At 36.6% G+C, this 121,896-nt stretch overlaps 6 protein-coding genes, 1 long non-coding RNA gene and 1 other non-coding gene across 14 annotated transcripts in view; 5 read left to right on the forward strand and 3 right to left on the reverse strand.

The window, feature by feature from the left end:
- The window catches only part of LOC124645921 (protein Wnt-1), a 20,173-nt gene extending 9,715 nt beyond the window's left edge, over window positions 1–10,458 (forward strand). Inside the window, exons 3-4 of the mRNA XM_047185899.1 lie at window positions 6,516–6,814; window positions 7,653–10,458. Coding sequence (XP_047041855.1) covers window positions 6,516–6,814; window positions 7,653–8,180 — 827 coding nt within the window. The 3' untranslated portion in view covers window positions 8,181–10,458. The remainder of the gene's footprint in view (window positions 1–6,515; window positions 6,815–7,652) is intronic.
- A 1,693-nt stretch (window positions 10,459–12,151) lies between these two features.
- On the forward strand, window positions 12,152–15,820 carry LOC124646263. The gene is made up of 6 exons (XM_047186379.1): window positions 12,152–12,218; window positions 13,086–13,346; window positions 14,225–14,412; window positions 14,839–14,980; window positions 15,168–15,301; window positions 15,383–15,820. Exons 1-6 carry the CDS (start codon window positions 12,152–12,154, stop codon window positions 15,818–15,820), a joined length of 1,230 nt encoding a protein of 409 aa, XP_047042335.1.
- A 21-nt stretch (window positions 15,821–15,841) lies between these two features.
- Window positions 15,842–52,359, reverse strand: LOC124646264 (protein Wnt-6). Of its 2 annotated transcripts, none has more exons than XM_047186381.1 (6): window positions 51,999–52,359; window positions 33,783–34,003; window positions 17,416–17,522; window positions 16,918–17,121; window positions 16,540–16,680; window positions 15,842–16,200 (listed from the first exon to the last, which is right to left on the reverse strand). In XM_047186381.1, the coding sequence occupies exons 1-6, from the start codon at window positions 52,058–52,060 to the stop codon at window positions 15,880–15,882; spliced, it is 1,056 nt and encodes a 351-aa protein (XP_047042337.1). In that variant the 5' UTR covers window positions 52,061–52,359; the 3' UTR covers window positions 15,842–15,879. The 2 variants fall into 2 exon arrangements, with proteins under 2 accessions (XP_047042337.1, XP_047042336.1); XM_047186380.1 differs by having other exon boundaries at window positions 16,918–17,133.
- Window positions 28,182–29,809, forward strand: LOC124646265. The gene is made up of 2 exons (XR_006986308.1): window positions 28,182–28,274; window positions 28,752–29,809. It is a non-coding gene; the product is annotated as an uncharacterized LOC124646265 (long non-coding RNA).
- Window positions 52,360–64,438: 12,079 nt separating the features above from the next.
- Window positions 64,439–64,509, reverse strand: Trnag-ccc. Its single transcript has one exon. It is a non-coding gene; the product is annotated as a tRNA-Gly (tRNA).
- A 15,154-nt stretch (window positions 64,510–79,663) lies between these two features.
- Window positions 79,664–121,015, forward strand: LOC124645713 (protein Wnt-10a). Its single transcript, XM_047185571.1, has 6 exons — window positions 79,664–80,084; window positions 96,769–97,016; window positions 107,620–107,909; window positions 118,408–118,539; window positions 119,463–119,584; window positions 119,886–121,015. Exons 1-6 carry the CDS (start codon window positions 79,987–79,989, stop codon window positions 120,118–120,120), a joined length of 1,125 nt encoding a protein of 374 aa, XP_047041527.1. The 5' UTR covers window positions 79,664–79,986; the 3' UTR covers window positions 120,121–121,015.
- Window positions 84,739–87,481, forward strand: LOC124645994. Of its 3 annotated transcripts, XM_047186000.1 has the most exons (3): window positions 84,739–85,897; window positions 85,981–86,160; window positions 86,247–87,481. In XM_047186000.1, the coding sequence occupies exons 1-3, from the start codon at window positions 85,285–85,287 to the stop codon at window positions 87,437–87,439; spliced, it is 1,986 nt and encodes a 661-aa protein (XP_047041956.1). In that variant the 5' UTR covers window positions 84,739–85,284; the 3' UTR covers window positions 87,440–87,481. The 3 variants fall into 3 exon arrangements, with proteins under 3 accessions (XP_047041956.1, XP_047041958.1, XP_047041957.1); XM_047186002.1 differs by having other exon boundaries at window positions 85,981–86,387; XM_047186001.1 differs by having other exon boundaries at window positions 85,761–86,160.
- On the reverse strand, window positions 87,475–93,216 carry LOC124645995. 4 transcript variants are annotated; one of them, XM_047186004.1, is made up of 5 exons: window positions 92,870–93,216; window positions 91,229–92,498; window positions 90,658–91,018; window positions 89,558–89,617; window positions 87,475–89,350 (listed from the first exon to the last, which is right to left on the reverse strand). In XM_047186004.1, coding segments are annotated over exons 2-5 (1,326 nt in total). In that variant the 5' UTR covers window positions 91,231–92,498; window positions 92,870–93,216; the 3' UTR covers window positions 87,475–88,447. The 4 variants fall into 4 exon arrangements, with proteins under 4 accessions (XP_047041960.1, XP_047041962.1, XP_047041959.1 ...); XM_047186006.1 differs by lacking the exon at window positions 91,229–92,498; XM_047186003.1 differs by having other exon boundaries at window positions 91,229–93,216.
- Window positions 121,016–121,896: the final 881 nt, after the last annotated feature.

Here is a 121,896-nt window from a genome sequence, read left to right on the forward strand (position 1 = left end):
AAAAACGCAGTTTTTTGATTCGATTTTGTCGTTTGCATTTTTTTTGGCGTTTACTTAAAAACTTTTTGCAACAAAACTTTGTGCTAATACAAGCCAAATATTTTGAAGAATAAAAAATGAATTTTGAAATTAATTCTATGAATAAAATGATTTATTGGAAAAAGCTTTTGGTGGGTCGGAGTTCGAGGTAAGCATTAGTAGGTTATCTTGAAATTAAGAGCATGGGCTGGAGTATCTCCGGCTAATTCGTTCTCATTTGGGAATCGGCACAATAAGATATCAGCCATACGTCTGCCTGCTCGGGTCATTGACCCGCGTCTCAAATGCGTTAATGAATAGTGCAAGCCGTTTCTGTAAATGTCTCTATTTCTTCTCCTCGAGTTAAAGTTGTTCAAGTTCTGATAAAAGGGTTCTTTTTCGTTTTTGTGAGGAGGTTGTTCAAATCAAAATCATAATCTTTAAAACAGCTGCTCTAATTATGATACGATTTCACTTTACGAAAAGGTTTCCACGGTAATAAATAAAGAATTTCTAAAATTAAACAATCAATAAAACGTTAATCGGAACAAAGCGCAAACAAGAATTCTATTGTTGATTCAAATGGCGTTTTCTCATTATAAAACCAGATGTCATAAACCATTAAGCTTATAAAATATTCATGAAAAACAAAATTGGTAACAAATCGCAATTAGGTATATGTTTACACAACACTAATGTTCATCGTAAAGAAATAAGTTAGCCCGGGTCGCCCGTTGCCTCGGGCGATACCAAATACGAGGGACCAAATATATTAAACTATTTATATTTAAAAACCAATTAAAGTTATTCATCATTTCGTTGGCGATTTAGGAATTTAAATGTCAACACTCCCACACTAGAAAGTCATTGAAAGTTCCACTAATAAAACTCACGAACAGACATCACTTACAAGTCAGCTTATGCAGCTATGAATAACCGTTAATAATTCAGCTAGACACAAAGCCAGTCATATTAATTTAAAACATTAAATCATATAATTCTAGTGCTCGCATCCACATAATATATAGTTCTTACGCACACAGTAAAGTATTTACCATCGACGGCCATAAAACTAAACGCCTAGAGCAAAAAATAAATATTGATATTGTATGCTCGCATACAAACTATAAAAGCAAAGTACCATTTTTCTAAATTAAAAGCCAGATATAGCACGGCCAGCGGACCACCATCGTAATCATTTCACATGATAAAAAGAGCAAGGCGATTACAAAATTTATGTTATATGCGTGTGCATTTAGAGCGTATTACTTTATTAAGGGCATGCAGGGCGGGCTCGGTATTACCGCTCCACGCAATACACAAGATGAAAAAATTTAATACATTGCAATTACGTCCATTTAAGATACATAAAAACGGAGTCGACCCCGCGGGAGCCCGTCACAACGCTACTCAATAAACAAAAAACGTAAACTCGCAAATGTGGTCCCCGAAACTCATCAATCCCCAACTTATAGCTGTGCAGGCTGTCCATGATTACAAGCGAGGCACACAAAGCCCCCCCGGACGCGACACCTATAATTACTAATTTACACGTTGTCACACCATTGACACTCGGACGCGACAACTTCATCTCATTGTGGTGTAAACCTCAAGGATCGTATTAACACAAATGATGACAACGGCACAATAGTAAGGCCTTTATTCGTCGCGTCATTGTCGAGCCGAGAATAGAAAATATATGGTCCGAGTTCCCGCGGCGAGCCCCCTGCTGTGTAGTTTAGCGATTCCACTGCACTCGTACAAGCCCCACGGAAGCCACGTTTACACCTAACGCAGCTCCTAATGGCAGGTAACTCGGCCAATAAAACCCAACCTTTTTTCAAATATTTCCTGTTTTGGTGTGTATCGTACGCGCACCCGAGATTCCGACGTCGTGGGTGGATAAAACGTATAAAACGATCGACACCGAAAATAAAGCCGATATAAAATGCCCTCGACGAAATATTTAATGCTCAATTAGATAAGCGTTTTAGGTTTTGTGGCGTTTGAATTGTTTTCGAGATAACGCGCGTTTTGTGAAACTGAAATGAGACGATTAAGGCCGATGTCGACGGCCACGGACGGGGGCGGCCGTCATCATATTTATCGACGGGTTCCCAGTTGTCGAAGCTCCGATCGCCCTTTTATTGTTTATGGACAGCTCACTTAAAACGAAATTATTTTTGGTGCTTTTTCTGGAGTTTGAAAACAAATGTCTTTGTCCATTGTGTGAATGGGTGTCGCGGCGCTGGGCTGTTGGTAGCTAGTGGTAGCTGGCAGCGCTTTGTGCCACTCACAATGAGTGATATACGACCGACGTAATTTTGAATTGTCGCACCGGAGACTCGGGGCTCGGACTCAATGTGAAATTATCACCCATACATGGCATAACGAAAATGAATTATTGCTTTTTATTGCCCCATCTTCCAAGTCCTTTACGGTGAAATTGCCTTCTTTGCTTCTATTCCTCTCCCAGTACGCATCGAATTCCTTTCTTATTTCATTAAGGGAAGAATCCCGTCTTTTATAATCTCCACGACGCGTCTTTCAGCGGATAGATAAATGTCATTACATACTCGTAAAAGCCATGTTTAGGTACACACAGACGTCAATGACTTCATCGCAGTCGGATAAAGCGATGTGAGCCGGAACGATTTCTAAACCGGCCAAACACCGTATTATAAACCCAGTGATTTATGGATGTTTTGAGTAATTACGTCTCATCAAATTTGAATAATGCAAGTCGTCATAAATAAGGCACGAGAGGCGCGACGCGCGAAACCTCCATAAGTCAATCTTTCAAATTAATCTTATGGAAACACCACGGCGTGATGACTCAATGCAGACAGGAACATATTTAATTAGTACATTAATTTTGAATTATTTAATGGTAGTGGCCGCGGGGCCAGGTGTTCGTCAAATGTCAACAGTGATTAAGTTTTATTTTAACAGTGCGATGCGGCGGACGCGCGCTCGGATTTACGAGTTTTTGACTTTTATAAATTCTCAACGCCTCGCCTTAACTGCCAATCCGTCGGGACGGAATTATCGTTCGCTGCTCGCGCTGTAAACCCACCACGGGACCATTTATTATCTGCACAGATAATCCACGGACAGCACTTTATTATCAGTTATAATAATAATTTACTTTTATAGATCCACATTACTCATGTTTGTTCTTATTTGACTGCAATTTGATGGGGCGAAATTGCCTCAATAAAATAATAGCGCACCTTAATTATGAATATTTAACTGCGTAGGCCTATCGAGCAGGTAACGAATGGCTATTTGTATTAGAGGCTGTACAGCGCCGGTGTCGGATCACTGTTGTTCGGCGTTTAATTAGGCTCGTGTCGGCCATTTACATTATATTTAATGCCGTGACTAATGCGCTCACGCGGACGGAGCCTTTTTACATCTGTCATAATTTTTCTACGTCGCGATTTATTCGCAAAACGCGACAATCGGCTTTGTTGCTCGTCGCATCCACCGAGATGAAATATTACTACAATTAATTTCTAGTTATAAACGGGTACCTTAGTACTCATGTTTTATGCAGAACAAAGAATCACTACCGAACAATGTCAAACAGGTCGCGGCACGTCCGTGAATCATCGATATCGATAGACGAGCCTTAAAATTCTCACAGACCAATTAAAAATTATTTCCAGTTGTCGTTTATACATCTAATTGGTCGGGTAGCCGCGTACCGTTAGATCATGTTTGAGATAAAGTAAAAGTAGCGATGTTAAAATCACAGCGGGCAGTGATTCACATCTGCGGTGGCCAGATGTGGCGACATTTATCTACGGGTTATGAAGACGTGGTCGGCGCACGTGGGGCGAGCACCTGGTGGCACCCCGCCGCACGACCTCCGACTTCGCTCACTCGGACGCACTCAAACTGATATCCGTGAAGCTCCACCTTCATAAACCGAACATAAAACACAAACCACATCTTGTGAAACTCCCTAAAGCCCATCGCACATTACAGCTCAATGTTAAACCCGATTAGCCAAAAGCTATAATTTCACAAGCGTTATTTACGTGTGCCATATTTAATTGGCCTCACCTATACGTTATAGTTAATGCGACCGAACGTTTCCAAGTCATTACAGAAGATAAATGCATGAGTCCGCGACCGCTCGTATGTACGTATCCTTACCTTGAATTAATTTCGTCCGAGCATTGAATGATGGCGAAATTGACATTAAAATTCCCGGTCGAACGTCTCAAGTAATTGCTGAATAAAATACTTTTGTATAACATCCCAAAGGGAAGCACAAAAAGCGAATCCGAGAGCGGTCCGCGGCAGTGTGTGCGCACCGTAATTTATATCGGTGCACGATGACAACTCAATAAAAAAATGATTTCATTTGCTTATTGAGTCCTTAATAAAGCTGGCGCGGGCTGCTCCGGGCCCGTTCCACATATTATTATTATAAATAACAACAAATACGCGTTCCTTATTATTTTTACATCCATACGGGGTCGCTGTGTTTTTTCCGAAGGGATTTTATAGTGGTGCGTCGGTGGCCGGAAGCCCACCAAAGGAGCGCGAGCCTCACTATATTACTAAATGAATGGCATTAGCCGGCCAGGTGACACGCGATTACGCTTGTGTTAGAACGGCGTTAATTGTCAGTTTTATTTTCATTCCGGTATTTAGCGATCGAGATCGGCCCTTAATAGCTTTTGAGGAATTCCCTCATAACGTCGGATGGTCCGGGGCGAGAGAGTTAAATGAGCGCCCCACAATACCCGTATTAATGCGCATTATGCCGTTAAATTACAATGTCTACGAGATAAGGTCTCGACTCGTTCGAGATAGAATCCCTCAAAATCATGTTCTGGGTGTTATGATTCATTAAAAATTATAATCGAATATTTTAATGATGTCGTACGGTGAGCAGGTTACGTCAGAGAAGGTCCCGTCGGTTAATAATATCGTCTCATTGTGAAGGCCAGCTCGCGTAGACAAAGGCTCGGTATGGTATTAAGGCGACGAATTGGTCAACAATAATTCCATAACCGGCACGCGCATCTAAGGCGCCAAAAGGGGTCGGAGCGTCTGAGCGGGGCGAGGATAACAATACGCGCGCTAGCTTATAACTAAAAGTCGTAAGCGACAAAATGGTTTTGTAATTTTATTATTTAGAAATGATAATTTGATAAAAATTCCTTCTACAATTTTAAAGAGTATGTATATACTCAACTACTAAAAAAGTTAAGAGGCTTAAATCGGTCCCGTTTGCCCATAATATGTGAATCTCTTTTTAAAAAGAGGTATGTTTGATATATTTTTCTCTGTTATAAAAGTTACCTAATCATGTTTCTACGTCTAACAAAATAAGGTTTATATCATGAACTTTCAGGTAACCAAGTTGTATTTTGATCCGTTTTGTATTTACTGAGAAAAATTGAGATCCTTGGCGCCAAAAATTCCAATTCGTCCTCTTAATCGTTAAAGTACAAGGACTATTAAATCGATATTAAGAGAGAGAATTCGATGCGCGCGCCGTACCACTTGTAATGATCAAATTTATAATCTCTCGGGTAGGTAAGAGGCAATTCTTTTATTTTCAATCTCGGAGATATACCCTCTCTCTCTTTTAATTGTATTTTATGAGTATTTGATTCTAATGCCGGGCCATTAATTATTTATAGTATTCGATACGGGATGCGAGCATCGATTTATGTATTCGTCTGTACGGGATGAATGAACGCGATGCAATCATTGCTCAAGTCTTTATTGTGTGAATATAAACTTAATGATCTTGTTGCTTTTAAACGATTATAACCTTGCTCGATAACTCCAAACACAGTGATTAAGGAATATTCAGTTTACTTTGATTACTGCTCTTGACCGTTTAGGATTCTTTCATTAAGATTTAAAAAGTGTAGACCCACGCACATAAATATATTGAAGAATAAAATCGAGCAGACAGTTTAAGCCTTCAGATAGAATTTTACGAAGGAAATTAAAAACCTAATGTGCCCATTGCTCTCAGAAAGGATTTTAATACTGTCAACAAATTAAAAATGTCAATAAAATAATACGATTAAAAAGAGCGAAGCCAATTCAATCCCTCGGATTGCAGTTGCTTGATGAGCCCAAATGTTTTGCGTGTTTAAATTATAATACCTAAAATATTTAAAACGTCGAGATTTTTTATCCCTTTACCCGGAGCAATAATAAAATTTGATTAAAATATGGACCCCTCTGCAGTTGGGATGAATTAATTATTCGAATACCAAACATGCCAAAGTGAAATATGTGTAACTGCCTAACTTAATAACGTAATAGATCGATATTTTTTAATCAACGAAGTTTTATCTAAACGATTATCAAGATAGCCTTTATGCCACCTGATTTGTTGCGTTCGAAATCTATTAGAGCCATTCCAGTCTCTCAGACGTATTTAAGTAGGTTGTAAAACCACTTTTTCTTTCGTTATTTAGCATAAATTAATGAAACAACATTTCTATTGTCACCAGGTTGCCGCGAAACAGCGTTCATCTACGCCATCACAAGCGCGGGAGTGACGCATGCGGTGGCGCGCGCATGCGCAGAGGGCTCCATAGAATCGTGCTCGTGCGACTATTCGCACATCGACCGCGTGCCGCACCGCACCCGCGCCGCCGCCGCCGCCAACGTGCGCGTCTGGAAGTGGGGCGGCTGCAGCGACAACATCGGCTTCGGCTTCCGATTCAGTCGGGAATTCGTCGACACCGGCGAGAGAGGCAAAACCCTCAGAGAAAAAATGAACCTACACAACAACGAGGCCGGTCGAGCGGTAAGTGTCGAACACTCCTGTCAACATGCTTATCCAATCACCACTCGACAGTAGCACCTTATAAACATCCATAAAACAATCAGTTAGCGCCAATGACGGCCATTGTCATCGCGCGTGTTTACATTACCATTATGGATGACGATCGATCGTCCGCCACTTGACATGTCGCCTTGTGTAATATTAATTATGCGTCGAGCGGCGCGGCCCAGCGCGCGACGACTGCGCAACAGGCACTCATTCGTTGCGCTCGCACATCTCCCTCCCACTGCACACCCACATTTGCATATCCACTGTCCGCTCCTTCCCAAAATTCATCAAAATGGGACGTCGCCCCGAACCACCCAGACGAGTCATTAACCGAAGCGCTTAATTCCTGTCACGACAAACGCACTGGGTGTCCACCTGATGAATATTCACAGCATTCCATCGATTGTTTAACACATATTTGGACACTAGACTGTATAACATACGCGGCCATCTACATGTCAATGAATAAATACCGTCGTCGACGTTCTACGAAGCGCCTGCGCTCCGAGATAGGAAAATATTTACTGTCTCCTATCCTCGCGTCATTTATCTACCTTCTAAGAATGATGAATGTCCCTAGAGTATGATTTATGATCGGTCCACGCGCGGTGACGACCGGCCCACCTCTTCACGATTTGTAACAATTTGCTCGATCGTGAGATGCGATCGATGGACTACGCTTAAAAGATCATCGATCACACTGTATCGAAGCTTATCGGTGGAATTTAAAGATATTTGGACATCATTATAGACCTCCCCATGAAAGAATAAATTAAAGAACAAGATTTTGATTGTGTTGTTTTGTTCGCAGCATGTGCAAACGGAGATGCGGCAGGAGTGTAAGTGTCACGGTATGTCAGGCTCGTGCACTGTCAAGACCTGCTGGATGAGGCTGCCCAGCTTCCGCTCAGTGGGCGACTCCTTGAAAGATCGCTTCGACGGTGCGTCCCGGGTCATGATGCCTAACACTGACCTGGAGCCTCCTACGCAGAGGAACGAAGCGGCGCCACACAGAGTGCCACGAAGGGACCGATACAGGTTCCAACTGCGACCTCACAATCCAGATCACAAATCGCCGGGGGCGAAAGATTTAGTTTACTTGGAGTCATCGCCGGGTTTCTGTGAAAAGAACCCGAGACTGGGCATCCCCGGTACACACGGGCGCGCCTGCAACGACACGAGCATCGGCGTGGACGGGTGCGACCTCATGTGCTGCGGCCGGGGCTACCGGACCGAGACCATGTTCGTGGTGGAGCGGTGTAACTGCACGTTCCACTGGTGCTGTGAAGTCAAGTGCAAGCTCTGTCGCACGGAAAAAGTGGTGCACACGTGTTTATAGACTCGCGGACGCTGATGACGAAGTGATCAATGAGAGAAACTTTAGTGCCGGACAGATGTGATTGTGACTCAGACTCGAGAGTGGACCTGTTTTCTTATTCGGAGGCAGATAACGGACCTTGTATATAATCACTTCACTTTTTCATCTATCCAAGTCGTCGAAATCGTATATCATGTTGACTTATGTAAATAGTTTCTCTATCACTGTTTATTTCTTCTTTTATACATGATAATTGATCCGGCGTAAAATTAAAGTAAGCTACTCGTTCGGTTAATTTATTTGACTATTAAGTGCGAACATGTGATCTAGTGACTTTATTTTTTTTGGACACTGTCGTTCGGAAATTAATGAGACCAGTTTACAGACGATTTATTTCTATCATCAACTCATTTTGTATTTATTCTAAATTGGACTTATTGGTTTCCTTACGCGGTCAGCTGTGTTATTTATTTATTCGTAGGTATCGTACATACTCGACTGAGCATCCCAAGGAGACACGAACGCAAACTGAATCAAATGTACGAGACTTTAAATGATATTTCTTAATATCGTTCCAAAGTTAATACTCAAGTTTTTCAAAGAAGTTATTCGCAAATATTAAAACAGCGGCAATAATCATTTGAGTTTTATAAATACTTTCTATTTTATGGACGTCCGCGTTGGGTGCATGCTCGCATAACTGTTTTGAGATACAACAGCGAAATTATCTTGTAATTATAATTTCATATTATAATTAAACCGGCTAATGGAATTTAAGGCTTAATAGCATTTGCATAAAGTGTCTTCTTGGGTGTTCAGCGGCGGAGGTAGCATTGGGCCTTATCAGTCAGTAAGTAGCGCCATCGTAAAAGTGTCCCACATTACGAGATAAACGCTCTGGAGAATTTTAATTAAATATTAAACGAATTAAATAATCAGTATTATACGTATAATATTGTATGCGTGTTGCGTCCGATACAGCGAGATAGTGTTGCACGCAAACTCGGCTGATACCCGTTACACGTTTTATACATATGCTCGTCCCTTCAACTCTTAGTGTATGTAAGTGCATGTGCTATTACAATAGTAACGTTGTGTTTCAACGCTTTTATACTAATGTTATTGTAGTTAGACAGATTACATCGCAAACTATTCACTTGGCGAGTTCATTCGAAACCTCATAACCCTTTGGACTAACATCACTAACTTTGAATTCATTATTGAATTAACATTGACCCTTATTGACAAAATTTTGACCTTTTTCTTTGGACAAAATGTTTTGACATTCCAAATTTGATAGTTTGCCAGTAAATGTGGAAGCTTTATGATCATGCAAGTAATTATATCAACTTGAATGATATTTCAAATGTGATATAAACATAGTTATAGCCAGTAAGTTTGTATAGCTAGCGTAATCCTACTGAGCTTAATTTATGTGTGTAACAAATACACAGAACATACTAACTCGTCAAGTATGTTTTTATATAAAAAAATATTTATTAAAAAAACATGTTTTAATTTATTTTATTTTACTTTAAAATTAATTAACATTTTAAAGTAAAATAACGTGTTAGTTTTAGTGAAAAATCCGATGTTAAAACAATCGGTATTATTTAAAACAGGTATTCGAGTACTTATCAAATGTATTGTTAAAATTTAAAAAGCGCTTAAAAATCGGATCTCTGTACATAGGTAACTTTTTAAAAATGTTTTGGAATTCAATGACAGAGTCTGAAGAACTGATACCACATCGGATTTAAAAGACTGAAGTTTTTTTTATATAATTTTCGTAGTTATAATATCCATGACTGGATTTATTAAAGCCATCGTTTTTGAATTTTAGCATGATAGCTATTGTGATAAAAAAAGTATTTTAACTGTAATTTAAAACCGAAACCAGTGTTATGAATTACGAAAATCGAATTGGTGCCATTTTTTAACTTTTTTACGCCTGACAGCTTTTTTTACCAGTTTTAATCAAAATTATTATTCTGCCTAATTGAATTGTCATTGTGAAATATTTTTACGCATGTAAATATTGTCCTTATTGATTATTTTAAGTTATTTATGTGAATGTTAATATTAGGTAAAAATACAATTGAAATCAGCTGAACATTATCTGAATCTCAAATCTTATTATTGTATAATAAATGTACCTTTTGAAATATATTTCGTCCAGTAACCGCTTTTGGGGTTGACACAATTTATTATAATATTGGTTGTACATTAGCAGTATCTATTTATAATTAAAATATTGATTAGTTGTTACTAAAAATATTAAATTGATCAAAAAACTTAACTGTAATTGTTTTATTTTTTTACGTTAAGACTCCTCATTACCTTTTTCATCTCACAAATCACATGATAAAAATTAAAGGAATCATAACACGTTTACTGATATTCCGTTTCTTTCAAATTCATTCTGACTACATAATTCCTCATAAAACATTAACATAACAAGACCTACAGCATCTTCCATAGATTTCCTTCATATATTACACAGCTAGGCTTATGTTTCTTAACAACACAAACTGTATTATGCAAGACAGTTACAAAATCTTCAAGACAAGAACATCTCCATTAGACCTCTATTATCTATCTTTACGTTAGTCGAACCTATCTTCTGTCTTGCTCCTTCGTATGGTAAAACGAGTCGATGTTAAAAGCATTAATTTCGATATATAGCATAATACATCCCCAAAGATGTCTCCTCGATAAACGATGTTCTTATTTTGAAATTTATGCGCGCGCATTTATTTATGCAACTGTCACATAGGGCTGTCTATGTTCCTCATTCCTATCGAACTAATGGAGAGGATTTGTATCAGTTATTCCATTGCCAGAAGATTTGATTTATTCGAAAACTATGTTTTAAGTCCAGCGGTCTTAGCATTTGAAAGGTGCACATGATGGAGTGTTGAAAATTTCAGTTTAAATGTTGCTGAAAGTATGTCGTAAAGAAAATAACTCGGCTGAAATAGTATCTTTAAAGTTCACAGTTTCATAAAGTTGCATGTCATATAAATGAAATGGCAGCCCTGCAGCGTACGCCATTTTGTTTTATTGCGAACGCAACCGTTGTAGTTTTGATAGCGTGCAATTTTCTGAAACAGCTTTATTTTCTAGCAGGCTCTTTTGCCGACGAACAATGCACCTTAACAAATTTGACTTAAGGTGTGTTTTAAGTTGGCTTTGTTTGAAGAAAGTGAAAAGTCGTTGAGTGTTGGTGGTCGAGTGCGCCCTCGGGTGAGTTCCCACGAGTATCGGGCCCACTGGAAAATTTATGTTTATGAGCAGAGAAATCTGTCATAACAGATACGAACGGCGCGGCTGAATCTGAAATAGCGTGAATAATTTTTCATGCAAAAGGATTTTGGCCGTATGAATGGTATTTCTTTGTAATACACTTACTAATATTGTAGATGTGAAAGTAACTCTGTCTGCTCGCTTTTTCAGCTAACACTACTGAATCGATTTAAATATTTGGTACTTTTAGACTATCTGCTGAACCCTGAAGAAATACCTACATTGTGTATTATATTTTTCTCAAATGCAAGAAGTAGTGTGAGGACGCGGAAGAATCACGGGGATCAGCCAGTGTAAATACGGGATTTGGATAAGTATAAAGTCTGCCATGGATTGGTGGTGTGAGATCGCTTAAAAGCCTTTTCATGACCCAATAGTTGATGTTTTTATTTTATTAGGAGATGATATCTTCTTTTAATCTTGCAAGTTCGTATTCATATTCTAGGAAAGTATTAAATAACGGAATGGTTTGTAGATCAATTTATGAACTATGTACCTACTGCAGTTAGTAAATAATCTATAACTTACATGCGTACGTAAATGTACGTAAAATCTACACTCGTATTAAGGAAATGACAAATTGCTGGATAATGCATAAAAATACCATAACCCTTATCAAAATGCTTTATTGAATTCGCATACTGAAATTGGTGTGATCGTAAATTTTATTATTTCTTCAAATAAATATGCCTTTACGTGGTTCAGTGAATTGTTTGAATTTATTTTTTATTGTTCTTCTTACATTTCTAAAACGTGAGTGCTTATAGTGTTATTAATTAAATTATATACTTCCTCGCTGGATATAAACTTGCAAAATACATCTGCTTCTTCTCGCTGCTTCACCCGCGTTCCTTGTGCAAATCTTCCCGTAGCTAGATAAAATGTAGCATACCCAGGTATTGTGTAGCTTCCTAACAGTGAAAAATGTTTTCAAATCCATTGGTCTGATCAGGAAAAAAATATTATCAAAGAAAATTATTATTTTGTCTCCCCATGTTTAAAAAAATAAACCAATCGCTGGTGTCTTGAAATTGTTTAACATTTATGTCTCTGTTAGAAATACCTACAGCCTCAATTTTTCGTTTAGTCGTTTCTAAAAGCTATTTTCATCTTATAGTGGCGAATGAAACAAATTAATTAGTCCATCTTTTAGGTAACCCTAAAATAATGAATACATATTGTTCATTTTCTCTCACAAAAAAATAGCAACGAAGATACAACACGATTTATTTTTGTGTTACGTCACTTCTAATTCAATTTTACATAGAAGTGTCGTCACGAGCCATCGCTCTCAATCTTTGTTTCATTATAACTTAGTAAATATTTTTGTTATACTAAAAAAACCGGCCAAGTGCGAGACTCGCGCATGAAGTGTTCCGTACCAGAGCAAAAATAAGCAAAAAATCACGCTTGTTGTATGGGAGCCCCCCAAAATATTTATTTTATTCTAGTTTTCAGTATTTGTTGTTATAGCGGCAACAGAAATACATCATCTGTGAAAATTTCAGCTCTCTAACTATCACGGTACAGAACCCCAAAAATACGTATTTTTTGGAAATCGAAAATGCGGACTAATATTATCACTATTTTTTAACCTTGTCAGAACTATAGCTTTTTCAGATACTCACTCCACAAAGACAATCGGAAAACAGCAAGAGTACTTCCATGCAGTCAAAAAATCTGTCAGTGAGGTCAATAACCTTCACTCCAAATTCAAACGTCCTGATTGGGCCACTAATATTCTCAGGCAAGATGAAGAAGAATATCTATTGGACGCTGGAGAAGAATTGGGTTTCGATCTAAATGATGAAGAGAGAAAAAAGTTTAAACTATGGGTTGATGGCGTCATACCTTACTATATTGATGTTGTTTCTTATGACGGTATTTTTTTGACTACTTTTTTGTGTACTAGCAATTTTCCCTCGGTTCCACCCACATTTTAAACTTCTCCCCGTTCACAGTAAAATACCTACTTCATCATCCTCCGAGCCTTTTCCCAATCATGTTGGGGTCGGCTTCCAGTCTAACCGGATTCAGCTGAGTACCAGTGCTTTACAAGAAGCGACTGCCTATCTGACCTCCTCAACCCAGTTACCCGGGCAACCCGATACCCCTTGGTTAGACTGGTGTCAGACTTACTGGCTTCTGACTACCCGTAACGACTGCCAAGGATGTTCAATGACAGCCGGGACCTACAGTTTAACGTGCCATCCGAAACACAGTCCATGGTGTCTAAGATATACTTAGAAAGTACATACAAACTTAGAAAAGTTGCATTGGTACTTGCCTGACCTGGGATCGAACCCGCGCCCTCATACTTGAGAGGTTGGTCCTTACCCACTAGGACACCACGACTTTTAGTAAAATACCTACTTCAACCGGGAATAATGTAGTTTGACAACAGTAGAAAAGGTTTTAAAATCGGATCAGTGGTTTTGGAGCCTTTAGAGTTGTACTACTCAGCGCACTAATAAAGAGTATCCACAAACTTCACACATTTTTTTAAGCGGCCTATAGTTTGGTTGTAGTCTCATAAATCAGTTCAAAGATGAATGGTAGTACGCACACAACAACGATCACATATGTGGCCGGTATCAGGCCGACTAAAAACTCTCAGGCCCACTGTCGCCCGACTGTTTAGTCTGATGTGTGCAAATAGGCCTAGGCCGAGGCCTCTGACAAAACTTTGGGGAAAAAGCTATAATAAGTACTAAAGATTCAGAATATAACGTTAATATGTTCTTTCATACATCCTGCAGACAAGGTTATTCGTGATCGAATCCGTTCTTTCCTGTACGAGGTCAACGCTGCAACGAAAATAAGCTTCGTGGAACTGCCGAGTCCTCCAACTGATCTGAACACTCGATGGGTATTCTTCATCAACCGTCGAGGCCAACTGGGCTGTTCTGACCATTCCATACAGAACTTAACTATCCAAGGAGTTCAGGTGTGCTTTTAATTACTTGTCAAAATCAAAACGGCGGACATGTCACCGTTTTCAGTCTTGTTTTGCACCTAGCACATTTTATTTATAAACTTACCTATACAACAAATTAAATCTACATATTTACAAAAGGCAAAACTGTTTATCGAAAAAATAACATCCCTACATGTATTTCCTACATGTATGTATTTTATTGTCTCCCGAGCCTTCACCCGACTATGTTGAGTTCTAAGTTTGTACGTACTTTTAAGTATATTTTAGACACCAATGGCTGATAAAAAGTGATTAATGCTCAATCCTTCTCCGTGTGAGAGGAGGCTTGTGCCCAGCAGTGGGACGATAAAAAATGCTGAAACGTAAAAAAGGCTGAAACGTTATGATTCCCGGAGCAATCGTTTTATTTACTACCATCCTTTTTATCATCGCCAGCCAGTGGTTTTGGGTTACGATTGCTTAGCAACGGGCAATGAACTGGCAGAGGCAGTGTTGGCGATTGCTGGAGTACCACCACAACACAATTCGCCCGACCGAGACCTCGTCATTAAGGTTAATTATGAAAATATTATACCAGGTATTTATTTTCTAAAATTTACTTACAAATTGAATAACAAAAGGTATTTTTACAATGTTAATCCTTTTATAGAATTACTGACATACCTAAATTCGGATCACTGGAAAAATGCATTTTAATCCTAAACCTAATGACAGTAATGTTTGTAAAACATTACATTATTATATTCTCGTACACTGTGTTTCAGAGAAAAAATATTTATTCGAAAAGCTGAAAGACAATGAATGGTTGTTCCACGATCTGAAATATGATGCACGCAGCGCTGGTCATTTTAGTTTTCACAAACATTCAAGTAACGGACGTCTGACAATGGAAATTGTGGTAAAATTATTTACAGTTTTCTAACGCTGAAATTTTGTGTTTACGGATTTATAGAAATTTAAAAAATATATTTATTTACAGGATCCGCAGTATTTGTCATACAGTAATACCAACGAAGGGAGTAACAAATTAAGCATCCTCGACATTCTAAAACTAAGAATGCTCTACAACTTTAGTGTAAGGCAAAAGTCTAGCAGAGGATCAGGGTGTGACAAGCTTTTCCAGAATTATAACAACGAAGCCCCAAGTATGGGTGTTGCGTATAAATCAAGACCTAAGCCAAATCGTTACCTTGGGCAACCTGATGACCAGACTCCTGAACCAGATGCTGACCAAAATGATGATGAGATCATAGGAGAAGAAGAAATTGACGGTGAAAATGAAAATGATGACCCAGATGATGGCGAGGATGAAAGCAAGCCCAAAAAAGACTCAGAAAAATCAACTAAACATATATTTAGAGCACAGCACAAAATAAATTCTAAAGTGGGCCCACACCAACATAAAAAAATCTTGTAAGGCAATAAAGAAATGCACAAATAATTAAGTATTAAACATTTATTATATAGTCTATCACATTATAAGCATGTTTGTATATTTCGTTTGACGTAGCATGTTTCACATATAACTTCGCAACACCATTTGAATTGGCAGTTGCAATTTTCAGTGTCTCTGACAGAGGTTTCTTTGTAACCTCGTCTGCAGCATAATTGATCACAACTGTCGGTTCCTGCTGAACTCACGTTGCACTGGCGGCCTATAGTACCTAAGGAGCCAGTCTTCATGTTTGCAGAGCAGAAATCTGGTGACTCCTCGGAGTAGATGATGTCTTTCTTGCCAGGTTTTTTGATACTAGGACTTTCTGGCATGAAACTATCCCCGTCGTTACTTGCGATGACCTGTTGAAGATAAACTTTCATATATTTAGCTTCTGATACTGTAGTATTGGCACTATTAGGGGAAGTTGAATTATCAATTATGATTCAGAGTCGTGTAGCCTAGTTAAAGCACTTGCCACGTCAAGCAAGTACTAACGTGACTTTCGTTAAAGCTGTATTTCTATGATTAACGCTCGGTATTTCTCTGTAAGAGGCGGTTTTTCACTTGATAGACTACATTCATCAACAGCACCAATTGCTTGGTAATCTAGGATACTCACATTGCATTTGATTTTATCACAATATGTTCTTTTACCGTCAAACAAATAGAAAATGAAATCAACAATACTGCTAGCTCACCTTGGCAGCACCTTCAAATCTGTCTCGTAGTCTATTGCCGACCTCTCTGAAGGTCGGCATTCTCCACCAACAAGTCTTTAGCGTGCATGAGCCTGATAACCCATGGCACTTGCATTCCATCTTCATGTTGTTTTTAATTGCCTGTGAACAAGATGCACTAGTATTATAAAACAATCGTCATGCATTTCGTAAGGTGCCTCTTAACTTCTGATTTCATTGTCATCTTTTGAGTAATGTTCACTCTTCACTTATAACGCTTGTTATCTTTGTAAGTATTCTGATGGCGTCATTCACACTCACAGTATTTATTAGCAATTGCGATACAATTTGTAGAATCTAGATGAAATTTCTGATTCCCAATATAAAATTCTTACTAACCAACCTCCCAGCATTATGGTTATGCAGTTTGATGAGGGTTTTTATATCGCTCCGTTTCCTGTAGCGACTGTCCATGAATTCCCTGGACTTCTTGAGGCCGAAGCGCACGTTGTCACTGCATCCCCCCCATTGCCACCTCTCTGTTGGCACTTGGGAGGGGGGCAGAGGAACTGACTCGCGGCCACGACGGGGTTTTGGTGCTCCCTGGGGAAAATTCTTTATTAGATTTATTATCTGCGGCATGTTCTGATATCGCAATGGTGTAATTGTGCTTTATACCTAAACGGCTTAAGTTGAAGGTACGTATTTAATTAATAATGTATTTACTTGATGTGGATTAAGGTCACATTGTCTATCTCATTTCACAGAAGATTTTCTGGAGACTCGAAATTGAAACTTACTTCATAAATACATTTTCTAAGATAGTAAAAAAGCATTAGTTTAGAAGGCATAAAATACATAGTAGCCTACAAACAATTAGTAAAGATAATTATGAACCTTTTCGCAAGAGCATTCAAGCAGAGAGCCCGCCGTACAAGCCCTGGTGATGGAGTAAGTGACTCCAGCTGCCGTGATCGCGTTCACGAAGCCCGTCTCTCTCGTATCTGTTGACCAAACATTATGTTATTACATCATAGACTAGACATTAGTATAAACTAGTGTGATGCAACCCTATAAAATACGATGGATGATTTCCTTCTAATTCTTTCATTCGGTTATTTGATGGGTTCTCGATTAAACGGCAAAGGGCTTTCCAATTTTCAATTATTGCTCCTATAGTTTGTCCTGAGTGTGCTTCCATAACAATGTCAGATATTTAAATAAACCGGCCAAGTGCGAGTCGGACTCGCGCACCGAGGGTTCCGTACAAATCCTGGTTAGATAAAAAGTGAGTCTCGCGCCAACCGTTCAGTTTAGAACAATCATAGTTATGGTAATTTCGTGAGAGTCAAAATAGCTAATATTTTTTATTTTATAATATAACTAAAATAGTAGGCCAGTACCTTGTAAAAGTTATTTTATTAAAGTTATTTATATACAACATTTTATAGTCATCATTCAGAAATCTGATTGAAAATAACTAATTATGTCTTAAAGGTCATTGGGCATATCTGACCCGCTTTGTAAAAAGTGGCGGACATGAATCAAAGTAGTTTTAAATCGTGGAGAATGGTATGACGTTTCTTTGAATGTCCAGGATCGTTTGAAAAATATAATAGACAAGCAGTTTCAGAGGATTTTACAGGTTGCAATGCTAGTTTTTATTGTTAAAGACTTTTCATAAAGAAAGGATCTGGAAACCCTGAGTAATCGAGGGCAACTCTTGAATATTGTAGTCACGCATCGAGTCAAAACCAGACATGTGAGTGTATTTTTGAGGGTACTTGTAAACAGTGAAGGTTTGGAGCTGATTTGATTATGGAGACTACAGAGAGTCGAGGGAACTCCTGAACGGTATGTTGCAACTACCACGTGTTTGGGCTTATTTTATTCGTATTGGCGAAGACTTTCCACATAGATAGGTTTAACTGCCATTGTGGGATCGATAGCAAAGATCAGATATAGTTATGGGAACTCCTTTACAATTTATAACGTAACCTTGTGTTGGAGCTTATTTTATTTTAGGTGATGAGAATTCACTACTAATGGGATCTATTATTTTTTTAAACATGCATAGAGTTCTCTCGACTTTCTCACGTCTCCATCATCAGGTAAGCTCTAAACTTTCACTGTTTGATAGTATCACCAGACATACATCTGAGAATCAAGTTTTAATCCTATGCATGCCTACAATTTTTTATAGTTGCCCTCGATTTCTCAGGATTTCCATCATCAGATCCTGACCTGATGACAATGGAAATAAACGGCGAGTATACTCTTTCACTACAAAGAAATGATTTCTCAAATCCGTCAAATTTGGTCGTTTAAATTCCCCATTGAAATGAGGAAAATATTTGATGTTTACACCTGATTTTCTCTAGATTCTCACGGTTCACATAGATGCGACTAATGCCATAGTAAATCAGAGCCTTTATCATTATACTGTGCTATATTTCGTTCGTATCCGCCGTGGGTATGGTTTTCATACTAAGGTGCCCAATGACCTTTGAATGATTTAAAATTTTTCATAGTTTAGTGGCAATTATATTTAAGAAGTGTTTGATATGAATTTCAACTTTAATATCTCTACGCGTTCATGTAAAAAAGGGTAGTTAGTAAGTTTATAATTATTAAAAAAATATTTTATGTCGTGTAAGCAAAAATAATATTTTAATATTTTATGTAACTTCAAATTTATCATTTTCGCAATTTTTCCTTTATCTGTACTATATAACGCTGCTTCGTGGCGAATTTCAAGATTCTGAGTTCACGGGAAGTACCTTGTAGGTTTTGATTCCCTAGCGTGTGACAGAAATTCGTCTAAGGTGTCGGTATAACTGCTGTATCTTTTGATCGCGTTAACTTAGAAGTTTGTTTTTTTCACTGCCTAAAGGGACAATAGACTTAGGTATTTGGTATAAATTTCAATTTGATACCTTTATTCGTTCGTGAGAAATAAGGTAGTAAGTTTCATTTTATTAAAATATATTTTTTTATATTATATAACTAAAAAAATGAGATTTTCGTAATTTTTCCTATATTTGCATTATATGACAATACTTCATGCCAAATTTCAAGACTCTGAGTTTACGGGAAGTACCCTGTAGGTTTTGATTCCTTTGCGAGTGTCGAGAATTTGTTGAAAATATCGACATAATCGGTTGTATCTTTTGATTGGCTTGGCTTAGAAGCTTGATATTTTCACAGCTTAAAGGGACAACAGACCTGAGCATTTCATGTGAATTTCATCTTGATACGTCCACGCGTTCTTGAGATAAAGGGTCTTGACAGACAGACAGACAGACAGACAGACAGACAGACAGACAGACAGACGGACAACAAAGTGATCCTATAAGGGTTCCGTTTTTTCCTTTTGAGGTACGGAACCCTAAAAATAGAACCTTGTGCCTTTTCTGTATATCTCATAACGTTCCCGTAAAATTACTGTACGTACAGTGTGCGTACTTTTTAACAGCTAGCAGTACTACAGGTATCCTTTAGCACGAAAAACAAAAGCCTAAAATAACTGAATGTATCAAATCAACATAAACAATGCATTTTAATACGACTCACACATTGCGAAACAATACTAGTCATTTTCGCGTTTGCCGGCCATTTTATCGCCTGACCATTAGTCCCGGTCATCGTAGGGCATAGAAATAAAATGCTAAACGTCATAAAGGCGAACAAATGATACAAAGTGAAGCTGTTGACCCAAAAATCAATATTCACACGAGTCTTGTAATAAAAGGCGATGAGCTTCACGAATCGAAGGTCCCATCCATAAAACATTTGGATGGGATACAACGCGGGAATGTTCGGTGAGTTGTTGGACCAACTTGTTTGGGATACATGGAAAGACAAAGGATAGGTGTAAACAATACTGCTGTTGAAGATGATGGTGGACATAATTTTAGAAACAAACCAACAAAATAATTCATTTAAGGACAAATACATTCAGTTATTGATGGCTTTCAGTGTTAAAATTTTTTTTTTTAAAAAAAGAGCAATCCTTCTTTTCGATGGTCGATTAAGAGATCTTGTTAACAGAGGATACTATTGCTATGCTGTTAGATAAACTATTAGATACAAATAGAGATTCAGAGCACAAAATCGCTGAAGCGTATCCATGATCAGTTTGTCGATTTCATAATCAGTGTGTCCCACGCTAACAGGCTTGGCTATAACAATTAATGGCAGGTCAAACTATGTTGGATGAATATTCAGACTGCATGAATAATGTGAAAATCACTGCGGCAGACATCCATTGAATATTCGTAGGACATCAACTGATGCCAATGTTTTTGTTCAGATGCTGAAGCTACAATAGGACAATTCCTATGGATGGACTTTGTAATACATGCAATTTCATTGTAAACAATGCTATGCTGTTCAATGCATACGAAATTTTATTTTCTTACTGTTTCTGTACTGTATTGTTTAATTAAAGGCTTACCTACAGGTGTTAATCCATGTCATGCATATAATATGGTATAATTTGTATTTTCATTGTTTCATTTAAAATATGCAATTGTTGCTGTGTCTGATAAACGTTATTCAGTAGAACAAAACAGCTGGAAAGCTTTCAGGGGTTTTACAACCAAGCTTAGGCCCAGGCCATTTTATGCGAGCTGAACATCACGATGAGACCTAATGTCAATGAGAAGTTCAATGTGAATTAGACTTATGACACATACCTATATATCTCATTTTTGTCAGTTATTAATCTGTCCATCGTCACCGTCCTGTCTGATTTTCTGTAGCACAAGCCACGGTACTCATAGGGACCTACAGCTACTTCTGCATTTCCAAGACAAATGAAATAGGTCATCAAATAACACTCACATCATCACTCAACCCACTCAACCGCTATTCAAAGTAATTCAAATGCGTTTTCTACTGCAGCTTCCATCTAACTTATAATTGCATCAGTCATGACAACACGTTAATAATCTAGTTTCGATTGTTGGCTCTTCACGGTGCAGCGGCCATGATAATTGCGAACCACATCGGCTATAGCCGGCTATACAACGGCTAAAGGCTATTACCCATTAGCGAACAAAGCGCTGGTTTCTATACCCTATTATGCTGCACATTATTGTCATTTTGCAATCAGTTTGATGAGATGATTTGGTATGAGTTGAATACTTAATTATGGATTCGAGATTTATGTTCGAAATCAGTTTTACTTTTAGTGGTGGTGTAGAAAGTTGGGTGTGATAATGGGTGTTTTGTTATGGATTGCTAATCAAATATGAACATTAATTGCAGCAGTGCGCTGTTTTTACCTTAGTTTTTACAAATGTTGTAAAATGTTTACTTTTGTGCTTTGGTAGGTATATAGCAGCTTACACCTAGTATTAATGGTGATATGTACGGTGCAGCCTTGTACTCTGCCGAACCTTGCAAACACTAGTGAGTACGCACATTCACCTGATTTCCCGCTAGGTCCGAGTTCGGCGATAGTATTGTGGCATTCATTAAGTTTAGATTAGATAACCGCGGTGCTTGCGCAATGCGGTGCAGCTGACAGCAGATCGGCATCAGCCGCGCCTATCGATCCCATGCTAATTGGGCCCAGTGCGGGACGACGGGACGAGCCGTATCGTCGCCGCATTCCCGTCCCGCCACCCGTCCCCAGAGATACAGCGAAATTTATTGCACCAACAATTTATATAATTGACGTGCGACAAAAAAGCGAGAGTGCACACCCATCCGATGCAGAATTCGAACGTAATTACGCCCCGTCACTCCCTGTCGACGCTTGATTTTCATAGGCATTCTTGATTAAATTTCGACCGACCAAGGATGCGTCCTCTGGAATTATGAGAGGAATGTCAATTTAAAGATATTTCGCTAGTCGTTTAGCAGCGGATAAAAAAGGTGCGTGGCGGGGGTGCGGCGCGCGGGGAGGCCGCGGCGCATGGGAACTGGTCCGCCCCGCGCGGATGCCGTGGACGCCAGGGTTTTTCTGCCGCGCGCTGCGCTGTCGATAGGGCAGCGCGGTCGCGACACTCGCTCGTCATTATAAATCCGTGGCGGTGAGCTCAGAGCCGCGCATTCCGCGCGCACCGCCCGCGTTATGCGCTGTAATTATCACAAAACGCGGGCCCGACTCGCAAATATGTCGTTGGGAACGGGGGACATGACATTCTCATCACCAAACGCTGGCTTTTTTCAGGCGTCTTCGGCTTCGAAATATGTCCAGCGCCGAACCACTCCCACGACGTCCGCCGCCGATTATATTCGGGTGCCTCGCGACGTACGTTTTTGTCTGGTCTGCCACGAGCGGCCGCGGAATGTCGGTATTTGTGTCCATTGAATAATTCAGTGAAATTGTCGATCGATCAATAAAACCGATGGAATCAAATTGATTCACACTTGAAGGTTGTATGGCTTCAATATCGCGAGTGTTTTTGCAACTTCAAAATACTTGGAAGTCGTTCCGCCATTCACATCGAGTCAATCAGTCGCACGTGCGTCAGCTCGCTCATGATAATGCTGCAATGACGTTCTGGTCCTGGATAATTGGGAACTAACTTTGTAGAAGCACAAGTCTAACTATTAATACATGTCCACGACCGGTTCTAATAGGAAATGTGTAATTAATATGAGTTGGAACTTGTTTTAGCTGTAACATAGGACCTTTTTGCTAGTTAGAGTCCATAGATCACTAATGGCTGTCAGGACTGTCAACGCTATATGACGTTTGATATCTTCACTGACTATATAAATTTCAATAACATTATATATAGAAGAATTAATTACTGCAAAGTGCAATGTATCCATTAGTCAGTAATGGACATACCTCTGCTGGTTCATTACATAACGTTTGCAATAATCGTGTACGCAACTTTGTACGTTCAGACAGAGGCAGACACTAGGAAGAATGAAGAACATAATAAAAGAAGTGAAGACAAGGAAAGAGAAGATTTATAATATTACATATATTTCGATTCACGACAAATAAAAGATCTAATGTAAGCATTTGTTGTTTTAATCTCTTAATAGCTTGAAGCAGAACCTGTTAATCAAGCAGCCCATCATACACCTACCTACCCAAACTTTGGCATTTCGTGGTTCACAGAAAGTAACTTTACCAAGTTTTGTTTAAACGGATAATTACAGACCTAACATATAATCTTCTGTATATAATAAATCGCAAATTACAACATTAATCACTGTTAATAACAACATAAATTATGTTGATATAGAACATTGAATGCCTTGGGGTAACGTCAAATTGAGCAGATAACGCGAGGAAAGACGTCTCAAGATGATCTCGGACTCAGCCCATATGTGAAATTGCTGAGAATTTTGCAATTTTAATTTTATTTATAACGAGAGTGTTAGTTAAGTCATGAGCTGAAAGCGTGGCGTTGGTGAACAGGTAAAGATTGCATACTTATATTAATTCTGTGAACTGTATATCTAACTAAGATGGGTAAGTACATAGTGTTAAGCTATATCTCTCGATGTAGCCAAAGGGGACCGTGGTTTTAAATCAGAAACTGTGACTACATTTTACATGTGAAATAGATCCCAAATTGATTTTCAAAACCAAATAAAGTATTATAGCTTTAGAATCAGGATGTTTTTAAGTTTAGAAGAAGACCAACTGTGTCTGGACCAGGTGTCTAGATACGTACGTGATAGGCGTAGTAAGAAATAGGGTGATAGATCAAACTCATTAAAAAATTTAAGGACAAGATAATATGCTAACACAACCATCACATTTAGGCTGTGGGCCAGATATTGGGACAATTGATGTGCGATTCACATGACCCACTCAACACTCTGCCCGCTGCATCTCACACCAGAGACCGCGGCACAAATCGGCCGGACGTTCCCGCTAGAAACTGATAAACTGAAACTCGCTCCCCGATACAGATCGCAGTCGCATTCGCTCACAGGCCACTTTAAATTAACCGTTCACGCACTCCCGTTCAGGAATTTTAGATTTGAGATGGATGCAAGCGGAGATCGGGACACTTGTTGCTTGCATCCGAGGGTTAATAAACAGCTGATTATATTACGGCAGACGCTATGTGAATAATTTATTTGCGGTTTATTTTTTGTACATACATCAACAGTCTACGTTATATCTCATAAAATCTATATTGTATGGAGTAATCAGCTTTTTGAATTATATTCAAACAGCATCGTGGATTCCTTTTTTTCGCTCTTAGCATATCAGATTTTCTACTAAAGGTCTTAGTTTACTTTTGTTTTTAATAGTTTCTATCGATTTGACATTTATTCGATTTCCCTCTCCACCTTCTGTGTGGCTTATCTATCATTGGTTTATAGCAATTGTTCTATATGGTTTTACTAAGTGCCTGTTTTGTCAACTACTACTACTACATCTCTTTGCAGTAGCATAGTCTCATTACCTTAGTGTCTTCTCTTGCCCCTTGTAATTTGAAGCGCAAAGCTCTTTTGGAATTTGTAAGAGTATGGCTTTCTGAGTTTATGTCATTCATAACGTGTTGACTACCCTTATCGGCTTACACTTTAGATAAAATCGCTTCACTAGGTTTGGTTAATAATTTACTATGATTTACCACAGGGCCGTTCCTTGCGAAATTCCTACACGTAATATCTTCATCCCCATTTCTTACAGGCTCGAGTGAAACATGCGTCGCGCGGCGCGATGTTTCCTTGCCGAGATGTCAAGTATCGTGTGTCGGGCAAACACTGGTGTCGTAAACATGTATGTCATACTCACTACCTACGTGCACCAACCACGGCTTGCTCGTAAAACGATCATAACAACCTTTATTACCATTTATATAGTACCTTCAAGATGGAAAACACAGATTAATGCTGCAAATTGATTAGCCGAGATTCTCGGTGATTTCACTTTCTATAAATTCACAGAGACATGAGCAGACAAAGTAAATCGTCCGCATAAAAAGAGCCCGATAGCTTGTTTAAGCGCGGATCAGCTTAATGCGAAGACAATACATCGAGTTGTCACCGCGACCGCATCGGAATGTTTAAACGAACGCGACCATTTTATCTCATCTGATTAATTCAAATATTTAGCGCAATAAATACGGGTGTGGGGGGGTGTGGCGAGGGGTTGCGGGCGGCTGTGACGTCCGCGGCTGTCGGCGTGACGGCGCAGGCGCATGCGAGCAATTGCGTCAGTGTCAGCGTGTCACCGGCGGGCCATTGTGGCCGCTGTGGCCGATATACGAGCGTGGCGCGCCCGCTGCGGCCGCGCACCTGATTTATCGACGTCCCGCGCTGGCCCGGCCGGGGACGCGCTGTCGCCGCCGAATAAAGCGCATTCTCACGCTACTGAACGCACGCGAACTCACCCGTCTCGTACCCCGTATTTAAATGGAACGATCGTTTCTCATTCCTTTCCCCCAGATATTTTACGTCGGGTAATACGATACGACACTGTCCGGCTCTTTCTGCAGTTTTCGCGTTCGTTTTTTCCCTCGAGCCGCTATTGTTCACTTGTCAATTTCTTTAGCTAATGCGAGTAAGCGTCTCATTATGCGGTGCGGTGCGTCCGCGACGCGCATTGCGTGTTGTGACAGCAACCACCCACCGGAAGGGGCCGAGCGTCATTCAGCCGCGCACAAAACGCGAATACTTTATTCAACGACGTCCGATGGCTAATTTGAATGGATTGTGCCCGTTTAATGGGAATAATTAGCTCTGTTAATGCGCGAGCCGGTCGCTCCGGCGGAATATCTCTGTTAGATCGTGTGTGTACTTCGTGCTGTTAACTTTTGTTTTACCAGTTAACGCTTAATTAACGCAGTGGATGCTCTAGCCGGCGTTGCGTCACATTGAAGCAGCATTACTATTGTGGGTGATATGCGAGGGCACGCTCGCCGCGCCATATCGTGTAATAAGCGCAGGCGGCGACACTTCGCAATCAGTCAACTTGTTACGCGTCATAGCGGGCCGTAAACGCATTTCTCACGTTGACGGGTGGACATCGACGAACCTGAATACCGGCGCAACAAACGACTTCCCTCATTTTCCCCTCATTAAAATCGAGCGAAAGAACACTTTAACACAAAGTTATCTCGGAAACGGTATTATAATTCCTTAAAGGTAACGTTTTGAAAAAAGTAAGTTATCGCCTCGGTTTCCAGCGCCTATGTCGTAGTTGGGTATTTCGTTTAATTTGGCAAGGGGCGATGGTGACAAGTGCGGCCTGTCACACTGACGGACAGGTCCACGTTGTGCCAGAAAAAATAAAGTGCTGCCCAGCATTAAGTTGTGAGAGAGATAGCCATATTCTCTGTTGTTAAAGTCAGAGAGAGAGACTGTAATGTCAAAAGGCTCGATTCCTGTGAGTTCCCTGGTCAGTAGTGATGGGGTTGCGTCTACCGACAATTTCGTGCTTGAGACGTCGATTACTGGTCGCGAGGCGATGTTTGACTTCCAAATAGCTCTGTGAGGCTATTGTTTATTTCACCAAGAGGCACTGGCTGACATCCGCTGTATCGACCACTTATAAATATTTAGTCGAGCTTTATTTGGAGATCTGCTATCGTTTGTCAGACACGTTGAGGATTCTAATCAAATGGACAGTTTTAGTTTATAGGGTTTTGAAAGTAAAATTCGTGTTGCCTTATTCAAGCCCGATGTTTGTAATTTAAATAGCTAAAGTTTTGTGAAGAATGGCCTTACATTCGATTATACACAATATTTCACTTTTTAACTTTTAATGTTTCCATTTCTTTGTTAGAAATGTCACCGTCAAGTCCATCAGCAACAACAATGACGATTGTAGAAATTGCTTATTTAACACAAAATAAGGCAAAACATTTTTATAAATAAGACGGTTTATGATCGCATAAGTGCTGCGCTTAAGCCAATAATCGATATCGATAAAACTAACGACAACCGCCCTCATCGTATGCGCATAAGAGTTGAGATTAGATACGAAATGCAGTCCGGATATTACACTATAATTAAGAACATTCACGTGTTAGAGGGCGCCAAATTTATCGCTGGCTTTTTTTTGTCGATATGAAGTCATTCTTGGGTATTTATGTTGGGTTCTCGGGGCATGTGTGAGGTCCTAAGGGTTCAGTAGTCAGGTTATCGTGTGTAATCTTTACGAGCCTCCGGGACTGCTTGCTGGGAGCTGTCGACAGTTAATGGTCGCATGAGATTAGTCCGTACGGCTTCGACTTGGATATATTCGGGGCCGTGTTTGTGGCTTTGTTTATAACTTAATTAGGCTATTTTGTTTGAGTGGGAATCGGCTGCGGCGTCGCTCTAGCGAGATAAGGTGTCGCGGTATTTACGATTTGATATCGTGCTGCCGTTTTATAGTGCACGTTGTTTTGATTGGCTTTCTTGTTGTGGGTATAAAAGTGCCTTATCATAAAATGTTGTACCTATGATTACTTACGATGGAGCTTTTAAATAAGAAAGCAAGATTTTTAAAACACATCTGAGTCTTCTAGCGTACCTATGCATCAATAACTGTATGACATACATCTTATAGTACCTACCATAACCATTGGTACGAACTCTCATATTTACCCTGCCTTAATTAACAATTAACCCTTTAATTCGCAACGTTGCACCGATGCAACTATCCAAACAAAAAAATGTATTGCAAGAACCATCATTATTATTTCTTATTTACATACATTTTAATAATGGATATACTGCTGCTATCTATGAAAAAAAATATTGAACCAACTCACGCGCATCATTACGTAGTTGTGACCAAAATGACGTCGCGATGACATTGCGCTCGTGGACGACCGGTGAGTTTTAATAAATATAAATAGTTTTTATGCATTTATTGACAACTATTATTTGAAATATTATTGTTTATGAGTGTTTACAATTGTGTCATATAACGCCAATGTCAAATTCATATTCTACTATGAAATATAAGCACGTATTTACCGACGTTGCACATTTGCGACACTGCGAAGCTTTAGCATAAGTACTTTTAATTTCGTACGTTGCACGGGTGCCACGTCGCGCTTTTACTAACACTGAATAATTATTATTTTCTTTGTATGGGTTTTGTGTTTTTTTACATTTATGGGAGTTGACGGTATTATGTTTTTATATTGACTGTTCTGAAAGTTTGCTAATGTACGACTAAGCTAGATTACTAAATAATGAATGAATATCGCTATTACTAATATGCTCGTTTTTTACTAAAACTTATGTTAACTTATGTATGGTGTTGGTGATTGCTGCATGTTTGTTTTTTTTTTTGCTTATTACAGGGAGGCTTAAAATGGCAGAGAGCAAATATTTGGTTCCACCAGAAGCGGCCTCGTCTACCGATAGCTCTTCGTCTGAAGACAAAGTTATTATTCAAAACATCACCGAACGTCAAGACGATGTATCTTCTGACTTCAGCTCAGAACCAAGGTCCCTTCGTTCGTCTTTAGAAAACTTGGATCTTATTCATGATAGTCCAATGCAAGAACCTTTACGACATTATCTGATGAAGATACGGTTCCACTGACTCCAGTAATACGTAGTATTTTTCCTTCGGACACACCACCCAATCCGCTCCCAAATTTAAATTCAGTTTCGTCAATTTTATCACCACTTAATACTCCATTAAGCCAAAGAGTTCGCTCAAAAAGAAGTGCTTACTGTGAACCAAGAGTTGTAGCTAAAGGAGTAAAAAGTACAAGAGACCTCTTCTTAGTTTCAAGTGGCAGCGTGGGAAATTCAAATATCCAGCAGAGTTTGATATGCCTGATGTTAGCACTAGTAGTACCGCAACAGAATTTCCGTTAGACTATTTTCTTAATTTACTCTTACTTCTCTTATTTACGGAGCACACCAATTTATATTCTGTGCAAAACAAAGAAGGTAAATCTATAAACGTTACCAGAGATGATGTGCGTGATTTTCTAGCTATCACAATTATGATGGGTATTGTAAGAATGCCGTCATATTGAGACTACTGGAGTAATGATTTCAGATACCCTCCTGTCGCTGATGTGATGAGTCTAAAAAAGTATGAGCTAATGAGAAAATATTTGCATTTCGTGGATAATTTGGATCTGAATAACGATCGTTATTTTAAGGTTCGGCCGATATTAAAACAAATTAGTGGGCCTTCTGTGTCTAGACTAGACCTACAGATGCTGTAAGATTTGATAAAATTGGGCATTTTCCAGTTTTGTACAGCGAGGTAGGTGCAAATATTGCAAAACTGGGTATTCAAATATCCACTGTTCAAAATGTGAACAACGTTTGTGTTTAGTTCCCGAAAGAAACTGTTTCTTTAACTTTCATAATGTATGATAAATATGTTTTTTTAATATATTTTGCTTTTCATTTATATCTACATTTTATTCTGTAACGTGGGCACTGTTGTAAATATACAACACTGATATCAAACTGTACATGTTCTTGTGTCTCGCAATGTAGCACATTTACAACATACTATATTTGGATATATATGTATACCAGATTTTTATTTTCATTTTTTTGAGCACTTGTAAGATCGAAATAAACAATAAATGACAAAATAATAATAAATAAATTCAATATTTTTTTTGAGCTTTAAAGGGTTAAAAAAATAATTAATAATAACGGTACCAATATTAAGTGGGTAAGTGAAACATTATTTAAACGTTCCGCGGTCATCAGACAGCTGATAAAGAAATTTAAATAAGAATGAAATCCTTTTTTCATTGATAAAGATTTGACACTGAAAAAAGAAGTGAACGAGGAATGCAACGACCACGGACTTACTAATGAAAGGAACCAATTAACGATGATTATTTTTTTCTCATGAGTACTGGTGCTTTATACAGGGGGATTTGGAAACGGATATTGAAACTCTTTAAAATATTAAAGCCTCTGGTTTGATTTTTGAGTAGAATTTGTGACCTTAGGATCTTGTGCATATCTAACTTTTAAAGATCCTGTTAATGTTGGTGCTGTGTAGGTATATGGGCTGGTCAAGGTATATAATATAACAAAGATCATGGTTATTGTGTGGGTGTAGGTAATTTGTGACTTTCGGTATGTGACTATGGTAGGTATTTAATCATTACTTCAAATAAACCATAAATACGTTCATTACTAAAAACATAAGTAATGAACTATTTTTTTGTGAAAAGAAATACAAAAACATATTTAGAATAATTTCCTTCAATGTGGAGCAATTATAACACTGAAATACATCAACCTGTACGCACTATTTTTTCTTGTCACCAAGTGATAAAAAATCCGGGACTAATTCCGCTCTGTAGGCCGCTGCGCCTGCGCCACCCATCGCTGTTCGCATCAATTTATAGGCTTTTAACCTAATTTGTTGACCGTACACCCCTCCGCCCCTCCCCCCTCACTCCCGCCCGAGACCCACCGCCCACGCGCCCTCCATCTTTGTTTTACTTTTTTAATAATTAATTTAGTATCGATGACGTTTCCCATCTTATCTTCTTCAAAATAAATTTTAATCCTGGATTTAGAAGCTCAAGAATTCAATTAATAAGATAACGATGATCCCGTTTCGCTAAAAAACGATGAGCTTTTATGAGAAACAAAAGCACCAAATTAAGCTATCATGCCCAGCAATAAAGTATCTAATTAATGTATTTTACATTAGCAAAATGGCTGTCGATACCCAACAAAGTCGTAAAAACAAGCGTTGACTTTTAATAACCACGCGTATTTTATATTTTATAGGCACCTATATGCAATAAACAATTTAGGAGTATACATTTTTTTGGTTAATCCGACCAAAAAAGGTGTGGGTACAATCGCAGATAAGTTATTGAGGAATCTTATAAAAGCCCTGGGGTAGTATATTTTATAAATATTTTGTGTGCACCCAAATTTTTGACAAATACCACTTAATTTACGCTAATGAATCCGAAATGAATGCGTGTTGTCGACGAATGGTCCGTCCGTAGTGTTGTCACTCTATCGATATTGTGTAGGTGTGGAATTAATGTTTCCGATAACCTATCGAGCTGTTTTTCGACAAAATTCACTGCTGACTTGAATTAATTACTAAATTATAGATCGATACACTTTTATAATATCAAAGAATTTAATAAGATAAAACGACGTTCCCATCTTCAACTGTCGATCAATCCTAATGTATCGCAAACTAATAGCTTTTTAATATATATTTTTTATACGTACTTATTAATTACATTCGATATTTTGCACACCGAAATCATAGATGGCTACAACATGGTAGTAAAACAAAACTTAAAATCGATATATCGATATCACTCCACATCCCTAACCCATCCGTATAGATAAACGAGCGTTCGCATAAAAATCAACTCTTTTGGCCTAATCGAATTAGGTTTCGATATTCATCAGTACGATTTAACACGTTTTGCATTCTTTGTCCGAGAGCTAATAAAGGTAGCAGGTAGCAATCCTGCCTATATGGAGCAATATCTCGAATGCTAATGAACTCATCGACTGAGATATCGATAATATATTGCTTATCGATGATTCTGAATCGATTTGCAGCGTTTTGTTTGGTATTGTTTATGGAACTATAATTTTGGGTGAATCAATTTTAAGTTACTGTAGTTTTTAAAATATTTCTTGTAAGCTTTTGTTGAGAATGTATAAAGTTGCAGGTTCCACAGTATATTACATTAATGAGTAATAAGAAAATATATTGAAAAAAGGTATGAGTATTTATGTAATACCTTTGAATATGGCGATTATCACACTGCCCCGCATGATGCAGCGTAGTGCGTGGATGCGTTTTTTTTCGTTGTATGGAAATATCTCCGTTTGTATGGAAAACACGCATAGTCCAACACACTGAAAATGCATCCACGCGCGTTCATGCGGATCACGCACATACATGCGGAGAAACACGCACCCCCGCGCGTAGGTGCGGGGCGAGACGCAAGGTATGACACACTGAATCCCGCAATGCCGCGCGTGATTTTGAATGGGCGTGACGTGTATATTTGAAAATGGAACTCGCTGTGCGTGAATTTACAAAACGCACCTACGCGCGTGAGTGCGTGAAAAACCCGCACGATGATGCAGATCTGCACTCCCGCAGGAACGCGCGTAGGTGCGTCGACACGCAAGATGCAGCGTGATGCGGGGCAGTGTGAAGAGCACCTATATGTCATACATAAAACATCATAGACGACAATATTCTTAAGCTATATGACAAGAATATTAAGAAACACAAACAAACCACGACTAAGAAATTGTTGCTTTAATTTTTCAATTGACTGTTCGTGCAACCAGTAAGTAACTAAAGATATTTATTAGCAAAACGTGAGGAACAGAGTGACATTTTATAGATTCACCATAAGAGTGGACACACTGCAAACTTTTAGTCGGCCGATAGTTTGTTTGGGCTCATGAATCAGTACGAAGATGAATGGTACTACGCACATTACAAAGATCAGGTCTCTAGCCGGTATCAGACCGACTGAAAACTTTGATTGAAATCAAGATCGTCATCTCCCGTGCCTTTTCCTAACTATGTTGGGATCGGCTTCCAGCCTAACCGGATGCAGCTAAGTACCTTTGTTTTACAAGTACCGACTGCCTATCTGACCTCCTCAACCCAGTTTCCCGGGCAATGCAGTACGCCTTGGTTAACCCAGTTACCTGGGCAACCCAATACCTCTTGGTAAAGCTGGTGTCAGACTTACTGGCTTCTGACTACCCGTAAAGACAAGGATGTTAGATGTCAGCCGTGGTAGATAGGAATCAAGCATTTAAAAAAAATTGTCGTCCATCTTGTCAACTGTCGGCCAACTGTTTAGTCGGCAGTATGCAAGTAAGCAAGCCTTAACCTTTGTGATGTGAAAGTAGATGTTCCCTTTCGCAACTGTTATAATATTCAACAACTTTAGCATTCACGTTTTATCATTTATATCTGTTTTACTTTGCTGTGTATATTTCAATTTTGTAAGATGTGGAGTACGTGTTTCTCCGTAGGTGTTCTTTGGAGGACTCGGAGATCATGAGCCATTTGCAACAAATGTATAGTCTGTTGCCACATCTTACAAATTAGTATCTCAGCTTTTTGCTAAAAATAACCTGACTAGTTCAGAAAATATCATACCAGTCGAATGGTAAGGAGTTTTCAATCTAGCTGGACTACTATATCCCATTATAGTTATCCAGATTCCAGCACTAAGTTCCAAGGAAATTAGTGCTACAATTTAATGCAACTATCTTCGTTTTGTCTCGCATTCGACTCTACAATGACTCCTGACAAGCCTTGGCTGCATAAAATATCCAAAACCACTGATCCCTAATCGAGTTGGTTTCTACCATCTTACCTCTCATAAGTATCTTCCTCATGCTCCTCCTCTGCGTGGTACAATTCCACCGCCTGTTCCTGAACTGGTGGGCGCACTCCGTGGCGCCCAGGGTCACGCCCCTGGTGATCTCCTTCAGCAGCCCCGTCTCGTTCCTGCAGATCTGCGCCAGCCGGCCCCGCGTGCGCCGGTTCTTCTTGCAGATCATGCGAGGGTCTAGGATTACTGCGCTGCCAGACGCCCTGGAACAAAAGAAGGGGAGTTCAATTTTAATTTTCTTTTTAAGTTATTTCATTGATTGCAATTGTCATTTATGTTTCTCCAGTTTGGCCAATCCTTTGCGTTCTAGACACCACTCTTTTTTCGTTACCTTAACTGATAAATCTAAAGGAGGCCGCTAATATGCTGCCGTCTCGAAGATTGATCTTCCGTGGTTTGTTGGGATAGCTAGACTTTGGAAGGTCACTAATTTATAGGGCTATTTTATGATGTCACGTTGGATAAAAAGCTCAACTTCGTCTGTTTATTTAATTTATTTTCTAAAATTCAAGCGGCGCATACATCTAAAATAGAGTTCAGTTTTAGTCTATTGATGAAACATCCAACATTTGTTTACATTTTCTAATTACAAGAAAGTGATTTTCGCGTCTAGGAGCGTAGTACGGAAAACACTGAATCACTTCTATACTCAAAACTTACAAGCATAGTTTATCACCAGTAGGTACGCCAGATGATGACAGCGAAGACCTATTAACCTTATGAAATTAATTTACGATACGTATTCTAACGAAAATGTTACATAATTACAAAAATAAGTCATAAAACTCGACTCACTCAATAGGACTTATGTTGTTCTTAAGTCTGTATCGATTTACGATCCGCCACGCGGCGTCGACAGGCGAGCGCCAGGTCATGCTGACAGATCCATTGTTTACTCGATTAGAGTTCATTGTCAGAGTATCCAGTGTGAAGCTAGTTCGAATAAATTTAGACTTGTCTGCTTCCCGGAATCGATTCTCGAAGAAAGTCGATCCCGTTAAAAGTCGATAAGCTACTCACAATATCATCCGTCTATCTGACACTATTCAATCAACCAGATTTGATGGCTATCGGTCTTCATTATTTCAAACTGGAAATGTTTATACAGTACATTTTTCAAATGGTCTAGAATGTTTTACGTTAAATAGTTTAATGCGATGCAAATATTTGGCGTCGCCATTTTTTCATTTCATTCAGGTTTCCTTGAAAGAAAATGTTTGGATGGAGAATCTTTTTTTAGTTTGAATTAAAAATGCAAATCGATAACAAAACCTCGTGTATTTTTGTGTAAAACTATGTTTGAAGAAGAAATATTTTCGTTGTGGTTTTAAGAACTCTGAATGCACTAATCTGCACAAACAAAGGAGTTGCTTCATGTGATTTAATGTTATTAGCATCATCTTCTATAACTTTTACGTCGAACCACATGTTTTGAAGATTCATTTAAAAAATTACTGAAGTTCGCTCGAAGCTTCTATTCAACAGAACATTCGAGATTAACAGAAATAATTCTGTACCAATTTCATGGTATACTAGACGGCCTTGTTACAACTACAGTAAAAATGTGGAGTACAACAGTAAAAGTCAAGAGCTGCGTAAATTATGGCTACAACACATCACTGGACTTCAGGTTAGTTTACATAATGATTTTATTAACCCCCACGGATTAGTAGTGTTTACATTTGTTGTACTGGTGTTTCGTAATACTTCATAGAACGATGATGACGAGCGGTACGCAATACTGGTCGGAATTCGCTTGTTTTGGGTGTTTGCGCCAGATGACTGTTTTTTTGGTGGATTAATTATTTTCGTGTGGTGTTTCAGCTGTATTTTTTTATAATAAGTTTATGTTTACTTTTTGTAAATCAAAATGATAACATAAGTGCATAAACATTTTAATAAATTTCGTATTTTTGCCAATTAATTTCTTTTTACCGTCTAAGACCTGATGAAAACTAGAATTGTATTTGAACTAAAAGGCAATGCCAGGATCAATATTTTGTGTTACCACTGTTTTATCAATATATGTATTTTATGTAGGTATCTTTATGTTCAGGAAGTTATTCCAAAAACAACACAACCGCCAAACTGACCCTATTTCTCATTTCTGAAGGTTAAGTCTCCCACAATTTTGCCACCGCATATTAAAAAACCACTCACAACTGCAGAAACACGGTTCAAGTACCACACAGTTAACAGACTGGACTGATAGCATTACCAGGTTATCATTAAGCGGTTAACGGTGAGCAGAACGACAATCTTAGCTCTCAGGTATTGCATCTAACGGGGATGCGCAGGCGCCGATTAGCAAGCACTTTCGCTTCTTGTCAGTAACGAGAAGATTATGTTGAATATGTTGTATGCTCTCTGGGATTATGTATCTATTAACATGACGCCAGTGGACTTTTTTGCATACTATAGTTCGGCCATTCAGAGAATGCGTTCCTGACACGTCGCGATTGAACTGACGACGTAACTTTGCAATGGCGTTGCAGTTACGATAAAAATATTTTTGCTGGTTGTTTACCGTTTTAACAATTGAGGAGCATTAAAACAACATTATTATATCAATAATCAATGAATGTTATAATTCAGTCAGTTCAATCGCGACGTGTCAGGAACGCATTCTCTGAATGGCCGAACTATAGCAAAAAAGTAATTTTTGTTGAAAAGGTTGGTAGGTTTAGCCAGTAAAATAATCCAGTCAAAATTATGTTGTCCAGCTAAAAATAAAGTTACGCTGCATTCGGGAAAACTGCGTGTAAAATACCAACTTTCAGACTCCGGGCTGCTTTGTGAAAGTTTCTAAAACCCACAAAGTGATTTCGGCCCGACTCAGGAATCGAACCCTGGGCCCTGAGAAAGAGCAATCGCGCTTGTGACCAACGGACTAGTTAAGGCAAATTATAGAACCTACACTTACTAAACATAGGAACTCAGTGAGGAAGTTATTTTGTCAGTAGAATACTTACATAGTTCATCACAAAAATGTATAAACTTTGTTTTGCGTCATTTGTTTGTCTTAATATCATTAACGTTACGTTAGTTACGTTATTGTTTTCTAAGAACGTCCTACGCTAGCGGATATGAGATATGATGATGAGATGAGGTGAGGAAGACGATTTCAGTAGTTACGTCAAACGAGAGTAGTTACTGCTAACTGCGGGTATGTTACGCCTTTTTTGTGACGTCACAATTGTGGTACGCAAAAATCTTTAACTGGCTTCTGTTAGCGAGTTTCAACAGCGGTCTTGGCGAACTAAGTACATAGCGCGCTCTGATGAAAGCGTGTATCCTTCTTCGATACATGTGCCTTTTAAAACTGAAAGATTTTTTCTAATCAGCTCAGTGGTTCTTAGTACTAGGGCGTCCAAAGGAACAACAAATTCTTCAGCTTAATAAATAATAGTAGTATCTATAGTATATAATAGGTACATTTTCACCACATAGTCCTTATTCGAGGGAGCAACTATTGGAATTGCTTCAATTTAAATTTTGTTGGACAAGATGCTTGAGCATTTTTTCTTTAATACTGGCTTACATACTTAGACCCCAAAAGCTGACATTGAGTTGCTTGGCAGTGGTTTATCTACCAACGATACCGATCTAGCCCGAATATCAATGAAATCAAACTGTTTTGTATCATGTAAACATACAAATTAATCAATTCCGAATCAAGACTAACAAAAGCTCCTTTGTCTGAAAACCAAGTTAACCAAGTAAGCATTTCAAGTTAGAAAATCATCATTACGAACGCTTATATTAGCTGAATCAATCGGTGGTTGGAGTGACAACTCAATGCGCGCGCGCAGACACTTGGCGATGTATGTCCAATGGGAAACGCGGTTTATGTCTTATGGGACGGGCAGAGAATTAGATGGTGTAGCTGTTTAGGCAAAATTAAAAGGCATACTGTATAAACAGTCAAAGTAATATTACTGGCTTTGCCCATGGTTTCAGCTACTTCCTGAAATAGCTACTTCACGCTCCCTAGTAGTAGTGAAGACACTGCCAAGTTTTATCGAAATCCGTTCAGCTGTTAGTGCGTGATTTCGGAATTAAAATGTGCAAATACGGGATTAGTAGGATACTGAGAAGTGTTAAACATCGATAAAATAAACATTCATATGCCAGTTTTTAACTGTTGACCCGTTTGCGATGCAATTTGGCATAGATTCCAAGACATGTAATACCTTTTTCTTTCACAGTTAATTTAGGTAAATCTAGCAATAAAAATAGAAACAAATTATCTTCATCTACTTTTAAAAATCACTTTAATGTGGGCGAATAATCCGTCACTTTGAGTGCCAATAAAATATAAAATTGATTTACAACATTTCAATAAAGCTAATAAAATTAGCAGTTCTATGCGAAGTTTTGAATATTTTGTTATAATATAATATTTATTCACTGCTTAACCTTAAGTGTAAATTATAATTTGCTATCAATATTTATATGGTGTACGGATGGCACGTTAAACTGTAGGTCCCGGCTGTCATTGAACATCCTTGGCAGTCGTTACGGGTAGTCAGAAGCCAGTAAGTCTGACACCAGTCTAACCAAGGGGTATCGGGTTGCCCGGGTAACTGGGTTGAGGAGATCAGATAGGCAGTCGCTTCTTGTAAAGCACTGGTACTCAGCTGAATCCGGTTAGACTGGAAGCCGACCCCAACATAGTTGGGAAAAGGCTCGGAGGATGATGATGATTTATATGGTGTCGATTTGACGTTATTGTGTGATTTCATTTATAATCCTACTTAGACCGATTAGAAGTGAGTGACGAAATATAAGGGTCAATTATCACTGAAAGAGCAGCGGCCGGCAGCGGCCGTAAGAGCACGGAAAATGTAAGAGCGCGGCGCGATGCGGCGCCGCGCGGCGCCGCGCGGCCCGCCGCGCTCACGCTCAATCCCTTGCAATTACGGCCGCTGCCGGCCGCTGCCGGCCGCTGCTCTTTCAGTGTGAATTGACCCTAAGAGTTATGGATAAAATCTATTCATAATTACTTCAGACAGGCGTAAAACCTTGAGCTTCAACTGAAAATGAAGGGAAATGCCTTATAGGTTAGCCCAATGTAAAAAAAAAACAGGACCTTTCTGTTGTTGCTGTTATGTGTGAGTTGTAATGTTAGAGATTATATTATTGTTAATGATCTCTTTATCCGCCTTTTACGAACTATGTTGGGTTCGGCTTACAGACTTCTTAACTGAATGCAACTGAGGAGGTACCAGTGTTTTACATAGAACAACTACCAATCTGAGCTCCTCAACCCAGTTCCCTGGGCAAAACGATACCCTTTGACAAGACTGGTTGGTGATCTCGAACTAAATTGTGGATCTGAAGTTCAAACACCAAATTGAAAAATTAGTGCATTTAGCAAGCAGGTACAAAGAAATCCAATTTTAGTTGCATCAATATTTACCATACAATTTGTGTCAAACACTGTTACAGTTACGATTACGTCATTGAACAGTTCTCAATTTATTTTGGCTAAAATTTCGCTGTTTCTAACACTAAGATTTTATCAACTAAACTTGAAATTCAGTTAACTAAAAATGAACTTTATCGATGACAAATTAAAGTTTACAATCGAATGTAGTGTTTCGAAATGGATTGTTGCCAAAATGGCGACACACCTTATACTCAGACGAATAAATTAGCTGTGATAAGTTGTATGTCAATTAATTATTCTTCAAAGCCCATCTGGTACGTGTGAAGGCGAGGAAGCGGTTAGATATAATGACACCAATACTTATTACTGGCTAGATTGAAAAGAGAAATTAATAAACAATCAACTCAAGCCGTTTGACGGCAAGATTTAATGGATTATGATGCCATCAAAGAGAGAATGTCTGTCCTTTGATTTCATTAATGAGGAAGGGATTTTAGAATCTAAACTGATAATCTTTGACTAATTTAAATGTTCGATTACATAACAACTCTCTCGATTCATCTTCAGTATGTACCAATATCCTGAGCTTTATGTATGCTAAGTACCTAAATATGTGTTGCAGTATTTTTTTGTAATTTTGGTTCAGGCATCCATTTTAGTAATATTTTACGTCATAGTAGTAATGAAATCGAAAGTGTTAATTCGTCAATATCAGGTTGTAATCAATGTGCGAATCTGATGCTACCGACTTCTATATTAGCACACAATAGAATGATGTATTAACTAGTAACCACATTACACCTTTTAAAAATTGTATAAACTCCTTTGGTCTAGCTGGTAGCCACATACCATAAGTTATGTGCATATTGAAAGGTAATCAATGAAGCTGCTTTAATTCTCCAAAAAGCTGAGTAAAATCTTTAGATAACCAGCTACAATTTGATAAGAAAACTATGAATTAACTCATAACAAATATTAATTTCAAAAGCTCTCTTGTAAACATCGCAAAGCTCACACTTAGTCCAGCTCCTGAAAGGATGAGGAAGATATATTCGACGACTTATAAACTCAACGTCCCATCCGTCAATTGTCACGAAAATCAGGTGATGACGAGACAGAGCATCAGTTTAACCCTGACCTATGACAACAATGGAGTTGGCACGAAGTCCTGTCGTTTAGAGCGAAAGATATTTGCGGCTAACTGGCCCCAGATTTATACCTATCTAATTGTTTACTAGACTGACTAACTGATAGAAATATAGATGATGAGATTGATTAGAAAGTTGGATTGATAAGATTTATTTTTTTGCTTATGCTTATGGTAACTCTACTTTGTTATAAATCTGTAATTAGAAGATAAGGTTCATTGTTTAAATTAATATTTTGATGATATGTTTTCAAAATGTTTTCTATAATATGGCCAATTAAATTAAAAACTAAAATGTATCTAATGATTCTCCTCACGTTTTTACAGACTTTCACAAACTCATCTCATCTTGCATGCAACGAAAATTTATAGGTACACGAAAAAATCAAAAATTGTGTACCTAATCTTTAAACTGGGGCAACATAATATTTAATACTTTTTAAGACATCCTTATATGTAACATCAATCACAAAACTGAAAGCCTTTTAACCATCCATCAGGAAAAGCTATTCAACTAGGGTGACAATGAATGACAATGTTTGCGGACACCGGGCGAGGCGCTAACGCGCGACTCCGACGCGTTTAGCGGCTATACGACGACTTAACTGTAAACATTATTACCATTACTACACACAAATATATTTAGAAAAACTTCGAAAATAATTTGGACTTTATGTTCTAAGGAATAAGGATGTCCATGACAGTGAACTGTCAACTGTCAACAATCCGCAATCGTCATGCTGTGCTATGTCACTGTCTGAGAGTAAACACTTTTAAAAGCTTATGTGCTATGAGCAATGTTGTCGGAAGATTTTAGCGGGCGCATCATGAACTCTCATGGCGAGTAAGGCATGTTTCAACAGTGTTTGTAATGTCGTTAAAATTGGGTCTCACATCGTCCCGTACGCATTGTCAGGTCATTTGACGCTTTCGAAAATGTACGCGTATGTTAGCTTTCGATATTTTATACATTTTGAACTTCTTTACGAAGTTTAGGATTCAATGTCGTGATTGGGAGCTGTTTTGTGAAATGATTTTTCTTGGAAATTGATTTCGTTCAGTACGGAAACTGTTCCGTGAAAATCTGACCTTTTTACAGTTTCAGAGAAAAGCAACTTTACGTATAACAGATGTTGTGAATAAATGTATAGTTGAGTCTTATTTACACAGTATTCAAAATCAACTTTTGAAAATAAATATTGAATCGACTGCATATAGATAAGCGTGTAAAATTCTGAAAGAAAGAAGTGTTCCCAAAAAAGTCGAAGATAGTGATTGGCGGAAGGACAAACCTAGCAAAAAGAAAAACCTAAAAAACTTGCTTTTCCAGATAACATTTCAGTAAGCTTGAGAAGCCTGTAGGTACTGCTCTTTAGCTTACTCCATTTTACTCCAAACAGGTTTCCATCACAGTGAACATTCGTCATCCATGTGGGTTTAGCGCCGCAGTAGTTTGTGTCAATCCATAATGGCCGTCCGCGATAATTGGTGAAATACTACGCACAATGACGCACGCCGTCCTCTCAATGTTCAGCGGCATAGACTAAGTAGCGCGCAGATGTGACGTTAATGTGAGTGTACGATTATGCCTATGTGCACTTTGATAAGGTTGTGAGTGGGTCATGCTCGTCTGTAAGAGTGTGGGGTTAGTAATTTGAAAGTTATACTATGTATAGGATATATTCATTTATCTTATACCAAATTATTCAGACTGATTGTTTTTCAAGCTAACGTTAAAAACTGACAGATTTTTTAAACGTTATTTTGTATCATTGTCAGCTAAATTATAATTTTGAAGTGAAATTTTAAACAACGAAAATATAAAATTGCTGTTATGACTACATCATTTTATAAGCAAAGCACTTTCAGGACCACTCAACAAAACGAAACTCAACAGAACCAAACAATGCACAAAAAATAATCACTCTCACTCTCTAAACAACACCAATTCTACCTACCTCCCCATCTGCACACCTTACTTAACCTACACGAGCCACAGATAGTTAGCGATGGGCCGCTAAGCGGACTGCAAACTTGTGCGGGTGGCGGTACGACAGGGCATCGCACTGAGTGCTAAATGAACTAGTTCCATACGCACCGGTATGCCGCGGCGTTTTTTTAACGAGTAGGTAAAATTAGGCGGTCATTTTTGACTTGAATGAGGTGTCGTGTCTTGTCTTGGTGTTTTTTGCTCTATTAATTTTATTGCAATTTGATGCTTATAAGGGGATAATGAGACCTATAATTATTTACCAATAAGTACCATCATTTATTCCAGAATAGATAGGTACGCGTTTATACATACATATGGGCATTTGAATCAATTTAAATTTCCAATAAAAACAATTACGTACAACTTATAAGAGCTTCTATTTAAAGAAAAAACAATACATCGCCAGCTACAAATCCAAGAATAAACATGTATTTAAAAAAAAAACATGCAACACTAGTTTATCCAGACAAAAAGAAATTCAGCCTAAAATAATGCAGCAGTCTCTTCGCTCTCATCGGACTAGGTCCCGCAATATTTGATTGAAAGTAAGAAAATAAACATAACGCCAATTAAAACTAGCTTCATGCATGTATGAGTAAATCTGTTTTGTATCACAAATTGTTCGCAACACTCCACTGTGCAGTTACGTCAGACGAATTCTGATGAACGTTGGGTATAGGAAATGTATTGAAAACTATTGTTTGGTGGTTAATGGTTTTCTTGGAATTTGGTGGTCGTCTACGTATAGGTATTTATTTCGTGGGCGTGGTTATGCTTAAATGTTTGATCGTTTTCAGTACGAGCGTCCGCGGTAATGGACGCTGAAAGGAGTTTCCTATCGCAAAGATCAAGAGTAGCTCGATGTATTAAACAATCATATAATATAATAGGTCATCTTGGTCAGGTGAACTTTGCGTCTCTCTATGATAGAAATCCTACCTTCATATTCTATAGCTGTGTTGACTTTTCCGAACAGTTCCAAAAACTTAGAACTGCCATACACCGTTTGGGCCACTCAACAAATGACTACCAGTAAGATAAGCATTATCATCTGCCTAGCCTTTTCCATTATGTTGGGGTCGGCATATTTACAGTCTAACCAAATACAGCTGAGTACCAATGTTCTTACAAAGAACGACTACCAGTAGATTCTAATAGCGACTACAAGATAGTATTTAAGAGTTAGAAAAAAAAACTAAGCAATAGTAAAGTTTGCTCAATCGAATTGACAGCAAATACATTTATCGTGTATCGTTTACCGAAAGTCGTAAATAAACAATAAAATCGAATTAATACATTAAACTAATACAGTTTTGTTATGATTATAGTAACAGTGAACGGTTAACTGACAGGTGGTTTTATCCGACATCGCGACTAGATTTATAACGTAATTAATTTATTTACTTCGCATTAAACTGGATACTATCAACTGTTAAGGGGCAGATTGTTTGAATAAAATGAACAGCTGTTTTGGAAGGACAATGGTAAAGACCCGTTAGAAACATACCTAAGTGATGTGCTCAAAAAGTTTGACAACTGACAAAATATGTATCGAATTCGTTCCCAAACCCATTGTTACTCTATTATTGTTTGGGCCAATTCAACGGACGAGTGACAAGTTTGACAGCTGAGTATATATTTTCCTGATTTTCTTTGAACGCAAAATAAACTTTCTGCGACGTAAGTAAGTTTTAAGATTACTGTCTGGGCGAACTGTCTGGATTATTGACAATTGGTTTATTTCAAAACATTGAGCAACTTTCTGCTACATTTCGTAGGAACGAACTCTTCTATATATTAAGAAATGTTCCTGGCATTATAGCCTTGAAGGCTACCTACTGCATCATAAATGAAAAAACACGCATTAATTCGAAAAGCAAAACATCCCAAACAAATCACAGATTCAAATAAAAATCTACACCAATTTATTCCCACAAAAACAAAAGAAACCAACTAAACACACTAACCCTTAAGTAATATAATAAACACGGTAATATCCGCTTTTGTAACCGCGGCGGTCAAAACATTCGGATACCGGTTACCTAACGACAATAAAACTTGATAGATAACCAACAGTTAGACATGAATGGTAGGTACGTACCTACAAGTATAATTTCCCAATTAGACATGTAGGTACATTTTCGTTTTGTTGGCAATAGAAATCAGAAGGGCTTATTTTTGGTGGGAAATTAACAAATGACGCCTCCCTCTGTGGGTAAGGGAGTGTCAAACTCTTACTGACAAAATCCACCATGTTCCTTCTTAAGCCTTTTATGTACCTTACGCTTTAACTCTGGCAAGGCGCAGCCTATCTTGTTGATAATGTAACTAGGAATAAATTGAATTTATATAAAAGTCGTGGAGGAGGCCCAGTGGGTAAAGAGCCAACCTCTCAAGTAAGAGGAGCGTGAGTTCGATTCCAGGTCAGGCAAGTAGACTTAAATAGACAGCGATAAAAGTTCAGCGCTCTATGATTAATTACTAAGTTTATCTTTATAAGAGTACTAGCCGTTTTGCCGCGGTTTTACCCGCGTCGCGTGGTAACTACTGCCCGTACCGGGATAAAAGATATCCTATGTTACTCGTGGATAATGTAGCTTTCGAATGTTGAAAGAATTTTTAAAAACGGTCCAGTCGTTTTTGAGCCTATTCATTACAACCAAACAAACAAACAAACTTTTCCTCTTTATAATATTAGTATAGATGAATTACGAATTCATAACACTACAATATGTGCATCTACTAAGAAATAAGCACTTAGCTACACCTATTTCTATCACAGCATACATTAACACTTTAAAAAAAACTACAATTAACGGCAGAAGCCAGTTTAGTACAAAACCGTGGGCGACAAAAGTCGAACACCTACTTACAACACTAATAGATATCGACTTTTTAAGTTTAATTTAACGCTTCATTTAGTAAATCGTAACGTTTCGAAACTAGGTTTAGCCCACGGCTTTTCTCGCCTTCCGAATTTTTGGACATGTCGTCCGAAGTTCCAATAGATAAGAAAAGGTTATTTATTTTTACTGTTAACTTCTTGTATAAAAAAGTCGTAGCGGCTTTATACAAGCTGTTGATTTGCATCCGTGCCATATTCAAGGAGGTAATTATGCTAATGATTCTCGACCCAAATCAATAAAAAAATTGGTACGTAATTTTTTTTCTTTCATTTTTTTTCGGAATTCCGTAAATGTCATCCAGCCTTATTTAAACTTGGCGCGTATGTTACTGGCGTTAAAACCGTACTGCAACCTCACACAAACGCAAACACAAAGCATACGCAACGATCACTCATAAATTTTATTCATAAAATTGGATTACTTCGGAAATACCACGACATTACAATGACAAAAAAAGCAGTGCATATTAGTTATTTCCAATCTACTGTAATTCCAATCGATTATTTACGTATTGTATGTCCTCCTCCTGAACTATGGCACAAATGCAAATCAACACCTTGTATTTATGGCACTCTTAACTCTGACACCAGGACTGTCATTGAACAACCTTGGCAGTTGGCTTTTGACTACCATTACGGGTGGGAAGTCGGAAGCCAGAAAGTCTGACAACCAGTCTTACCAAGGGGTATTATGTTGCCCTTGTAACTGGGTTGAAGAGGGCAGATAAGCAGTAGCTCATTGTAAAACACTGGTACCCAGCTGTATTCGGTTAGACTGGAAACCGACCCAAACATAGTTGGGAAAAGGCTGATGATAAACTCTGGCACCAGGTGATTTAACCTGCAGCTCGCTCGGTAAGAAGAAGTAGATTTAGGGCAACTACACATGAAGTATAAGGGTGCAGGTTCGAATCCAGCTAAGTAATGAAGTAACTTTGAAAAATTTTTGCTGCTTTGTAAGTGTATCGTGAATACCATTGTATAACAGCGAAGAAAAGTCAACCTGTGTAGTTTATTTGGACTTTAAAGTTTGAAATCTTCAATCAGCTTTTATCTCCTCTTTGAGCTTTGATTGTACCTTCTCTGTATAAGAAGAGCCTATTCCCAGAAGAAGCTGATATATATTTTCCATAATTGGACGTAGTTATGCAGAAACGTTCCAACCCACTGTACGCGTAAATGCTTATATCTCAAATTAAACTTGAATTTGAGATATAAGCATTTACGCGTTTCAGTTGTATTCTTTTTTATTCTAACTAGTAAAGGTACTAGAGGTTTTATTGTTGAATTATATTGAGTTTAGATAACCATATGCTAAATTTTAGGCTGTTCAATCACAATAACTCGATTTCGGGTGACTTGTGGGTTGGAACGTTTCTGCATAACTACGTCCAATTCAAATACATAATTATTCACTTAATAGTAATTTGTATAATAATTACGTATTAATATTTCACAGTGTAAAGTTCGCGGGCACTTAGTCTACTTTATTGCCATAAGATACACTTAGTTCTAACTTAAGTTATTACACAGATAAATTGTTAGAATAAACAGGCTTTCGGACTTTATTAAGCGTTAAATAGATGGATATCTCAACCACATCTAGTGTATCGGTTTCTTATCTTGAACTTATAGATATATAAGACTATGTTACTTGTGGTTTCTCTCGCTTTCCATGGAAAGTATATCTCGCACTTGGATGAAAAGCAGCCTTCTTCAAAATGGGCTACCTCCGTTTGAAGATTAGACTGGACTAGATCTTGAGAGGAGCCCTTTAAGGAAAACATAAAAACAAGTTCTTCACCTAAAATTTACAAGAGAACTACGACAATTACTAAAACTTTTCTTTACATACAAGAAACGTAGGTACATAGGTACTACAGGTAATTAAATTTTGAAAGTAGGAAACTTTAAAATATCTTGAAGTTTAACTCATTAATAAAAACGAACCTACATATAAACTCTTTAAACTTTATTGCAACATTCCAATCAAGTTACAAACAAAATCAATCAATCCATTAATAAACCGCTTTAGCCGTAGAAAAATAATTCAACTTCGATTTGTTTAAACATTTTAACACAACCAACTGTACCCAGCCTTAGCAGAAACACCTCAAACCGAACTCAATTACGATAATTAAGTTAATCCCGTGCAAAATCCATTTATAACTTTGAAACTTGAATTAACGCTACCTACCAATTTATTTGAAAATAATCGATGTTCATGCCAGCAAAAAATCATTTATGAAGTCAATATTTTCTTCGATGGTAACATTAACATCAATCCATCAATCTGCCGGGGGGACTTTCAAATTGCTAAAATTGAGTCATTCTTCTCAATTATGGCGCGTTCAGTGACCATCGGGGTCTGGACGTCCCATCGGACCCCATTGACTTACTGCTTACCATAAACTTTTATAAAGTAGTGTCTAGATTGCGCAAAAAGAACCAATTTGAATAAAATAATCTAGAAAAAAATCTACACTAAATAATGGCACGCAAAATTTATAAAAAACCGCAGTAGGTACCTAATAATACCACAAAACACTTTTAAACCCATAAAACTAAAGTGACCTAGAAAAAAAACGACACGAACAATAAATCTCAATCTTCACACCGGCTATGTCTTTATTAGCCCCGAACATATTATTACATCCAATAAATAAATTATTATTCGAACATTTATTAAACGAATAATGCCAACAAATAATAATATGCAGCTCACATTATGGACGCGGCGTTGCGTATGCGCATCCATTTTTGTTGATCGTGCACGGGCTCCTAATTTAAGTCTGCACTTGATTAATTGCAAATTAAAGTCTCCGGCGTGGTGGTACCTGTCGAATATGACTTTATTGAATTTCATGGCAAAGTGATTTATGTTCCAATAACTAAATTATTATTATGACTAAAGGTTTGTTATTTAGTGTTATTGTTGAAAATGTTCGGCTGTGTGGTCTGTGGTTACGATAGGACAGTTTTCCCTTCGAGTTAAATGAATGAGCTGTGACTAATTGAATGCAAGATTTCAATAATGTTTTTTAAGTAATTTCCGGTAGGAATTCTTCTGATTGTTATTTTAATAAACTTCTTGTTCTCTTCAGTAGTATGTAAATGACAGATTATACTAAACGTAAGTTGAGTTTTTACAATGAAACATCAAAAAAGATTCTTCTTATAAAAAGAACTTTCGATTTCAACGTGCAGCGTTCTACGTACAGTAAGTAGTTTTTATTATGTACAGTTTGTGATATTGTGTTTAAAAAATCAAAATAGTTTTTGATTGAGTCTTTCATTTTTCTAAGTCCTTCTACGTACTCAGTACTTAAACGCTTCCCACACCAACGCTTCATAAATTTTCCATGAAAGTAAAAGTATTTGGAATTATTTTAATTCGCTTGCTACGTAAATAAGTAAGCGATACCTGATGGTTGTATTCACCTCACCCGTTAACATTTCAATATCAGAAGCATTAAATGCATACTAGATGCTAACCTAAGACGGCTCATGTGTCTGAGATTGCATACAATATTATAATTTACTAATTGGTTACAAAAATAGACAAGGCAGGTTGAAGTTCATAAAAAGCTCTTTTTTATGAACGTTATCGTTTGAGTTGTTAGACATTCATTGCTGAACATACCTAAACCTCGTCTATTGACTTTCAAAGCCCCATTTCCTACCGTTTGAAATAAGGAATATGAAACCACAATTAATTTAACTAAGGACCTAATACTTAATGTACTGAAAATATGTACAAGTAAACGATATATCATCAAGCCGAAGCAATATAGCACACGTTAGGAGAAACCTATCCATTAGCCCATCAAATAAGCTGATTATACAATAAAATACAGAATTATAAATAGCGATCCAAACATTTATGAACATGAATGGCAAGCTTAAAATATAACTTGATTAACACTTTGCTAGCAACTTAACGACACCTACATTTTATATCTTTATATCACTACATTTTACATATTGACAGCCTGACTAGTATTAGATTTTTTTAAGTTGTCATCCGCACAAGAAACCTGTAATCAATTTTGAGGCTTATATCTTGAGAGTTAAAGTAGGGTTTCGAATGGCAAAGTTCTAAGGTATTATAATTAATAATGTCTACCAATCACAACATAAATAATAATAAGTCATATTTACTTGTCGTTGTACAATATTTATTTGATACTGAATCATAAAGGTAGACGTGTATTAGACCGTTGAAAATCATCTTTATTGCACTTCCTTGTTATAAATTTGATAATGTCATTATTCTATGCCGTTGACAAAATCGTCAATAGACATTTGTTTTCCATGTCTAGGTAGAATAGATATTAATAAGATAAATTAAAAGGCGTGAACTTCTTAGTAACCGACCGATATTTTCTTATTTGACATAAGGTTGCCAATAGCCGTATGGTCAGACCGTTTTTACACAAAACTTTCAGTACCCCTATAAGAAAGTCTTCAACCTAAATAAATGCCTGAAAAACTTATGTTAAAAGAAAAAAATATGACAAAGTGCTTATAGGGAAGGTAGGTATTTAGTGCTCTTGTGCTCTGCTTTTCTCGTCTTGGCGGTGGCACTCGCGTGCTCCCAGATAACCGTATTATAATTATTCATTTGTAGAAGATAGGTCTTAATCACCAATTTAACCGATTTCAGTTTCAATTGTTTATCACCTACATATTTACTTTCTATAGGTACCTACTAATTAAAATCAGCTATTTCACTAATTTTCATTATATTATGTATTTAGATTAGTCTTTGTTCTTTTACGTTGTAGTTGTAACAGTTTTGTTGTTTACGTCCGATTTTGTTACTCCATAGCATAGTTTTTTTGTAAATTTTTTGATGAACGAAAAATAATAAAAAGCTCTTTAAAAACTCACTCTACTCAAGACGCATTTCTCAATAACTTACGACTTTATACTGATAAAAATATAGTCTATGTGTTTTCTTATAAGTAAGCAATATTACTGCTATGTTTCCTCAAAATCCATTCGGCCGTTTGCACGTGAAGAAGTAACAAATATACACAGACACTGACAAACTTTCGCCTGTATAATATTAGTGTGATTTCCATGCTTTATAGCTATTTGTTCCACAACATAATTATTATGTTATAAACTACCCATTCTATTCTCAGTAACTTATATTCACCATCGATCTTAAAGTAGGTAATGTTTCAAACGTGCGTTTAAAACCCGTTAATAGTCGCTATTATTTATTATTATGACAAACGTTAGTCTTAAGAAAGTTGTCTATGGTAAGACATTTATCACCTCTATATTATTGAACATTTAATATTTATGATTAAAACAAAAGGAAATGTTAAACAATGCAGCTGTTTCGACATATTTTCTAAATTCAAATAATTTGGCATTTTTCATAATACAGTCCTACCTAGCGGCATTGGGTTGCCCAGGTTACTCGGTTGAGGAGGTCAGATAGGCAGTCGGTTCTTGTTAAACCCTGCTACTCAGCACATGCGGTTAGACTGGAAGCCGACCCCAACATAGTTGGTGAAAGGATAGATAGGCAGATGATAGTCATTTTTCAAAATAGATTCAACAAGCTCTCTAGAGGAATTCCCCTTTAAATACTATATAATTTTTAATTTTAAGTATTTTTTTGAGGTGAGTAAAGTTTTGCTGGATCGGTGCAAGAGTTGTCTGATAGAGTAGGTTGCTTATAAAAGAATAAAACACTATTGATAATTTTAATTATTACGGGTAACGACGGAAGGACCGTCATGAAAATAATTGTATCCTAAGACATCCTTTATGAAAAAAAACCAAGTAGTAGGTTCTGATTAAGATATAAGTTTTACCTTACTACCTAACTTATTTTGCAAAAAGAGTCATTATGGGCTGTTAATAATTGCATTTATAATATAAATCACATTTTCCTAATTCCTATAACCACAAGTACACTTACCGACAAAAGTGTCCGACACTAATTATTTTTTAATAATGTTTGGAGTCATTAATACATATAATTTATGTGCATTGCTTCACATACATGCTCATTAATGTACCTACTAGATATGTAATGAAATAACAGGTAGTCGTTAGGTTAGGAATATTATTTCTCTGAATATACATGATCCATTTACCTAGTAATGGAAATAAGTATAGAGCTTCTTTTCACTCCGAAAAATAATTCATTTTGGTATGAGAAGTATAAGTACGTTTTAATTTATTAAAATGAACGTGCAGTGTCAAATGAGTTCACTTTCTCAAGAGATAAATAAATAAAAAACAAAACAAAGTTGTAAATTACATTTAATTAATCTAATCGATAAGACATTTCAGTCTTAAATGATTTGTTTTAATTACACTGGATGATCCCTTTGTGCTATGCAAGTATTTTCTTAAGTAAAAAATATTGGACTATAATCGAAACCTCATGAGTTCTTTGTTTACCACAAAGTATACAGATGCTATAAAAAAGTCATCATAAAACACAGTATCATCATAAAACATCAAATTTAATCCATTTTATATTAGCTAAACAGAATCGAAACACAAAAAAGTCGAGCTTAAATCAAAAGTTTCGTTGAACAAAAAGTGCGCGACGGAGACGATCCGCAGACCGAACCGAGAATCGACAAAAACTTCTAATAAACACAAATCAGCTGTTTAGGCTCACGATTCTTATTAGATTCCGTTGATCCGTCAGTCTGCCGGTATTTACACTACCTGAATGATTTTTATATGGATCGATTTGACTTTGACAGAGGTGTCCAGGTACTCACCACCAAGAGTCGGTGATGGGCGCGAGCAGCAGCAAGCAGGCGGCGATGACAACAGGTCGCATCTCTCGACGGACATCACTGCCCCAACACCTCGGCTGTAACCATGTCCCCTCAACCGAAAAATCACCCAAAAAAACCCTCTACTCCGAAACTCCGCCCATTTCTATTCTCTAAACGCGTCGATTTGTTTTTATGTTATTTTTCTGTGTAGAGAACGAAATGCGTTCGATTTTTCTAAACAGTTCCGAAATTTCGCGGCGTGGCGTGCGTGGATCCCTGTCGGTGGGAGATCGCGGCGCGGACTGACGCTCACCTGAGCCCACCCCGCCGCACGCGCACCGCCAAACGATTTTCGCGCTATTTTGGCTAAGATTTTAGCAGATTAGGCTTCGCGTGATTAGATATATGAAGGTGGGGATATGAATTTGTTATATTAACGATGTGTGTGGGCGAGATGCTAATTTATCTCTTTTGCTGCATTAATTAAATTATGAACCTCTTAATAATCCAGTTTTGAAGCTATAAATGCAGTCGATGTTAGTTTAATGGGTTCGTAAATATTTTACAGTTGCATTTGTAGAACTTTAAATGAAATTGAAAAGTGAATGCATATTTTTCGAAGCGGTGCATTGATGTTTCTTTTCATAGGGCAGCTCTAAAACGAACCAGACATTACCTGATTTCGAGTGATGGACAGTGAGAAGCGTTCGGAACACACTCTATAATTAGAATACACGTGCGAAACTCTAATTGTGTTAAACAAACAATCTCGTGTACCTACACCTGGCGTACTGAGCGTCTACTTCATATGACATTAATAAAATGTAACTAATTTTACTAACGTGACATACATTTTGTGTAACACGGTAAATTGCATGTAAGCTGTGTTTTGGCCGTGTTACGATGATATAATAATGCCTGTACGGTCCCATCGAGCTATGAGAGTGAAGGAATAGTGAGTGCACCTGTGTCTGTGCAAATTCTTGTGCACTATATGTCCTGCGCAGCTGGCTGATCTCCTTTTATGAGAAAAGCCGCCGTGGCCGAAATCGTCCTTGGACGTATTATGCTTAATGCCAAATATGACATAATTATATGACCATACCTGGATAATGTTGTACGTTTGTATTCAAGCTTTGCAGTGTTCTCGGTAAATTACGTCATAAGTAGTAGATCATCGAAAAGTTTACTCTAGAAAAACAATCGGAGCGTAATTTGCGCTTTTATTACACTATTAAAGTAAGAAGCGCTAATTATAAACAATTGAGTATTTATTGCGGTGCTCACATTTCGCATCATGAAGTTTTATTGACTTTAAGATTTTTAAAGTGTTTTCACCAGATTGTATTATTAAAACGCTATAAAATTTTGTTGTTGTTTTTCTTTTGTTTTTATTATTAACAAGGATCATAAAGATAATTTAGTTTTTGTGGTGATTTCGTTTATCTTTTATCTATAAACATCTATCTTTAAACATAAGATAGTTTTTAGTTCTTAGCTGTCGTATTAGGATAAGAGATTATGTAGGTAAAGATAGTTTAAGGTGTTTATAAATAAATAAAAAAAAAAAACAAAAAAAAACAACAGAACATTACAAAATGTTATAAAATAAGTTTTTAACCAAAATATAGCATTTTTTACATGCAGTTTAAATAACCAAAATTAAATAAAAATACACGTTACCTAGGCGGACTTGCAAAGTTGTATGTGTTCTGAAATCAATAAACCTAGAGTTAAATTCATAACTGTAAATACGACAAAGTGAAATATAAAATTAAGTATTATTAAGTAGCTAAGTTCAATGTTTTCTAACATAACGGGAAAATTAATTTGAAGTAAATTTTTATAGCTAACTGCATATTGTTCCCGACTGTACTTTACGGTAAAAAATACTTATGAGATACCAATTCCTTATTTGCAACAGTAATACAATCATGTATATTTTCTCAAGAATTCTATTAATACTTTATAATGTGAAAGTTTGTGGGTTTGGACGTTTGTTCCTCAATCATTCTTCGCGACTGAACACAATTTAATTAAACTTGACAATAAAATCCCTACTAATATTATAAATGCGAAAGTAACTCTGTCTGTCTGTCTGTCTGTTACACTTTCACGTCCAAACCACTGAACTGATTTTAATAAAATTTGGTACAGAGATAGATTTGACCTTGAAAAAGAACATAGGATAGTTTTTATTCCGGACTTTTGAAGAATTCTCTTGGAAACGCGATATAACCGAACTCAACGACGGCGAAGATGCGGGTGGAAGCTAGTATATGTGCATCGGAATAACACAGGCTTTTTTATCCAGGTGCACAAAGACGCTTTGTGTAGGAAGCGAGTGAAGCCGCATGCAGAAGCAAGTATATCACAAACTTAATCGGTTTTTAAGAACCGGCTGAAAATCTTCATACAAGAAAATTAAACAAAGCCAATTTCAAAGCTGCTGACTATGAAAACACGGTAATAATTTCAAATGCAAAACGAACATTTTCCTTAGAAACGGTGTCAAACAAAAATCCGATGTTTTGTTTATAAGAGTACTGCAGACTGCAAACTTTTAGTCGGCCGATAGTTTGTACCGGCAAATCATCTATACTAAAATTATAAAGAGGAAAACTTTGTTTGTTTGCTTGGTTGTAATGAATAGGCTCAAAAACTACTGAACAGTTTTTAAAAATTCTTTCACCATTCGAAAGCTACATTATCCACGAGTAAGTAACATAGGCTATATTTTATCCCGGTACGGGCAGTAGTTACCACGGGAAAACGGCTAGTATATGATAAAATGGTAAAGGAAAACATCTTCAGAAAACCTGGACTATAAAGTCTGAAATCACCAACCCGCATTGAGCAAGCGTGGTGATTAAAGCTAAACCTTCTCCGTGTGAGAGGAGGCCTGTGCCCAGCAGCGGGACGACAAAAAAAGGCTGTAACAGTATATAAATCAGAATGGAACTGAATGGTAGTAGGTAGGCATATTACAAAGATCAGGTATTTAGCTGGTATCAGACCGACTGAAAACTTTGGATTTATTTTCCAACAAATTGGTGATCTGTCGGCCGACTATTTAGTCGCCAGTGTACGGGTTTTCTTAGACTTTGAAGTTTAGATACACCGACGTTTAGAAGAATTATTCTTTTGAAGTGTGGTTTTAAAGTAAACAATTCCAGTATTCTAATAGACTTTGTTTGGCTAGCTAATTGCTTATAATAATCGCTTCCGTTTTTCGACATTGTCAGAAACCGTTGCACAACTTTTGGGAGTTCGTTTGTTGAAATTGAAAACGTGGTAACCTGTGTTATGTGTATATTGCTGCATGGAATAGAAGCGATTCGTGATTTATTTAATATTTTTTTTAGTTTTAAATAATACTTATGAAGAGAACCCAGCACTGGGTTAAGCTCGCCATTGTGCATAATCTATCTGTTTTCAGACTGTCCAAATGTATCTATGTGTGCAATAAAGAATAATAATGAATATAGGGGTACCGAATCTTTTGTGCAGTTTACAGCTCTCAATTTTCAAGAGAAAATAGCATTTTTCGTACTGACTGACAGGATCATACCAGGACGGGACGGGAGTACTACATATTTTATCGGTGTATTGCTTAGTAGAGATTGCAATTTGGCCTTACTACTAATCTACAGGTAGATAGAATATTGGGAACGGCCCTAAAAGAGTAGCTTAAAAGAGTAATAGGAGCTTTTGGTTTTAAGCAATTCCTTTTTTTTAATTGATATATTTAACCGAATTGCCACAGTTTGTCGCAACCACGTACAGTCACGAACGAAATTACCTCAACGAAAGAACATCAAGGCTTAACCTCAACAAAAATATTACAAGACTACAAACTGTCATATTCGTCTAGCAACCTAATACCTGTGCCTACGACTACAAATACGACAATTATGTTAATATCGGTCAATTATCACGACCATACTTGTGGTCACCAGTAGGCGTATGCTCTCTATCCGCGTGTCTCAAAGTTTTTATACTGACACCTTTTTTAGAAATTATTTACACGTTTAAAATATTTGCCGTCTGTGGCAGTGATGAATATGTTTGTTAAAATTATTATTTTCAAGTCTGTATTTGTTTTGAGTCAGATTGAACCGTTTAAAATTAACACGTAATGTTGTAGATTCCACTTTTCTCGGTGACTGTTCCTGTGAAGATGAATGGTATCTAGCCGGTATCAGACCGATTGAAAACATTGATTGAAATCAAGATTTTCTTTTAAAAAAATTCGTCAACCATCGTGTCAATTGTCGGCTGACTGTTTAGTCTTCAATGTGCGCTTAATGAAACATGTTTCTATACACAAAAATTAAACCACAATTACGACTTTAAATTTATCAGTTCAAAACCATAAACCAGTGCAGTTTCACCGCACATTGCTAAAGTGCATTAAAGTGATGCATTACACTGTCGAGCAAATAAACGGACCTTTCAAACTTTCTCTTTTAGCGGGCCGTACTTGTTAACATGTTGAGCACCGCTGTCTTATCGCGTTAATAGCTGTAGTAATTACCGTTGTTAGAAGAGTTTCGCTAATTCGCGTAATATTTTAACAGCAACAAGCTCTGTGGAGCAAAAAACTCTGATATACATACTTGATTGGATTTTTGGTTGGGTTCCGTACTTTTTGTGTGCGTGATTGTAAGTTAAACTGATAAAATTGCTGTGACAGAGAGAGTGGAGTGTCAGAATACAATTTTGAAGTCTTGAGGATACTGGATTGCACAAAGGTCAAATTTTGTGTAAAAGTCACTTTAAAAATAAAGACTCCTTTGAAGTTAAGTATCTCGAGGTAATACTATCTCTCATCTCAAATGGGGGCTAAAATCTACTCATCTTCTTCTGAATTATTACTTGCTAGCTAGAAAGCTTAGAGAGCAATTCTCTATTACAAAATTAAAGTATTGTTAGGTATTTTTGTCTCTATAATTCCCCCAATAAGAGGATCATTTCATACGGTCCAATATTAATTTTGAATTTATCTAATTTTAGAGTAGTTTCAAAGTCAAAGATTTATTATTTGTAAAACATAGGTAAAAGTAAAATGTAGAGATTTGATTTGATCTTAAATTATAAGTATAGTGTGCTATGTTCTGTCGTTAGGTTTTACCAACCTATGTTCAACTATGTTGAAATATCTAAGACCATACTACTAAGTATATTAAATGAAAAAGCTACTCTACACGGAACCCTAATCCCTGCAGTCTAAAGTAGGCCTACAATTAGCCACTAAACGCAGCAATTTTACATACCTACCGCTGTACATTTCAATTAGATACTTGCAAAATACAAGTTTATACATTGACAAGACCGTTGTGACATTTTATTGATTCCTCAAGATTTAATCTGGGTTTCATTACAGGTTTCCTAGATTTTTATCGAAAAAATGCGCGTAATTGACAATGTTAAGTGAGTTTCTACATTCCTCAGGAATGTTAAATTCTGTGTCTTATAGAGTACTAGCTTCCGCCCGCGGCTTCGCCCGCGTCAAGTTCAGGTATATCGCGTTTCCAAAAGAACTCTTCAAAAGTCTGGGTTAAAAGCTATTCTATGTTCTTTCTCAAGGTCAACTCTTTCTCTGTACCAAACTGAATTAAAATCAGTCCAGTGGTTCAGATGTGAAAGCGTAACAGACAGACAGACACAGTTGCTTTCGCATTTATAAAATTAGTAGGGAGTAAGGATCTTAAGCTGTCGGTCTTGATCTCTCTCTGTTTGTGTTGGATTGCGGTATTGCCAATTGGACTATGATAGTGAAGGAATAGTGTCTGCGTAGAGGCTTTCGCGCTAATTTAGGTATGCCTGCCTTTAGGTTGACGACTTCACCGAAAATGCTAGAAAATATGAGATTTGATGCAATATTAGGTAATGTCATGTAAATCAAATTCTCATTGCCTTATTGTAATAATTACCTAAGAAATATAAGAAAGAAAATTTATTTATTTAATTTAAGGAAGGCTAGTAGATTGATAACATAATTTAGATACTAACCTTATTGCTAATAACAAGCAACCACATATAGGATTTGAAAATTAGATCTAATCGGATCTAAAAATGATAAAATTATCTAAGCAATGAAGAAATACCAATCCCTATATTATCTAAAGCCACAAACACACTACGCCGCTACGGTATTCACACACCAGGGCCCACTCGTCACGGCATCGACTAGCCCTCTCGATACACAAACAAATCGAGTGTGTACTCGAGTTAAAACGATTCCGATGTCCCGGCTTCAGTAGACCAACTAGACGTATAATTGCTGCGACAGAATTAGAGTACCCCACACTGTAGACTTTTAGTTGGCCGATTGTTTTGGGCTCATAAATCAGTATGAAGATGAATAGTACGCACAGTACAAAGATCAGGTATTTTGCCGGTATTAGACCGACTGAAAATTTTGATTGGAATCAAGACTTTGTCAACCATCAGTTAGATGTCATTGAACATCTTTGGCAGTCGTTACGGATAGTCAGAAACCAGTAAGTCTGATCACCAGTGTTACAAACTGGTTGCCCGGCTAACTGGGTTGAGGAGGTCAGATAGGGCAGTCGCTCCTTGTAAAACACTGGTACTCAGCTGCATCCGGTTAGACTGGAAGGCGACCCCAACATAGTAAGGAAAAGGCTCGGGAAATGATGGATATGATCGGATTAACAGTCGGCCGACTGTTTAGTTTGCAGTTTGAAGCTACTCTTAAGCTCTTGTTTGGTTTGGTCAAGTGATTTATTGTTCTCCCACGGTTATAGGCATGAATGTAGAAGGTATATTTGATTATTGAGGAAAGACAATTCAAATAACTTCTTGTTTTCTTTGCGTCATTTAGCGGTAGCCAAATTGAGGAAAAATGTTGGTTAACAGTAGAGGTAATGCGTCAATAAGAAATCGTAGCTTCTTCATTGTACCTACAGTTGTGTAAGGTAAGAAAAACGAAAATCAATAAAAAAAAAACATGTTTCGTACGTATTTTAATTTAATTTTACGTACGAAACATGTTTTTAAGTATTTGCGCAAACGTGAAGCTCATAGGTATATGATTGTTTTAATGTGCCCGCTACCATACCATAAATATACCTCTATATATACAGATAAGATCCCCATCAAACTACGGCCGACTGTAAATTTTCAGTCTGTTGGGGGCCTCAAATTTTAACAACTTCATTTGCCTAGAAATAACTGAAGCAATTTTACTTTCCCACACTGAAAAAAAGCTGTTTAAAAATTTACAAAAATAAATAGTTATAATTATGGAGCCTTTATATGAAAATTAAAATGTCATAAAAATTAAAACTAAAGAAAGACCACACAGCTTCAATAAACTTGATACATCTTACTTTATTTGACAAAAAATACATTTCAATAAAAGATACCGTCCCGTTACCGCAAAATGCACCCGTAATTGCAAAGTTTAACTGCCTACTTAGTCCAACTGTTAATAGACATAACAGCCCAATAAAATACGACTTAAATATCAATAAAACTTCTATTTGTGGAATTCATTGAAAATATTATACAAATTACGACTCGGAGATGTTTTTTTAATGTATGGAAAACACTATAAAATTTTGATTTGTGACTCCGTAGTTATGATTCGAAACGGGATCTGAAATGTACTTGTAAGTACTGAGGACATGTAAAACATGTGTACCAGTACAGTTACCGGCACGGATGTCGGGCCCTGACCTTCACCTGCGCACAAGCGATTTACTGCCTTATTGCCTTATGCGTACGGGTGCGCAAAGCGATCCCCACTCTTCCGCCGAGAGCCCGACATCCGTGCCGGTAACTGTAACAAATATTACTTCTGCGAGTGAAATTCCATCTTTCCTAGGCTTCTTTTTATAGGTAGTTCATCAAACTATGTAGGTGGTAAGAAAAGTGCTTAGCTTTCCCAAACAGTTTCATCTGATGATCTTACGATAAATATTTTTGAACAATGCAATACAAAACATATTCTATCGATCAGCAATCAGTCACCTAATGGGGGGTTTACACGGGTGACTATAGCCGCACGATTTTTGCCGCGGACGAATCGCTCTAAGGCACAAAATGCTAAATTAACTTTTCATAAATTAACCTTAGGAACTTTCTAATACTACTAGGTAGTGTTAGTCAGTTCTCATCCCGGATATCTAAATAAATTTGCGGATATATCACATCGTTTCCATCTACTTATTTTAACAGTCGATTATTATTCGGTATTAATTCGGCCGACGGGTCAGGTCATGTTTTTTTTTTTTCAAATTGAAATCAATTTAGGTGGTCTCGCCACAGCCAAAAGAACGATATAATGTTTTAGAATCTCAATTAAATACGGCTCACTCAACGAGAGATATCTAACAAATCAATTAAGTAATGCAAAGAATTCATTCACCTTTAGTGCTGTGGTTAGATTTCGGGTTTATCGATATCGATGTCCTGCTGATTAATTGTGTGTGCTGGCACAGTTTTAAGTTTTTAAGTGTGGGTTCTCTAACCGTAAATACAACATTTCAAAACTAAAAAAAATAAATATAGACAGACCTATGTACCATATTTTACTTAGCGTCCGTGCGTCATTTTTAGAATTCGTTTTGACCATCATCAGATAAGGAATATAATACTTATATCTTCCAGCTTTGAAAACAACGTTTTAAACATTTACAATTTTATTAGCGATCTAAACTACATCATACAAAAACATGAAATCATACCTCTCATGAACCTCATGAAATATTAACAACCAATACATCATTCACTAAAGAAAACTAAATAAATCATCGATAGCAAAAACCTTCACAAAAACAAGACAAGCGCATCACTAATGTTATCGCGTCATCGATTAAAACATTTTGATTAGCTTTCAACTTACGACCAATGTCATAAGATACGATCTAAACGAAACGTCTTAAACGCCATTACGAACATTCTACAAACTGTCTTTACAGTATTGGATGAGTTTTAGAAATTAAATTCCATACATTAGACGCTTAATATGGTACTAGTAACACAAAGCGACGTAGCCACCCCAGTCAAGTGACTGTGCAGGAATGTCGATAGTGATCGGAGATTATAATGTCGATATGTCTTGCAATAGCAGTCACTCGACATCCCTATTGAAGTCAGTTTGACGATAATTTTAATGAATTGTGACTTATAATGACGCATGTGGAAAGGATGTTGTGTTGATAGCGTAAAGGATAGAGAGTGGATAAGATAGCTTTGTGGCTAATATTAGAATTGTATAAATTGCAATAGTTAAAAGCTGGTAGGAACATGTTATACCTACCATTGACTGACTTTTTGTGTTATATCAATCTTTTGTTCGCTCGCATGGTTGGAACTGCTGGAAGCGAATTCTCTGTCTTTGGATTACTGCTTGATATGTTTCTTCTTAAAACAATATAGCCAGTTTAATTCCACCAAAGTTCTACAACCGAAAATGTGATTGATTTTAAACAAAACACACTTTTAACAGCATGCCAATAAAATTAAAAACCATTCGTCAAAATCGTGTGAAAGCATCAACAAAAAGAAACAACCCACAATCGCACCTATACAGAATCATAAAAATCCCTTTATAATAAAATAAGAAGTAGCATTTTTCAAACTAATGACCAACAACGTCAGATGGTAAAGGTTTCAAAGCTTGGAGCAATCAACCAACCGGAACCGCTATTTGCATAAACCTCTACTCTGAAAACTCTGCTAAGTAATTTACCCACGGGGGGAAGGCACCGCAACGAAATATAGTGACAGCTCACTTATGCATTTTCGGTTGCACTCATACGGACACACATGAAAAAATTCAGAAACACAAGCATAAACCTTTGAACCTTTAGAAGGGAGAAAGGCAATTCGTTTCCAGTTGTTTGTATGCTCTAAGATTTCAAAGTGAAAACCTGAGTCAAATCAATTGTTCGCTGTGTTTCTACAACTCAGATTGTGGTAATAATTAGTGCCCCTTGAAAAATATTCATTTACAACGCGTGATAAATATTTACGAGTTATTGTTCTTTGATGGCGCGAAAGAATGTTATTGACTTGCTTTGAATGAAATATTTTGCCTTAAAGGGCGAATGCGAATAGTATGGGCTTCGACAGTATGCGCTTATAGCATTTCCTAGATCTAAGTGCAATTCCCAACTTAAACTTTTCTTAAAAATGATTTAGATAAACCTCAGTATCTATAGTATAGTAAGTATAGACTTAATATAGAGGCTGTATGTACTATGAAGGCAACAGAGAAACAATTTGTATAATGCCGTCTAGACAGAGCCATATGCGTTACATAGATCTTTCTAGAGTTTAATTCAGTGGTAGAATTAATGTTCCGAATTAACCAATTTCACCCTTTTTTACTTTGAGACTTTTCATGCCAAAATTCTAACATCTTTATTTATCTTTTATTTATTTTAAAATCTTTTTAACAACCTTTAACCATAACTAAAATTTTCAACTACATGCCCAAAAAAGCTATAACTTCTACATTCATAGACATGTCCACTCTAATCAAACAGGGCCCACAACACACATTTTAATAGCGGAGTAACAAACGTTAACAGTAATTTCGTAATAACAACATAATATTTTATTAGCCCCACTTCGCGGTGTAATGAGTTAGTTAATTAGTCGTATTTACAAGCTTTTATTTAAACAATAGTGCTGATACGCGGCTTGTGTTATTATATTACTTGTGAGTTAGTTATTAATAATAGGTTACCTATTTCTTTAGTAATGTACTGCGCATTATTTCTAAACTTGGACTAACTTAGCTTGGAGTGAGTTGTCTTTATTCGTAAGTCGTAGTGGCCCAGTGCTTAAACTACCATGTATACCAAGTATAGCAACCTTTCAAGTAAGTAGAATTTTAATTAATGCTAATGCTGTTCAAAACACAGTAAGATGGTACTTTATTAACTTGGAATCGAATCCCCACAATCCTATTCGGTGAATAGGTGCTTTGAACCACTGGGGCACAACCAGCTTCACATTATTTCATAGTAATTAAACTATTCTTCTAACACATAATTTAATTGAATAATCTGAGTTACCTACTTTATAATATTCAGATGATCGTGACTAAACTATAGCGAGTTTCTTCCCAAGCATAAATACACAACTATATCGTAACTCTCAATTCATTCTGCTCTTTGATCTTTGGACCTAAGGACTTACCTGTTCCCGGGTTTTCACGTAAAGCCTATTCATTAACTATAAATATATGATTCACTGCAATAATGAGCAATTATGGCCTGAATCATTGCCTTCCCCATAATAGTTTACGAGCAATGAATGACGTATTTTCAAAGAAACACGGATCTGAATTCTGAAGAATTTTTTGGAACGATATTAGGTATTTTCCAAGTGATTACGATTCGTTTTGGTTTTAAGTTGGGAGTGATTCAGAATGGCCTGCTTTGTAATTTAATTTAAACACATTAAATTAGATAGATACCTAGTCCGTAAATATCAGTCAACGATTTAATTCAAAGTTATCAGAGAGTTATTTCCCTAATGTTTTAAGCTGTTATTTTTATCACGATTACTACTCCTCTAAAATGCTAAGTCCTAAGTTGGAATAACAATAGGTACATTCATAAGACAAATCAAGTTTCATGATTTGATTTTAGAATTTATATATTGGCACTTAACATATTACACTAATTGAAATAGATGATACCTGACAGTTTCGATCGCCGTACTTTTAATTTTGCCTGTTGAATAATAAAATCATTGTTAGATTGAAAGTTTCAGTCACCGAAACCTCAAAACTGTCGTTGCATAATTGTTACGTGGGCATAATCAGGAACAGAAATTAACAATTACATAAAATTAAGCCAGATTAATTTAGATAAATCATGTGCTGTACCTACACATTTGTAGAATTATTTAACGCTGACAGACTAGCAAAGAAACAATTATTTTGTAACATATAGGTGTAAATATTCACACCTACACAGACGTGCAAAAAACCAATTCTATAATAAGAAATCAAAATTGGAGCACAATTCGAGTCTGTCAATCATTTTGAGTCATTTCCGTCTGCCGATTTCTTTGGTGACTCAGAAATGCCATGACGAAATATTGTATGGGATATACCTACTTAATTCGGCTCATTCCCATGAAATGCTTACAGGCATACTTTAGTATGGGAATTTTAGCGCTTCGAAACGATAGCGATTCCCATCCCATGTCAACCTACCGCATCTGAGTGGCGCGGAATGTTACGTATTCTGGATATTTCTTTTTGATAAAATAAATGTCGGATGTTTTTTGTGTCTGAGTTATGAGGATTTTTATGTTAATAATTAAATGCTATGTTAAAATTGGTAACAAAAATAAATATTAGGTCGTAGTAATTAAACAAAAGCAGCTTGTAAAAACTATACAAAAAATACATAAAACTGTGTTGAAAATAAATTACAAAAAGTTACTGCACTGCCCGGGAATCGAACCCGGGTCGCAAGAATGGGAATCTTGCATGATACCACTACACCAGCAGTGCTCGGCCTTGAGACTCGAAATAGACTATTTAATGTTGCTACTCATGCGCGCGCATATACTACTTACGTTTATTCATGAAGTTCTAAGAACAATTTTGTCTTCCTGAATTCAATGTCTGATGTTGAGAATAAATAATAAACAATTATGTCCACTTATTCTTAGTATCTAGGTACTATTGTACATTTGGCATAAAAATGATACGGAAAAATACATATTCAACTAAATATTTCAGCTCAAATGATGAAATAAAAGAAAAAAATATGACATTGTGGGTTCTTACCACGCTTTCTCACACTGTCATCGCCTGCATGCCGAATTCGTCTCGCCCTAAGACTAAATCGTGTTTGTTCAATATTTTAGTGGCATTAACATTTTAATTTATCTGCCCCTAACGTTCTTTTATAGGATTAAAGGACAGCTTCGTGATAAATTCATAACTTTATTTGGATTTTAATTTTTTCTGCCCTTTTGTTGTTCGTTTTGATTATTTAATTTGGCTCAGTTTGGGAATTTAAGACCACCCCTTGTGTATCAAAAAAAAGAAATGACAATATATTTTTATACAGTACGACCTCTTAGGTCGTAATGTATAAAAATAGGTACTAATATTGCCTTGATTCTAAGACTGCAAACGCATTAATTTTCAAAAAAAAAAAACTGTCACCATCTTGTGGTAACCATAGCTGTTTTGATGAATTATTCTCATAAACTGATTGTTTCAAAAAACCTGGTTTTACCTCAAAATTCGGAGCAAGCCACCTACAGCCGAACGCCGAAACAAACCGGACGCGGACATGTAAACACTTGGATCGGCGCGGGCGCAATAAAAACGCTGTAAAATTTTGATGTTTCTATTCAAGACTACCCGTCTCTCTCGCACCCGTTAAGAATCCTATATCTATCCCTCTCTGCACCTGAGAATGGCTCAGATTATTATCAATGCATTTTACACAAAGCAGAAGTCCCGCACTTGTCTGACATTTATGTGATTTTGAAAGTAAATCGTGTAGGTTTAGTGCCTGATAAGTAGCACAGAAACGAGGTGTCAAGTGATAAAATTAATAAATGGACCTAGATCTCATGTACACTAAAGCTCCCTGTGAAATTAATAACATAGGAGTTCTATGATAAAACGAACGATCAGATGTTTCAACAAGATTGAATCACTTTGATGTCTGAATCGGATTGTGTTCGAATAATAAAGTTTAATTTTTATCTGTTGATTCGTAATGTATCTAGATGGTCTGCACTGCTCGTCTATCGGAACCTAATATCTGTACTAATCATTACGGCATTTTATTGTAGTAGTCTCATCATCATGATGAGCCTATGCCGAACCTTGACAGCAGTGCATATTTCCGAGATACGCAATACGTACTAGATTTTGAGCTGTTTTCTCTTCCAATGTGAATATCACAACCACACGTGACGTCAGTTTTCTGCCAGAAGCGTTTGTTCAGTAATTGACTGATGATGTACCTACGTAGGTACTTAACCCAGTACATAGTATACAATGTATTACTTACTATGTACTGTATTACATGTAGGACCACAACTGTATTACTACTAGTAGGTACGTTGGTTAGGCTGACACCCTCAAAAATAAGAATACGAATCTTTTTTCCTAAAACGTATATTTCCTTCTTAAATAATTAGTGAAGTCCTAGGAGACCATAAACCGGCCTTCAGAATCTTTGATAATTTTCACTGTCCATTTTTATTTCGAAATAGAAACCACAATGAGTAAGGACAGAACAAGTTACAATGTAAACTGTAAGTTTTAGAGAAAACTGCTCCCTCGTCCATCATTGATCGCGAATCTTCGTCAGCTAGCGGAACATCGCAGGCGCATCGAAACGCACCCGACGCGGAATGATGTTAAATAAATTATTTTTGGGTGCAAATTACTCGGCTTGGCCTTTAATCAAGCGGCCCGCGTCATTTTCTGACCACGGTTTACTGGAAGTTAAGACAATTTTGGATATGTTATTTTCACTTAAACTTAACTTTAATTTTGCACAAAGTACGTAGACGTATTTTTTAAGAAAAAAAAATTTACCAAGGCAATAACTTTCATAGTGGTTATGGAGCTCAAAATTGACTTTATAATGAATTTATTTTTAAGCCTTATGGCGCCACTTTATATAACGACATAGGTATAGATCAACAAATAAAGGATGACTGGATTGTGTGAAAGACACGGATGAAAATAATGTTACATGTAAGGTTTTATACAACGATGTACTGAAGAAAAAGTTATAGCGACCCCAAATAAAAATTAAGACCAACAACCATCCGCGAAACCCGTCATTCTCATCACCATAAAGTAAACAAAAGAGCCTTTTTTTTTTAACGACGTCAAAAATCATCAAATGACCCCTCCCGCTGTGGGTTAGCAGCGGTGAGGGAGTGTCAGACTCTTACTGACTAAAAACCGTCGTGTTCCGTCATAGGCCTTTTATGTGCCAGGGCAGCCACAATTTAATAACCACCATCCACTTCGCACATCCAAAATGCCTTCTCCAAGGAACAATAGCTCATTGTCATCAAAGTATACCCCGATCGTTATCTGATTACCAATTTCATCGGAATGCGATCGCTGCAGCATCCATACAGTTCCCAGCCTAATGGAAGTGTATTAGCAAACCTATACTTGAAGGCAGCTAAAATAACGCTCAGTTTTTTGCGAAGATTAAGTTATTTTTGTGTGGTAAATAAATATTAATATGTGTAGTTAATTTGGGTCGTGGATGCCTCTGCATGTTTTAAAACTGACGAATACATAAGTGTATGTTAGCTGTCATTTGTTGGCAGTCGTTACGGGAATTCAGAAGCCAGAAAATCTGACAACTAGTCATACCAAGGTGTATTGGGTTGCCACGTAAATCACTGGTACTCGGCTGCAGCTAGTTTTACAGAAAGTTGACCCTAGCATAGTTAGGTAAAGGCTAGGCAAGCGATAACACAATTATGTATAACAATTCAGATAGGTCAAGCATTCCAACTTTCTGACTGCATTTGTTTCTAGAAAATAATGTTTACAAAAAATCACTTTTAAAGCATTTTACCCAGTGTGTTCCACTTTTCCAAATAAGATAATGTAAGAACAGACTCATTGTCTAGCAGACTTTCATATCCTCCACATGTTTTAATCACAGCTTTGATCAATGCCAATTCAAATGGAATTAAATGGCAAAGTTCATACTCATTTCAAAGACAGTTCGATCTTATTTCATAAAATAAATTATGTCGTCACCCAATGATTCACAATGCACCAGTAATAAAAAGCGTCATTTTAAAGTATCAACAGTGCACACATTCAGTGTGAAATCGCGTTATTAGTCATACTGATCTGTCGTGATATTATCCACCGCGTTAATATCTAGTCAGTTGCTATGATTTTCATTTAATAGATGCCATTCTTTTTATCATAGTCAATTTGAGAAAGGTAGTGAATCGAATTGAGAAAACTGAATGAATCATGGTTAAAAGCTATCTCAAAATTAAATAATTACTGATGATTTTAAGAATAACCTTTCACTTCTTATGTTAGTTTATGAATTTATTTATAAAGAGAGTATAAAAAGTTTACCAACACCTTTTGCAATAAAGGTTACACTTGGACTTACACAGTCACCAATTTCTGGCTAGCCAGTGTTTACAAAAATACTTTACATATAGCTATTTATGTTCAAATAACTTAAAAACAGGAAGATTTTCCTTATAACAGTAAAGTTGGTCTTTTAAAAAATTTAATGGATTAGAACGTCTAACTCGTCCATTAGTTATTAAGGCCAACTACCGCTAACTTCAAACTAACACATACAGCAGAAACTTGTTCATTAAAAACATGCCGTAAATTACCCATCCTTGTACTAGGAACCAAGTTAATTGAAGTATAAGAAACCGATCAAATTAACACACAATTCACACAATCGACACATACACCGTTATTATATAAATTGTCAATACATAAACAAGGCATTCAATCTTCATATATAACCAATGCCAACAAAAGTTCAAAATAAGAAAAAGTCCATTAAAAGGGCCATGACTCAGCTTACTCCCACAATAATATAAAAATTACACAAGAAATTAATTATACAACAAACCGATATTACTCAATAATCGATATGTTCATCGTCAAAATTATTGGTTACCTCTCTAGATTTAAAATATTTCTCACGGAGAGCGGATTGACATGATTATTAATAACGAGTCAGAAGGAGGAGCGATTGACACGTTAATATACCGTACACAAATGTTGAAGAAAGTTGGGGAGTGTCAAAATGATCCCTATTGCTATGTAAGTAAGGGTTATAGAGAAAGAAAGGGGTAAGTTTGCGCATGGGCTAAGCGATGGTTATCAGTAGACCACTCCATAAGAAATGTTCGTCGTCTGAACATTGACGTTTGAGACAAAGTGATTTTGACGCGCCGTATCGTAAAGTAATTATTTGCGTATCATTCTCTATAATTTTCAATTTTAGGGTTCAGCTCGACAAAAAATCGAAAATGGGGTCTGATGTGTTGATTAATTTTGACGTAATGCGTCAATAGTAATTACGTAGTGGGTAATTTTAAAGCAATTTGCTACTCTAATAGCCTTGAGTTATGAAAGAATTTATAACGGCCAGTTTATTCAATATTGATGTTGCAATATGTGAGCTTTAGTTTATCTTTATAGCAATAATATTATAATATCTTTGAAAATTGACGCAGATACAAAGGGGGTACCTAATTTCAGAAGGCATTAAAATCACTGACCATCAAAATGAAAAATAGGTGAAAGTTGGATATAAACTAGAGTCGAGAAGATATACTTCAATACATTACTATTTAAGTGAGATATTATTAAGTCATAAATTCACTGTGCTAAAACAAATCAAGCGTTAACACAGACTTTGATGTCCAACATAGGTACCCATCACATTGTTTAGCACGTATAAAAATATCTGATAGGTATTATCACGACGCAATATAGCACCTATGCGTCAGCCGACTAGGGACGGCCCCGCCCCGGCCACGCCCACCGCCCCCCGCACCCCGCACCCACGCATTTCCAGCTTTTTCAATTTCGAATTCCATAGTTTCGAAATTTGAAATTTCTCGCCGCTAAACAATTCGCTGAGCGGAACCAGACTTCGAAACAATGCGACTCGATGACTTTGTTGTTTTATTTATAGGTAAAGATTTTTTATTTATTTTTTAATTAAATTTTTATTTTTTATTATGATGGGTGAAATGACACAAACATTTTGTCTCTTTGAAAGGATCAGAGAGAAACCCATTCTCGATTGCTGCAGTTTAGAAATGTTCACTATAGCCGAAAATAAGTTAAATTAAGTTGAATGGACCATTCAGCCAAATCATTGTTTAAGTGGAGAGAATAAAATAGAACAATAACCCTGAAATTCTGACTGTAAATACAATAAATAAATAAAATAAAAAAAACAATAAATAAACACCTAGGTAGATTGCATTTTATGTAGGTATAGGTATAGAGTCTATACCTATGATGAACGAACACGAACTGATTAATCATTTGACCATTAAGTCTGTACGTAGGTACACTATTCAACTGAAATCTATCTAATGGTCACTCCCGTTAACCACTCAAGCATCAGCACGATGTTGAAGTTTTCTCAAAGATTATCTTCCGTATCAAGATCGGGTATAGAGCACACCAAATAAATATGCACTTCTGAAGTTAGCTATTTGACTTCCAAATGTAGGCACATAGGTAATGTTTGTATAGACAGAGCGAGTCGAAAAGCTTTCCTTATTCGAAAGTAGCTATAAAGGTACCGAATGGTTTGTGCACTGTGCAGTTGACAGCTGTCAGTGTTCAAGGGAAAACAGCGTTGTTTGTCCTGACTGACAGCATTTCCCAACTGATGGGGGGAAAAGAGTTCATAATAGGCAAAAACAAAACGCTGCTGAACTACGTAAAGCTTCAAATGACTTACCTCAGAAGTGCAGTTATTTGGCACGAAGTGTATTACAATATTTTTCTAAAATACTTACCTAATTAGAAATAAGGAATAGGTTCCATTAACCCATTCTCTTTTACACACGCAAATCCGCTTCAATCGAAGGTCATCTCACACCAAATGTCATTGACCCCAAATTAATGATCTAACCATTAGTCGAAGACTGATCAAACAATAATAGACTGCAATGCCTGCGCACAATAGACCAATGAATTGGTTCAACCACAATGGGTGGTAATTAAACCACAGTCCAAATATCTCGTGTCTACGCAGAACGAATGCTGGTGGTCGGTGTAGTGAAATATTAATGTAGGTTGTCAATATGAGTAGGAAGGGTTTTCTGCCTACAGTGGGAAAGCTTCTGAAATGCAACTTGTACAGCAAAGCGCGTATTATTTTCAAAAATAATACGCGATGTGTATTCGGAATGGTTACCTATGCCAGCGATTGTAATATCGAATATTTTCTTATTGTGAAAAAGTGTCAATGTCGATATAACGAAGTTTTACTACGAAGTTTTGTAAAGATTTTAATACGACATGTATCCTATAGTTGGTATTCTAAAGCCAGATAAATATTTGCAGACACCACAATTAGCACATCGCACCTACTGCATTAATTATGCTAATAAACCGCTCACAATACCCCAATAAATCAGTCACTCTCAACACATTGTCCAATTACCAATAAATCACTGCATACATTTGTCTCATCTTCAAATCGTCCTACTCTATGGCATGACTGGCACAGCGCTGGCGTTCCCACAAGGTACGCCATCGCTCACCGGCGAACTGATGAAATTAGATCGATTAACATGATAAATCTATCGATTGTAGAATCGATATAATCGATATGCGACTGACAAATTACGCTGTGTCCTGTCTGCGTTCGGATGCTGATCTGAGTTAATTTTGTAGGTAGTGTTTTGTTTTCTGTTTTTGTTCTTCGTTACGAGAATTGTTTTTGTTGTTACATGTTTTTTTGTGTATCTTATCAAGATTAATTAATTTGGTGTAACAATAATGCTCGTTCCGTTATGTCAAATTGTCGGAACACTCAGTTCCGTGTGTGAGAATTCAATTCGTATTTTTTATACTGCAAAAATAAGCCAGCATTCAAACGCGTCTCTTTTATTAAGACTCTCAAGTTATCTAAACTTTCACATCCCTATAATACTCATAGCCAAACAGCTGTCTCACTTACCTCACTGAAGAATATACATAGGCACCTACAACAATGACCTTTCATACGTTTGCAGATCTTCAAAAAACAGTTCCGTAATCCTCAAAATACTGTTCAACGTTTCTAAAGTCCTACAAAATCCGTTTTAATAAAACACCATATACCTACTTAATTCCCTACCTACATATAGCCACGGTGGAACTTCAGCTATGTGGCTCTGGGTAATGAATCAGAAGCAGGTATGTGCTGACCACTGACGAATAACTATCTAATTGAGTCCAAGAAGGCCGTACATTTGATTATTTTTTACTCAGTTAAATACCTGTTTCTGTTACTTACGGGTGGTTAAAATGACCGATGGAAGTAATTTTTTTTTATTGTTGATTTTGAAGAAAGTTCTGTTCGATTTTGCGATTCACACTTTGACTGTCATGTAAATTCTAAAGACTTGGGAAATCCTGTTATGATACACATTACATATAGTACATTTTAGTACTCAAGTTTAAAGGGGAGGACTTATATCCTTTTCTGTTTCAATGACATTGTATTTTTAGTTAATTATAAGATCGGTATTTTGGGAGTTAAAATTCTTAAAAAGGTTTATACATACTACTAAAGAACAATTTTATACATACTACTTTGATTATGTATAAAATCGTTCTTTTAAAGTAAATCAGTAAAACATGTAAGTTTTTATATAAAGTCCATTTTGTCCTCACTAACAAATACCGCAAGTTGTATGAATGGAAAATTGCAGCCTAGAATTGTGTGGGAACAGAGTTATTAAGAATACCATAAAAATTCCAAAAGAACTCGAATTATTCACTAGGACAGTTGAATATGTTGGTGACTTACTGTTTGTTTATTTAATAAGAATTGTTATAAAATATAGGTCTTTAGTAGGTAAGTAATACATTTTTGTAAGACTAAAAAATCGTTTAAACTGGAAACATATACTTAAGTTTAATATTACCAGGAAGTAAGGGGTTGAGAAGAGTTCGTGTTTCTTTTCGTTGATTTTTTAACGCGCTTATATTAGCTTCTCTTGTAACTGACTATGTCTGTAAGAAAATCTTGGAACCTTAATTTGACCCACTTCCCGGTCTTTGGTCAAGTTGAAATTTTGCACACGCTAGCGTGTTTTTTAGTTTTTAAAACGTTTAATTTTAAAATACAATAAATATTTTTGGTTGTAATGCAAACCAAAAAGCTATAAGTACCTATAACATTGACCACGAACCACATACAGTCATTTAATAAGCCAAACAATTCAACCTTCTAAGTTTATCGCAACAATTAACTAAGAAAATTGAATGCAAATATAATTCAAAGCGAAGATATGTTACTATCATTAATTTATTCTGAAACGTGTATAAATTAACGTATAATCAGAAAGAAGACAGCGTAATAAAAATATTTGTATACTTGGCTAATACTTTGAACATGGAGCATGCGATAAATGGAGTATTACCTCAAAAAAAGCTAAAGGTAATCTGTCGTGTTGTGGCTAATATTTGAGAGGTTCATATTAAATAAATTTAAAAAACCGGCCAAGTGCAAGTCGGACTCGAGCACGAAGGGTTCCGTACCAGATCAAAAATGAGCAAAAAAATCACGTTTGTTGTATGGGAGCCCCCCAAAATATTTATTTTATTATTTAGTTTTTAGTATTTGTTTGTAGTGACTGTCTGGTGACAGACGGACGGACGGAAGGACAGAGGAGCGAAAACAATAGGGTCCCGTTTTACCCTTTGGGTACGGAACCCTAAAAAGGCCGAGCTAAATATTTTTTTGTGAAATCGCATACCTATATAGAAACATCTCCTCGAAAGATTAGCTAATTTAAAAAAATAACTTTCCTGAATTTTGGCGTATTTGGTATTTGGTATTTTGGGTACTTCAACGACAATTTTTTTCAAAAGTGACCATGACAACATTCAACTTACATTTTTATCCCTACTCTCATCTCTGAGGTCAGATTTTACTTCATTTACAAAAAATACATGCCGTTTGCAAGACCACCAACCTTTTATTTATTCTGCAAGCACGCTCAGTACTGGTATGAAAATATTTACCACGATTGCTCCATTTTGCATACTTCTCCGTGCAAAAGAATTTTTAGTGCCGTGTTTCAATGAGGGTTTTCTAAAATGGAAATCCACGAGGTGGCAGCACCGAGTCGTCAGGTCCAATAACTGTCAAAGTGCTTATCTTTACTATGAATAGTGAACGATTTTAGTGTTTTTTTTATTTTATAATTAAAGCACTGCATTATTGTTTTACTATTGCGGTTGAGTAAATAAAAAAAACTAAATCATATTGTGTTAACAAATTTTTCAACAAGCTTTTCCTTAGTACCAGTGACTTTTGCACCTTCTCTCTTAGCTCAATTTTTAGTTCGGAAACCTTATTCTGACCGTAGTCCATAATAAAATCAATAACACTTCCAATATAACAGAATTTCAATAAACAATAAGTTCGGCACCTACAATTCCATACTATTTGACAGCTGTTTGGACCAGACGCATACGTGGCGCCACCCGGTGGCAGAAAAAATTTCAAAAACCCTCATTATCATTCAAGTTGCCTAGAGAGAGTGTTTAGAATGCTAATGGAAGGAAATCGATGGCAGAGATACTGGGTGCCAGAGATTATGTGCCTATGGAAGACTAGATAGGCAAAATACATGCAAGGAGATAAGAATAGATATTCTTTTTAAGAGGAAATTTTGAATTAGTATTCTATAAATTAAAAGAAATAGTTTGTGGTATCCTATGGCTAATAATGTTGGCAGAGCCGCAAATGAGTTAGGGCCCGGAAAAGATGGCAGGCTGACCTGGACGCCTACAAAACTGATTTTTGGGAACACTAAAGATCGAGAGGTGTAGAGACAAAATGGGGAGGCCTTTGCCCAGCTGTGGGACAATTCAGGCTAGCAAAAAAAATTGTTAAAAAATTATACTGTGTGAAAATAAAATTAGACTTCTCGCACACGATATTTTAAAATCGCATCAAAAATATTTAAAACGCAAACTTCCGCGCAATGAACACAGCCACAATCAAGATAGCTGCTTTCCCACTACATTTGCTTAACCTTACACTTATTTGTATTTATTTGTGGGCAAACAACGCCTCTGCACAAATTACGAACAGAATTATCTATACGATCGCGATGCGTGTAGGGCAGGCTGGGCAGTTTATCAAGATGGCTAAATACTCGCAATTAGTTCATGTGAAATGTCGCATACGCATGCTAACGAGATCCCGCGTCGAGTCGCACGCCGGACGCACGCTGGACCGATTGCCGGCTATCGGAGATAGGCGTGCTGTGATTTTGCGTTTAATTAGTTGCAGATATTAATGGTTTTGTGTGCTGTTAGACGGTATTTGTTGTTGAGCGTTTGTATTCTGAGAAACAGTTGAGTAGACTTCTTTAATTGACTACTTTTAATTGATCGGTGAGTAAATTCACTGCATTCACAAACGTTCAGGTTCTAGTCTCATTAATGTTTCTGCTGATTATGCTGGTCGACACTGCTGGTGTATGTTAAAATAACCTGCGTTTTTTCTGTCGCAACATCAGTCGTCGCAATACCCAGTCGTAGTGTATGCAAACAGCCTAAAATATCGCGTTCGACCCTCTGCTGATTTATGGCCCTTTTATATAGCCCCCTAAAGTTATCTAATTGAGTCTGTGAAGCGTCTCTACAATCTTCAGTTAAAATAATTAGCGTAGTTTATAAAATATTCTTTGATGAATATATGTGTAAAGTTAAAAATATTAGTGTTTATTTTTATTATGGTTTAGCTACGAAGGAGGCGGAATGTTTTCCTGTCGTAAAATTCGAAAGCTTTTAGTTTATTTTTTCTTTAGAAATCGTTTGTGAGAAAAGGCGCGATATTCTGTAATATTTCTTTACAGTCCTTTTAAAGAAGTACAAAGAAGAAGAGAAAAACCCTTTCTTCAAAACACTCCATATCCATAAATACCAACTCAAAAACCGCAAATCTAAAATAATTTTTGCTCATAAAACGGGGTAATTTGAGATCGCGGCTGGCAACACCACACGCCGCGAACATTTCCCAGCCCATATTGCGGTGACGTGATCGTTCACAGGGTAATTGATAATGACAGAAAATGATGCATGACAGTAGCTGCGAGCGATGTGTTGTGTGTAACACGTAATCGCTTATAAGTGTTCATTTGTGTTGCTAAGTATCAAAAACGTGAATCAAAACAGGGAGTGATAAGTTGTACCTGAAAAAAATGTTGATCACAACAGAAGCTTCTCCTCCATTTAACTTTATAATAGCTTTGGTGAAAATAAGGAAATCATGAATGATATTTATAAGTATCAACGAAAACACTTTGAAAACGTTTTGCAGTTTGTGCTTAAATTCCCCAAAAAACCATCAAGTGCAAAACAGAAAATGACCATATTTTTTACAATTAATTTTCCAATGAAATGTTATATCCTGGCAACCCCACAACATAGTATCCTACCTACATAATTGTCTCTGGATATTTATTTAAGTATGAGTGTTTACGTTCTAATGGCGGCCGAGAGCTAGCAATTGCCGACGATGGGGCGTGCCACCTCATACATTATTAGATACCTACGCATGTGGAAATCACTGTTTGGTGTACAAGATTAGATAGGTTACAGAGAACTAAGTAAGTAATACAGAAAATACTTTTAATTTCAAGTTCTTCTGAATAAATATGTTATTCTTAAAGCAGTTGATATTTGAGTTTAAACGTTTTAAATAAATGCACGAAATTAGGGTACAGATTGATTCTTGTTACGAAATTGCGTTATCTTGAATGATTTGACAACGTTTAGGGTTGAATCATCAACATTGATGTAAGCATGAGAAAATCTAAAGCTTACTGGTCTACATTAATTTCGATGACTACATTTATATGAAAATAACAAAACTGCTAGCATAACACTCCGAAGCTGACTGTAACTTGTATGTGCACAATATCACTGCTCATGTACCAAGCATTGAATGGCTAACTTCTGAAGGGCTAAGGTATACGACGAGTCCCTTGAGAGACCTTGTCGTAAGGTCAGAAAGGCGATGATGATGATTCAATCTCTGTCACATATTTACTCCTGGTATCATAACTTCTGCGTAAGGTAAACGTGCCAGTTAAACGCTTGACGGTTTGATGTTAAAATTAGGTGTTGCACTAGGTGTAAACACTACCTTAGGTGCAACGTTTAAATATATTTGCAACGGTGCCTTGATTCTTAGTTTTCCTGTAAACTATAGCTATTGCAAACATAGGGTACGTAATGACTTTATTTTTTCTCCAGGACTTTCTCCGTTTGTCAGGTTTTTTTTTTAATATTAATAACTGGCCGTTTTCCCGTGGTGTCACTCGCGTGGGAATTACTGCCTGTATCATGATAAAATAAAGCCTATTTTACTGGGAATGGGTGTAGCTTTACAACATTGAAAGAAATGTACTACTGTATGTACTTTGTTTTTGTTTAGATATTTAAACTTTAAACTCTACTTAATAGATAAACTTCACACTGAACACCCTCAAAAAGCAGTTAAATTAAACTTGAATAGCCAACTGCCTAAGCCAATCGTCCCAAATGTGTTGCTATTGGCTCCCAGTCCAACGCAGCTGAATACCAGTATTTTACTATGTAAACCTTCTTCAGATAAGTATTAAATTTTGCATAAACAATGATAAGTCAGTTTATAACTATAAGAAAATTAAGATAAATAATGGAGCATAACAGTCGAGCTTCTGTTAATAAAACTTGAGTTATCCCAGGTTGCAATTGTTAGACTAAACTGTTATTCTTGATTGAATTAACACTAACAAATAGGCTAGATATAGATTTACGTCGTGTGTTGGCCTTTCGATACTAGAATAACACGCAGGTTCACTTATAATTTAAAGAGTATTTTTTCTGTCCCAAAAGAAAAATTTGTAAAATCTTTCTTTTCACCAAAGTCTTAGCTTATGCTCAAAAGAACATAAGTGGTTTTTCGAGTGTTTTTAAGTCAATCTTACACATTTCAATCATCATCATCATGTCAATCATACACGTCTCAACCTACCTACCAGTCAAACTTAGGTACAGCTATATTTATTTATTTTTCTCTTTCTAAGGGAAAATAGGATTTAAAAAATAATTTTATGTCTATTTCTCCCTTAATCTTCACCATCTCTGTCAATTAACCTAACAGAATCATCTTAGTATCCAAAATTAACCTAACTATAAACAGTCCAACATACAGACAAACATCCCTACCAAACACATATTTCTTATAAAATCTAATTATATAAAAAAAAAACCCGGCAATACAACAAATGTTTGGGTGTAACGAGTGACGCGTGCTAGATCAAAGCTAGCATTACCATATACCCTGACTGCGCATAAGTGAGCTCGAAATAGTGAACCAGATGGGTTTGTTAGGAAATTCTGAAGGTTTCTGGTAGTTTATTTTAGTTTTTATTTGTGGATTTTATACATGGTTCGTTGTGGTAGGTAAGAACTCTTTGATGATTTAATTTGAATTAGATAGAGAGTTTTTGAAACACTGTTCTTATGTACCATTTCTATATTTGTTTGTCGCTAAATTTTGAAAATAAAACTACTTACCGTCTTTGTTATAAAAAAAAAATAAACAGTTCAGTGTTGCTAGAAGGTAATAAGTTCTGTGTTGTTGATAGTATGAAAGACTTTACTAGTGATACTGGTGTGAGCATATCTATAAGGTAGATACTTACATTCCTTATATAAATAATTCCCCTAAGTTCCCCTAAGTTAATTTTGATGTTAACCCTTCGTAGGTAAGTGGAATGCCAAAAAAATGCATCAGACATGCAATGAAAAAATATTGCACACAATTAGTACCGCCCAACAATAAAGCAAAATACTATTATCAAATATTTTGAATTCATGATACCCTTACAAATAATAATGACATGACATGACCCTCCATCAGCATTGACATAGAGAAGTCTATTAAATGCCATCAAGATCATTGAGTTCTAAACAAAAAAGTTCCCATATCAAACCTCATTTCAATCTCCAGTTTGACAACTAGATGTCAAGCAATTTTTTTACACTGTGGTCGCTTGAATTACCCATTACATTTTTGTACGTTTTGGTGACGTTGTAATTGCAGCTTTATGTAGTTGTGTTAAGGGTTATATTTAGTGCGATTTATTTAAGTATTAGGTGATTGATTGTTATTGAGCACGCGACAAAACCGCCCTAACTAAGGGGTTGTCGTCCCTCAAGTTAAGGGTTATTGTGACGCACGATTATCGCAACCCTCTCGATTGTTGAACAATTTGTCATTCATGCTATTTCGGACGCTGGTCTCGTTGATGTGACATCAATATTTAAAGACTTTTCAAAATATAAAATGTACAAGAAATAAGCCAAAATTGGGCTGATGAAATTATAAGTGAGATAACACACTTCGAGCCTTCGACGAATATTTATTCTTTACAAGGAAGAGTTACACAGTTTACCTACATAACTTACATTTTTAAGCTTGAAGAATAAGCATTTATAATAAATGAATCATTTCAATAGGTACAAGTAGGTGTAACTATTGGTAGCAATGTTGCTATATGCTATAAAAAATCAATTACAAAAAATCCCTTAAACCAATAGCATTGGGATATTGTTTCCCACAGGCGGGTAGCAGCGTGGGGCGGCATTTTATACGCAGGGATTGCGTCCAGTGGGCCACTGTCAAACGAGACCTCACTGTGTTCACACGGCCGGCCATAACACATAAAAATCATCTGTTCCGTGCCGAAATATAGGAAATAATCGTGTAAACGAGGATAATGACGCGAGTAGGTGGGGCCGTGCCGAAGACGCCCCTCTAGCTTTTTTTTTCTCGACGTCTGGGCGGCGCGAAGAGAACGCCTCACGTCCCACGCGCCTAACGCACCGACATGCGCGACTGATCACGCTCGCTATACAAACCGACGGCAACGCGCCGACGGTACACCGACTAAAACGTAAACAAACAATCAAATGCGAATAAAAAACACGCGACAAACCTACACCAAATACAAGAAACGGCGCGAAAACCGCTAGTTGGAACTCTATAAAAAAACACGATCGCCATTTAAATTGGTCTAAAACGAACGTTCTAAATTTAAGTTTGGCGCGAACAATAACATTTGGACTTGCCCCCAAAATTGTTTTGACGTTCAGTGACAAAACCAGTGCGTTGTGTCAATTTTCGCGGTAAAAGTGACAAGTTGAAACGATGAGCCCGCGAAAAGAGGACCTAGTGTTGCCAACATGAAAGAGCTGCGTGTTTTAATTGGAAATAACAGAATGCAAAGGACAGTTCATGCGGCAATACTTTTCTCATTAATATTTTTGTTGAATATTGCGAGGTAAGTTCATTTAATATCTTTTACTTTTTCCAGAATCTATCATCAATATAGAGAATGATATCACCGATACCTCAGATAATGTTTTAGAACCTACAAAATTCGTAGACGGACACAAGCATAAAAAGGGGTAATAAAACAGCACAATAGCCACACACACGCACAAAGAAAATAAGCCAACGAGCTTCAAACAAATAGGGGTGCAATGAATACCAAACGAAAACATCACGACACCTAATCATGCAAAACGGTCCTAAGTAGACAACACGGGCGACTAATGAATAATGATCTGAGTCGCGTAATGTATGGTAATGAATGTAAATTTAAAAGGTGACAATCATTTTGTCGGCCCACCCAATACTGCGGAGATTTACGTAGTATGTTAATGCGTCGATATGCCACTGCACGCGGTCGCATAATCGTAGGGCTGTTTACTCCGTGATTGATATTCAGGCCCGAGGAATTAGTTGGGACTGGATGAGCTCCTTTTATTGGTTCTCGTATCGGGTTTGGTAGAACTAATTATTTTTAATGTAGCGTTCATTTTCAATTTTGTTTTTGTAACTAATACCTATAAGTTTTTAATTAGAATAATTTAATTGCCTATAATGTGTCCTTTACCGGTTGTTTAATCACATGCTGTCTTCATGCAAGTACGTTATTCGGCTTGATACTGGCATGTGACGTCACAGTCCAAATATTTTTACTTTCCTTTGCCTCTCTTTAATTGCTTTTTAAGACAGATCACTTAAACCCGGATACCGTTCGAATTTCGAATTGGTTTGAAAGGTCAACAACCAATTACGTTCAATTAGTGCCGGACTATGAAACGGCAAACAGGTGGTGATACACAGATATACACATTTTTTGTTTCATTGCCAGCATTGAAAATGTTAATGGCTCCACGCCCGCTTATGTTCGATCCATCCATTCTAGTTCAATCCGATTTGATTCACAGAAAATCGTTTCACACACTCAAACATGCTAATTTAGATGAAACTTCGTCAAAATGTGTTTTATAGGCGGTTATAAAAGGTGCGAAAAACTTACTAGTATGCAATTAGTACAGCTTTATCTGTTCAAATATCGTAAACAGAAATATGTTTGAATTTCGAATGGTTCAACCGATTTCTTACATTTGCATGGTTGGATTTGAATTTCATGGTTTTTGAGAAACTTGTGAATAACTTTTTATTTTTTTTAATAATATTATTGGCGTGTCCGAACTTTATTTTCAATGGTTTTTAGATTCCTCTGCCCCATAAAAGTGGCAATAAAAGTTTTCAAATGTCAAAGATCAAAGGATGCAATAGCAATATTGCTATGTTGACGTCAGTGCCATTTGCTCGCTATCATTAGTGCTTGCAACGCAAGACAATGAATTTATAATTGAAATAATATAACTGTAAGAATAATTACTATTTTAAAATATTTTTAGATTTCGAATAATTATCTCACCATAAATGGATTAACAGTACATGACTATTTACCTAAATTGTAATTATACAGTACAAATCAGCCAGTATTTGAAGTTTGTAATATTTTTATTAGGAGTCAAAGGTTTATCAAAATAATAATTAGCTTTCAAAGTGAAATTAGCTTACGGGAAGCTTTTTACAACGTCGTATAAAAACCAGGAAATCGAGCCCAGAAGCACGTCACTAGGATCAGTACTTACCAGTAGAGAGAGCATAGAGAAAGTAGTATTGTAGAAGAACGCATAATAGTGTCACTTAATAACATTAACCCAATTAAGAATAAAAATAAATTATTAAAAGAAAATTCTCCTCTTCCTAAAGGTTGGCTGGTAGAGAACGCCTAAGGCGATAAGTCCGCCTTTGTACATTGTTTTTTTTTTTGTAAAATGTGTGCAAAAAGTGTAATAAATAAATAAAATAAATTATTAAAAGGAGTTTTTACAGAAAACCTTAATGAAATAGTTAAAAAATATAACCAATTTTCAAACTACTTAGCTGTTTTCCGGAATTTCACTGCTACGAACAATGCTGCAGTCTATTGAAGAAAGAATTTTATCTATAAATTCTATTTATATAAATTCATCAGTTCAGTCGACAGAAAGATCAACCACAAACTATATATCTTTATAATATTACAGAAATATAGATTTCAAAGTCTCGACAATAATAACAAATCTTAGAAGAATAGATTTAATATCAAATTCATCCCACGGAACTGTTTGACCGACCTACACTGAAGGCCCACTGACAATAGCATACGGAGGCGTATAACAATGTACCGTAATGGATTGCTAATTAACTTTAATACATTATTTGTATGCAATGAATACCGTATTTACTACTAGGTAGGTCCCCTGAAGATTGAAAAGCAGGCAACTCTTTTTCTGTTTAGTTTCTAGTGGATAAATACACAGCACATGTCACAGCTTATGTCCTCCCTCGCTATCATGGGAGTACATCTGCAGATTTTAAAAATAATAATCGTTACAACTAATTTTAATAACTTACCATAGGTCTACTAAAGGTACAGGTTCGTTTTAATTCATAACAAAATTTTCTCAGCTCCTCATGAAACTTTCAGCCTTGTAGCTGAAAGTGATGTTTTTCTTTCTTTCCGTCTGATTGAATACTTTACTTTTAAAAACTCAACATGGATGCATTCAAGAGTTGAATACAATACCCAACACTTTGAAGTCTCGTAGGCAAGTGCTGCCATCTAGCTTTCCAATATCACAACACGGTATTTCCAGTAAAGACAAGCTAAATCTTCGTAAAATAATAACTATTCATAAACGAGGTTATCGCTTAGAGTATCTATACGTCGACCGAACATTTAAAACATTAGTTAACATTTAAATATAACTATTTAACACAAAGGTTTTAATACCGGCAAATTATGGTTTATGCATGCAAGCATTTTGTCATCTCAGTGTTGCCATTATTCAGAAAATTATTACCTTACATTACGAAAATAGGAACAAAGGTTCGACCTATTATTAATCACAGATTTTATTGAGTGTTTTATAACTTCCTTCGTTTCGCGGTAATGTGCATAAATGAATGAAATAGTTGCTTTGGAAAACTTAGGGTTAGGCATTTAGGGTATTTCCTTACGCTCAATACTGAATTGTCCGTAAGGAGTTGCAATGCGTGAAGAATTTTCTCACTTGAGTTTTTTTCTAGGCTCTTACACAAGTATGTCTATACCCGTAAATGGTCTGTTTAAAACAAAAAGAAAATTCTAACGCAGAACACTACGGTATACACATTAATTGTAGTTTCTCTCATGAATATTTTCCTATCTTTAATCAATTTCACCTTTTATTAAAGTCATATGGATACTGGACAGCTTTCGAAATGCCATAAAAAAACACTGAAATGGGCCTATTTCCGTCAATATTGCATGTCACAGATTCTCAAAAATTTTATCACGCGAAGCTTTTTCAAGGAAAAGTCAAATGGTCAAAAGTGACCCGCCGGTGGTCCGAATACTCGACATTTCAATCAGAAAGCGAAACTTCACTTTCTAAAGACAGCGATATAAATGTATAAAATACATTTTATCATTAGCACGCAGCGCAGGACAAATAAATGCATTTTAAATAACAATAAATAGCACTGATTTGTCGATACAAGTCGCTACGGTGAAGTCTCAGAGAGTCGCGATAAGCCGATATTATCCGATTTATGCACATATTAACACTTATCGGACTAATTGCTTCTGTTTCAACATTTTTCAACGTACCACAAATTAAGTGTATCTCATAGAAGAATATAAATCCTACTGTAGGTATAGAGAAGCTATATACATTGTTAGTACACGGAATTTCAATCAGACTCGCGCGTTTTAATAGCAAAAAGTCGTAACTGGAGTCAGTGAGCAAGCAATTTTAATGCTTATAAATTTTCATTTAGAGTAGATTATTCAGTGAGTTTTCTAAAGGTAAGGCATTTTAAATCTCAGTGTTAGAGAGGATAAAAGTATTTGCAGAATTGTCGGCACGCAGAGAGAAGCAATGCAAGTAGCTGTAATTTGTATTGAAATAACCTTTCTGAATGGGTATCGTAGCATTTCATCAGGCCGACAACGGCAACGGATTTATTATTTTTTACCGTCGACGGTATTAAAGTACGAAATTATTGTTTTTATCTCGTCATGTGGAATTTTTAAGGCAATTATTAAGTATCGCGCCATGTTTTAATTGGATCAGTCGGGTTTAACGACTTTGGGAGAGCTGTTAGGAGTTTTGCTAAATCCTTTGGCGATGTGTGGCTGGTTTTTTGGTGAAGGAAACTTATTTTGCAAACATTTACGTTTATTGGGATGTAAACATTACGATTTAAATGCTTTTATTACGTGCGTTTGGCATTCGACGTAATTGTATTTAATTATGGAGTCGGATCGAACAAAAAAATACTTTTTCGCCTGCCGGGGATGAATTCTGAAAATAACGAATATGATTTCTTAATGTTTCACTTTTTTCTGTATTCATGTAAGTATCTATTTAATAATACGGGCTTAAATGATCTTTCAAAAATATAAGAAATAATGAGATAATTAAATCTCGATGCAAATAAGTATAATATAATAAAAAGCTTGCAAAAACACTCCGTATAAGTATTAAGTAATACAAATTAAAAACAACTTAACGATTCTACATAGCATCAACAAGCAAAGTAATCCTATAAGAAAAATTATAAGTCTATTACTACTTATAACGTTCTTGTTATGGTATTGCGGTAGACTCTATGACTTATAACAGCATTTGCCAAGCCTAAACATACTCAAGCGCATTAGATTTTATATCTCGGTCTTATAGTCCGCTACAAGACTGACCTCTAAAACATTTATAAGACACTTTTACTAGTAGCAGCATTTCACAAGCATAGATATGCTCAAGAGTAATTGTTTTTATATATCAGTCTTATAGTTAACTACAAGATTATCTTTTAGGACACTTATAGGACTAAACAATCCTGAATAATATTTTGATCCTATACTAGCATTTTGTGAGAGAAAACGATATTATAACATCCTTAGCTGAGACCACTACAAGTTTGTGCCGTCATAGTCTTGCTCAAGACTTTTATTAGCCTTAGAACTTAATAAGAGCGCTATAAGTTAAAAAAAACTTATAAACTTGTAGATCAAACACTTTATTAGTAAACGTCAGCCATTTTGTAACATTCAGTTGTACCCGTCCATTGTGAGAATTCAGTTTAATATGAACTTAAATGATTGGAAACGATTGAAAAGAAGTGGTGGTTACAGGAGAAAGGTAAAAAATAGGTATAAAGAATTAATTATGTCAGGGTCTTCAGAAATAAAATCAAGTGCGTTAGGCGGAATAATTGAGGGTTCCGTGAGCAGAAATATTTTTCCACGTCTTCCCCACGACTCAGAAAGTGAAGAAGTTCAGAACAGCGAAGAAGAATATATCGAAGAGACCACTGACTATGACAATAATCATGAATTTCTGAAAGACATGCAAAGCTGGGCTATAAAATTTAATATACCTCACCTGGCCCTAAACGAACTCTTTACTTTTTTGAACAAAAGATTAGGTAATGTTTTACCCAAAGATGCTCGTACTTTACTTCATACAAACAAAGAAACGGTGCATATTACAACCTCAGATCCAGGACAGTATTGGCATAACGGATTGATTAAATGCCTAAAAAATACACTGCAGGGGCTGGATTTGAATACTTTACGAAATACGATTTCGTTAAATGTAAACATAGATGGGTTGCCTGTATACAAAAGTTCAAGACATCAACTCTGGCCTATTTTGTGTAACATCTTTGAAATTCCCCACATACCTCCCTTTGTGATTGGTAAGATAACACTATTTCAATATCGTAGAAACTTTAACTACCTACTTTATTAAATTATTTATATAGATATATTATTTTTCAAGGAATTTATGCGGGTGAAGGAAAACCATCTGATCTAAATGCTTATTTAGAGTCTTTTGTGAAAGAAATGAACGAACTTGAAGAATATGGATTAGATACATCGTTGGCGCCAAATGAATCTAAAATCAAAGTCAAATTAAGAGCCTTCATTTGTGATTCACCAGCAAGAGCCTTGATTAAAGGCAAGTTTAGTATTGATATTATTTGAATTATCTGATATCTGATATTTTAATATGAATGAAAAATATGGATGTTTAATTTCTTACAGGTGTCACAAATTTTAATGGAAAGCATGGCTGTCTGAAATGTACGGTGATTGGCGAATACTCACATAAATCAAATACTGTAACATTTCCTAAGTCCAATTGTCCTAAAAGAAACGATAAAGATTTTCGTGCTAAAAAATATGAAGAACACCATAAGCATGATTCTCCGTTATTGAAACTAAACATAGATATGATAGAGGATTTTCCTGTGGCAGACTCATTACACCTAATAGACCTTGGCTTGATGAAGCGGTTGTTGATTGGATGGCGTGACGGAAAGTTGGGAAAATACCTAACCAAATGGAGTGCTCGTGAAATTGATATTGTCAATAGCTTTTTACTGAATTGTCAAATGCCCAAAGAAATTCACAGATCAATGAGATCTGTAGATGTTTTGGCCCATTGGAAAGGTTCCGAATACCGCTCTTTTTTTTATTATCTAAGCGTTATAATTTTAAATCACGTGCTCAAACCAGAACCATTTTATCATTTTTTAAACTTGTTTTGCGCCATAACGATTTGCTCAAATGAAAAGCATTTGCCACTCTTGCCAATTGCTGAAAAAATGTTAGAAGATTTTACAGAAAGTTTTAAGGCCTTCTACGGGCGAGACTACATTACTAGTAACATACATAATTTAACACATATAGTTGACGAAGTAAGAAAATTTGGTATTCTGCAAACTTTTAATGCATATCCTTTTGAAAATAAATTATACGCTATTAAACAAACTATCAGACATGGAAAACAACCATTACAGCAAGTTGCAAGAAGAATAATTGAAAGGCAGTTAATCGAAACGGAGCATCTTAGCGAAGAAATTGTACACTATCCATATATTAAAAAAAACCAGCGAAACGGTTTATTAGTTTTACACCTAGAAACATATATTTTATCATCGAAAGATGAAGACAAGTGGTTTCTTACTGACAAAAATCATGTAATAGAATTAAAATCCATCAGCTTAAAAGACAACACTAAGCTTGAAATAGAAATCACGGGATATCGCATTGTTAATATCCTCGACGCTTTTGAAAAACCACTAAAATCTTCTTTTTTGAATATTTATAAATGCGATTGTGCTCCTATTGAAAAATCGGAGGTATTATGCAAAGTTCAAAATATAAAATGTAAACTAGTTAGTATTACTTACAATTCAGAGATATTTTTCTTACCATTGTTACATACCCTGTAAATTTCAAGTTTAAAGAGCAAAAAATAAAACGATACTTTATAACAATTATGTTTTATTCAAAATTAAACATTAGTCTTACAATCTTTATAATCAGTCTTATAATCTTTATAATCAGTTTCATAATCAGTCTTATAATCGTTATAATCAGTCTTATAATCTTTGTCATCTTCATAATCAGTCATATAATAATCTATTGTAGTCTTCATAATCAGTTTGACTAATAAAATAATCACTCATCATCATCGTCATTTTAGCCTGACATTACCTATGTCTGGGTATGGGCCTCTTCTTTTTTCTTTTTAATCAATCTTATAATCATCTATTGTAGTCCTTATAACTAGTCTCAACAAACTTAATTTTTAAGCTTCTTTGTACGGCGGCCAGCACATCAACCTATCTCAAAAATCTGACAAATTTTCAAAATTGAACGTAATCCATAACATATAAGCACCTTATTATATTATGAATGTTTTATGTGTAATAAAGTTGAAAGTCATTTAAAGAAATTTGTCAGATTTTTTGGGGTTGCTTAATGTGCTGGCAACAATTTTAAATTTATCTTAGCTTCCTTGTACTAATAAATCTTATAACTAATAAAACTTTACGAGTTAAACAAAATATATCAATTTAACTTCGCCATTAAGATCATGTAATCATCTTTATGGCAAATTTAAATTGAAATATTTTTTATAATATAATATAAGATTATATTCTTTAATTCAGGTCAAATATATAACCCTAATTTTGAGCATCGTCGCAGTCTGGTAAAATTTACTAAAACTACACAACTTAGAAGATAATTTCAGCAAATCAGATCAGACTAAATTTTTGTCTGAAATGATTTGATTTAGTTACTAGGGATATTGATCTATTTGTATTTGAGTGACGACAGCACGTCAGACTATCCCAAACTGTCAAAGACAGATTGGGGTAGTCTAATGTCTCTCGTGTTATAATTAATATTGATGCAAAAGTCACTTAGTCAAATAAAAATTAGATCAAATAGTTTCAGACAAAAATTTCCTCTGTAACATCTTCAACTTCTAATTGGTTACCAGTGGTTTGTGGTGTAGATGTAGGATTTTCAGAAGAAGTCCTTTTGGCGCTATTTTTTCCTCTGCATTTACTTGCGGAAGTTCGTAATTGCTTCGATTTGGCCCGCTGATCGGCATTTCGCAAAATTGTTTTAAAAAAATTATGACAGTCAGTTAAATGGAACGACGAGTCTTGTTTATAAATAACTTCAAAAAAGAAACCAATCATCTTAGAGAAACCTTTTAAGCAGATTTTTTCTGTTGTTTCATTTTGGGAACGTGAAGCTCCAGTCCACGAACACGATTTGAAAAACTTTCTTTCAAACAAAATATCAATAATTGTATATGCTCTTGTGATTCCCTTCCCTGTCCCTTTAGTGCCAAACACACTAAACTTTCTTAGTAAATCTTCTCTATAATCAGAATCCATCAATTTATTTTCAAACTCTTCTAAATCTTTTAAATCTTGTATTGGTTTTAACATCAACGAATGGTTTTGTTTTTCTGTAATAGATTTTTTAATGAATTCTTCGTTCGTAACTTGTATTTCAGTCACTTGTAATAAAATCGATTTCAGTGTTTCGTGTAATACGGCTTGATTATTTAGTGTTGTGTTTAGGGTCCCCATTATAGTCTTCATATCGTCATTTATGGATTTTAGGTCACTTTTAATAGTGGTGATATCTATTTTCATGGATTTTAATTCGCATTGTTCTTCTGATAAACTTGTTTCTTTATTAATGTACGAGTATATTATAGGTGTGTCCGACTGATTACTTTCAGGAATAACAATGTATTTTTCAATATTTTCTTGCGGCGCGCTCAACGGTGTTTCAGATGGAGTTGACTCTTTCGGTGTCGTGATTTCGTAATTAGTCTAAACAATAACAATCATGAGTTAGCTAAATATGACGGCAATACTATTTTTTATGTAAGTAAATATTAAGTTAGTACAATACAGTGAGCTTATATGTTTGGAACGGTGATATACTTATAGTAACGGCACATTTTACTATGTTGCTGTCTAATATTCTCTGCGTAATATAACATCAATATATTTGTATGTTACGTATTTATAACTTACCACCATTATTTGTTCTCCATCTTCAGGTATTATTGCTGAAGAAGCATTATGCTCATTATTCTGAAAATATAATTTATTGAAATCATTTAAAAAATAACGGACAACAATTTTGAAAGCAACGGTTTCGTTCGTGTGGTACAGACGGCGCGGCGAGCGTCACGATAATGCTAGCCCTTTCCACATAGTGACGCTAATACACGAGAGACTAGCACAGCGTGACGCTGTTTGTACCAGTCTAAGTTCATATAATCTCTCAGACAAAAAGGAAATACCTACTTAATGTAAAATCGATCCACGATCTGTGAAAATATCACGTCAGCTACATGCACTATAAACAGGTATTTCAGAAGCGACTTTGAAATCAATTAACTTTAATTCAAAAGCACATAAGTATACTTAAATTCATCTTGGCGCGCGGCTCTAGAGTGCGTGTGCACATATATATAAATATGCAGCTTTGATTTGTGTGACAGTGAAGCGGGTGACGCTCAGTCGTCGTCCGAGCAACACGTGTGCAGGTTCAGTAATTGAAAATACCTATAATGTCACATACAGTTGTTAAATATATCATAATAAATATATATATACCTTACTAACAAAAATATTTACATAGTGTATACATACGCTACACAGTGTTTTGTCTTTTTCGCTCTTTTTCCAAAATAAGAGAGTTCGTGACAAAACACTGTATAGATTAAACACTGTAAATATATTTATCTATACTAATATTATAAAGAGGAAAACTTTGTTAAAAAACTACTGGACCGATTTTAAAAATTCTTTCACCATTCGAAAGCTACATTATCCACGAGTGACATAGGCTATATTTTATCCGGGTACGGGCAGTAATACCCACGGGATGCGAGTGAAACCGCGGGAAAACGGCTAGTTAGTAATAAGGATAATGTTAACGTCACGTAAATCTTTATTGTTACATTTCTATATATTTAATCAGTTTAATAGTCTGATCAACAATCAAATCACAATCAGCCGCCCGCGGTTGTTAGTAGTTAGTCACCCGCAGTCATGGTATCTATGCCTACAAGCTTTACGCACACATAGAGCCGCGCGCCAAGATGAGTTGAAGTTTCTGTACAAACCTTTAAAATTTCTTCTGCCATATTATCATATGACAGCTGTGGAAGATCAGAGCAATTGCGCTGTTTTTTTGATGAGACGTATTCTATGTCAGGTTCTGTGTCTGAATTATTGCTCATTATATCAATTTCATGTATTGCATTTTGATACGTTTTTATGCTCCGCCTTTTTACCGCACAGTTTATTTTTTCCCAAGATTCATCGGGCCAACTACCTTCATCCTTTTGTAACTTACTCGTCTGTGACTGGGTTTGTTTTCTGGGCCAATACAAAACTCCATCGCTCTCCCATTGATGTGGTACACATGTCAATACAATGTTACCCTTTTCAATGGTCTGAACAATTTTAAATGGCATTTTGAACCTGTAAACAAAATAATGTTTGACTAGAAAAAAAAGAATAATATAATCACCCACAAGTTTGTGGAAACACGTTGACCTTGCCTCGTAGAGAGTTTCAACACAACGCGTGATCAGGTCCGTCTCTAGGAAATACTAGTAGCTACTATACTCTAGGAAAGTTACTTCAAATATAGTAAAAATACGTAAATCTCTGGCGATACACCTTACTCACATTAAGCACACGCGCTCTTCCTGACAACTCAGGTGCTACTACTGCTAGACAGCTACTGGTTCGACATGCAACCGCCCCCCGCACCTCTGGCGCCCGTACTGCAGCTGTGTAGGTACTACCGCTATAATACGGCCGCTGAGTTATTACTGATTTGACAGATTCTTAATATTTATTATTCCCTTTATTCAATTAATTAAATTAAAGCAAATGAAGTGACTCCAAAAGTAGCAAATTGTATTTAATAAACAAAAACTGCGCAGCTTTATCTCTGTCTCCAATTTATTTCTCAACGGATCATAGATTAGACCAGAACCACTAAAAAGTTGCTCGCTTGCTACTGAGCCTGCTGGACGCGATAAATATTCAATCACGAAACAAATGACACGATCTCATTACATGCAAAACAAGAAGTGATAGAGTAATCGACAGAAAGCACGCGGAGAGAGGGGATTCCCGTGCGGCAAGTTTAATTTCGTTCGTACATGCTTAGGTACTGCTGTTCCTGTGGCGCTGCCTCCGATCGACTTCCGATTTAATAGTGTCGAAGCCGAAACCAGAGTCGGAGGTGTATCAATCGGAACTTCCGACTTTTCGGAATCGGAAAAAAACTTCGTAACATCCTTATACTGTAGATACATTACATATTTTTACATATAAGTGTATACTCGATGTAAATAAAGTAATTAAATTAATCCTTACTTCACTAAAATTGACAATTCGTCATGTGTCAAATCGGTTATAACTCCGCGGCCGTACTATAAACCACTGATACAGATAGTAATTCGATAGATAGCAGTTGTATAATCGTACCTTCAAAATATTTGTCAAACAGGGTGGCGCGGGAAGGAATTTCTTGTTATTTCGGTTGCCCAGCCGTATAATGTTTTTTTTATTATTATTTTATTGGATAGCACTATTCTAAAATTAGTTAAGTACTTTTGCGTGTGTAAAAAGTTATGTGGATACAAAATCAGTAGCAATTTGTGCATTCATCTTCTATGTAATGGTCATATATGCTGTACTGGGAGCAATTCGGGCACCAAAAAAAGCTTTGATGCATGAAAAGTTTTAGATTTTCTTGATTAGAAATGAAGTGAGTAGGTCTATCCATATTGTTTAAATAAACTGGAAATCCACACCCATTGCAGCTTTCGGATAACACAAAATGTGTGTTTGTCCAAGGCCATCTCACATGATTTAGTAAAATCAATGACGATTTGGTCAAAAAACAGTCAACATCAAAAATGACCACCATCTTGTTGATTAAATCCTAAAAAGGAAAATCAATCATTAGCTAGCTGACTTTAATTTACTTCAAGGGAACCCTAATTTGTTTTAAAATGGAGGCGAGTAGTCTGGACAGAAACTGCTACAAGTACTAGTTTACCTATAATGGTTCCATAAAGGACTTAATCAAGAGCAATTTTAAAACATGGCCGATATGCATAAGAATTTATGAAATAATTTATTCGCAACATTATACTAATGTGGAATTTTCGAAGGGCCCCGTGAAATTAACTAAATTTCGATACATATTTACAGTAAATATTACTTCCCCACGAGTTCACACACTATATTTACAATATATTACCGATGTTTTAAAGTACTACAAGTAATAATAGTAATAGTAAGTTTACTTACGTTTTTACGTGCGTGGTAACACAAAAAATCCGGCACGACCAGTCAAAGCAACAACGAAAATAACTTGTATTAAAATATACTTAAAACTATTTTCTAAGACCATTACAAGTGCTTTATAAACAAGATTGCTCTAATAAAATACTTACGTCAGATACTAACAAGAGTGTTTGCACTTGTAATTGTTTAGTCTCATATCATTAAAGGCGCTATTGAGCTTCGTCAAGTATATTATAAGGCTTAATAACATTGTATAAGATGATTATAAGATAGTTATAGAACTAAATGCTCGTATAACTGCGCCCAAATTCAACTTTGTAGCATGCTACAAGATTCTTATAAGTGAAAATAAAATGCTCTTAAAGAACGTTTAAAGTACTGATTTTGCTTGTTGGTCATTACCCAAAGTTTCTCTAGAAATTACTTAATAAAGTCACGTCATATATAAAGTTACAACAGTATACGCATTTACCCCACCCTGTGTATATAATAGTACCTCACACACCGTGGGAAGGCACCAGATAACTCAACAGTTATGCAAAGACGGAAAACTGTATTTAACTTGAGTTACGATTGTTTTTAGTGTTCCTTGCCCCATTTAAAAATGAGGATTTATTAAATTAACCGACACTGCACTAAATTGATGTTTTTTTTTCTTTTTTCTAGTGGCATTGTCGTTATTATAAGTAATTAAAAGTTATCTTTTTGTTCATGGTTTCACTTTCAATCAATAAAAAATATCTGTGTCCTTATGCTGATATGTCATCTCTACATTATATTTATTTAATGTCGTCTGTCTGTCGACTCGCGATAAATTCAAAACTATTTAATGGTTTTCCACGCGGTTTTCATTTATAGGAAGACAGGTTAAAAGTATTGTTACATTCTAAAAGTGGGACGTGTTGCCAAAATGAAAATAAATTGAACCCTTGAAGAGAATAATAGAAACTTGCTATGAATTTTGAATGAATTTTCAAGAGATCGGAGAAAGCAATTAAAACCAAACAAATCTATACTATCTATACTAATATTATAAAGACTTTGTTTGTTTTTTTGGTTGTAATGGATAAACTCAAAAACGAATGGACCGATTTTAAATATTCTTTCACCATTAGAAAGCTATATTATCTGCGAGTAACATAGGCTATATTTTATCCCGGTGCTCCCACGGGACGCGGGTGAAACCGCGGGAAAACGGCTAGTAAAATATATACAGAACTTTCTATCTTTAGTCCTACTCATACTTAGCCATTCTAAATTAAGAACATACACCTTTGTGATAAGAAATGTTTGTACACAGTTAAATAGTCGAGCGAGCCTCGCCCTTAGTGTAGCGACCAAACAAAGAAAGGAATTCGAATAATAGTTGCCTATATTTATCTAAGACTAATTACTTGAAAAGGATTTTTAACTAATGTGTTGGAAAAAAAAAATTTGCAGGGCTAATCTGAGATCAATTATTTTGCCATATTTTTAAACCAATTCAATTTTGAAAATCGAATCGTGAGGTCAATACGAGACTTTAACGGCCAGTTTCTTCATCAAAAGTTAAAGTTAAAGTAATGTCTAAAGTAAAAGTAACGGTCAAATTCGTTTTTTCAAGGCTAAAGTGACAGCAAAACTAATAGAAAAATTGAATTTAACCGTTACTTTTACTTTAGCCATAACTTTAACTTTAACTTTTGATGAAGAAACTGGCCGTAAGAGTGTATAAGTTTCATAAAGTTTACCAGTGATAGCTTTTCTTCGGAAAACAAGAAAAGACTGTTAGAAATTCAGATTAAAGAAGCTTAATACGGTCACTAAATAATAAATCTAGCACAGTGTTTGTCTTCTGTCTAGCTTTCAAAATAAAATCAAAATCTGATCATCATTGCTGATTATTTTAAAGTAACTTGTGAAACTTATGTACATTACAATCGTAAAACCTTATTTGGACTTTTGGAGCCATCAAAATGCTCTATTTTAAAAATATCAATCTGACCAAAGATCAAGAAAATACCAAAATACGGGTAAATCCGAAACGTTGGCACGATATGACACACGTGCGTTTGTTATCTGTGTCCATCGAGCGTAGTCGCGTACATCTGATGTGGCGCAAGTACCTACGTGCGGTCACAGTTTTGTTTAATCTTTGACACTTCCTGTCATGCCGCATCTAGTTCTATGTTATTTTTTTTTAATCTAGGTTTTCGACGATGTGGTTGTGTCACGATCTTTTTTGTTTTTATAATTTTATTTTAATATCAAATAGGTTGAGGTTATATTATGTTGTTTTAATGGTTTTGAGCTCAATGCACAAAGAAGTTTCATGAGACATTGATTTTTTCTAACTGGATTTCATAATAACTGTGACTCAGTACTCACTACTGCGATTTGTGGTTTGAGATTGTATGTTCAGTGAAAACTTCATTTTAAAATATTGCTTAAAATCACCCTCGACAAGCCCTTCGAAGAAAACTGGCATGAGGCATGCTTTGTTGCTTTAACATCAGATAAAAAATATATTAGGTACTCAGGTTAAATATATTATACACATCATGCCAAAAGTTTCAACAAAGCTAGTAAAATGTATTCATAAAAGTTGCCATAACACAGTTTCATTTAACATTATACACGAATACAACAGTTGAACCACAGAACTTCACAGCACAAACTTCCAAAGCATTCGAAATTTAATTTCATATTAAATAACAGTAGTCAGTAAAATTCCTCTGGCCAGTTCCCCGACAAAAACAATCTACTGGCATCCTCGCCAACTCATAACTTTTCAATCGGCACTTAATTATAAAATCGCTCGGAATATTTTCACATACCACACGAAATATTGGCTTGTTCCCATCTACTCCACACGCATTGTTTTCCGTTAGCAAATTGTTCATACACTTCTTCCATTTCTGTTCAAAATGTAGAACAAAATAAATAGGTACCATCAAATTCCTTCTACATGGCTCCAAAAAATATTGTGTATCTTCAGCAAGATATCAAAATTACGTACTTGTCTTAAAACATTTTGAAGCTCTGGAGGAAGGACTTTATAACTTTTAAAGAATAGCTTTTTTCGCTTTGGACCCGTTGAGAAGGATTTTATGGAGCAGGTGGGAACAAGCCACAATATGGCTTATTAGCTACTAGCAACACGAACAAATTGTTTCATTCTACAACTATTTGAATACCGCGATACCGAAACCGTCCATAAATTAATTTATTTTGGTGACTTTAATTATGAGAATAGCCCAATTAGCTACATAGTGGTGTGACGAAATATTATTTGTTTGTATTCGAAGATTATTAATTAGCTATTAGTTATTTTAAATGTCGCCATTTAGGAGCTACGGTTATGAATAAATGAGGAGTTAATTATTCGGTTTTGATGCGTGATGGTGATTATGTTATTAATGTTAATACATATTATCATATGTAAGAAAGTTGCTGCCACGGTGGTCTTTTTATAAAAGCTAGATCGTTAGGACGTCTATAGACTGCTGGGCACGGGCCTCCTCTCACATGGAGAAGGAATGAGCGTTAATCACCACGCTAGCTCAATGTGGGTTGGTGATTTCAAACTATGTAGTCCAGGTATCCTCGAGATGTTATCCTTCACCTTTACGTCTTAGTCTTAAACAAATGTTTAATAAAAGAATGGGCCCTGATGTTTTTGTTGATTAGGAGTGTAAACATTGGTATATGTCAGTTAAGCTCTTCTAATCAGTCAATACTTTAATCAGAACTTAACCTTGTTCATGTTCATTGTCATGAGCATGTTTGTCAAATCAATTATTTCATTTACGCCTTTACTTGTCAAAAATCTAAATAAGTTTGACTCTAGTTGCCCATTCCAAAAGTCTCTTCCTATTATCAATTTCAAATGTTTCTTCTAACTTCTTCTTAACTTCTTCCAGTTCTCGAGACAACATGCTGCCAAACCACGTGAAACTCAGTTCATCCCTCACCTGTCGCCTCGTGGGAGGTCTCACCAGGGAACAGAGGACCGTCTGCCACGAGTCACCAGATACCGTGGCCATAGCCTTCGAAGGTCTACAGCTGGCCGTCAAGGAATGCCAGCATCAGTTCCGCTGGCATAGATGGAACTGTTCCAGTCTACTTGTGAAGAGTAGCAACCCTCATGCCAGTTCTATTATGAAAAGAGGTTAGTTTTGATGTACCTACTTTAAAACTAAGAGCTTCATTCAACAACATGGTGAAGGTTGTTCCTTTAATATAAAGTAGTCAAGTTACTAGCTGAAATAAAACAAAATGAGAGTGGAGTCTCTTGAAGTCATCAGAGAGACTCCATTGCTTTGTCACAAAGCAATGAAGCAAAAACAAAAGCTACTGTCTCTAAAATTATACACAACTCAAATAATGCCTCCATAAACATGTTTATTTATTAAGCTTTTGTCGTAACAGAGGACCAGTAACATCACAAGCTTATTTCCAAAAACGTAGGTGGTAGCAATCATTGACGATAAATGGCAAAACCAGTCCTTCATGAATGTAATACTTTTTTATACATATTAAAATAAACGCAACTAAAATTTCAAACCAATCGCGATCAACCATTACAATCCGAATTTATTACTACGAAAAATTATTCACGCACATTAAGGGGCCACCGGTGAACGGACATCTCCGCGTATTATGTTCTTAATATACGTATTTACTGAGTCGTCCGTCTTTATGTCTATCTTCGGGTGTGAAAAGGCTTTGTCGACCTCGTTTTTTCCACAATCATCGCACACGTTGACGTGGAAATTTACGAGCATGGAAGATGGGAGACAACAAATAATAAGCTGGTGGTGGCCAGGTGGGGCTGGCACCCGCGCCCCGCGATTTCACGCTACGTGTGGGTCCGCGCCCCGTCCCTCCCCACCCCGCCACCCCGCATCCCACAGCCGCTCAACCAATTAATATCTTAACTGGAATTGCCTGGACTTGAGTACCAACGGAGTTACTCAATTTTCTCCACGCCCTTTTATTGCTGCGCGCATTTTAATAACAGTTTGAAATTCTTCATTAAGCTTTTAAAAAGCCGGATTGGATAATACATACATGGTCTTAAATAGAAATACATAAAACGCGTAATTGCATATTCAAATATTGAGAGATCAAACTCATGAATGTTATTGAGAGCATTGTGTCGTCGACATTATTAGTATTGGTAATGCCCGTGACGACACCTTCCGGCCCTTCAGCGACACGACTGTGTTTAAATTGAAAAATTGTGAAAAAAGCAGCGTAGCTAAACACTTAAACATCTTTCTTAACGTGTCCATTGTTGGGGTCCCGAATTGAAACGCCGACGGGAGAGTGAAACCAAAAAAAACTGAAGAACAAATCGAGATGCTTTTAAATAGGATAATAGCGATCGATGATCGAAGAAGAAAGATAATAATGATTCCGGGCCGTTGGTTTTTTTGTCCGAACGTGTAGGACCGATGAAAGAGCGCTGTGGACGGATGGCATTCTGGATAGATCACGAGATTTGTTCCGCTTCCCCGAGATCCTCCACACGTTGTTAGCGCTCTTGTACGTGACGATGTTACAATATACTGTCAAAGATTTAATGACTTTTGTGAAGCTAATGAGTCTATTGTCGGAAAAGTTTTCGCCTCGGGTGTTAATAGTTGGATGGTAGGTGAGATTAGCGTGAGATGTGTGGGTCGGCGCGTCGGCTGGCGGCACACTCGCGTGAGAGAATGGCGCGCGTCGGAGCTCACAGGGTGGCGAACATGCGTCGATACAAATCTGACGGCGTGAGCGCACGTGACGTGAATTCACGACGCGAATGTGTCATAAAAAAGTGACATTTATTGGCGTTTTATATCAACAACATGTCGTCAGGTGACGGAGTGCCGACGACAATGTGGTTATGATGTTGCAAAAACATGATGCGTTGTTGCCTCTTATCTGACGACGTGTCGTGGGAACTTAGTCGGCGAAACGAGACGTCTTTATTACAAGAGAATTGGACGAATTTTATGAGACGTGTGTCATGTTATTGATGTTCAAATGAGACGTCAAAATTCCTTAACTATAATTTACGATTGTGACGACTCAAATGTCAAGGCAAATACCGATAAAGCGCCATCATTGACCTAAAATAACAAATCCTAAAAGGATTTAGAACGTGTCGAAATGTCTCAATGCGATGAAGCTCAACCCTCTAATGGTCGCGATAACATCTTCCTCGGTGCGTTACCGAATCGTGCTCCTTCAGATGCCTCACAACTGTGAGAAAAAACACACAAAAGGCCCATAAAAACATGAATTTGTCCAAAGTTCCCAGTTTTAGACGTGACATCGAGTGGCCTTTTTTGTTTAGCCTTTTTGTTCCCTGTCAGATTATGAGCCCGCTTTTAAGGGTTAATTAAGTCAAGAAGAGTATTAGTGATCTTGCGGAAATTTAAAGGATAATATCGTGTTGGAATAATAATGATTCATCCAAAAGGGTACATATTAGCCTCAATTTATTTAACATCGATTGAAGATACACATTGATTGAGGTCCACGTTCTTTTTTTTAATAATATTTTGATTTGATTGTATTCGATACTCGAAATCGTTTTATGCTTAATCATTCGTTTCTTTAATCATCGTTTAGCTAGGGATTTAGGTACTTATTGCATCATGTCATGCGAACTCATTCTTGGCTTTCGGAATTTTAAGAGCATTAAAATTTCATCCTGAGTCCTGTGCTGATGTTCGTTACTCTTTCACCATAAAAGCGGGATATCTGACTAAATGAAACACATAGTAAGCCGCTATTATATGTATGAAGTACAAAACTCGTAGTTGAATTCCTTATTAATTTTATATTACTAAGTTTACCTACGAGTTTTGTTTATTTAATTCCTATATATAAAACCATGTGGTCAAGCAACACCAGCTATCAATTAATTATTAAACCAAATATAATTGCCGCACGTGCGAGATCTAAACATCATAAATTAGTGAGTGACGTCACAACGGACTTATCGCCTTATTTCGGTAATTAGAGATTCGCAACACAGGACCAAGGTACGGACCTTAATTGGTACAAAATCCTTGCAGCATTATAGGTATATTTATACTTACTTTGTGGCATTTTGGTTATAGTATAGGTATTTAGGAAATTGGTGTGGTATAAGTATTTTAGTTCCTGCACATGAAAACTTTTAGTCGGCCGATAATTTGATCTGGTCTCATCAATCAGTATGCAGATGAATGATACTTCCCACATTAGAAAGATCAGGTATCCAGTTCGTACCAGATCGACTGTAAATGTTGATTGCATTAAAGGCAATATCTTCAACGCAAGTGAATTGTTGGGTAACGTATAGGTACCATATAGGATATTGTTCGGTAATCTTCTTGTGTAAAGTTCTCGTCAAATAAAAACTGGATCTGATATCACCTATCGCGGTGATCCATGCTCAGGCTCTTGTATGTAAGAACAAACTGTTATTTAGCCTAAAGTCTTCCAATGAGGAGATCCTCACTAAGATTTGAGTAGCTCGTATCTTCTCCTTGCCTTCTACCTTCCTCAAATCACTAACTGATATTGCCGCAATGCATACATCAATTTTAACTCACATCGATAAAACAAGAAGGGAACATAACTTTAAATATTCACGCAGTTTTTGTGAAACAAAACCAACATGTTTTTAAAAAAGTATGCTCCCAAGTTGGTTCAGCGATTTAGATGGCAAAGCAATAAGCACATATCTTTACATAAATAGATGCTTAACTAAGTACATTAATAGTGAAGGGAAATACATAAATAGACCACATTTACATAATGGCATCCTTTAAAATCTTGCAATAATGCAAAGTAACAATAAAAGTTTTAATTATATCCATAAACGTAGCCATAGACAATTTATTTCTTCCCTTTATTTGCTGATTTCCATGAACACTTCGCAGTAAAAAAGAAAGCTCGATGATATGGCTGAGACCATTTGAATTGCAGAATAAAGCGAAATATTCACAATGTTATTTCAATAGCATCCAGTTAAATTTTAAGGATATTTACCCCATACAATCCGACCACCCCGTTATCCATATAAAGGACACAAAAACCTAAGTAATCATTAACAGTAATTGTATGAATATATACGGAGTATTTCCAATAATTGACAACCGAAAAACTCAATGGAGTTCATTCATTTTGGCGCCAGATTTATAAGCTATCCAGTTGGAAGCGAGAACCTCCACTAAAAACTGTTTTAAAAATCACAAAGTGCACAATCGTAAATCACGCATGATGCGCGAGCATGCGCGTCGGGCGCGGTGCGCGAGCGCATCAGAAACAATGTTACACAACACGGAAAAAGACGACCACCGCCGACGCTGCTCGGAAAAACCAATCATTATGCGCATTCGATTAAATAAAACGTCCGCGTTCGTACACGCTTAAGAATCGGAAATTAAATAAAACGTTCAATGATAAAATTGAAATTTGTATTTACTTAGGCCGTTGATTTTTTGCAAGTCGGCGCCGCATCGCCGTATATGGAATCGATGTAGATTTACCAATTTAATCCTTGGTTCGCGGAATCGAGGTGGCGCTGTGGTCGCGGCCGACGCACTGTCCAGCTGTCCTACTGATGGACAGGTATAAGTAATTAGGACCAGAAGCGTTACTTGTTTTTGCCACATTGACCAACCGACCAACTTTAAATCGCAAATGTAAATAAAACTGCTTCGGTTTCAACATTGTATACCTACTTATGGCTACGCGTACGCTATTGGACAGATAAATTAATATTTAAATTGCAAATATCGGTCCCATATTAATTATACAGCAACAAATTATATGAGGACAGAACTCGTTGTAGATCGAGTGTCGTAAATCGCCGAACGTTTTTTTATGCGTCGACTCGTAACAAAAATAATTACATATCATGCATTATTAAAACAAACACGTACAAAAAGCTTTGGTACAAGTGTAAGGGAAGAATTTAAAATCTGTCACCAGATCGAAATTCAGAGCATTTCGTTGGAAAAAGTCGAATACGAATAATCGGAATTCATTAAAGTCGATTAAGGAATTCGGCACGGGTATCGGTCCGAGCGATATACGACCTTAAGGCCGACTAATTGGCGCAAATTGACACTAAAACGTGGGATGGTGGTAATTATAATACTGCCGCGGTATAATGCGGCTCAGTTAACTCTCTATATAGATATGTTCCTGTTTGATTTCTAAACAACTCTTCTTAGTAATTGTTTGTGTCTACTTAGAATTCAATAAAACTCATTTTCGAGTCATGCTTAATTATTTGTTGGAGTGTGAGAACATTCGTGTGGACAGTATGGCGCCCATTAAAAAACTTGCTTGGACTTAGTAGACGTTTCACTTTTATTGTTCAACGTAGGTATATCTACGAAGAGGTTGACTTCTTGCAATATGAATAAGGCTAAATACTAAATTTGAAACAACAATTCATCTATGTAATGTTTCAAATTAAGTATTACAAAAATCGACTCAAACGCATTATTGGGTCTGAACCACCGCTTCCTTTAACCCGTTACGAAACGTTCCACGATCCGAGTTCCCATTTCAATACAAACAAACTTTGGCAAGCATACAATAATTCGTCGATAACAGTACACCCAATCCGATACATAACTCGGAATCATCAAAATCGATCACTCGAGCGTGGTATAAATCGCGACGCATCGATTCTATCGCGACTCGGACGATCGACAAATATAAATTTGTCACTGGCCACTCGGAAAAAGCACGTCCTGGATGGGTACAGTTTATAAATAAACAATAACATCGCCCTATTTGGATGGGACACCGTAACATACTTCAGCAGTTTATATTCGATCTCGAGTGATAACCATAGTAAGGTAGTGCTTTTATAAGACACGATTCCGATCGCTCGTCGAATCGATTTCTTACCGATTTTTCTTCTAAAAAAACCTTCACTACTCATATTATTATCCTAAGAGATCCTAATTTTAATATTACCAAAAATGAAATTCTAACTATTGTAAATATGTGAAGCCGTGACAAAGTCTCCGTTTATTCTATGAGTATCTAACGTCATAATACTCTTTAAAATAACCGTTAAATAATGTTAAATAAACCATTGACAATCTTTAAAATATGAACTGAATCGATTCAGTTGTCTTCAAAATAAAAACTCTTAGAATCCAACCTTTTGAAAATAGTATCGTCTAAAAGTCCCTAAATACAGTATTAATTCATCGAGCGAACGATCACTTGACGAAGATAATGGCTGATTTATAATGATTATCATCATATTAAACGCGATTCATCCTAAATCATGTCTGGTAGTTTTTGCGACCAGCCTCCGACTAGAACTTTAAATTTTCATTGTGAGGAAGATGTGTTGATTTTAGATATTCTTTTTGTGAGTACAGTTAACGGTAGTATGAAATGATGTGATTTAAAATAATTAAAACTGAAAAGGATAGAAAAAAATATGGTTACTTTACTTAGATATCTAGCTTTAACCATGTATCTACATGAGCCTGAAGATACCCAATAAAAAGCACTAATTAAAGTCTTCTTTTACATAATAGCTATAATTTTTAATAGCATAACAGAACATTTTATACTAAATCACATGCAATAACATCCAACAAGATGCCATAGATATGTGAAACGATACCTTTAAATATCCAAAAATAAAACCCCCATTATTTTAATAAACCATATCTCTGGGTGTCAATTAGGCTCACTCTATAGAGGGAGCCACTAATCCGTAGAGATAACTCGGATCCTCGAATTAATCACTCGATACAATCGTTTTAATTTATTCGATTCATTCGGATCAAATTTATCGAGATAAAAATTCGGGTGCACTCGTGGGAGCGAGGAAAAAGAACGACTAAATAAAAAAACTTACTAATTATGGGGACACTTAATTAGTAATTATGAATCGATTATTTTAACTGATCGGAGATAAAGATACTTGAGGGATTGGTGCATCATGCAAGCACTAAAATGTACCTTGTGTTTTTGTCAGAGTGGCAAGACTGGTGACGAATAAGACCTACTACCAAGGGTACCTACTGCCATGGGAAAAGAAACATAATTTCAACTACTACAACTATAAAATAATACAAGGTTCATATAAAGGAATGCAGTCCAAAAGCTCTTATTTAGCCCCGTGAACATACCATCAATATAAAAATAAATAAAAGAAAGCAAGTCAACGTCAAAAACCGTTTAAGAGGACAATCAATTGAAAACAACCACAAAGCTTCCATGTCATACCCAATTAAATAGAAATTAAAACCGTAATAAAGTCAAACTACTCATCTCCAACATGAGATAAGCCATAAACTGCACGCACCATCAAATTACCGGTTCATATAGTCCAAAGAACAAGAAACAAAAGCAGGTGGAACCTCCATAATTGCCTATTAAAGATGGCACTTAAAATCCGAAGGCCTATTCAGGTTAACACAATGAAATAGCAAGAATAGCACAATTAATTTCAAGACAGACCTAACTCAAATGCAAATCGGTCGTCATACTATTTATGGTAAAAAGATTACATTGTGCGAGGCGAACAGCTTATCTGGCCATCACGCGAATGGATTCACTATTTAATTTATTGGAATAAAACAGATAAATGGTGGTTGTAACGTTCCGCGTTCCTATAAATCTGTGGGGCCAGACTGTTAGGTTTGAGCGGGACAGTCCCTTTGTCAGTCTTAGGAATGGCGGGATAATGTACGCTTCATGATCGCACATTTGGACAAAGACAGTCTTTTATGAGTTTCGATGTTCACGGCAGAGGCACGAAAATCATTTATAATTTTCAATATTTTCTTTTTATGATTAATTCTTTGCGAAAGCTCTGAGTAGGTTGTGAAAATTATTTGGTAACTGATTGCTTGAGTAGACAACATACCCGGTGAGTCGGCAGTGCTGCGCTGCCAACTATGCAATAATTGTGCAGTTCAAAAGCATACTACGCATTGCGTATGTACACGATTGATTGCAAATTACTTTGTAAGAATATAGTATAAATTGTCATAACATGACTCTACTGAATGTAGGCTAAATAAAGGAAGTAATTCTTACAATTAAATTAGTAAATCGATACATAGTGGTAGGAGGAGGATAGGTAACAGATAACTCAAACACTAGGGATTTTGTGATTAAACCTGCAGCTCATCTATCTTCTATCTATATAAATAAAAATGAATTGTTGTTCGTTATAAAATAGTCTGATTAAAACTCGAGAACGGCTGGGCCGATTGAGCTGATTTTGATTTTAAAATGTTTGTAGAGGTCCAGGGAAGGTTTAAACGATACGAAGTTTAAACCTTCCCTGCGGGATCAGCTAGTTTTAGAATAAAAATAAGATTCTACAAGGTTTTTTTTCATTTGGACTAAACAATATGAGCCAAGAGTTCTCTCGCTCAATTAAAACATCTGTTCAAAGTTTTGAAGAATAACATTTTTGAAAAATTCTAGAACCTTCGGACATTTCCTCCACCAGTCCTTGAATAGCAAATATTCTGGTCACGTTACATAAATCGAATGTGGAGTGGAAGCCACTAGTTTATGTATGATAAATACCGTATCGCGATATCATCGGAATGCGCCGTATACTGTTGTTACTTCAGATTTATTGGAAGTCCTGCAACTAGCTAAAGCGGTAATGGACAGGACTTTGAATGATTTTGAGTCGAAATTACTGAGATAGAGTTATAAAATCTGTCCATTTTTGGTGTATGAAATTTTTTTACGCTGGGCTTTTTTTGTTTACTTAGGGGAGACTTTCAAGACTTTTATACCTGTGCTTTTTGATTATTCAATCCTAGGTAGTGTATTTATATTGGTTCTTGATAATTACCCGAAAGTAAAGAAAAAAAGTTCCTAAAAAAAATGCCTTGCTTAGACCCTCATTTGGGTTAGTTTCACGGATCGAGAAGTTACATTGTTCTCGCTCGATTAATAAATTATAATGATTTCTTTTTTCATAAGTTAGTCAAGAAAATGAACCCGAATCACAGTTCCTTCTTTTCAAAACACGCGTAGATTGTGAACGGTTTCTGCAAGCAAGTAGATAAGTAGTGGTACATATAGTGTGGAATGCGCGCCTTCCGTGAGACGAGACGACCACACACTCTGAATAAGGGAAATAAAGAACCAGATATATCGACGGCCGAAGATGTAGGGACTCTAGATGTGTTTGTGGGATTCAGTGGTTTTTCGTTTAATTTTGTGGGGTTTTTGTAATAATTTTGTTTTTATTGTTTTCAATTTTGTTTCTACGTAAATTTCTACAAGAACGATATCAGTAGACGGGTGATATCTACAAAAACTAAAAAAAAAATATGCTTCACTGAATTAGCTTCTTGCCTCTTAGCCTTCTGCCTCATTCTGATTTCTTACTTGGAGTTGGCAAAGCATGTCTTTTTATAGGAACCATACATTTTTTGTAGGTCTTCTCTTTTTCGCCAATTTTTCAGGGAAATGTTTAATTCTACATTCTATGTCTTGCCATAAAATACACATCCTCAAAGGACCATGGGCAAAAATGTATGAAGCCTGGGCTCACCCACCAACAGAGATGAGACCACTTTGAATATACTTATAAATATAAAGATTTAAACTCATTTTTGCGAAGAATCCATGGGGTTATTTTGCTATAAATATTTTTCTCCGACCATAAATAAACTAATATTCTGCAAAAAGTAGTGCTGTTATGGCAGTGTAGGTTTTGTTATTGAACACCTTTAACTAGTTTTAATTCCAGGTTTAATGTATACATAAAAAATAAAACAGCTGCTAACAGTTAAAATTATTTTTGTTAACATTTCAATCAATATCAATAATAATGTCGTCTAAATATCCTGCCGGTGGATTAAATTGTGAGTGCCTGCCTCACCCTAGATACCATATTATTGAAATGATATGAGCACAACTTCCTACTGAGCGCCTACCTGTTAGACACGACAGCAGTAATACTGAGCGATGGCATCTCGACCCATTTCGTTTCTGTTAACAAGAATGTATACCTACGTAATATGTAAACCTATTTAGGTGCATATCTTTTTTTTGCCATGGAATTGAAGGTAGTGCCCATAGTAATAATTTTAGTACAAACAAAAACCTTCACAACGGCATATGCTATAACTCTGTTGGACAATGAGCCCAATTTGACTCATGGTCCTTTACTTATTTTAGTATCAAAGAGCCTATCAAAGTTTCCTACATCCACGCTACCAGTTTTTAACCCAGCAAACAACTTCGCATAACTTTTACATGTTCGGATGAACTCCTTTTCAATATTCAAATTGTTTATTCATTTTCCTCGATTTACATGAACAGCAAGTATCCGCGATTCGCTTAACAGGATTACTTAGTCTAGTTTATCCCGCTAATATATATGAGATCGGTTTAGTTTTAGCCTGGGTGGGCCTCTTAGCTTGGCTAATTTATTGGCTAACTAAGCATCCAGGTTTTGGACTAGTTTCTCTATATGATGTTGAATAATTCATTAGTTATTATTTATTATGAAGTTTCTTAAATATGAGGTGGTAAATGGTGCTAAACGGGATTTCGTTTATGCCTTTGGAAAAACATAATTTTTAATTCCAAAATTGGGGAAATCCTTTTTCCCATAATTTCACCACTTTACTGTAACCAAGACATTGTTATGTTTAAAGTAGAGACAGTGCTTTTAAAAGTTTTATTTAAATTCTTTCCCAATTAATGCCTAAAAATTATTCAATTCTAGTTTACTTACATTACCTTCCCATTTCCTCCCCCAGGTTTCCGCGAATCATCATTCCTGTACGCCCTCACGGCAGCAGGGGTTGCGCACTCCGTGGCCCGCGCATGCGCCCAAGGCCGCCTCCTCTCCTGTGGCTGCGACCCCCTGGGCTACAGGGCCTCGCACGACCCCCGAGGAAGGGCGAAGGTCAACAAGTGGGAGTGGAGCGGCTGTTCACATAACCTGGCCTACGGGATCGAGTTCTCGAAGAAGTTTCTGGATGTAAGGGAACAGGTGGATGACTTGCAGTCGAAGATTAATGTGCATAATAATAATGCTGGGAGATCGGTGAGTTGAATGTTATATTTTCAGTGATGTGATGTTCTCTTGTATCAGATTGTGTGAGTAATTCTCTCACCCAAACTTCCCAATTACGGAACTATAAAATAATGAGGACACGTTGACTTAATAATCAATTATGGCTTGATATCATCACTACCCTTTTAACAGACGAAGTGAGCAAATTGTGCATTCCTTTCATTGGTTCAATAGGATGATGATGATTATTATATTCTTCTTTTAAACAAACACAAAACTACTACCAAATTAATGCTAATGGTATGCAATATTAACAATAACAATTGAGACAGCCCACCGAAACAAAACAAAACACGCGAGCGACAAAATATTTCCCCTATTAACTTTGATGTCATATTCAAGTGTAAGATGACAGGATTCAAAAGACACCGCTAGGGTCTGATGACACTTCAATTTACTTCGTTAGTTAACCCTACGGTGGGCTTGATAGTGGGGTGAATTACAAATCAGATTTTAACGGTGACAAAGAAATTGCAATGGTTTTAAGGTGAAAGTTTTGGGTGTTAAAATTATTGGTGTCTTGTAAATTCAAAAGTAGAAGTTAAAGTTTTTTTTTTTTATATCTATCTTTATACCAAACCAAATATTACAAGATATAAGTCACTTATTCACAATTTATTTACATTAATTGAAAATAAAATAAAATAAACTTATATATATATATACAACTTAAAACTAATACAGTGCATCAAAAAATTGCTCCTCATCGCTGTCACCGGGTAATGTACCCAAAAGACTGGCAGCATTGCCACGTTGGATGGCAATGCTCAACCTCTGTGCGAAATAAAAGCCAGCCTTTGGGTCCCGGGAAGTGTCAACCAGGCGCTGGGAAATATCCCTGGCAAGAAGGTGCGCCCTCGGACCCCACGGCCCTAGAGTTTCAACCCCAAACGGCTCAAACATGTAATTGCCTATAAGGTTACTATATTTGCGCCGCTTGAGGTTCTCTGCTAGTGCAGCGGCGGAGCCAGCACAACATGCAGTTCCGGGAAGGTGAGATGGCGCAAGAGTGTCGACGCATGTCGCGTCCCACACTAAAGTCCTACCCACCTTCCACGGAAATAGCGACATGCCGTCTGGTCTCTTGCCATCGTCGCGTGCCAAGCCATTTGGTTCGAGTACGGCTGGCACGCCGACGGCAACAAGAGCGCGACGGATCACGTCGTTTATGTTGGCATGTCGTGGTATGCGGCCGGCACTCCGGCTGCACGACAGGCCGTGGTGACCGAGGCTGTTGACAGCTTCCCCGCAGTGGCAGCGATGAGGAGAGTAGCATGGAGCACCTAGTCGGAGGCAAACGACGAGTCTGAAGGTGGTGTCATCAAACATGGTGCCTGTGTTTGAGGACGGAAGTGCAAGAAGCCATAGACCCGACTCCCATTCACCCACAGCCAGTAGGCGCGCTCGCTCTGCAGAAGTAATTGACGTATCGATTAAACTTTTCCGTATTACTCTGCAGAGCGGCTCATCCCACTGTCTCTGGGAGGACAGGTTGGCGGGTAAGTCGGTGTTCGGGCATGCGACTTTCCAAGCATTTAAAGCCTCAGTCAGGCTTGGCACCTCAAAATTGACCAGTGTGGTGGGTAATATTTTCCTGATCAATTTCTCAGTGCCATGGACCGAGGAAATAAAGGCTGGTAAACTTACACTGGAAATTTTACGGACGCCAAGTCCTCCCATACGGATGGGAAGAGTCGCTTGAGACCAAGCTCTGTCGTCCAAGGCCACATTTAAAATGGATGATAGTGTATGTCGTATAATTTCGTCGATTTTCTCCAAAAGGCTGGTGTGCTTCCATAAATGGGAAGCACGCAAGTTATACGTAAATTTTGGTCCAAAACAGCAGTACCGTATGATGGTGATGGCTGCATGCATATTAATTTTGAGTAGCCTTTCCGAAACATTATTAAAATTTTGAATTTTCTTCTCAATAAAATCCGAAAATGAATCTTCCAGTATAGGCGATCCAAGGAGGCAAAGAGAACTTTGGTCTGTCGGTTTAATTTCAGGAGCTATTGAGAGGAAATTTTGAAGAATAGTCTGTCTGTCAGTCGAGTCGGGTATAAAAAGTTCACATTTAGAAAGGTTGAGGTCGAGGCCAATGTCGTGGAATTTATCTTTTAGGAAAACTAAGGCATTAAGAACAGTATCTCTGTTGCTTCCCAGGTTGTTGTTGGTCCCGTCGTCGAGATACCACACGTCAAATTCAGAATTTAGCTGCCGAATAATTGGGTTAATCGCCAAACTAAAAATCACAGGCCCGAGTGGATCACCTTGTTGACAGCCAACAGCGGATTCTAATAGGTTGTTCCGATATAATAATTTTGTTGGGTATCTACAGCATTGCCAAAGAAAACTGTAAATTTTGGGTATTTCTTTTTTGACTTCTGCCAGCAAGGTGTCCCTATTCACCGAGTTGAAGGCGTTCTTGATGTCAACCTTCAGGATGACATCTCCTTTCCCATGATTTAGATAGGTCGACAGGGCGTATACGGCAGCCTCGCAGCCCCCTTTCGAGCCGTAACCTAGCTGCAGGGGCTGAAATTTGTCCGAAACTTCCTCACTACAAAATTTAGAGCAGATTTTGGCTACCATACGACGGTAAGTAGTCCCCACGGCAATTGGACGAATACCGCCATCCTTTTTGCGCAGAGCACATAGATTGGCTCCGTACAAAACGTCGATGACGGTTTCGTCCACCTTGCCGGAGAGCATAAGGTTGGTCAGGGCCGTAAGCTCCTTCAAGAGCGACTCACCTGCTTCCCCGGCGCTTGGGCAGGTGAGATCCTTTAGATGTTGCGGACTCAAGCCGTCGAGGCCGCCTGCAGAGCCGCATCTGAAGGAGCCTATGGCTGTGACCAGGTGTCGACCTGTAACTGTGAGGATATCTGTGTCCGGATCAGGAGGTTCGGGAAAAGAGAGGTCATCGGCAGGGGCAGGGTGTTTACTCTCCAGAGCGGAGAGTGTCTCTGGAGAACACGGCGCCACCACATCACTGCTGAAGAGAATTCTAGCAGCCCCCCGAATGTCACCTTCACTCAACTTTGATTCCACTAGGCGTGAAATATTTGAGCATCTTTGAGTCGGTAATTTAGTATCGAAATCTGTATGGCCTAAAGTTGTACAATTGTCTTTAATTTGTTTTGTTAGTGACTTTTTGTTTGCCAAACTTTTCTGAACATGCAGAATTCTATAGGGGAAGGTGAGCAATTCCTCCCAGGCACGTTGCGAGTTCTCTCGTGCAGCCAGGCGAACACAACCTGCCAAGTGTTGAGCAACCAGAGGCCTGGCTCCACGGGGAACCAAGTTATTCTTTAATTATTATTAGGTTATATTTTTTGATAATGTGTAGATCTGAATTTCTCATGTCTTCGTAAAAAAATATCCAAAGTACCGTAAAGGTTACCTTGTATAAAAATCACAGTGTTCCTATATTAAAATATGTAATTCCAAGCCTCTTACAAAATCTTTTTATCATAAAACGACGCATAAGGTCTCAAATGACTCAATTATTAAAATAAAACTGCCTTAATGACACCACAGGGGATGTGACGTGTAATTTACTCACGTGACAACCTAAAATTAGCCTCCGCACCAACCTTCAATTTTCGATTCGATTTGAATAGGAATACCGATGAAGTCATTACTCGAATAATCGATTATTTCAACTTACCGATCGGTTGGTGACGGTCTATTAGGACAAGTTAGCTTAATCAAATCTTAGTCATGCCCTACATACAGTCGTAGCTATATTATAATCAGTAATTGATCAATTATTTCAATCGATTAGTTTCCTTTTTTGCAATCGAATAAATCGAATAAAGAAGTCTCGTTTTCAATGGTCTATTCGATTCATCATCGGCAACTCGACCACGTAATTACCTACGTAGGTGCACAGATTATTAAGAAAACACGTCAAAATAACACCCAATTTATTCATGTCAAATTGGAGTCTGAATGGGTGAGGCTTTAATAATTTAATGACCCTCGTGTGTGGTCCCTTCGTTTATGAAAACACTTCAAGTGTCTACTGTTTTATTAGTCGGATTAACCTATTGTATTGATATTCGATAAAGCGATTTATGAAGACTAATCATAATTCCTATTTTTATGTATTAGATAAGTCTGTTTTTAGTTTTGTAAGTGTGGTTGTAAAGCTGATAATCTTTAAGATACGCAATCTTACGCAAGACATGACATCTTACACAATTATGACATGTCAGCAACAGTCAACCGCAGTGGTGAAACCACGACATAACAAATTAATCGAAACAGAAATGACAAATCGATTGCCCTTTAAAAATCGAATAAAATCGGTCAAAGTGTTACTCGATAATATCATAGGTGTCCAAATTAGTAAGCTGAAGCGTCGAGACAACACCATCATTCCTTCAAAATTGAAGAGCGTTGGATGGGCGTGGCTTGGTAAATCACCTATGTGGGTGGTCTCCTCTTATGGCGATACATGCCTATAAAATATGGTATTATATTGCATTGGCCGATCGTTTTGTGTGATCACACCCCGTTTTATGTGCCATAAACATTGTCGGATACGGCATTATGTTCTCAATCGATTATATTTACATGCACATGTCGTCGTGTGATGCAATTTTCTTGTTTTTAATTTTATAGTCAACAGTGTCCTGTTTTATGACGGCGTGTTTCAATCGAAAGTTCATTGTGGTTACTTATAAGGCAAAATAATTATCGTTAATAAACTTGAGTATCGACAATCAACAATTTATGTTGAATCTGTCAACAACAGCAAATCGTGAAAACCTTTTGGTGAAGTTACAAAAAATTATATACTGTTGAAAATGCATGTCAATTTATCTCCCACTATTAACTGCAAGTCATACTTAGATATTAAATTAGATTGTAAGTTTATGATAAAAAATAATTCTTTAAAAGCTTATAAAAGCTATTTTCTTCAGCAAGATCAGTAAAATGCCCCAATACCAACTGAAACTTTCAACATTATACATCACAGAACAGTTCTCGCTCAATTTTTTCTACCATATGCGAATTGCGCGCCGCAGACGTATCTAGCAATTCAATTCGTCGTATCTCCTTATAGAGTATCATTATAATTTCCTCACTGACACCTAAACATGCCGTAAGCCCTGATTTGTGGCCACCAACTAATGCTACAAGCATTCTGACACGAGTGCCCGACAGTCCGACCAAAATACCGGGACCTACCGTACAGGATTACTACAAATAATTTAATAGGCCCCTTCCGTCTAATAATAAACATGTCAAACCAAAGTTAAATACTGCTCCACCAATTCACATTTGCAGTTACGACTTTATTCATTTTCACGAATGTCCACCTTAAGATTGTAGACATAAGATAGGCGTTAGATCGTTTTAGATTACATAATTAAGTTGGTTATTAATATTATATTAATGTCCGTAACCAAATCTGACATGAGACCGGCATACCGCGTCCCGTGCTTACTTATTAAGGGGATTTACGATTTAATACAATTTACGTTCATACATTCGTTTTTTTATACAAACACGAGACGCTTAGGTACAAATTATTTAATTTGTAATACGTTTATAGTTGTTAATTATAGTGGGAGACGGCCATTTAATTTATTTCGGACCCACCGGTGTCTAGTGACATTTATAGCGAGATAATAAGGCTGAATCTACACTGTTGTTAATTTATGCCCGCTTACAAAGGAGCCATAGTGTTGTTAATCAGATGTGATCTTTATTGACAATGAAATGTAAAAAGTGTGGCCTATTATGGTAGTCGTCGCTGGTATATAAATATTAAGCATGGAAGCAAAAACTTAGTGTATTAATATATATTAATTAAAGCAAAAATAATGTTTTTCATTAACCTAGATCAAAGGACGGTGGTTTATGCGCATTCGGCTTTATACGTCTTTGATAGTTGGTTTAACTTGCAGATTATTTAGGTGTAAAAACTATTACAGTATTTATTGACAACTTCGAGTTTAAAAATATATACATACCTTATGATAATTTATTTTGAAACATTTTATTTTATTAGTTCTTATAATCCTTGGGTTAACATGGATCTAGAAAAAAATTAAGTATCAAATAACTTTTCTTAATTTTTCTCATATGTTTTGAATAAAACGGATATTTTCCAATGAATATGAATATTTTCAAAACTAATAAAATACCCTAATAGAAACAATTATTGGTGTATAAGGTTCCAATGAAAACTAGAAGGCTCAATGATTATACAATAATTAAAGTTAATTTATAACTTACACATAATGTTGTGACATTAACGATATAAAGATCGAGCCATCTTACAATGTTGCCATTACGAAAATTTACCATAACGTGTCGTAAAAAAATTAAATGATGTATAGGTACTTACTTAATATTTTTTATTGACGCACTATATTTTCTTCTTATTAATATTTCATTGTTTATTACTACATTTCATGTATTTTCAAAAATAATTAAATATGATTATAATTTAGTTACGGCCAGTTTTTTCATCAAAAGTTAAAGTTAAAGTAATGTCTAAAGTTAAAGTAACGGTCAAATTCGTTTTTTCAAGGCTAAAGTGACAGCAAAATTCATAGAAAAATTGAATTTAACCGTTACTTTAACTTTAGTCATTACTTTGACTTTTACTTTGGCTTTAACTTTTGATGAAGAAACTGGCTGTTAGAGAACAATAAGATTTGGTGGGTGAGGGCTACTTCACCGAGTCTATTATATGTCTGTCTGTCGTTTTCATAAGCTGCCTATATCAGCCATAGGTACTAATTCGAATAAAAATTATAGATTCGATATCGTTGAAAAGCGCTAATTTATCGCACCAATCTGCATACGTTACATCTTTCACTCCAATCACATTCAGAAAACAACTATCAACAGCAACTACAGCTCACCTACTTTTTATCCATATACATCAAATATTTAATATTACATATTACGCATCAAGCCGTGAAGGTAAATTGACCCATTAATGTGAGAGCGAACACGGTGGTCTGGACCACACTTGACCATTGTTCCGGAGGGAACCAACATTTTGTTTTCTGGCCACATAATTAACAGCCTCCCAGAGATCTGTTAGACACGCTCGCTTATAATAACCCCCGCGATGATATTTTTATTAATGTCAAAATAAAGTCGGCACTCATCACACCGTATCGTAACAGATGTTCCACCCAGCTGCGGTTTCAACCCACCTGTAACAGTAATTTATAAACGTAAAGATTTAATTCTATAAACCAATTTATATGCTGCTTGTTGAACATAAAACATTGACTTACAAGGTGTATTGTCTATAGGATATTAGCATAATTTATACATCGCAGTCAATCTTTGCGGGCTTTGTATCATTTATTGATAAACCGTAGAAGGTTATATGTTCTAAAAATTTAGATTAAGTAGAACTTGTAGGATTTCAATAGCATTTTACTAAACTTGTTTGTGCGTATTTAACCTACTATTCCTACTTTTAAAAGTACCAAAACTTACACATAGTCATAAAACCACATTTGAATATCATAGTTACGCTACGGTGCAACAGGCAGTCTTTAGTTCCCCTCAGCGGGAACTATAAAAGATCTCGCGTCGACCCACGCAAGAAATTAGGTACCACATTAGAGAGCCAAGGTGATAATTATGTTATAAAAAATCTATACGATGAGTTAATATTTCGTTGTTTCGATGACTTTGATATCCATTTGAAGATTGTTTCGTTCATTTTGTAGCTTTGTACGTACACAAAGGGTTTTCGGAAATGTTCATTTAAGTAGAAGTTAAGTCAGTTCATGTTCCTATCTGTTTGTGTAGGCACGAGAAAATAATCCTTCCTCTCTTACTCATATTTCACAGAAAAACTAGTAAATGTTCACTAAGTGAGAAAACCCGGTCTGATAAAGTTAGCGTTAAAACATAATTTTAACTAATAAACAAGTCAAAATCACCTACATCCGAATTGGTAACATTATGAATGCGTTTACTCCAGACTAGTGAACAACCTAATAAATACAGTCTCGCTTTGAAACGAGTTTACGTCATTCCGTAACCAAATTCCAACTTTGTTTTTGGTAGGGTTGTCAAAATGTATCTTATGGTACGATTCACAATGTAAGTTGGTAGCAAATATCAGGCGCCCTTGTCGTCTTCTTCTATATTCGTTCTCATAAATTGCTTAATTCCCAATTCCATCATTAACTTAACCCTGAAATTCAAGTACATACATCAATGGCATAATCACTAAATATACAAATAAACAAATACACTTCCTTAATTATGTGTATTTAAACTCTGCCTGCAAAAGCACCAAATGCATTCATATTTCTCGTCATCGCAGCCTAAAACATGTCCACTGCTAAACAAAGGCCTACCCTAAGCTAGGTTTTGGTGTTTCTCAAAATATTTTAACTGATCTTTAATGTAATCGACAACCCTATCAAAGTTAGAAGCAGCACCTTCTCCGTGTGCGGTTTAACTAATGGTTAATTTGCCCGTCAGATTAACCACGGTCATCTCAAACCTATTAGCGTTAGTCTGTTAATCGTCAGCGAGATTATGTTGTGATTCACATTTCACAATGTTAACGAAATGTCTGTCTATTTGTTTGTGTGTCTGTGTGTATGCTTCCTTACCTATTGGATGGGTAATTGCACGTCATGTCTCACAAGATGAAATTAAGTATGTTCGTACAGCCAAATCTAATAAGTAGTTCGTGAATTTGTCATCCAAAACTTTATCGCAGCTCCCAAAAACAAGAAGCCAGTATAATTGCTGTCGTATGTTTTCTTATTTGTTTTTGCGGTTTCAATAATTCTTTCCAGCAATTCCTACAATATCAAAGCAAACGTTAATGAGCCATTTCTCAGCAGAACGTAAGCAGCACATAAATAAACTATAATATTTTAACAGCACTTTAATGATAACATGTTTAGTCTGCACTTAAGGGCCGCAGACGTCATTAAGTAAATAAATCAACTATAGTGCTTAAAGGTAATTTAGATTGATGATAGGTACGCGATGATTGAGTCCTTCGAAGCTCCTGGTGTTTAATTAACAGTCAAGTTCTCAGAACCGCTGTTTATATTTAGCACATAAACTAAATGATTTATAGAGTTATTAATACACGTAAGTGGTTTAAATACATGATTAAAGGCATCCACATGATTACTCTGCGATTAAGCTAAATTATATTTAAAAAGCCTACTTAATGCGTCATGTAGTACAGTTAATACAGTCCGAGTTTATTTCAATCAAACCGTTTTCTCTGCAAGGAAATGTATATTTAAGAGCAATATCGTATTAAGATTCCTGCGAGATAATATCTGTATTAGGCGGCAAGGAACAGGTTCCAAAGAATCAAACATTAAGATTCCCCATCACGTATCAAGTGCTATAAAAGTGAATTGAGCCGTGTTGCGTATAGCGCCACAATTAGGAACTATTGGTAGTGGCGGAGGCCGGGGAGCCCTGGGGCTCCGTATTAGCCGGCCGTATTTCACGAGTCCGCCGCCCCGCCGAGGTGAGAACATAATAAGCGGTTTGGAACCATTTTTAATATTCCGGCTTCATTACAACGTATTACAAACGTCTTGGGTGGCGAATTCTATCGCGAACGCTCTTAATACTACGCTATTAAGGTTCGAGGCTCGAAGGGGCGTGGAGGATGCCGATTTATTTGAATTTTTGCTCCGACTCAATTTGGGAAATTGTGCGGCCGGCGGCTCTGGCGAAATTAAGACGTCAGTTTGATTGCAGCAAGGCGTTTAATTATGTAAATGTTAAGCTAGTGGTGGGTGGCACAATCAGTGTGGAGTGTCGATGCGGTCACGTATAGAGACAACAGATTTACGATTCGACGCGATGCGGCGAGCGCGTGTTATATTATTGTTTAACTTTTTTGCGTTCGGTTGCGCATAGTCTGTTGTTCTGCTGATTGTGTGAGGGTAATTTTGTTCGAGATATGTGGATTGATTTTTACCTTGATGTTGTATCCCTTTTTGTGAACAGGTTCTGTAGGTTTGAGAGTCTGGTTTGATATTTAGGGTTTTTGTTTTGCGTGATTGTAGCTTAGGGGCTTAGTATGCATACTTATGCATAATGATTATAGACATTTCGGAATGCTACTTGTCGTGCAAATTGCATAGCTCCCTACGTATAGCTACATACCCTACGTATGTATGTACGTACGTAGGTATGTTTATACCTACCTACATTTTTAATAGAGATGTGACATAAGGCGTTTCGTACTCTTTGCTCATGGCTATATCATATCCGGGCTACTAGCTAAACGGCATTGGATGCTACATATTCGTAGCTGTCGTAGCGACCAGTCCAATGATTTATCCAACGATCCAAATGGTCCAACTACCGACAACCCTTTACCACGCTATCACTGACTTGTTTAGCTAATACACAGTATTCTAATCCAGTCTTCTTATCTGAAGCTGGATGCCAATATACTTATTTTTTCCATCTTCCATAGATCCTGTCGTCCCACATGGAGGTGCGGTGTAAATGCCATGGATTGTCAGGCAGCTGCCAACTGAGGACTTGCTGGAGGGCCACGCCGGACTTCAGAGCCGTGGCATCTACCATCAAACGACAGTATAGAAAGGTAAGTAGTCAAGCGACTAAACAGTGGATCAGGATCCACTGTTTAGTCGCTTGATAACTTTGATTTGGCACATAAGCCTTGAGACTTGGATTGTTCTTCTTCTTGCTAGCGTTAGTCCGTTTTAGTTTTCCCTTGTGAAAGGATTTCTTTTATCTCTTTATATAGTCTTCTTAGCTTATAGACTGGACATATCACCCTAATAAACTCTTTTGAAAAAAAAGCGGGCACCTATGCGAAATCATAGTTTTAAGGACTTTATGTGTATTTCAAAGGGTTTTAATGATTGTAGTATGTTTCTAGCATCAAAAGGGTTAGCCAAGAATGCGTAACAGTCTATTCTAAATTTGAATATTCTACAATTGCTAAGAAATTGGTTAAACCTTGTTTTGGACTAATTGCTGGCAAAATGTTCATGGGTGTTTTGAAAAGTGATTTTCAGAAAAATGATAATGCAGTTTTAATTAATGATTAATGTACCTTTTTGTTAGATCAAAACATTTTTGAAAAGCTATGCGTATTTGTTAAAATTTCACCTGCTCTAAATAGTCTATACGGATGATTGATGGCAATGTTAAGAGTTTCGGTATCTTGGTGTGAAGCGTTCTATTGTTTAGATATTGTACCCATGTGTTTTAAAATATCGATTTTTCATAATTAAACACTATTTAGAGGAGTATCAGCACCTTGGGCTGCGACAAAATAAATTTAAAGTAAACAGTGCCGATCACAACTCGTCTCCTATCAGACTTTGAAATTGGTTTGAAAGTGGTTGGTAAAACTACGGCAAGTATTATGATAAAGCTTGTCAATAAAACAGTTTATACATTGGAATAACTTACGGCTTAATTTTTCCTTGGACAAGCGGATGAAACCGAGGGCGGAAGCTGGTGGTTACGTTATAATGTTTTTGTATTCTTCTACAGGCTCTATTGGTTGCTCAAGAGGAGCTGAATAACAATCCTTCTATTCTGAGAGGCCGACCCAGAGGCAGGAGGCGAGGGAAAGCACGACCAGCTCCGAGGAGCAGCTTACTATTCTTTGAGAGGTAAATTTATCAAAACTGCTTGATTGGTGTTCCTTAAGAGAGTCAAATAACTAGTCTCCTTACCTACTGCTGAAAATTTTGTCGCAAAAACTGTCCATTTCAAGTACCTAATTGATTTTGCTAATGATTGACTTTTGCAAGACATTTTTTTTTGTTCGACCGATTGAGGGCAAAAATCGAAACCCGAATACTTCAGGCCTAACATCTCTTTTAAACCTTGAAGGTTCTTTTATGAACAGTCCAGTTTTACCTATACGATTTCCATACAAACCAGTCTTCAACTAACACTTCTGCCTTACAGATCCCCAAGCTTCTGCGAGATAGACCCTCGAACAGACTCCGCCGGCACATCAGGCCGTGTCTGTCGCATCGGTCGGACGACCAGGACAGGTTCATGCGATCTCCTCTGCTGTGGTCGAGGCCACGCCCTCATCAGAAAGTCTAGCATCAAGCCTTGCAACTGCACCTTTCATTGGTGCTGTCGGGTCGACTGCGAGAGATGTCGGGATGATAAGTGGGTCGCCATTTGTAAGTAATTTTGGTAGCTTCAGTTGTTCTGCGGTAGTGAAATTTAGTTTCAGCGGCGACAGTCTTTGTACAATTATAAACTATAGTAGAAGCATGTAGAGGAGCCTACTCAGTTGGTATTTTAGGTTTTGTGCTGCAGATACCATCGTTACAGAAATATATAGCTATCAAATCCATGACACCATAATATGATCTATAACTAACATGGTCTATAAAAAAATACAAAAATCTTATAAGGAGTTGACAAGATTTCATCATTTTTTTCTGTTGCATGGCCCGCAGGACACAGCTAATAACTTGTAAAAAGGCATGTTTGCAAATAGGTAGAACATTTTACTAACGACTCTAATGAATTTAACATTCCCGTGTACATTCCATTATTTTATTAGTTAATAAATAGGTTTATTTTATAAGTATCTCTGCAAATAAGAATAACCAAATAATGTGTTTTATTTTGTTAGTTAAGCTTTTACTGTTTATTGGAGGGCCAACAATTGCCTTCGTTACATAAATTGAACGAATACTTCAACTTTAGCAAAGACAGTTGAATTTCATAAAATACGTTTTTTTTAAATAACTTTGTATAATTATCCCGTCTCATGTTCATAATGTATATTTGTAATCACTATACCTAGTTTAATTACTATTTCTTGAAAATTAAATCTTAGAATATAAATTGTTAATAAAATCAGTATTAACCTTAATGACTAATGTAATTCTGTACTTATGTATTTACTTGAGAAGTAGTAAATGCCAATTAATTCCTGTAAATATCTACTTACATACTTAAATAATGTACTTAAACATTCCTGTTCAGTGATATTTATTGAATTAACTATTTATTGTAGATCTAAGACTTTGTACCGACAGTTTTTATTTCATTAAATAAAACTTCTGGAGGAATAATTGTTTTTTATTCGTGTAGGCTATTACGTAGTACATACAAAAAAAAACATAACTTATCACCACTGTCTGCTTATCCTTACATTGATCATATACTTAAATTGGAAAATCTTTTTTGTCTGTCTGCTTGTCGCTCTTTTTAAATGAAATTTCATACACATAATAGGGTAGTTTCCAGGGTCGAAATAATGAAATAATATTTAGTCCGCTTTTTAGATAATCAAAAAATATTGGATACGTATTTTTTCTTTTTTTAATTAAACATAAAATGACAAAGATAATACACTTCAAAAATTAGGAGTGGGGGCCTTTTACGTCACAGTGTCCTGAAAATTGTAGCAACTTGTGACGTCACACTCAACTTTAACACGCTATATCTTAACAAGTTCTGATCCAATTTAAAAAAGAAAAAATACGTATCGCTTAATTTTGGACAATCTACAAGACGGACTAATTATTATTTTTTAGGAAACTAGCCTATAGTCTTAGAAAGAACATAAGATTATCTTATCATATGTTGATCCTAAATGGGTAACATCCAGTGACAAAACAAAAAGCACAAGACTCAAAAAAAATGTTTATCCAAACAAATAAAATTGTTATTCTTCTCAACAATCTTAAGTCTCACAAACTGACATCTCAAGTAGGTGCTCTTTAGAAGCGATACTTGAAGTGGGCCCACAATTATCGAGTTACTTACGGCTAATCTGACCCCTTGACTCAAGGGCCCTCGTGCATCAACGCTTTGTTAAGGAGTATCATACCTTACAAGGTAAAAGGGGTTTTGAAAAGACACAAAAATGTAACGTCTCGTTTAAAGAAAGAAATAAGAAGGAAGACGAACTGACGAAACCTATTGGAAAGAAAAAAATGGCGATGTT

This window comes from Helicoverpa zea, chromosome 3 (genome assembly GCF_022581195.2).
Source record: "Helicoverpa zea isolate HzStark_Cry1AcR chromosome 3, ilHelZeax1.1, whole genome shotgun sequence".
Lineage (NCBI taxonomy): Eukaryota > Metazoa > Arthropoda > Insecta > Lepidoptera > Noctuidae > Helicoverpa > Helicoverpa zea.

Bases quoted from the DNA above. Each gene is read 5' to 3' on its own strand.
- LOC124646263 (XM_047186379.1), top strand. From the start codon at position 12,152: ATGCCTTTACGTGGTTCAGTGAATTGTTTGAATTTATTTTTTATTGTT. The intron at 13,347-14,224 runs GTATTTTTTTGA...TACATCCTGCAG, and splicing joins TGATGTTGTTTCTTATGACG to ACAAGGTTATTCGTGATCGA. The intron at 14,413-14,838 runs GTGTGCTTTTAA...TATCATCGCCAG, and splicing joins TAACTATCCAAGGAGTTCAG to CCAGTGGTTTTGGGTTACGA.
- LOC124646264 (XM_047186380.1), bottom strand. From the start codon at position 52,060: ATGCGACCTGTTGTCATCGCCGCCTGCTTGCTGCTGCTCGCGCCCATC. The intron at 17,523-33,782 runs GTAAGATGGTAG...TTTGGTCAACAG, and splicing joins GAGGAAGATACTTATGAGAG to ATACGAGAGAGACGGGCTTC. The intron at 16,681-16,917 runs GTTAGTAAGAAT...TCTTGTTCACAG, and splicing joins ACCATAATGCTGGGAGGTTG to GCAATTAAAAACAACATGAA.
- LOC124645713 (XM_047185571.1), top strand. From the start codon at position 79,987: ATGAAAGAGCTGCGTGTTTTAATTGGAAATAACAGAATGCAAAGGACA. The intron at 97,017-107,619 runs GTTAGTTTTGAT...TTCCTCCCCCAG, and splicing joins CAGTTCTATTATGAAAAGAG to GTTTCCGCGAATCATCATTC. The intron at 118,540-119,462 runs GTAAGTAGTCAA...ATTCTTCTACAG, and splicing joins TCAAACGACAGTATAGAAAG to GCTCTATTGGTTGCTCAAGA.
- LOC124645994 (XM_047186000.1), top strand. From the start codon at position 85,285: ATGAACTTAAATGATTGGAAACGATTGAAAAGAAGTGGTGGTTACAGG. The intron at 85,898-85,980 runs GTAAGATAACAC...TTATTTTTCAAG, and splicing joins CATACCTCCCTTTGTGATTG to GAATTTATGCGGGTGAAGGA. The intron at 86,161-86,246 runs GCAAGTTTAGTA...AATTTCTTACAG, and splicing joins AGCAAGAGCCTTGATTAAAG to GTGTCACAAATTTTAATGGA.
- LOC124645995 (XM_047186004.1), bottom strand. The intron at 89,618-90,657 runs GTTTGTACAGAA...TTATATTTTCAG, and splicing joins TGGCAGAAGAAATTTTAAAG to AATAATGAGCATAATGCTTC. The intron at 89,351-89,557 runs GTAAGTTATAAA...GTTATTGTTTAG, and splicing joins ATGGAGAACAAATAATGGTG to ACTAATTACGAAATCACGAC.